Source organism: Maylandia zebra, linkage group LG17, assembly GCF_041146795.1.
Source record: "Maylandia zebra isolate NMK-2024a linkage group LG17, Mzebra_GT3a, whole genome shotgun sequence".
In the NCBI taxonomy this organism is placed as follows: Eukaryota; Metazoa; Chordata; class Actinopteri; order Cichliformes; family Cichlidae; genus Maylandia; species Maylandia zebra.
Genome location: NC_135183.1, coordinates 19,973,141 through 20,116,722, shown reverse-complemented (window position 1 = coordinate 20,116,722; position 143,582 = coordinate 19,973,141). Strand labels below are relative to the sequence as shown.

The 143,582-nt window shown below is 41.9% G+C and overlaps 6 protein-coding genes and 1 long non-coding RNA gene across 15 annotated transcripts; 1 reads left to right on the top strand and 6 right to left on the bottom strand.

Annotated features, from left to right (window-relative positions):
* Positions 1 to 19,515: 19,515 nt before the first annotated feature.
* On the bottom strand, positions 19,516 to 25,448 carry LOC101470072 (interferon gamma). Its single transcript, XM_004566455.4, has 4 exons — positions 25,195 to 25,448; positions 23,870 to 23,938; positions 21,502 to 21,789; positions 19,516 to 20,675 (listed from the first exon to the last, which is right to left on the bottom strand). The coding sequence occupies exons 1-4, from the start codon at positions 25,312 to 25,314 to the stop codon at positions 20,532 to 20,534; spliced, it is 621 nt and encodes a 206-aa protein (XP_004566512.1). The 5' UTR covers positions 25,315 to 25,448; the 3' UTR covers positions 19,516 to 20,531.
* Positions 25,449 to 45,460: 20,012 nt separating this feature from the next.
* Positions 45,461 to 49,851, bottom strand: LOC143413336 (uncharacterized). The gene is made up of 4 exons (XM_076876167.1): positions 49,744 to 49,851; positions 48,847 to 48,918; positions 47,804 to 48,067; positions 45,461 to 45,824 (listed from the first exon to the last, which is right to left on the bottom strand). The coding sequence occupies exons 1-4, from the start codon at positions 49,777 to 49,779 to the stop codon at positions 45,735 to 45,737; spliced, it is 462 nt and encodes a 153-aa protein (XP_076732282.1). The 5' UTR covers positions 49,780 to 49,851; the 3' UTR covers positions 45,461 to 45,734.
* An 8,268-nt stretch (positions 49,852 to 58,119) lies between these two features.
* Positions 58,120 to 74,935, top strand: LOC143413337 (uncharacterized). Of its 2 annotated transcripts, XR_013093952.1 has the most exons (5): positions 58,120 to 58,156; positions 70,982 to 71,208; positions 71,388 to 71,504; positions 73,542 to 74,229; positions 74,820 to 74,935. It is a non-coding gene; the product is annotated as an uncharacterized LOC143413337 (long non-coding RNA). The 2 variants fall into 2 exon arrangements; XR_013093951.1 differs by having other exon boundaries at positions 73,542 to 74,929.
* LOC143413335 (uncharacterized) lies at positions 69,891 to 73,652 on the bottom strand. Its single transcript, XM_076876166.1, has 5 exons — positions 73,503 to 73,652; positions 71,857 to 71,919; positions 71,024 to 71,164; positions 70,867 to 70,932; positions 69,891 to 70,664 (listed from the first exon to the last, which is right to left on the bottom strand). Exons 1-5 carry the CDS (start codon positions 73,650 to 73,652, stop codon positions 70,554 to 70,556), a joined length of 531 nt encoding a protein of 176 aa, XP_076732281.1. The 3' UTR covers positions 69,891 to 70,553.
* Positions 74,936 to 98,687: 23,752 nt separating the features above from the next.
* Positions 98,688 to 102,433, bottom strand: LOC143413257 (uncharacterized). The gene is made up of 6 exons (XM_076876031.1): positions 102,257 to 102,433; positions 101,927 to 102,166; positions 100,587 to 100,664; positions 100,299 to 100,448; positions 99,880 to 99,939; positions 98,688 to 99,044 (listed from the first exon to the last, which is right to left on the bottom strand). Exons 2-6 carry the CDS (start codon positions 102,101 to 102,103, stop codon positions 98,940 to 98,942), a joined length of 570 nt encoding a protein of 189 aa, XP_076732146.1. The 5' UTR covers positions 102,104 to 102,166; positions 102,257 to 102,433; the 3' UTR covers positions 98,688 to 98,939.
* A 6,315-nt stretch (positions 102,434 to 108,748) lies between these two features.
* mdm1 (Mdm1 nuclear protein) lies at positions 108,749 to 126,854 on the bottom strand. Of its 6 annotated transcripts, XM_076875774.1 has the most exons (17): positions 126,731 to 126,854; positions 126,488 to 126,562; positions 125,401 to 125,500; positions 125,175 to 125,306; positions 124,647 to 124,787; positions 124,407 to 124,501; positions 124,187 to 124,327; positions 123,046 to 123,207; positions 121,901 to 122,004; positions 121,740 to 121,827; positions 115,409 to 115,635; positions 115,154 to 115,333; positions 114,407 to 114,489; positions 113,480 to 113,541; positions 113,156 to 113,402; positions 109,090 to 109,152; positions 108,749 to 109,002 (listed from the first exon to the last, which is right to left on the bottom strand). In XM_076875774.1, the coding sequence occupies exons 3-17, from the start codon at positions 125,432 to 125,434 to the stop codon at positions 108,893 to 108,895; spliced, it is 1,869 nt and encodes a 622-aa protein (XP_076731889.1). In that variant the 5' UTR covers positions 125,435 to 125,500; positions 126,488 to 126,562; positions 126,731 to 126,854; the 3' UTR covers positions 108,749 to 108,892. The 6 variants fall into 6 exon arrangements, with proteins under 6 accessions (XP_076731889.1, XP_004566513.1, XP_004566514.1 ...); XM_004566456.5 differs by lacking the exons at positions 126,488 to 126,562; positions 126,731 to 126,854 and adding an exon at positions 125,971 to 126,191; XM_004566457.5 differs by lacking the exons at positions 126,488 to 126,562; positions 126,731 to 126,854 and adding an exon at positions 125,971 to 126,191 and having other exon boundaries at positions 121,740 to 121,782.
* A 4,284-nt stretch (positions 126,855 to 131,138) lies between these two features.
* On the bottom strand, positions 131,139 to 140,294 carry LOC101471329 (ras-related protein Rap-1b). Of its 3 annotated transcripts, none has more exons than XM_012923355.4 (8): positions 140,184 to 140,294; positions 136,193 to 136,262; positions 135,089 to 135,157; positions 134,933 to 134,989; positions 134,711 to 134,851; positions 133,409 to 133,552; positions 132,303 to 132,395; positions 131,139 to 132,164 (listed from the first exon to the last, which is right to left on the bottom strand). In XM_012923355.4, exons 2-7 carry the CDS (start codon positions 136,247 to 136,249, stop codon positions 132,309 to 132,311), a joined length of 555 nt encoding a protein of 184 aa, XP_012778809.1. In that variant the 5' UTR covers positions 136,250 to 136,262; positions 140,184 to 140,294; the 3' UTR covers positions 131,139 to 132,164; positions 132,303 to 132,308. The 3 variants fall into 3 exon arrangements, with proteins under 3 accessions (XP_012778809.1, XP_012778810.1, XP_023008915.1); XM_012923356.4 differs by having other exon boundaries at positions 132,307 to 132,395; XM_023153147.3 differs by having other exon boundaries at positions 136,193 to 136,265; positions 140,184 to 140,284.
* Between the last annotated feature and the right edge of the window lie 3,288 nt (positions 140,295 to 143,582).

The window sequence follows — 143,582 nt, the reverse complement described above, 5'->3', positions numbered from 1 at the left end:
GGGGGATCGAATTTTGGATCACTGCTACATGCCATACAAGCAGGGCTACAAAGCTGTCTCACACCTGGCTTTTGGGAAGTCCTCATTCCCCAGTATAAACAAAACATACGGAGGGAAGAAGTAACCACGAGGGAGGTGAAACGGTGATCTGCCCAATCAGAAGCTACGATACAGGACGCACATAACGACGTCGAATGGGACATGTTCAGATCATGCGCAGTCGACATCAACGAGTTTACGGAAGTAGCAGTATGCTTCGTCAATATGCTAGCGGAGGAGATTATCCCCACTGCGAGAGTCACCACATTCCCAAACCAGAAACCGTGGATGGACAGATCGATCCGCACTGCAGTAAACGCCAGGACCGCCTCCTACAACGCGGGTCTCGCCACTGGCAATATGAGCGCCTACAAAGCGGCCTCATACGGCATGCGGCGCCCGGTGAGAGATGCCAAACGCCAGTACCGGGAGGGTGTGGAGTCCCGCTTCCACCAGGGAGACACATTGAGCATGTGGCACGGACTACGCACCATTACGGACTACAAAGCCAGGGACACTGCGCCTATCAACGCCGACTCTGCATTCACCAACCGCTGAATCAGTTCTACGCCCGTTTCGAGGTTAGCCAGGCAGCTAATGCTATCTACTCCCTGACTACCGAGGACGGTGACGTCATCAGCGAGAGACCGGTGACCGGCATCGCGGAGCATGACGTCCGAGCGGCATTGAGGAGAGTGAACACAAGGAAAGCGGCGGGGCCAGACGGCATCACCGACCATCTGCTGCGCTGCTGTGCTGACCAGCTAGCAGGTGTGTTCAGTTGCATCTTCAACGAGTCCCTGGCGAAGTCTGTGGTCCCCACATGCTTCAAAAGATCCACCATCATCCCTGTGCCCAAGAACAGCAAACCCTCATCCCTGAACGATTACCAGCCAGTTGCACTGACCTCGGTAATAATGAAGGTGTTTGAGAGGCTGCTGAAGAACATCATCTCCTCCTCCATCCCAGACACCACAGATCCGCTGCAGTTCGCTTACCAACCCAACAGATCCACAGAGGATGCCATCGCCCACGCCCTGCACACCACCCTCAGCCACGTGGACAAGAAACAGGGTAACTATGTGAGAATGCTGTTTGTTGATTACAGTTCAGCATTTAACACAATAGTGCCCTGCAGACTGTTCACAAAGCTCAGGGATCTGGGACTCAACAGCCGTCTGTGTGCATGGGTGTTGGACTTCCTCACTGGCAGAACTCAGGTGGTGAGGGTGGGTAGATGCATCTCTGACAGCATCACCATCAACACAGGAGCACCACAGGGATGTGTCCTCTCACCACCGCTCTACTCCCTCTACACTTCAGACTGTGTGGCCACCCATGGCTCCAACACCATTGTGAAGTTTGCTGACGACACAGTGGTGTTGGGAGCCATCTCCAACAACGATGAGGTGGTCTACATGGACGAAGTGAAGAATCTGGCATCATGGTGCCAGGACAACCACCTCCAGCTGAACGTCGGCAAGACCAAGGAGCTGGTGGTGGACTTCAGAAGGAGTCAGCACAGAGACTACAAGCCCATTATCATCAATGGAGCTCCAGTGGAGAGGGTGCAGTCAAGTCAAGTCAAGTATATTGGTGTCCACATCTCCTCAGACCTGACATGGTCTGCCCACATTCAGGTCCAGACCAAAAATGCTAGGCAGCACCTGTACCACCTACAACAACTGAGGAAGTTCAGGGTCTCTCCAAAGATCCTCAGGATTTTCTATACAGGCGCTGTGGAGAGCATCCTCACACAGAACATCACATCCTGGTTTGGGAACAGCTGTGTGAAGGACCAAAAAGCTCTCCAGAGAGTGATCCGTACAGCAGAACGCTGCTGCAGGATTGCTCTCCCCCCGCTTCAGGACACCTACACCAGGAGATGCCGGACTAGAGCAGCGCAGATACTGAAGGACCCGTCCCATCCTGGCAACAAACTGTTCCAACTTCTGCAATCTGGTAGAAGGTTCCGCATCTTCCGAGCAAGGACAGAGAGACTCAAGAGGAGCTTCTATCCCCAAGCCATCCGGGCCCTAAACACACACACCCGCCCTCTCACATTATCTATAATTGACTGAGACAGGACTCTCTTCCAGACACTCTAAACCCAGGCACAATGTACATTTCAAATTCCTTTAATTTTAAATATGTTTATATTGTCTATTCTGTAAAATAGTAAGATTGTCTATTCTTATTAATGTACAGAATGACCTGCTTGCTGCTACTACTGAACATTCACCTAATGTATATGCTATATATATAATGTTCTTCCTCTAGCCCCCCCCCCCCCCCCCCCTCCCCATTTTTGCACATGTCGAGGAGTGTGTCAGGTTACATTTCACTGTGTGTTATACTTGTATAACTATGCATGTGTCAGATAAAGAACCTTGAGCCTTGACTGCATTTTAATCTTTCATTTCATTTCACATATAATTAACTTTCTTCCAGTTAATTTCTTAGTTATTTGGGTGTTTTTCAGTTTACTTCCGCCTTCAGTGGTTAGATACTGATCTCTGATGTGTCTGTCTATGTGTCAGATATTTCCAGTTACTAATATGAACAACAAAGAAGAAACATTTTAATACATTTTAAATTTGATTTTTCTTCTGCAGTGCTTTCATTTTGAAATTTAGCACTGATTTTCTAATTACAGCATTTAACAGAGTTTGATATACCATTGCTCTTCCCCTGAACGCCATCACTATGTCAACATTTAGGTTTTTCGGCTATTTTGCAACTTTACAACCAAATGTCTGCAAAAGCAGAAGCATTCTTATTAAATATCACCTGTGATTGTGCTTAGTGCTAAACTGTGTTTATATTATAAAGTGCTGTGAAAACTAAGTACACCCCATAATTCAGTAGAACCACCTTTTATCAGTAATAACTTTAAATAATGGTTTCCTGTATGACTTTATCAGTATCGTGGGTTATTGTGAAAGACTTTTGACCAACTCCTATTTGTGGCAACATTCATTTTTGCAGTTACTACTGGCAGTAATTAAACCATTACTAAAAAAAAGCCATCACTTGACCCTGTTGTCTTAGCTAAAGGGGAATTGCCATGTCCTCATCCTGGGTCTTTAACCCAGTTTGTGAGTTCTGGACTTTTGATTTAGTTCTTTGGGTTTAAGTTCTAGCTTTGTATTAGTCTTGAGTTCTGTATTTCACTAGTGTTTAGCTTGTTTTCAGTCTGGTTCATTCTATGCTCTGTTGTACTTTAGATTCTATTTTTGTTGCCTTTTTTTGCACGACACTCCGATCTTCCCTTTATCTAAAAACTCTTGAAAGAGTAGTTGTAAAACAGATAACTGATCATCTGCAGAGGAATGATTCATTTGAAGAGTTTCAGTCAGGTTTCAGAGCCCATCACAGTACAGAAACAGCTTTTGTGAAAGTTACAAATAATGATGATGATGAGATGAGATAGCCTTTATTTGTCAGTTGCAGGTCTTTTGCCCACAACCGAGATGACAGACCTTGCCGACCGTACATACAATACACAAACATCACATTTGGGAGACAGGTCAGGCTAGGTAGCGAGGAAAAAAAAACATCAAAATGTGTAACACAGAAGGATAATACAGGAATGCACAGATATCAACACACCATAGCACAGTAAACACAGACAACAACATGGGAAAGAGTTCCAGTGTGTACATCTGATCTGGAACCGCTGCAATCTTTCGACTGCGTCTCCAACTGACCCGATGTCCACATCAGAGGGGAGGTAAGCGTTGGAGGTGGCGTTGGGAGGGTGATGCGTCAGTGAGTGCTTATCAGTATCAGTATATGTATGCGTGTCTGTGTCCATAATTCAGCTGAGACAGTGTCCTTCGCCCTGCCAGGCTAAGTAAATAGTCTTCCAGCCAACCCAGGTGGCCTTGCATGTAATGGGAAGGAACAGACTAAACACAGTCGTTATCAGGGTGTTTTGTTCAGCTCCGGCCTTGCAGCTGGCGCCAAAGGGGTATCCGCATAAGTGATGGTATTTTTTACTTTAGTGCGAACAGCTCATATGAATTTCAAAGCAGTTCTACAGTCCAACACTGGTCTCTCAATCTCCCGTTGGAGAGCTGCGAGCTTCGCCATACTTGCGTTCTGTGATGTTGTCATTTCTTGTGCTCAAGGAGCCAATTTCTGAGAACTCACGGCAGTGTGCCTCCCCGAGGTGTCATCCAATTTGCGCCCAGAGATGTTATTCCGGGCTAGCCCTTCCGAGATGTATCCAGTCTGCAGTTAGAGATCTTATTCTGAGTATTCACAGCAGCTGTAGCCTCTCCAAGATCTTATCCGTCCTGACTCAATGAGCCCATTTTGAGAAACTCACGCCTCTCCCATCATTCCAATCCCAGCGGGCAGCCTTGTGGGGGTTTGAACAGCCGGTTCCGCTTTCTTAATTCTTCGATAAGTCAGGGCCAAGCCAGCTCCGATCAGCCATGTTACCATGGTTCCGAATAGGTAGATATCTTCAGCACTCAGGCTCACTCAAGCCCAAACTTCTCGTTGAGAAAGGGGTGTCAATTGCATTTAGGGACCAGTTGATCCAATCCATAATTCCTCTTTTTGGTTTTAGAGAACAGACTGTGAGAGAATGTTCGAGGGAAAATACAAAAAACCCCCCCACGAAACTAGACAAGGACATAAGCAGAGAAGATAAGGGAGAGGAGAAAAAGTGTGTCCGCCTCCTCCGAGAGCCAAAGAAGAATAGTCTTCTTATGGCCTCTGACAGTGGACTCATCTCTGTGCTTGTCCTGCTAGACTTCAGTGAAATATTATGTAAAGTTCAACACTGAACATAATATTTTATTATTGCAATTACAGCATGCTGCATGTATGAAAGCTGCTACATTGTAGTGGTTTGTGTGATATCTGTCTAATAGACTCCAGTTTGTTCATGTAAGTAGAGATTCCTCTTCACACACTAAGATTAATTATGGAGTTCCACAGGGTTCAGTGCTAGGACCAATTCTGTTTACATTATACATGCTTCCCTTAGGCTGTAACATTAGAAGGCAAAGCATACCTTTTCACTGCTATGCAGATGACACCCAACTTTATCTATCCATGAAGCCAAACAAACAAACACACACACATTTAACAGTTAGTTAAATTGCAGGAATGTCAAAAGAGAGAGAGAGAGAGAGAGAGAGAGAGAGCATATTTCTCCAATACTGACTTTTCTTTATTGGCTCCCTGTTAAAAATTAAAAATTGAATTAAAAATCCTTCTTATTACATACAATTTAATGAATAATTAGGCCCTACCTTATGATAAAGAGCTAATAGTACCCCATTAGAGCTCTTTGTTCTCAGACTACAGGCTTACTTGTGGCTCCTGGAGTAATTAAAAGTAGAATGTAGAGCCTTCAGCTTTCAGGAACCTCTTCTGAGGAACCATCTCGCAGTTTGGATTCAGGAAACAGACACCCTTTTTACTTTTAAACATTTCTTATTTGAGGTCTGGACTTGCACTGGACCTTGATTATCCTCTTGACTCAGTTTCAACCATTTTTTTGTACCACAGATGCCCTCACATTTGATTCTAGAATACTTTTTTATTTCAGGGAGTTCATGGTTGACTCATTGACTGCAATTCCCAAATCAGCAGTCCTCCACCGCCATGCTGACAGTAGGCAAGAGGTGTTAGTGCTGACATGCTGTGTTTCGTTTTCTGCAAATGTGGTGCTGTGCATAATAGATGTTCCAGAAGTCTTGTTGTTTGTTTAGACGCACCTTTGCAAACCGAAGCTGTACTTTTTTTTTTTTTTTTTGAAGGAATAGGCTTCAAGCTGTACTTTTTCAGTCTTTTTCTAATTATACTGTTATGAACTTTAACCTTTAACATGCTAATTCAGGCTTGATGGAGCTCTTGACTTCTTTGCATTGCACCAACTGTTTTCGAGTGAATTTGCTGGGACATTGTATCCTAAAAAGATTATAGCATTGTGTTAATACACACTTGAATGCTCTAAACCTGCAAACTGCCAAAACAGCAAGTGCTCAGTTAAGTTCACAGTTAATCAAGTGCATCTGATTAGCAGCACCTGGCTACTTTCCCCCTCTGAGTTCTTATAAAACCAGTGTTGGTGTACTTAGTTTTTCACAGGACAACATGCTATCATTGACCCTCAATTGAAGTAGCTTTTTTCCTAATTTTTGTCTATTTTCAGATCTGATGAGTTCTTTTCATCTTAAGCGTCAGACTCTCATTCCCTCCAAACAATCTGCCACCATCTTCTTGTGGTTTCCTGTCCATCAGATCTGAAAGGGAGTGAAGGTTAAATGAGCTACTGCTAACTGAAAAGGAAATTTGCTCCATCACACCTCCACAGCGCTCGTTCTCTGCAGCATCAGCAGCTCAGAGCTTTGAGATAATTCATTCTGAATATTTTCAGCCATTTGAAGACACGAAAAACGCATTTCCATTTTCTCACACTAGCATCTGCAACACACTGACTCACACTGAAACTTACACATACACACACAAAGACTCACAGATCAGCCACAGAAACAGAGGTGGGAATAAAAGTTGAGTCTTTGTGTCTGTCTTTGTTGTCATGTTTTCCACTGGAGTCCTGCAGAAATGCAGCAGTCCACCCCCTTGACACTACAATACCCCCCCTCCCCCACTATGCAACAGCACAAACATAGCCATCAGTCCAAACAGAGACACACTATCTGGTGGCCTGTGTTGTCATTTATAACTGCCAGGATTCTCATTTACCACCTACAGTGTGTTCACTATTTTTATCATTTCTGCATCTAAGCTGCTTATTGGCATGCTTCCTGGTGTTATACACAAAGGTGGCTTCAACAATGCCTGCATGCATTCAGAGTTTATACTCTATGAATGAAAAAAGTTGGCCAAGTTTGCAAAGACTTTCATGGGAATTTAAATATTCCAGAATATGGACAATAACAATACTTTATCAGGCTTTTATTGAATCAAATAAATGGGAAAAAAGACCTCTGTATTACTACAGCTGCACTGTAACGGCAATGTAATGTTTATGCTATCTGCACAATTATAAATACAGATTTTTTGCAATTTCTTTTTTTTAAAGCACACCAATTGTTTCGATGTAACAATTGGTGTACCATGTACCTTGTCACTCAGCTATCCTGGTAGCTAATTGTTGAGGAAATTGTCGCCAGCACGAAAACATGAATACATAATAAACAGCTTGCACAGTTTGTTGTCTGTGCATCAACAACAAGATTTAAAATGATTGCATGTACATGTGCCAAAGAGGCCCTAGGACCGAACCTTGGGGAACTCCACTCATACAGTTGGTTTGCTGAGTCTTCACTCTGTGTACAGAAAAACGAAAGACAAAAAGAAAGTAAAAACTCATCCCCATAAAAAGTAGTTTCTGCAGCCTGTTTGTCTTCTACAACGGTTGTGAAGTGCCTCAAAGACTCTTTATTGACCACACACAAACACACACAAAGCTGCAACCCCAGTTTCTGTGGGGAAGCACAGCTCTGGTTCTTAGAAGTCACAGCCTCACACACAAACACGCAGCCAATTCGCAGTGCATTGTGGGAGAGTGCTGCACTTACTGTAAGAAGAGCTGTGTGATATTTACCAGAAGTGATGTCAGAGGAAGTGACATCACAGCTGTGGGTTGCAGGGTGGGGGTCTAAACACTCAGGGCCGCCTGTCTGCCTGCAGAGGCTCATGGTCTCTGTGGCTTGTTTGTTTGCAGAAGTTTATTGTTTGGGCTATGCAAGCCCACAAACATTAAACTCCATCTGAATTAGTTTGTTTTAAAATTTTATATTAAGATTTTAAAAACTGTAAAGTTACAGATAAAGAGAATAATAGGCTTATAAAAAGTATAAAGTATTATTAAATATTCAACCATGAGATTCCTAATTTCCATGCTTGTGATACAAATGACATGTCATGGTTTCATTTATACAATGAAAGGTAAGAGTGGAGTTTCAGGTCAGTGTCATGGCCTTCATTGCTCGGGCCACTCTCATAAGAAAACATGAAATAGTCACAGGAAACCTGCTTTTCACGTACACGAGTTGTGATATAGGGTTTGTAAATAATAACTCTAATAAGAAGTGTATTTCATGTCAGCAGCGTGCATTTTGTCCAGAAAAATAGTTTTCTCAGGCTATGCAAGTAGTTTTGTTGTCTAAACAAAACTACTTGTTGACTAACTGTAACCAAGTGTTATTTTTAAAAATTAATAATGCAGTAAAAGATAAAACGAATGAAGTGCAAAAAGTCTAAAATGATTCACTCCACCAGCAGCTCATCCAGCTGCCAAATAAGGACTTTTTCACACTTTAAAAATGGAAAGTTTACTCAGGTGAAATTACCTTAGAGTTTGTGATTATGCTGCTCAAAACCATCATGGCCATCAGAGGTTTAACTGACCATCATGTCAGTTAAACCTCTGAGATACTGATTCAGTTAGAGACAACTGACATCTTTTCCCTCCAGATCTTTTCTTACTTTCCCCTTTTTTTACATTTGGTTAGGGTCAATGTCACTACTGGCAGCATGAGGAGAGTTGGACAGGTAGACAGTATATGCCAACAGGTTCGTGGTCTCTTAGCACAGTTTTAAGAGCATGGAGGAGATTTCAGGATACAGGCAGTTACTCTAGCAGAGCTGGACAGGGCCGTAGAAGCCTTTTAACTCATCAACAGGACCTGTATCCGCTTCTTTGTGTAAGGAGGAACAGGATGATGAATGCCAGAGCTACAAAATGACCTCCAGCAGGCCACTGGTGTGAATTTCTTTGACCAAACAATCGGAAACAGACTTCATGAGGGTGGCCTGAGGGCCTGACATCCTCTAGTGAGCGCTCTGCTCAGTGCCTGGCACTGTGAAGCCTGACTGGTATTTGCCAAAGAATATGAGAACTAGCAGGTTCACCACAGGTGCCCTGGGCATTTGATAGATGGCTGCAGGCTCACCCTGAGCACATGTGACAGATGTGGAAGTATGTGGAGAAGCCTATAATATTAAGAGAGCCACAGACCTCCACAGGCTAGGCATCTGGATGAAATCCTTTGACATTCTGTCACACCGCATGCAGTGGGTCCTTGGTTCTGGTGCAACCCAATGTCCGGTCTCTAGTGGAGAGAGTATACAGGCAGGCACTGATTGGTTTGCCTGACCTAAATCTAAAAGAACACCTCTGGGACATTATGTTTCAATCAGTCTGACATCACCAGGTTACACCTCAGACTGTCCAGAAACTCAGTGATGGTCGTGATCTGGGAGGAGATCCTCCAGGATACCATCCATCATCTCATTAGGAGCATGCCCCGACATTGTCAGACATACATGCAAACTTGTGTGAGTACCATTTTTAGTTGCTGCAATGAAATTTCAGCAAAATGGACTAGATTTTCAGGGTGTCTTTATTGACCCGTTTGTGGGTCAAAAACTATCATTCCAAAAAAACAATGTGGCATCCTTTCATTCCGAAACCTTACCCAGTCCATATCAGTATAGATACCCAGCATTATTTTCTTCCTTTTTTGTTCCTTTGATTTTTCCCCCAGTGTATTTTACTAACATAAGATGTGTCTGAATGCCTCAAATAATGTATAGTAAGTATACAATCATGTGAAAAGAGAGTGAGATCTAACATGACTCCATGTAGTCTTACTCTACAGGCCTCATTTAGCATATCAAATGTGCAACAACAAACAAGTTTAGCTTATTTAGAAGGGTTGCCAGGAGAAAGCTGTTCTCGCATGGCAGCATGGGTTAGGTTTGCAAAGCTGCACCTGAAACAACCGCAAGACCTCTGGAACAATGTCCATAATGCACAGCACATCGTTTGCAGAAAACCAAACAGCATATAAGCACAAACCCCTCATACCAACTGTCAGCACAGTGGTAAAGGGCTGCTTGTTCTGCAGCCACAGTACCTGGGAACATAGTCACTGAGTCAATCATGAACTCTTCTGCATACCAAATTATCCTAGTCAGATGCAATTTTAGGTGTAATGGGTTCCAAAAAACAGTTGATTGGAATTCTTCTTTATTTATGCCTTCCTCATTACTTGTACAGCCAGTCTTGTACATACATTTCACTGTGCATTACACTTGTATAATTGTGAACAACTTTAAGAACTATGTCAATCTCAATTTCAAGAGTTAAATTATGGAACAGTCTAACAGAAGAAATAAAAGACAGTCAAAACATAAAACAGTTTAAAGTAAAATATAAAAACCTAATTTTAAATAAGTATAAGAATGAAGAAAACGGGGTTAACCCAGGATGGTAATGTTGCTGGTAATGGTGTTGCGGTTCTTTTTTGGTTGTTTTTTTGTTTTTTTTTGTTTGTTGTTTTTCCATAACTTGTGTATCTGCAAATATACACATTCTGTATTTTTCATATGAAAGAAACTATACTGTGGTGGGGCTTGCTAATTTCTTGTTTTTGATTTATGTATGTTATGTTTTGTTTTACTTCATATGTTTATATGTTTCATATGTTGTTTGTTTAATTTAAGACAAAAAAAAATTAAATGAATGAGAGGTAAAACTTGAGGGGGTAGGGACAAATAAGTAAATACTTCAGCCTACTCCTTTTCAAACAAATAATGGAATGATATTTTGTAATGATTGTGAAGGCACATGTTTGAAATGTTTGAAATAAAAATGAACTGAACTGAACTGAACTGAACTGAACAGAGATGGGCACGCGTTACTGTAATCCGATTACTTTTTTCAAGTAACGAGTAAAGTAAGGGATTACTATTGCAAAAACGGTAATTAGATTACCGTTACTTTCCTGTAGGAACGCTGCGTTACTGCGTTACTAAAACCGTGTTTTTTTTGCCAGAATGTCTCATGACAGTGACGTAAGCAAGTGCGACGTTCGTGACAACAGCTGTCTGCAGATCAACAGTGGATAATATATCGAGTGCGGGAGAGAGTATGAGCGTGCAGCGTTTAAAGCGTGGAAATACTGACCTTACTTTAAGTTTGATTCCATAAAAAGTGACAAAAACATTAGCATCCGTTGTGTGTGGGAAGAAAACTTCATTTTACAGCGAAAAAAACCCCATAAACTTCCAAGCAAGCACCGAGTGCGCTACGACGTAATGGGAAATTCACAGAGAAACTCGCGGATTCTTCCACTGAACGCCGCGGCACACCTGCACCAGGGTAAACCTCCGCCTACCCAACTCCTGCTTTACAGGTGAAAATGGAGCAAAAGGACCGCTAGTCTTTGATGTTATTTATTTTCTGCTGTGTTTTACTTGCATCTATTTGAAAGAGTGAGTGTAAACACACACACAAAAAAAATGTGCTAGAATGTGCAGAAAATAGGTTTAAATATTAAACAAATTTCTTCCAGTCAGAGAATGGTGCATATAATTAAATTTTTGCTTGATGCATAAAGTTAAAAGATTAAAACTAATAAAACAAGTTTTAAAAAGAGACCTTTCCATTTGATTACATTTTGTATGATGGATTATGTAGAAAAAGTAGAATTGGGCTGAAAGATCTATCGCTTTATCACCTCTTCAGGTTGTAAATCGTGTTTTTAAAAAGTAACTAAGTAACTAAGTAATTAATTACTTTTGAAAATAAGTAATCAGTAAAGTAACGGGATTACTTTTTGGGGGAAGTTATCAGTAATTAGTTACTGATTACTTTTTTCAAGTAACTTGACCAACACTGATTGTGAATATGACAAATACGGTTGGAATGAGTGTTGTTACATGTTATCATTACTTGTTTTTTTTATGTCATTGCCACAGCTTATTCTTTTGGTTTGGTGAAACTTGGTTTCCTCTTGGTTTTGGGCATTTTGGTTTTCCTTTGCTTTGAGGAAACTTTTAGTTCTCTAATTTGGTGTTCAGGTTGGAGTTTTGGCAAAGTAGTATGGTCTCTTTGTTTTCTAGATGCAGGCCTGTCCAACATTTGAGATGAGAGTGACCTTTGGAGTTGCACTTGGATGTTTTCAAAGTAATTTCCCTCCAACCCCAATCTTCCTGTGAAAACTGAAACTGAATGAACCAAAACTGATTTATGAAGTTTATTCATTCACAAAACAAATACTCCAAAATCAAACCAACAGAAGTCCAAAGCAGTAATGTGAATCCTCGAATGAAACAGACACCGAGACAAAGACCAAGGAGAAAGACCAGAATTTTTATACACTAATGATGTAATCAGGGAGAGTATCGCGATGCAGCCGAAACAAATTTAGCGTATGTGGAAGTAAAACTAAATGTAAAACTGTCACGGTTCGGGTCAGTGGCCGTGTGAGGAGTGGAAAGGAGGACTCAAATGCAGTACTTATTTAGACGTGAGGGCGATTTATTAACAATACCAAACATAAAGTGGAGATGGCAAAACAGAACTAAGGATGAACTAAACTGGGAGAAACTACACCAAGGAGTAGCAAACCTGAACATGAAGGGAGAACAGCAGGGAGAGCACGCAGGGGATTTCACAGAGTATGAACACAGACGACGCGACGAGGAACAGAGGAAAACACACACTATAAGTACACAGAGAGACACTGGGAAATCACACACAGGTGGGGGACACAGCTGGACCTGATTAACCTGACGAGACAGGGGAACACTAACACCAGGGACCAATAGAGGGAGCACAAACCCAGAACCCAGTATCTAAAATCCCAAAACACAAACCATCCCAAAACAGCCACGAATAATAATGAAAGTAATAACAATAAAGAACACAAACACAAAGTCACTGAGTCATGGCCGCAGGACCATGACAGTACCCCCCCTCAAGGGCTGGCCCCCGACAGCCACAGAAACACACCACCAGACCCGGGAGGGAGGCAGGGGGCCCAGGACGGAGGGACCGGGCCATGACCAAAATGGAGGCCCCAGAGTCCCAAACAAACGTTCACAAAACTCACAGGGGAGCAGAGTCTGAAACACAGTTCAGGTGGCCGGCCAGGCGCCCGATAGCACAGGAGGCCAGGATGGGACAGTTCAGGAGGCCGGCCACGAAGAAGGCCGTGGCGGCGCGCAAAAAGTTCAGGAGGCCGGCCACGAAGAAGGCCGTGGCGGCGCGCAAGAAGTTCAGGAGGCCACGAAGGAGGCCGTGGCGGCGACAACCTCGTTTAGGAGGGCGGCCACGATGGCGATGACGACCAGCCAGCGGCCTAGCATATGGCCAATGAAGATGAGGTGCCAGACGCGGACCGGATGGCGGTGTTGGAGCTGATGCAGCAGGCGATGATGCGGAAGCCGAAGGAGCTGCTGCAGGCGATGATGCGGATGCCGAAGGAGCTGCTGCAGGCGATGATGCGGGCACGAAGGCTGGACCAGACGAGGATGCGGGCACGAAGGCTGGACCAGATGAGGATGCGGGCACGAAGGCTGGACCAGACGAGGAGGCAGACACAAAGGCTGGACCAGACGAGGATGCGGACACGAAGGCTGGACCAGACAAGGATGCGGACACGAAGGCTGGACCAGACGAGGATGCAGACACGAAGGCTGGGCCAGACGAGGATGCAGACACGAAGGCTGGACCAGACGAGGATGAAGCCGGGCCAGGTGAGGATGAAGCCGGGCCAGGCGAGGATGAAGCCGGACCAGGCGAGGATGAAGCTGGACCAGATGAGGATGAAGCTGGGCCAGGCGAGGATGAAGCTGGGCCAGGCGAGGATGAAGCTGGGCCAGGCGAGGCTGAAGCTGGACCAGGACCAGGCGAGGATGAAGCTGGGCCAGGCGAGGATGAAGCTGGACCAGGTGAGGACGAAGCTGGGCCAGGCGAGGACGAAGCTGGGCCAGGCGAGGATGAAGCTTCTGGCTGAGGCGTGGCAGTAGCAGGCGGTAGCGCTGCAGGTGGTGGTACTGCAGGAGGCGGCGCTGCAGCCACAGGTGGTGAAGCAGTCACAGGTGGTGAAGCAGCCACAGGTGGTGAAGCAGCCACAGGTGGCCGGACGGGCTCCTCGGGCCCCCCAGCCGACGTGGCAGCCGACGTGGCAGCCGACGTGGCAGCCGACGTGGCATGAGGCTGGACGGGCTCCTCGGGCCCCCCAGCCGACGTGGCATGAGGCTGGACAGGCTCCTCGGGCCCCCCAGCCGACGTGGCAGCCGACGTGGCATGAGGCTGGACGGGCTCCTCGGGCCCCCCAGCCGACGTGGCATGAGGCTGGACGGGCTCCTCGGGCCCCCCAGCCGACGTGGCAGCCGACGTGGCATGAGGCTGGACGGGCTCCTCGGGCCCCCCAGCCGGCGAAACAGGAGGCTGGACGGGCTCCTCGGGCCCCCCAGCGAAAACAGCCGCAGAACCAGCGGGCACCGGGGCCCCTGGCACACACAAAACAAAACCAGTAGGCACATGGGCCTCTGGCACACATACGGAGGGCTGCAGCTGCGCAGAGCACTGACCCTGCTCAGGCAGTGACAGCCCGGTGCAGTTCACAGCTGGCATCTTGGCCTCCAGGGGTCCAGAGTAAGCTGAGGGCTGTAACCCAGCCTCTGGGGAAGCCCCGGAGTGAGTAACGGTCGCTAATGTTGCCAGCTTTTGAGGAACAGGTCCGTTGTGAAACAGTTCGTCTCCCTGCTCAGAAACAGCGGTGGAAAAACAGTGTGAAAATTGTGACTCAGCCATTAACTGAACTATGGGTTGTAGCGATGCTAGCGGTGGTGGTGGCTGAGTGGCTAACTGGAGCGGCGGCAGAACAGGTAATTGTGCCCTTAGGGAGGCTAACGGTTGAGCTACAGACTGGGAAGCTTGTGGCTGGACACAGAACTGAGCCGGAGAATGGCGATAAAGTCCTGGCTCAGAAGGAGCGGCAGAGACACAGTCCGTCAGTTTTGCAGAGGGTTTGTAGACGCCCACTTGGGAAGGATCTGTTACCACGAAGGTAGGTAAGCGACCCATATTGTCTCCCATCCCGCTCTGAATAGCCCCAGAAAACAAAGTCCCGGAATCTGGGGAAGCCAAAGCGTCCCGCTCACTCACAGCATCGGGCTGCTCGAAAGTGAATGCAGACGGGGGGTAAAGTTCAAGATCCAAAAGGAGAAACTCCCGCTCCCACAGACAAAGCGAGCCTAGAAGCCATGGGAGACCGGTCACAAGACGCTGTAGCCGCCTCTCTATAGCGCGCTGGGACTTGCCACCCGGGTTTTCCAGCCACAGGTCGATGAGCTCCTGTGTGGCATCGATGAGATTCTCCCGTAGCTCCTTAGACGGATTAAGCGCTGCTGGGTCCATCTTGTGGTCACGTCGTACCGTCACGGTTCGGGTCAGTGGCCGTGTGAGGAGTGGAAAGGAGGACTCAAATGCAGTACTTATTTAGACGTGAGGGCGATTTATTAACAATACCAAACATAAAGTGGAGATGGCAAAACAGAACTAAGGATGAACTAAACTGGGAGAAACTACACCAAGGAGTAGCAAACCTGAACATGAAGGGAGAACAGCAGGGAGAGCACGCAGGGGATTTCACAGAGTATGAACACAGACGACGCGACGAGGAACAGAGGAAAACACACACTATAAGTACACAGAGAGACACTGGGAAATCACACACAGGTGGGGGACACAGCTGGACCTGATTAACCTGACGAGACAGGGGAATACTAACACCAGGGACCAATAGAGAGAGCACAAACCCAGAACCCAGTATCTAAAATCCCAAAACACAAACCATCCCAAAACAGCCATGAATAATAATGAAAGTAATAACAATAAGGGACACAAACACAAAGTCACTCAGTCATGGCCGCAGGACCATGACAAAAACACCTGAGGTACCAAAATAAAACAGGAAACGGAAAGAAAAACATCACCAAAAAAATAAGAGAATTCAACGAGAGGGGGACTCACAGGAGGATGAGAAGGAGAGGACTAAATAAAACTCCATAACCACAAACTGGAACTGAAACATAACCGGGACTGTAAATGGCAATATACACTGAACAAAAATATAAACGCAACACTTTTGTTTTTGCTCCCATTCCCCATGGGATGGACGTAGAGACCTAAAATTCATTCCAGATACACAATATAACCATCCCTCCCAAACAGTGGTCACAAATCAGTCCAAATGTGTGGTAGTGGGCACATCTGCTATATTGAGATAATCCATCCCACCTCACAGGTGTGCCACATCAGGATGCTGATCTGACATCATGAGTAGTGCACAGGTGTACCTCAGACTGCCCACAACAAAAGGCCACCCTGGAATGTGCAGTTTTGTCTCACAGCAAAATGCCACAGATGCCACAAGCAATGAGGGAGCGTGCAATTGGCATGCTGACAGCAGGAATGTCAACCAGATCTGTCGCCCGTGCATTGAATGTTCATTTCTCAACCATAAGCCGTCTCCACAGGCGTTTCAGAGAATATGGCAGCACATCCAACCGGCCTCACAACCGCAGACCTCGTGTAACCACACCAGCCCAGGACCTCCACATCCAGCAGGTTCACCTCCAAGATCGTCTGAGACCAGCCACCTAGACAGCTGCTGGAACAATTGGTTTGCACAACCAAACAATTTCTGCACAAACTGTCAGAAACCGTCTCAGGGACTCTCAACTGCATGCCCGTCGTCCTCATCGGGTCTTGACCTGACTCCAGCTCGTCGCCGTAACAGACTTGTGTGGGCAAATGCTCACATTCGATGGCGTCTGGCACGTTGGAGAGGTGTGCGCTTCACGGATGAATCATGGTTCACATTGTTCAGGGCAGATGGCAGCTGAGAATGTCCCAGTTCTTGCATGGCCAGCATACTCACCGGACATGTCACCCATTGAGCATGTTCGGGATGTGCTTGACCGGCGTATACGACAGCGTGTACCAGTTCCCACGAATATCCAACAACCTCGCACAGCCATTGAAGTGGAGTGGACCAACATTCCACAGGCCACAATTGACAATCTGATAGACTCCATGCGACGATGTGTTGCACTGCATGAGGCAAATGGTGGTCACACCAGATACTGACCGGTTCTGGGTCCCCAGACCCCCAATAGCGCAAAAAACTGCACATTCCAGGGTGGCCTTTTGTTGTGGGCAGTCTGAGGTACACCTGTGCACTACTCATGATGTCAGATCAGCATCCTGATGTGGCACACCTGTGAGGTGGGATGGATTATCTCAATATAGCAGATGTGCCCACTACCACACATTTGGACTGATTTGTGACCACTGTTTGGGAGGGATGGTTATATTGTGTATCTGGAATGAATTTTAGGTCTCTACGTCCATCCCATGGGGAATGGGAGCAAAAACAAAAGTGTTGCGTTTATATTTTTGTTCAGTGTAGAAACACGAGCTAAACATTGGGGATGGATAAACTCTATAAATACACACGACCAGAACAAAAGGCTTGTTAAACTGAGTAAATAAAACTTATAAAACAAAACTAAAAGCTACCAAACAGATTTCATAAACTCAAAACTGGAACAGAATTTTTTGGCTTCATTTCCTCTTAATTTATTCTTGATGTCGCGGCAATTATTAGCTGATGCAGCTGACCTGGGCCTTCCACGCTTTTCGTCAAAAGTAGGAGTTACATGGAATCATCTGTGCACCAGAAAGAGATGATGTAAGAGGATATGAAGAGCAACATCAACGTGACAAACATTTCATTTTACTTTGCAGAAGTTACCACCTGCCATTGAAAATGAAACTTCTTTTTTTGAAGATTGGTCTGTCTGTGGGCAGGCACGCCAGTCTCACAAAAGTTCATTAAGTCGTCACAAAACGAATGAATCAGTCATTTTGTGTTCATCTTATTGTTTCGTATCAGAGAATACAAATGTGAAAGTAATGCATTTAAATAGGTCATATATTTCATATATATATGAAATATAAATTAAATTAATAAATTAAAAATTTTGTATTGTTCGATACATATGTGTACCGAACCGAAAGCACTGTATCGAACGGTTCAATATCGATACGAGTATCGTTGCACCCCTAATATATACAGTGCTTTCGGTTCGGTACGCATATGTATCGAACAATACAAAATGTTTTATTTATTTTATCAACTTTTCTTCTGACGATGCTGTCTGTGTTGAGCGCTCAGTGGATCTGTGTTTGACTACTCCGCCTAGGCTGCACTGTCGAGCGCAGATCCACTGAGCGCAGCGCAAGCTAGCAAGACAGAAGCTAAGCTAGTTGTGACATGGCAACTGCCTCAACGCTACCCGAAATTGAACCTCCCCCACCCTCATGCAAGATCTGGCGTTTGGAACTATTTTGGTTTTCATGTGAAGTATGACCCTGATGGTAAGCGCGTCATGGACTAAAGTAAAACAGTATGTCGGATGTTCCACGCAATGCTCAATTGGTGGGAACTAGTGCGTTAGCGCTGTTACCTTGTTAACGTGTTGACGCTGTCCAGCCCCACGCACCGAGCGATCCGCGGTAACTCATTAATGGAGATTTGCCGCGTTATGGCATTAATGTCATTTTAACGAGTGACAGCACTAGTGGGAACAAAATGAATATGACTGCACATTTACGCCGACATCATCCTAGTGCAAAGACAAGTGGAAGCAGACAAAAACAACAAGCATGCTTGATACAAACTTTACCCGAGTCATTTAGACAGCCGTTAGCACCTGATTCTCCTTATGGGGACCTGATATGTTTAATATGCTGCTGAGAAAATAGTCCAGAAGAAGCGTATAGTATAGCTTTTATTTTGGAAAGAGCCATTTTTTCTGTAATAAACTGAGCATTGCGTGGGTCATACGTCACATGAAAACCAAAATAGTTCCAAACGGCAGATCTGAATGAGGGTGAGGGAGGTTCAATTTGCCATGTTGCAAGGAGAGCTTAACTTCTGTCTCGCTAGCTTGCCCTGCGCTCAGTGAATCTGCGTTCGACTACTCCGCCTAGGCTGCACTGTTGAGCGCAGATCCACTGAGCGCTCAACACAGACAGCATCGTCAGAAGGAAAGTTGATAAAATAAATTAAAAATTTTGTATTGTTCGATACATATACGTACCGAACAGAAAGCACTGTATCGAACGGTTCAGTTTAAACACCAAACCAGGTTAGCTCACTGCCCATTTTCTCTGCATATATATATATATATATATATATATATATATACATATATACATACATATATATGCAGAGAAAATGGGCAGTGAGCTAACCTGGTTTGGTGTTTAAACTTCAAACAAATGATGTGCAAAAAACTGAGACATGCATGAGTTTAGCTCTGTGGCATGAGGCGACTCGCTCCTCCGCCTCCTCTCCACTGATAAAAAGTCATGTTCAGGGGCAAAATAATAACAAAGTAAAGATTTGTGTTCAGCAACAGGAATCAGTGGATTAAAAGTCATGACTCATGATTCTCTGAGCTTGTTCCTATAAATTCTCCATCACAACTTTCCTTCCTCATGATGTTTTACATCCAGGTGCGGGAAATGCTTTTTTTGGAAAACCAAAACCAAAATCTTTACAACCAAGATCTTAAATCTATAAGAGACTGCACATAAGCCATAATCAGCGTCATTCTGTTTTATTCAGGTGCATTTGCCAATCAATAAATTAATAATAAATAATCAACAATCAACAACTTAAATACAAAATAAATAAAGAAAACTACAATATGTCAGTAAAAATAAAAACAAAACATCCTGAAGGTTTTAGTACTTCAACTACAAAGAAATTTAATACTACTTTAATACTACAGTACTGAACCTGACTGTTCAGAGGATTAGTAGTACACTGAAGTACTTTGTACTGTAAACATCATCACCATCAGCTCTCATTGGCACTGCAGTGGAGAAGCTAGGTCAGGGTTCCCATTGAGACAAAAAAAATCAACTTATAGAATACAATTATGTGAAAACTTCGTTAAATTTGTCACATAAACGGGATTTCACACATTTACTTTGCATAAATGTAATTCCTCAACAAAATGTGATAAATCTGGAAAACTACCTATCAGTAATTATCAGTGGAACCGCCCATTTCTCCACCACAGTCCAATCTCAGTGCAACAAGAGGGAGTTTCACTCAGAAAGAATTCAGGGTTTTTTAACTTAAAACAAAATACAAGAAAGAAATAACCTAAATTTACAAAATATTCAGTAAAAAATAAACTTTAACCACAATTAAACATATCTTTGTTTTGTGGGTTTTTAATAATATGAAGTTTTTAAAGCCGAGAAAAAACAACAACATTAAATCAAGTATTTCCACTGGGTGAAACTCCATGTTGAAAACAATTAGGTATAATCTCTGGATCCTTCAGTGAAAATATTCCACAGGATCAAACTTTTATGCTGGTTTCAAGTATCACACACCAAACATTATATAAAAATATTTTTCCGAGACTACGATCTTATAAGGCTTAGGCTGCTGGTTCACTGTTAATTTAAATATAAATATAGATGAAAATAGAATACAAAATTCTAACAACTAGACACACTGGTTTCAGTCTGAGAATCTTTTGGTTTTGTATAATTTAAACATCCTGCATCCTTGTTTTACTGTTATTTCTCTTTATGCCCTTTAGGTCGCCTTTTAGGCTCTGGTGCGATCTTTAGCCTTTGTTTGCCTCCGCCGTCTGCGTCTCCTCTGGATCTTGATTTCGGGGAGCGAGCTCGCCTCTTCGTACAGCTGTGGCAGCTGCCAAAGTGCTTTGCTCTGGATGATGCGGTCGTTCATCTACAGGAGAGAGAGAGACAAAGGCAAGTTTGACATTAATGATGACGATCACACGGTTACAGAGAGGACCTTTGTTAAGATTCAGCACAATGACATCAACATTTAAAACCCTTAAATAATGTAAGACCTTTGTGAGCTTTTAGAATAACTAAGGCACATCGTCCCCTGGTGTAAGCATCACAAATTTAAGACCTGCAAAAAACACATTATTTTAAGCCCTAAATAAAACCTTATTTCTAGTCTCACCTAGGCCCCAAACTTTCTCTCTGCCTTTTCTTTTCCTAGTTTCTATTTAAATCCTTTGTGGATGCGTTATTAAACCTCGTAATATCCTGCAGGTCACTGATGACTAATCTAAGGTTAGGGCATGAGTTCTCTCTTTTTGTCTGTTTTAAACCAAATGCAAAAGTCTTTAACACAAAAACTGTATTGCCAAAATGAATGAGACATGATCTGAAATCCTCAAAATCTGCCTGTTTTTCACTAAAACAAAATCCCAGATGGGCAGCCAGGGACTTGCTCTGGATGTTCAGAGGGTAAGCTGAACATCCATTTGTAGGACCAAAGCATTTGTCCTTAAGTATGAATTTAGGACTTATATAAGCCCTCAATAAGGTTGGTCAAATCTTTTCAAGTCTAACTTTTCAGGCTTTACATAAGCCATTCATATGGGCTGCTCAACCCATCCTGAGGCTTATTGTGAGCTCCTCTTAATCACTGTACAATCCTCAACATAGACTTCACAAAAACCTCACTGTTGGGTTTACGTAAGTCCTAAGTCAAGTTAAGGCTTTCACAGCCAAGAAGCAATCAGAATGCTCTCTACCTTGATATCTCTGAGGGTCTGCAATCCCTGCAGAAGCTTCTCCTGTTCATGGTAGCGGCGTTTCTTTAGCTCCTGGACCTTCTTCAGGATGTAATTCAGCTCTGATCTGACATCTCTGCCTGCTACCAAGCCTGCGTTGTTGGGGCTGCTGGACGCAGGGGTGATGGCCGAGCCAGGTTGCGCGTTGCTCACGGCGATCTGGGGACTCGGAGTGGGCAGTTGTTTCAACATGTGGCCAAGCAACTTTTCGTACGACTCCAAAACACCACCCATGAAGATCAACTTGGTCTGAGAACGAGAAACAGAGAGGTAATGACATGAAAGTACAAATGGCTTATATTTGTTTAATATGAATATATCTGGTTGTGCAAATATGGCTTTGAAAATGCCCAAAATGCTGAATTTCGCAGCATTCCTCAGCATTTTGGACTCGGGTACCAAAAGCCAAAAAACTGAAACAACGCAGAATACATTTGTAGTAAATAAACCTGAAGAAAAACTGAGATGTGAGGAAAAGGTTGCTTCACAAACATTGCAACCTTAGGTGCTAAAAACTTTTCGCACAATGGAAAAAACTCTGTGGTTTCCCACACAACAGTTAAGCTAACATAGAAGGCCTTAAAGGGGAATACCACTCACTGACTGCTGTTAAACCTGAATGTCATATCCATACACTGCTAACAGGACCGAAACTACTAGTTTGGATGTAAGAAATGAGAGTTTGTGGCTCAATGTTTGACCCAGTGTTTGTTTTCAATTTGGTCGATTCACTTACACTTGTTGAATAATCTGTGGTAATTTCTGGTGACAACCAAAAACCTTTCATGTCAGAAGCAACAAAAGCTGTGGGATCCCTGACAAAACACTTTCAGTGGCACCATCAAGAGTGTTTTTAAAGAGCTTTAAAACCTGACAGAGGCAACAGCACGATGAACTGACCGGACAGAAGCAGGCTAAAAGATGTAAGATGTTTCCTTCGAATGAGAGGGGGCAAATGGTGTTAAAGCTCAGATGAGTCATTAGATATCTCTAAAATATATGAAATGCAGCACTGGGGTAGGTGTGGTGGTAAAGAAACCTCTAAATAGGAAAACCTGGTGGGTTGCAATAAAGTTCATGCAAAATACCACCCTCCATACAACAGCCTTCCCCCTGCATACCACCATGTGTTAAGCTATAATAGAAACTCATCTTGACTTTAAATTTCCAACTGTTATGACTAACCTGTCAAAATGTTTCTGAGTGCTGGAAGATATTGCTGGCTATAGGAGGTGGTGACCACAGAAAATCTACTTGAACATTCAGTTTTAGAAAGGCGCTGATACTTTTCTTCTTTTACTAGCAATATCTTTAACTGTTCCTCAAGAGGCAGTGCAACAAAATTTCCATTGTTTTGCTTCAAATTTTCTCCATTTTTTCCTTTTTCTTGTTGCTGTTGACTGCTTTAATTACAGTTTTAGTACAGTTACTTTACAATAATATCAGTTAGACTTTTAATAATTAGTTAGAAGATATACATCCTCAAAAAATGTTCCTTTTTATTCCAAATTTGCAGAAGCTTTAACCTGAACCTCATAGCCATCTAACCACACAGAACTTCAAACAGAGTGACATAAAAAACTGCCGACCAGAGCTCCTCAGTCTGTGCTCTCTTGGCTTGATGTCAGTACTTGAAACCAACCATGAAACGGCCTTGTAAGTGATGTTGGTGAAAAGTGAAAGTTTGATCGGGAGACTGAGAATAGCTGCAGAAAGGTGGCATCCTGCAGAGCCAGCAAAGTGAAGGAAAACCCCACAAAAACCTCAACTCAATGTAAAAGACAAAACCTGGAAATACCAGCTGGCTGCTGACTCAGGCAGTGCCTGTTAGCCAAAGATGGAGGAGCTCAACAGGAGGTTTGCCTCCATCGAGTATCCTGACTCTTTCCAGAGTTCAGAAATATACCTGCTAACAACTTTAAAGATGCCTGATTACTAATCAGTGTCTTCACTCTTTCATAAACATGCAAAAGTCAAAGTGGTGGTTTTATTATCTTTACACCATCTGGAAATCCACTTTAGTGACGATGATGCTGAAGACACTGGGTGGATGGATAGAAATAGTTCCTCATTTCTTTGTGTAGGGATGGAATACAGCATGGTTTCCAGTATTAATACTGAGCTTTAGGCTAAGCTACCTTGATGCTTACCACGTGGACCTTAAGCCACAAGTGTGTTTCCTAAATTCTGCCTGTCCATTTGAGGCTATAGTAAGGCCATAGTTAGAGCAAAACTCTCATTTGCCACAAGAAACCTTTTCTTTGGATTGCATGGACATTTTACATTTTGTGGACAAACTACGCGCTCCCATTAATCACATGAATCTTACCTCAATTTTTTTGTTCTGGTCACTAGGAAATACGGGTTTCCCATCATATTTTTCCCGGCTTGAAATTTTCTGCAAAAGACAAAAAAAAAAGAAGATATTTTCAGATCATGTTTGACATTAATAATGAATAATCGGTATCGGTATTGGGTTTTATCCCAGCTCACAAACATTGTCAAACATGATTTGAACTGGAGCAGAAAATAAGGTGCAAGGAATCACTAACTTATAAAAGGTTTTCAGTTTTAGTTTTTTAAAGAAACCAATGATTCAGCCGAGCTGTTGTTAAAAAAAAAAAAACCCCGATTGGCTGACTGGAGAGGGCAACTGCTCATTTACTTTGCTTCATATATAAATAAACAGCATTTTAAAACAGATTCTGAATTTCACTGGAAGCCACTGAAGGGAAGCCTGCTAGCCGGTTGCTAGCAGGTTAGCTGCTCTATTCAGGACCGACTAAAGACCAATAAGAGAAGTGTAGGAAAAGGTGAAATATAATAATTGTTGGACTAAAAGATCCAGGATTAAATTGGAATTTGATCTGAAACTGATAACTGAAGATTAAAATTTTAGAAAGTGGTACGAATGGTGCGTTTAAAGCCTGTTGGCCACACTGTGTCTGATATCAAATATGGAGACTGTAAAGAAATTGAGAAATTTGTCCGAAAAAGACAAAAACAGTTTAAAAGTGTTTTTTTTTCTTACAGCGATAAACATGAGAAGGCCAATAATCCAACAGCAGTTATAAAAGACAGCGTGAGTTCAGCTGTTTCTGTGTTTAGAGCTTTCTATCATTACTGGTGCCTTCAAGGACTGTCTGTCATGAAGTTTAAAGGATGGTTAAGAACGTCTGCCAACTAGCAATGAAAAACCAAACAAATTACAAAAACAAGCTGCTAATAGGGGAAATGATAATTGGGGGGGGGGGGGGGTGTCAATGAGCACGTACTTTGCAGAAAAATTTGATGGTGCATTCAAGGACACTCCCACATCTGTGATGTGACTCTGTCTCATCCTTGAATCCACCATTCCAGGAAGTGTCCCTGCTCGCCTCTGCATCACCACATGAAACATGATATCATTCACATAAAGTTTCGTATGTGAGATGCTCCAGGCCGGGTGTGTAGTATTTAGCGTCTCGTGGGTTAAAATGGTCCTTTAACCACACACTTAAGTGGAAATTTAAAAAGACATCTTTGCGCATGTGTGTGTGTGTTTGTGGTAAGAGCATCACTGTGACAAACAGGAGGAAACAGAAAGTCTGTAGAGCTGCACAGTCTAGTATTACTCAAGTACTAAGTAGCAGTTGAAGTGCAGTGAATACTTACATAGTGCTGCAAGAGGCTCTGGATGGTCCTGTTCATCTCTGCTGGGATGTGGGATCCTCTGACCTGACAGGCAAAAAGCCAGAGGCACAGACAGACTGCTGCCCTCACTGTGGTAGCCATCCTGTCTCTGTTTGTATTACCCCTGAGTGTAGTTGAGTCTTCGGTTTGATTCCCAATCCGGGCCGAGTGTTTTCAATTTGAGAACGGATTCTGGCTGAGCAGTGTCCTCCCTGACTGAGTGACTGATGATCTGACTGACAGTGTCTCTCTTACCCTGAAGTTGATGCGAACTGTTTGACTTGTCATGAAAGCTTTTATTTATAACTCTGCGAGAGAGAGAGAGGCAAAGTGGCAGAGTGACATAGACATGCACTCAGACAGAGAGAGAGAGAGTGATGCGATGATCTAGGTGTGAAATTGTGGTTTTGAGTTTCCTTTAAATCAACAACTTCATAGAAGAGGGTGAGGGGTCGGCTTCCCACTCATGCATATCATACCCAAATCATCTGCTCACTGCAGAATTTTGCGTCTCCCAGCTGTTTTATTAAAATTTGTGCTTTTGCTGGTCAGACTTGAAGTTGCAAAGGGGTCTAATAGTTTGCATGAGACCTCTCATAATTGCATTAATCTCTCAAAGCGTGCACTGAGGTTCGAGGAGCAATGACTGGAAAGCACGCTGCGTGAAAGAGTGAGGTGGCACCCTGCGTCAGAAACCATTAGATCCAGCGATTCCGTCACGGAAATCATTACACCTCCATTGAATCCACTGCATCTGGGATTTCACAGCCACCTCTGACGGTTTCTGATCGTGGGCCATACATGTGCCACGTCGTGCTGATAAACCTATCTATCGATCTATTAGTGTTGGGTACAGATTCATAGTTTGATCTAATAAAAGCACTGTGAGGTCATCACATTTGAGGAGTCAGACTTTTTTTTAAAACTTTTCTTCAAATCTTGGCAGTCAGGGCCCAAAGAAAGTAATCGTTCTAAGTGGTTTATATTTAGGACAAGGGTTGTTCTTCCGTAATATTCATCTGACCTGATAAACTGTTTGGAGCTAACACTCTTAACTTATTTTGTATATGCTCACTAGCCCAGTTAAATGTAAGGTCAAAAGCTGAATGAGTCCTGATCTGCAAGGAAACATATGCTGGGATGCTCAGAGTGTGGCTGAGATAATACCGACCCCTCATCCTCCATGGTAGGGTTGGGTTAGGCAGCTGGTGACTGGGTAGATTTTACAAGATTAAAATATCTCCACACAAAAAAAAATCAGACAGGAGGAAATAGCATGCTTGCTGTGGATTTCATTTGCACATTGCCCCATTTGGAGTTCCACTGAACATTCCTTGTTTTAATAATCACTTCAAATGGCTTCCAGCCCCATGAGGTCCACGTCATCATTGGTTACAAATTCCTCCCAAATCGGAGTGTTTTCTTTTACTTGATTTTTCTTTTTTAAATTACTTTTTTTTTTTTTAACTCATAACAGTCAGAGTTAATTTATTTTCTCACTTTGTACTAAGTTCCCAGATTATTAACCCTCTCCAGGCAGGCGTTGCAGATTTGCAACAGTTAAAAACTAACAACCTGATTACCCCACATACATATTTTATGAGGGTTTTTTTTACTCAGAAGTACCACTGCAGGACTTGGTTGTGCATTAGCAACAAAAAGTTTACTTTGAGCCTGAGAGGGTTAGAGCAGGGGAAGCTCCAACTACTGGGTGGATGATTTCAGTGTTTCAAAGTTAAGACACTGGCTAGCTCGTGTCATCATGCAGTTATCTTCTCTTAGCCTTTATTTTATTCTGTTTTATGGTCTCTTTTTATTTTAACATGTTTAATCAAATTTTAGGGTCTATTATACTTCTAATTTATTCTCCTCCATCTAAAGTTCTGGGTTAAAGTTACTAATGAAAGTGAGAGGATAGACTGTGGGATCAGAGTCAGGGTTAGGGTCGTCATCAGTGATGGCACTGACAGAAACAACAGTCCTGGTAATGCATGTGTTGGGATTCACAACAGTTGAAAGTTGATCCATTGCGTGCATGGCCTTTGTATTATGGTGGAATATATGTGCCTGTTGTTGCTGACTGGGTAACACCTCTGTGACACATCTGCCGAACACGCACCTCAAAGCCCGTTTCCCGTTTTTGCACATCGTTTCAATGAAACTGGTTCTTCAGGACAGAAACCAAAGCGACGCATTGCACAGATTGAAGTTGCTTCTGGATTGGTTGTATCTCGGGTTTTATTGGAAACTCTAAAACTTTTGAGGGTGTGTATTGCTACGGAGGCCTGCTGAGGCACAAATAAAGCCTGCATGAACTCAAATATCATCATCCTGCAATAAGTTGTAAAAACTTGGATCCCTCTATCATTTAAACAGCACTCATTGTTTTTCATAGCAAATATTTTCTATTTAGTTTCTTTTTAACTTTTAATTGTGGATGTGCATGACATTTACTGTGGTGCTACTGAAAGATGTCCAAGCATACATGGAAATACAGAACATAAGGCAAAAAATGAGTGGAATTCTAATGTGATTCAAAGTCAGTATTTAGTATTAAACCTTTATTCTTCACCCTGAACTATTCCACTGACTTTCAGTCCACTGCTTAGTCTAATTTGCCATTCCTAGGCCTTTTTCCCTGTTTCCTTTCTTTACAAATGGCTTCTTGACAGCGCCCCTTTCGCCAAGACCATTATGATGAGATTTCAGTGAACATTAAATGAATTAACTAAAGGGTCAGTCTTAAGGACATGACTTGCAGATAGTGTTCACCTGCTGTAGCTAGCTTAGTAAGCCTACGACCACTTCCTTTGTCTGTTCCTTTGTCCCGTTCAACATGTAAATGAATCAAAACGATAGCAATATTGAAATGTATTGACTTGTGTAGTATTTTTTTCTCTCTTATTTTCTAAATGTGCCTGCATATTGTTTACATGTTTGAAATAAATAAATTAACAAAATAACAAATTTCTGTTACAGTAGCAGAAATTACACCAAATTCAATACTTTTTCTCCACATTTGCACCTGAGACCTTGTAACACTAACAAGTCAGATGACACCAGAATGGAAAATGGCTAATTGGGCACAATTTAGACATTATCAATTTGTACTCACTTTTGTTGCCTGCAGTTTAGGCTTTAATGGCTGAGTGTTGAGTTATTTTGAGGTGACAGCAAATTTACACTGTTATTCAAGCTGTACACTGACTACTTTACATTGTATCAAAGCGTCATATCTTCATTGTTGTCCCATGAAAAGATATATTAAAATATTTACAAAAATTTGAGGGGTGTACTCACTTTTCTGAGATATACTGCATGTTAAGACACAATACTGGTTCTTTCAGAGTTAGGAATCTTTTTTAGGCTCGAATGATTCATGGGTCAGTGTGAAGTGGCTTAACAAACAAGAAATTTCCTCTGACAAAAGTCAGCTATAAGGACAGCCAATATCAAAGACAAATGTTAAAAGATCTTCTTGACAGTTCTCAAACTATTGCTCAAGACCAAAACTACAATAAAGCTGGCCTCTTTGAAGCTAAATGTAAAGACGTAATGAGTGGCTTAAGCCTTTTGCACAGTACTTTAAGAGTGTATTTTTTCTGGAAATTAAGTTAAAAAGTGCTGGGATTTTTATTTATTTTTTTGATGGGATAGGAAATGTTCAGAATATCAGGAAATCTTTTCAATCTATGAACTGAAAATGAAAATTGCAGGATTCAGGGAGGATTCAGGGTCACCTGATCCAGCCCTAACTATATGCTTTAGCAAAAAGGAAAGTTTTAAGCCTAATCTTAAAAGTAGAGATAGTTTCTGTCTCCCAAATCCAAACTGGAAGTTGGTTCCACAGAAGAGGGGCCTGAAAACTGAAGACTTTGGGTCCCATTCTACTTTTAAATACTCTAGGAACAACAAGTAGGCCTGCAGTGCGAGAGCAAAGTGCTCTAATAGGGTGATATTGTGCTACAAGGTCATTAAGATAAGCTGGGGCCTGATTATTTAAGACCTTGTATTTGAGGAGCACGATTTTGAATTCAATTCTGGATTTAACAGGAAGCCAATGAAGTGAAGCCAAAACAGAAGAAATATACTGTCTCTTTCTAGTCCCTGTCAGCACTCTTGCTGCAGCATTTTGGATTAACTGAAGGCTTTTGGGGGAGTTTTAGGACATCCTGATAACAATGAATTACAGTAGTTTGGCCTAGAAGTAATAAATACATGAACTAGTTTTTCAATGTCACTCTAAGTCAGGATATTTCTAATTTTAGAAATATCCTGAAAATGGAAAAAAGCAGTCCTATTTGTTTAATATGTGCATTGAAGGACATAACCTGGTCAAAAATTACTCCAAGGTTCCTCACAGTGTTACTGGAGGCCAAATTAGATCTTAGATGTCCTTACTGCAGAAGCGAGGATATCTGTCAAACAACCATTATAGTTTCATTAATGATATTTGATCTATTTTCTGGGTGATGTTGTATTCAGACTAATATGCTAGTTTATTTATGGTTAAGGACCATATAACATGAATATTCTGTATAAGGGGGGCTTTTAATTTTTTTAATTATTTTTTGTAGCTTTATTTGAGAAACTATTTATAGATGTTACTTACTTATTTTTGTTCCTTTTATTGGATTTGTTGACAAAAACAAGTGTAAAGTGTAGAAGTAGACTTATATGCCATTTGATGCACACAGAGGTGTTTATGAGGGGTATAGAGCTAGTTATGTACCCATTTGTTGGTTACATGTTTTGATATTTACATGTTTAAACATCTGAATGTTTACACATGCACTTTCAAAGCAGTAATAAGTATGCATTGAATCTGCCTAGTTGGATTCCCTACATTTTTATAGGATTAGTATAGGATTTCCTGTGGCCAGTGAACTATCATAAGGTGAGAGATTCCAAACCACAAAGCAAACCCTCATGTACACAAGATATAAAATATCACCTGACTTGTATTTTGAAACATCTGCATGCTGTTAAGACCCAGAGTAGCCTACGTTCTGTCAGATGCAGCAGTTTATACCAGTTAAAATTACACGATAAGGAAGATAATTAACCACTCAATAGCATTGCACATGTGAATAGTAGACTAAATGAAAATACACAGCTACCTGAGTCACATGACACTATGTATTGCAGCTCTGAGTGTGTGAAAATCAGTTGGCAAGCAAACGAAATAGAAATATTAGCTAAACATAATGGGTAAACAGTAACAGTAAATAAAGAGTAGAAGAAAAAGAACTTGGCAACTGGGACACTCAAGCAACTAAGAGAGACTGTTAAATCACACTGCAAATTTTAATTTCACTTAATTTTTCCCAAATATACAAAACTGCAATTCAAAGTAAAAACTATCCTGGGCAAGCCCCCAATTACACTGCAACCCAGCTCATAGACGACAAAGAGATTACAGACATGATCATTTATGGTATAACTGCAGTTTAAGTCATTCTCCATGATGACCACAACCCTAATGTGGATGAGAATATGTAAGGTTACAAAAATAGTTCTTACAGAAATGCATCAAAAACTCTCTGTGTTTTTCCAATAAAGTTGTTTTGGGCTACACAGCTCTGATAATGACTCAGTCTTCACAGGGTTAAAGGTTTTACTCAAAAATTATAGACAGACAATTATGATTAATAGGATTTCAAATATAAGTGAAATGCAATAGAATTGGCAACCATGTGAGCATGCTGATCTCCCAAAAGCAAAAGATTGTTCACTACTCAAACCTCCATTTTTAATTTTAAGACAATGAAGCCTTGGAATTTCCTAAAGACTTCCAAGAATTCACCGTTTGTTTGCAAAGAAAAAGCAGATAAAGACTTAGAAAGCTGAAAATAATGTAAGTATTAAAATCTCAATTTGAAATAAATAAATTCATTATTCCAAGCTGGACCCTTCCTGGTTACATCCGAAAGGAGAATTAGCTCGTAGATATCATGAAAGCTGTGGGATTTTTTTTTAAAAATTTTTAGGAATAATCAGGAATAATCACCTCTGTTAAGATAAGTTTGAGTCTGAAGATTCATTGAAAAACTTAGAAAGGCTACTATTGTTGAAAATGTCTGTACAAGCTAATGTGATGCTATGTTTTCATATTGCAGCTGCATATCAGGCCTTGATTGCTTATAAACTCAAAAATCTGTAAAAAGCTGAAGCATTGTATTTTATTATACAGAGCAATGGACAGTAAAGAGAATGTCAGGTAAGATGATGACAGGAAACTATGCCATTCTAGGTGTGAAGGCCTCGATTGAGTAATCAGAATAGCGAGCAGTTCCCCATTCAGTTTAAAGGAAACAGACGTGATGTAAGGGTTTTCTTGTTAGCTCCACGCCCGTTCATGCAAATATATTTATTCTTTGGTAGTAGCAACACTGAAAATATTAGTGCAGCATGCAGTGTGTGGAAAAAACCCTGTTGAAATTTATATCAAGTGAAACCAACAAAAATAACGTGTGACCACAGAAGGGTCTGACCTTTAGGGAAAAAGATTTACTGTAAGTGAGGAAAGAGGTCTTCGTAGAAAAAATGCATTCTGCTGTTCCATTAGTTAAAAAAGACTGCTCAGTTTGCAAAATTATGTTTATTCTTGTTATTATGATGATCTCTCTATAGCTCAGCATCTAAAATTCCTTAATGTCTGTATTGCACCAACTAGTATAACACTCATGCAAAGACAAAAACAACAAAAAATAGAGTTTTATTGTACTCCCCAGTGTTGCTATGACAGCAAACCCTTTTCCGATGTTTCTTTAGCCCAGTTTAACCTGCAGGACTTTCCCTAGGCACCTGTAATGTGTTTGGCTGCCATGGAAGAAAAATGCAACCTAAAGCAGAGGTTTCAGCAGAAATGGCCACAGATGATGAGTTAGAAAAAAAAAAGATGATATGGAAATGATTTCAAAGATGATTATTCTGCATTCTTACCTGTGATAAGACAGATACACAGAGGTGGGTTTTACTCATAGCCTGGATTTAAAATCACTCACTGGTTTCTGAAGCTGTCATTTGAAGCCTTACAATCAATGTTGGGAAGGTTACTTTTAAAATGTATTCCACTACAGATTACAGAATACATGCCCCAAAATGTATTTTGTAACGTATTCCGTTACATTACTCAATGAGAGTAGCGTATTCTGAATACTCTGGATTACTTAATATATTATCATGCTTTTTTACAACTACATGAATGTACTATTGCTGTGTGATTTATTACTAGTATTACTTGGATTCAGGAGACAGACACTATTTCTACTTTCAAGATTAGGCTTAAAACTTTCCTTTTTGCTAAAGCATATAGTTAGGGCTGGACCAGGTGACCCTGAATCCTCCCTTAGTTATGCTGCAATAGACATAGGCTGCCGGGGGATTCCCATGATGCATTGATTTTTCCTTTCCAGTCACCTTTCTCGCTCACTATGTATTAACAGACCTCTCTGCATTGAATCATATCTGTTATTAACCTCTGTCTCTCTTCCACAGCATGTCTTTTATCCTGTCTTCCTTCTCTCACCCCAACCGGTCGCAGCAGATGGCCGCCCCTCCCTGAGCCTGGATCTGCCGGAGGTTTCCTCCTGTTAAAAGGGAGTTTTTCCTTCCCACTGTTGCCAAAGTGCTTGCTCATAGGGGGTCATATGATTGTTGGGTTTTTCTCTGTATCTATGAAGCGCCTTGAGGCGACTTATGTTGTGATTTGGCGCTATATAAATAAAATTGAATTGAATTGAATTGAATTGAATTGAATTGAACTAGTACTGAAGGATACTCGCCATACCAAGAGCAACTAGATTTTTAAACGTTAATATAAAATGAGTAACAGTAGGGTGGACATTGGGTAAGGCTGCACTTTTTGCAGCGATCTCATATAGAAAACTATTCCGTGCGTATATAAAACAGGGTCGCGGCTCCGAACCGTAGTAAAGGGACCTCTGGCTAATACATCGGGTTCATGTCGGGCTCGTAGCTGAAAACTTGCTTTACTTGTTGTCTGGGTCAACTTTGCTAGTGAGAGACAGAGAGAGGCGTTGACAGGCTGCTCCAACGGAGCTTATTGTTTCAGAGGAAAACACGAACACAGTTTAGTCGAGTCTTAACGGTTTACTTACAACTGGGCTCGTCAGGCACTCTTTTTGACTGCAGTGGTTATTATTATATTTACATGCTTCCAGCTCCCGCTTCTGGTCGGTGACAACTCGTACTTTTCCACTACCCTTTTTCTCCCTCCTCTCCCTCACAGACACATAACGGGTATAGCAGTCCACTCTCCCTGCAGCACGGACTACACTGCCTATGAGGCTACATTCTTTAGGTCTATGCCTGTAACACTCTACCTATTCCCTTCATATTAAATCATTTTAAAAAATATTTCTTCACTTTATTATGAGACGCGAGATTTAGACACAGGCATTACAGCCTCTTAATGTGTGTTTTGTTTGGGTTTCCAAAAATAGAGAGGGCATAGCCTAACATATGAATCAGGAAAAGACCGCCGTGTAATCCCTTTATTTCAACAAAGTAACTGTATTCTGAATACCACCTTTTATCATCTATTCTACTTATAGGAAAAAAATACAACTTACAACAAGACCTTTTTTGCAATCCAGTTTAATGTAATCTCAGAGCAGTTTTCCCAACAGGAAATTCTGTGTAAATTATACAGCACAGAATTTATAGCTAAACATGGTGCATGAAATACAACCAATGCAAGTGGTGAAGGTCCTGAAAGTCTGCAAATTTCTGCAACTTCTGCCACCTTTGTTAACACAGGAAGAGCTAAAGCGAGTAAGAAGCAACCTTTGTCCTGATCTAAAGCGACTGCCATAAGTGAGGCTGAGTTCAGATGAGGCCCCGAGGTCTGCAGGAGGGAGACAAAGAAATGCAGGAAACAGGAAAGACAGACAGGAAAGCAGACAGGTACGCTTTAGTGATTGCATTCAGGTGTGATATGATGTGGGTATCCCCTAGCCTCATGCGTAGACAAGAACAAGGTCTGGGGTTTCACAGTTAGAAGTTTGTCTCAGTTTTAAAGAAGTCATGACAGATTCTTATCAAGCATCAGTCTGCATTTAAATGATTGTCAATGGTGAATTTCTATTGAAATTCAACTGAATTTTCCAGGAAATGTCTTACATTTTGAAAGCTTTGGGCTTTAAAGTTAAAACTTATTGTAAAGTTTTAGGTTTTTCTGATCCAGTAAAACATTTTCAATAAAAAGCCATAAAACTTGTGTTATTGACCCCAATATTGTAATTATTTATCATAAAACTTGAAAATGTCACATCCAGCTTTGTATAGTTAATATTTTAAATAAATATAAAATCTGTGCATATAGTCCTTAGTACTCCCAGTGGTTTAGTAGCTTGCAAAATAATTTTTAGCAGCAATACACCAAAGTGATGATTTCCTGTGTGATTTAATCAGTTTCTTACATTGATGTGTTGGCCCACTCTTCTTTACAGCATAGATTCAGTTCACTGGGTTTTGTGGTTATTTGTTTGGAGTTTTCTTCCTATTAAAATGGAGTTTTTCCTTCCTCATATGGGGTAATATGAGTGTTGGGGTTTTCTCTGTTTTCTTTGTGTTACTATAGGGTCTTACTTTATAACAGGGGCGATTTTAGCCCATTTTTGGGGGTGCTGAAGCACCCCCAAAATGAATCAAAGCACCCCCAAAGATTTCTTACTCATTTTTGACAATATATGTTGTTTGTGTGACACACTACTAAAAATATAAAAAGCATACAGTACTTGGTTGAGACGTAACATTTTGACAACAAAAGTATACATTTTCTTCTCAATATTTTGTACATTTGTACATTTCAAGTACTCTATTTTTGGAGTCTATTTTCATATATCTGTATCGTATTATACATACACATTAAAAGTGAATCCCTGTCCAAAAAATGCACTCAGTTTACTTCTTACTCACTATGATCATCATTCATCATTTCCCCCCAGTAAAGTAGTTAAAGTTAGGATATGTTTTTTGATGAATTTAAGAATCTTATGATTTAATAAAGAAATTTGCAGACTTGCATAGAGATGGTAAAATTATGATGACATAACGGAGATGAAGACAACAGACGATGAGGACAGGGAGGAACAGGGGTTTAAATGCACCAAGGAGACAGTCAGAGAGAACTTGGGACAACTGGAGACATTTAAGGATGCAGGGACTGACAGAGCCAGGGAAGAAGTCTCGTCGTGACGAGTAAAGTTTATCTTGCCTGGCTGAGCAGCTCTCTGGGTGCTCAGCACCCCCAAAGCTCTGATCCTAGAATCTCCCCTGCTTTATAATATAAAGCGCCTTGAGCCTATTGAAACTTTACAAAAACAAAGCCTTCCAAACTGCTGATGTAATTTGGCGCTATATAAATAGAGTTGAATTGAAAGTTCAATTCCATTTTAACATGGAAATCTGTGGAAATAGAGTCACTTTTGTAGCCAGTCTTAAGTGGACATTAAAGGAACTGCAGTGTCATTGACCCCCATGTCAAAATAACCAACTTAAGCACTCAAACTATAAGACCTATTTTTGATCTCTAAATCTAATAATTGTTTTATTAAAAGTTATGCAAGGAGATATTTATTTTAAAACTCAGCATTTACAAAACGTATGACGCCTTTTGTATGGCCTGCTTTAACAACGTGCTAACCTTATTTACAATCAATATTGTATGGATGTAATAATGGTGCTAAAGATACAGAGGGCTGTTAAAAAATAAAAAGAAAGTTTATCCAGTGTATTTTTAGGGATTATGACACTTTGAGTGGATGCTGCTGTGTTTTGCTCAAAGTTTAGTTTTACTTAAAGATGTTCTAAAGAAGCGACGTTTCAGTTAATTAAATTTAGTTTTCTGCTGTTTTCAGCTCCTCATTTATTAACAAAGCAAATTAAAAATAAATCTTATTAATCAAATGGCCTGCATTTGTATAGCGCTTTTCTAGTCCATAGGACCCCAAAGCGCTTTACACTACATTCAGTCATCCACACACACATTCACACACTGGCGATAGCAAGCTACATTGTAGCCACAGCTGCCCTGGGGCGCACTGACAGAGGCGAGGCTGCCAGACACAGGCGCCACCGGGCCCTCTGACCACCACCAGTAGGCAAACACGGGGTTAGTATCTTGCCCAAGGATATTTGGCATGCAGCCAGGGTGCAGCCTGGGATCGAACCACCGACCTTCTGATTAGTGGCTGACCTGCTCTGCCACCTGAGCTACAGCCACCCACATAATCAAGCTGGCTAGCTAAATGCAGCATTAGCTGCATGTGCATGGGCGACACTCTCTTCCAAATATGGTCACGTGTGTCTTCATAAGAAAAGAAAAAAGACAGGACATGGATGAAATGCAAACCCAAAGAGTCAAAACAGTAGTCCACAAAACTGTGTGGTTTTAATGATTGTGATTGCGACATCCATCTTTCATATACAGTTTGTGATTTTCCCCTAAATAAAGAAGCTTTTTTTCAGGCTAGTATGAGTGGTCAGGACCACGTGTGAATCTTACTTTTACTTCATGGAGAAAGCGTTTTTTTTTTTATGTTTGTGTGTGAAAGGTTATGTGCAGGGTGGTCTGCAGCTCAGGACAGGACTGCCCACTGACTCAGAAGGTGCGAACACAGGCTGAATCTTCCAAGCCTGTCTCTGTCCACATTCATCTGACACACGATGATTCAGAGTTTCTAAACTCTGGAGAAACCTGGACCTTTTTTTCTTCAGTCATCATCACATTTTCTCTTGTAAGAAAAGTCCCATCTCTTAGGTTGGGTTTAGGGGTAACCCCTTCACGCATCACACAGGACACGACAATGCCAAAACTGGTGGCACCTCAGTCCAGAAGGAAGAGCGAGTGTACTGTGAATATATATTCCTTTTGTGGGTTTAGGCCCACAGATGCTGTTTTCACACCTTCAGTCATTTATTTGAAATATCGTGTGGACACCCAAAAGTTTCTACGTATTTCATTAATGTGGGGTTAAATTTGGGGTGGAGTGGGGGGAATGCCGTGGGTTACACACTATTACTTCATGCAATAACCCACACAATCATAAACCACAGGGCTGGCAAAAGATGAATGAAAGTTCCTTACTGGTGTTATGCTTAAATTTTTCAACTTCATATAGAAAACAGAAGTAAAGTCTTTTTTTTATTTCACACCAACATGTAGTTGCAAGTGCTGACTGCACTGAGATCAGCTAATGAGAACGAAAGTGTCATTATGACTTCATGTTGAAGCTGTGGCTGTCTGAATTGAATAGATGCTTGCTTCGTCTTCTTTTTATCATTTATTTTTGTTAGTGTCCTAACTTTCTTCTGCTTTATATCCAGTGTTTTTATTTGCAGTTAAGAACAAACTCAATAAAATTATAAGAATGTTAAGTAAGCAACTTGCTAGCAACCAAAGGAATCGGATCAGTTCAATTCAATTTCATTTATATAGCACCAAATCACAACAACTGTCACCTCAAGGTGTTTTATATTGTCATATAAAGACCCTACAGTATTAGAAAGAAACCCCAACAAGTATATGACCCCACATCAGTGTTGCCCCACACTTGGCAACACTGGGAAGGAAAAACTCTTTTTTTAACAGACAGGAAGAACCAGGCTCAGGGAGGGGCGGATATGAACATTTATGGGTGAGGGTGGGACAAGACAAAGAAAATTTGTGGAAGAGAGCTAGAAATTAATAATGACTAATGATTCAGTGCAGAGAGGTGTATAAACACACAGTGGCAAGGCAAGGCAAATTTATTTGTATAGCACAATTCAACAACAAGGTGATTCAAAGTGTTTTACAGAGACATTAGAAACAAAAACAAATAAAAAGTATGATTTAAAATTGATTAAAACAAGCAAACAAACTAACTAACTAAACATACACATTTCACACCTGTTCGCGCGATCTGAACCCTTATCGTAAGGGGAGCTACCAGTCCTTCTGTGGACGAGCTACTTTCTATTTTAAATTCCCTGAATTTAAAATACTCTCTAGACCCAGTTGGGGAGCTACCCAGAGCTCTAATCCCACACCTGTTCGCGCGATCTGAACCCTTATCGTAAGGGGAGCTACCAGTCCTTCTGTGGACGAGCTTTCGGTGAGTGAAGAAGAAACACTCAATGACTCACCTGATCCAGCTGTAACTATATGCAAAAAAGGAAGTTTTAAGCCTAATCTTAAAAGTAGAGAGAGTGTCTGTCTCCCAAATCCAAACTGGAAACTGGTTCCACAGAAGAGGGGCCTGAAAACTGAAGGCTCTGCCTGTCATTCTACTTTTAAATACTCCAGGAACAACAAGTAGGCCTGCAGTCTTACAAGGTCTTAAATCTGATTCCGGATTTAACAGGGAGCTAGTGAAGGAAGCCAATATAGGAGAAATATGCTCTCTTTTTCTGGTCCCTGTCAGTACTCTTGCTGCAATATTTTGGATTAACTGAAGGCTTTTCGGGGAGTTTTTAGGACATCCTGATAATAGAGAATTACAGTAGTCAGCCTAGAAATGATAAATGCATGAACTGGTTTGTCAGTGTCCCTCTGAGACAAGATGCAAATTGAAGAAAGCAGTCCTACATATTTGTTTAATATGTGGTCAGAAATGACTCCAAGGTTCCTTACAGTGTTACTGGAGGCCAAGGTGATGCCATTCAGGGTAAGCATTTGGTCAGATACCCCATTTCTAAGACTTTTAGGATGAGTACAATAACCTCACTTTTATCTGAGTTTAAAAACAAAAAATTAGAGGTCAATTCCATTCTAGTGCCTTGTGATTGTCAGGGTACCTATCAGTCTCTTAATTAAGTCAACAGGAAGTACATTTCATAACTGAAGTATATAATTTGTCATCAACCTGGCAACCAAAAAGAAGTTTAAAAAATAGCAACAGTTGTATTTTAGCTCTTTTGAGCCATGACTTTTTTAAATCTAAACCTAGAGTAACAAGGTTTAGATAAAAAAAATAAAAATAAAGAAAAACATTCTGAATTCCAGTGATGAAATATTTTCCAACTAACATCTCTTGTGTGAAATGTGAAATTACATGGAAATGACGTCACTGCCCGTCCCTTCAGTCTCAACATGTGAAACCGTCTGAAAGTGGAAAATATAAATTTTTCATACATGGACACAAGTCAGTAAATGTGAGATCACGCTGAGGTAAAGAAAAAAAATGGGGAACTTTGTGTTCAGGAACATGAATGTCTTTGAACGAAAGACCTTTCACACCTTCTGATGTAAGTTGTGAAACAAGCCAAGGTGATATGAGATGTGTGTTATTGTATTATTATGAAATATCTGTCTGTAACGTCATGACCTTTGTGTTGTGGTTGTGTTTGCGTGACAGTTCTCACAAAGACAGTAATATAACAAAGCTGGTAACATGACTTGGGCTTGCATAGTTGGTCACTTTCAGTCTTTAATTAATGAATGTTTTAATTAACCTGTGAACTAACTCTCATTTACTTTGACTCCGCAGATTTTCCTCCTTGTAGGTGTGAAAATCTGTGACCGAGTAAGCTGAGGTTTGTAAAATATGTATTTGTTATTAGTGTGCAGGTAGGAAGGTGTGAATGACTATGCTCAGAGTTTAACTGCTGATCCTTCCTGCGATTCTTCGTGACATCATCAGGTGGGGGGAAATTCCCTGTGTGATTGGTTCAGAGATGGAGAATACACCGTGATGTCTCAGGAAACACATAAATGTATTTCCATTTAGAAAATGTCTTTGTCCTCTTCCAATATCTCGAGTACCACTTGCTTCTTCGTCTTATCCGTTATTTCCTTTTTTATTATTCTGTTTCTTTCTTGACAAAATGTGTTTGTTTTTTAATGTTTTTTAATGTGACACTGCAAAAACAGAAGTACATGTAACATTCCACGTTTATTTCTGGACAACCAAAAGTTTGTAGACACCCCAATGTAAATACATATTTTGGTGTGTTTTCCAGTCTTTTAGCTCCAGTAAAGAGAACAATTGATGCTACAGTTATACCTGTGAATCTAAATAAATAGTATAAATTAGAGATTGTATAGCATGTAATTGTGGGCAGTTATGTCCTGTACACTCCCACATCATTTAGATGTGTCACTAGTGAAACCTCCTATTCAGATAAGTCTCACACATATTACATAATCTTTTCACTTTTACACATTTTGTTCTCAAGTTAAATAACTGAATCAGGCTTAAGAGCTCCGGCCCCAGTGTAACAAACTGAGATGATCTTTCACAGGGAAACTTATTACCGCGATCGTGCAGAGTTTGGGGTTTCCTTCATTGAATACGTTCCGCTTGATTCACTACCACCTCAGAAATAGTGACTGAATTTAGATGCATCTTTTGAGTTTATTGAAAGATTTTCCATCCAAGGGCACTTTCCTTCACGTATGGACCACTTTAAGTGCGGATGGTATTTTTAGGTCATGGACTAATTAAACTCACTCTGCATTTTCTGCAAAATTCAACAAAGTGACACTTCTGTTCTGCTCTAGCCTCAGTAGTGGGCTAACATCTTTAGATCACTAACGTCATCAAACACAATGAAGCACCAACAAAAAAAATAACCAAGATTGTTTGGACATGTGCACGGGAGCGACAGTGGATATACTGGACAAAAGATGTTGAACATGGAGCTGCCAAGCAGAAGGAAAAAAGAAAGACCACAGAGGAGGATAATGGATGCAGTAAAGACCCACTTTAGGATTTTAAAGTTGCCCTGTCCACACACTTTCTCCAAGATGACTTTTAAAGAAACTGTCATACAATATATGTAATATATATAAGCAGTGTTGGTCAAGTTACTTGAAAAAAGTAATCAGTAACTAATTACTGATTACTTCCCCAAAAAAGTAATCCCGTTACTTTACTGATTACTTATTTTCAAAAGTAATTAATTACTTAGTTACTTGGTTACTTTTTAAAAACACGATTTACAACCTGAATAGGTGATAAAGCGATAGATCTTTCAGCCCAATTCGACGTTTTCTACATAATCCATCATACAAAATTTAATCAAATGGAAAGGTCTCTTTTTAAAACTTGTTTTATTAGTTTTAATCTTTTAACTTTATGCATCAAGCAAAAATGTAATTATATGTAACATTCTCTGACTGGAAGAAATTAGTTTAATATTTAAACCTATTTTCTGCACATTCCAGCACATAATTATTTTTTTTTGTGTTTACACTCAGTCTTTCAAATAGATGCAAGTAAAACACAGCAGAAAATAAATAAAGTCAAAGACTAGCGGTCCTTTTGCTTCATTTTCACCTTTAAAGCAGGAGTTGGGTAGGCGGAGGTTTACCCTGGTGCCGGTGTGCCGCGGCGGTCAGTGGAAGAATCCCCGAGTTTCTCTGTGAGTTTCCCATTACGTCGTAGCGCACTCGGTGCTGGCTCGGAAGTTTATGGGTTTTTTTCGCTGTAAAAAGAAGTTTTCTTCCCACGCAGTGAACAACGGACACTAATGTTTTTGTCACTTTTTATGGAATCAAACTTAAAGTAAGGTCAGTACTTCCACGCTTTAAACGCTGCACGCTCATACTCTCTCCCGCACTCGATATATTATCCACTGTTGATCTGCACACAGCTGTTGTCACGAACGTCGCACTCGCTTACGTCACTGTCATGAGACATTCTCGCAAAAAAATCATGGTTTTAGTAACGCAGTAATGCAGCGTTCCTACGGGAAGTAACGGTAATCTAATTACCGTTTTTGCAATAGTAATCCCTTACTTTACTCGTTACTTTAAAAAGTAATCGGATTACAGTAACGCGTTACTGCCCATCTCTGTATATAAGTTTAAGACTTTACCTCTAATCTTTTTTTCCCTGTCCAGCAGTGTAGCAATTAGAATTGTTGTCAGAAGGCCAAAAGGTCATTCACTTTCACAAGTTGAGCATTACAGCATTTGCTATAATGGTCCACTTTATAGTCATATTTTATTAGGATTTTTTTTATTTTGAGTAATTACAACAACAGCGGACAAGACCAGGGGACAGAGTAGAAGAAGAGGAAATAAAATAAAGTTGGGGAGAAAGCTAACAGGAAGAAAAAGAGAGAAAAAACCACTGAAAATCTACTTCACAACTTGATGAGAGGGAAAAGAACAGCAGAAAGACCACAGCAACAACCAACATATAAATAAATAAAAATGACAATGTTAATGAACAGCACACAATACTAATAATACAACGTATTTTTTGAGGCCGCAGATGCCCAAGGTAGTGTGTGTCTGTGAGTACCTGTTTTTACACCTGTGTGCATTTAAAACAGGGGCGGGGCATGGCGCAGACAGCCTTCTGGCAGATAACAGCTAGTCTCAGCTGAGCCCCTCCCATGAACCCTTAACATGCAATTTAAAATTAAGAAGTGGGCACCGGCACCAGATGTGAGGCTGAATGAACACTGTTCAGTGTGCCCAGCCCCTAGGCCCTGCATGTGGGATGGGGATGAATGAACCTTGGTCCATTCATCCCCATCCCTAATTGCCTCCTTCCTCCTGCTCTATCGCTCTATAACTTTGTTCTGCATCACTTCAGCAGCATCAGGTAATGTTCACATCTTGATTCATGGTTTTCTTCAGTTTTTGATCTACTGCAGAATATTTTTAAGGCGGAGCTCAGTTGCGCTTCCGCCCCTGGCCTACGCACCTGTTGTAGTCACCCACCTGCTGTGAATCTGCATGATTACCTGACTGCCTGAGCTGCTAATTGAGAGTAACTCTCATTCCTGAACCCGTCCCTGGTTCCTGACCCATTCCCCTGAGTCTGCCAGTGAGGTGTGGAGAGAACTTGAGCGTGAGTGCCGAAGAAGAGTGTGAAAGTGGAGAGTTAGGAGTGGCCGTGTGGAGTGTGTTTTGGACCCGTTTCCCCTCCATCCCCTGGAAATCCCTGCCCCGTGCACTGTATATACAGTGGCTTGCAAAAGTATTCGGCCCCCTTGAACTTTTCCACATTTTGTCACATTACAGCCACAAACAAGAATCAATTTTATTGGAATTCCACGTGAAAGACCAACACAAAGTGGTGCACACGTGAGAAGTGGAACAAAAATCATACATGAGTCCAAACATTTTTTACAAATAAATAACTGAAAAGTGGGGTGTGCGTAATTATTCAGCCCCCTGAGTAAATACTTTGTAGAACCACCTTTTGCTGCAATTACAGCTGCCAGTCTTTTAGGGTATGTCTCTACCAGCTTTGCACATAGAGACTGAAATCTTTGCCCATTATTCTTTGTAAAACAGCTCCAGCTCAGTCAGATTAGATGGACAGCGTTTGTGAACAGCAGTTTTCAGATCTTGCCACAGATTCTCGATTGGATTTAGATCTGGACTTTGACTGGGCCATTCTAACACATGGATATGTTTTGTTTTAAACCATTCCATTGTTGCCCTGGCTTTATGTTTAGGGTCGTTGTCCTGCTGGACGGGGAACCTCCGCCCCAGTCTCAAGTCTTTCGCAGACTCCAAAAGGTTTTCTCCCAAGATTGCCCTGTATTTGGCTCCATCCATCTTCCCATCAACTCTGACCAGCTTCCCTGCCCCTGCTAAAGAGAAGCACCCCCAGAACCTGATGCTGCCACCACCATATTTGACAGTGGGGATGGTGTGTTCAGAGTGATGTGCAGTGTTAGTTTTCCGCCACACACAGCGTTTTGCATTTTGGTCTCATCTGACCAGAGCACCATCTTCCACATGTTTGCTGTGTCCCCCACATGGCTTGTGGCAAATTGCAAACGGGACTTGTGGTTTTCTGTTAACAATGGCTTTCTTCTTGCCACTCTTCCATAAAGGCCAACTTTGTACAGTGCACGACTAATAGTTGTCCTACGGACAGATTCCCCCACCTGAGCTGTAGATCTCTGCAGCTCGTCCAGAGTCACCATGGGCCTCTTGGTTGCATTTCTAATCAGCGCTCTCCTTGTTCAGCTTGTGAGTTTAGGTGGACGGCCTTGTCTTGGTAGGTTTACAGTTGTGCCATACTCCTTCCATTTCTGAATGATGACTTGAACAGTGGTCCGTGGGATGTTCAAGGCTTGGGAAATCTTTTTGTAGCCTAAGCCTGCTTTAAATTTCTCAATAACTTTATCCCTGACCTGTCTGGTGTGTTCTATGGACTTCATGGTGTTGTCGCTCCCAATATTCTCTTAGACAACCTCTGAGGCCATCACAGAGCAGCTGTACTTGTACTGACATTAGATTACACACAGGTGCACTGTTTAGTCATTAGCACTCATCAGGCAATGTCTATGGGCAACTGACTGCACTCAGACCAAAGGGGGCTGAATAATTACGCACACCCCACTTTTCTGTTATTTGTTTGTAAAAAATATTTGGAATCATGTATGATTTTCGTTCCACTTCTCACATGTACACCGCTTTGTGTTGGTCTTTCACGTGGAATTCCAATAAAATTGATTCATGTTTGTGGCTGTAATGTGACAAAATGTGGAAAAGTTCAAGGTGGCAGAATACTTTTGCAAGCCACTGTAGCCTGGTGCGATTGTAAATAAACTTGTGACTTCCATTCTAAATTCAGCTTGTCTGCAACTGAGTCCATTCCACCTGTGTGACACAAAGGCATCTGCTGTCATGCTTGCACCTCTGATGAAGTCTCACAAGTGTCAATACTGATAAATGATCAGAATTATGATCTTTCTGACTGTCTGAGTCAAAATTGGATTGAGTCGAACCTTATGAATCGGAAATGAATCAATTCTAATAATTAGTGAAGATACCCAGCCCTAGTATTAATTGTAGATTGGGGTTTCCAGTCATTTTAAAGGTTTTTAAATATATCTGAGCTTTTCCCCTAATCTAACCTAACTCTAACCGTAGAAGGGTCAGCAGTGATGCGGTGCATATTAAGCAGTAATAATTTGTCTGCAAGTTATGTGCATCACTGCTGCATCATTATCTGATGGAAAGACTGAAACAGTAAAGCAACTGTGGTGTTTCTGTTTTGCAGAATGTCGTCATCATTGCTATTATTCACAGTATTAGATTGCAATCAAAGTGAACAGCTTTCAGCGTCTGTGAAACCTGACAATGAATTCATATAACATGTGGTTGAGGAGATTGGACCGAGATATTTTTCTGTTAGAAAAAGACAAAAAGCTCATCATGCAAACAGACTTTAAGCCTTGGGTCAGCAAAATTCTGATTTTATTTAAACAAACAAAATACAATTTTAAAATAACAGCAAAAAAAATAAATAAGATAAATAAATCATAAATAGCACACGTTAATTTACTACCAAAACAAATATAACTCAGTTAAGTGGAGCAGTGGATTGAGGCATGGTCTTAAATAAGAGAATAAATAATAAGTAACTGTAAAAGTGGAACTGAATGGTCAACCTGAGGCAGTTTAACCAAGTTATAAATATGAAGATAACAAATAAGAGCAAAAAAAAAAAAAAAAAAGATTTCTAAACCGAAAATTCAAGCTAATGATTTAAAGTCCAAATTGTTGGTCATTATTCAGATGAAGGGGTGTGGGATCAACAGCTGGCGTGGGCAATCACAGAAGCTGCCTGGAAGACCCCCAGGTACTCAGCCAGAGCTCTCTTCTGAGCCATCAGATCATCAACCTGCAAAAACAGACACGACTTCCAGTTAATGATCAGGGGAACACACTGACAAGTGTGGGTGGAGCCTCCTCCACAGAATCATTATCTAACCAATATCAGATACACTTCCAATAAATCATTAACCTCTTTCTACAATGCTCGCAGGTCTGTGGACGCTGGCTCCCAAAATAACAACACATATGAAAGGCTTTTAAAGTCTCAAAGTATGTGAAATTAATCATTTCAGGCTTTTTTTTTTATCATGGCACAGGCTTCTTATAGTCTTCTTAAAGCTGTCGCCTGTGTGAGGTCTGTCTGACAATGACAAGAAAACTCTGACTCTAGTATTTTGAGAGGGAAAGACAAGAGTGCTTTGAAATCTTTTGTTTTGCCCAAACAAATCATCTTCATGCATTTAATGTAAAAGGTCAAGGTCAAGGTAACTTTATTTATACCCAAAGACAAGGTAAATTTGCTTTACAGAAAAATGACAGCATTTGGCATCCCTTTAAAAGAAAAAAAAAAGGTTTTAATTACTAAATAAAATACTACATTCAAATGAACTCTGTTCCTTAGTACCTGCTCCAGTGCCAACAGCAATCCAGTGACATCATCTAGAAATGTTCAATTTCTGAACTACATCTGAAGTTCTTGCATCCATTAACCTTTAACTGAAAAGATCGCATGACTTTAGAGTTTCTCTTCTGCAAAGTTTCTATATTAGTCAATTCTTTCTTTTATGGGCTTCTTTCTTTTTGTGGGCGTAATCTCTTCAACGATACACCAGTATCTCTTTATTTAGTTGCAGTTTAACATCTGTGGTGCAGACCCGTGTAACACTGTTTGTGGGCCAGTTTGATGGGAAACAAAATGATCTTACCTGAAAGAAGCCGAAACCTACAGTCTGCCAGCTTGAAATCTACTATTTCTCTCTGATGTAAAGTTTAAAAAGAGTTAAAACTGCTGCAGGAAGTCTGACTTATTAATCAGCAGGAAATGGTGCTTTTCCCAGAGACCATTTTTAGTGGCAGAACAAACCACTAGTTTATTTAAGTAGCATCAGTATTAAGGCAGAATACACTACTGAGTGTGTGAGTGTGTGCGTTTGTTGGTGGTGATTAAATAAAACCCTCATTGTTGCTTCATCCCTGCACTAGTTTTGTTTTTGCTCGAAACCCACAGTTAAAGCTCAAACTGTACTATTGCAGCAATACATGAACTCCAGCAGCACCAGCCGGTGGCTTTGACCCAGATTTAGTTTCATTTTTAATAACTCTTTTGGGTAGTCAAAGGTAACACACAGATACTTTAAAAACACAACCAGCTAAAGTTTGATCTCACAATCTCACAATGCAGAATGCAAACAAAAATTGTGCATACTGCAATTTTACTTATGTGGAGGAGTGAAATTGTAAATATTGAAAAAAAGATAATAAATAAATACAGGATTTAGTTTATTAATTATGGGCATAAATTAAATTAAATTAATGTGGCAATACGTTAAATTAGATATCGCGTTTGCTTCCATGTTTATTTTTCTTGTGTGATAAATATTTTCACTTTATTTATTTATTTGCAAATTTTTTGTGTCTATTTATTTAATTTTTACTTATAACATATTTATTTAATAGATTGTTTCTTTAATTTCAGTTTTAGTCCTTCATCTGATGCTGGTCCTGGCACATGGCCGGCCTCATCGCGTCTATTGATTTCTTCCTTTTAAAATAAAGGTCTTTGCCTCTAATGTCACCACGCAGTTGCTCATAAACCTTTGTTGGATGGTTGGAGTGTTTCTCTCATGAGATAAAGTACCTTGAATGGACTATTGTTGTGATTTAGCCAAAAATAAAAGCATGAATGATAATAAAGATTAACAAAAACACCAATGTACCGACCTCCCTTCTTCTGAGTTCTGTGTTGCACTCTGGTGGGACTGACCCAGAAAACTGCCCAAACACTGAGTGTTTCATGAATGAGACTAAAAATCAGTAGCCTGTTACCTTTATTTGATTCAGCCTGTAGAGTATTTCCTCTTTGTTGTGGTTCACGTGAGTCAGGCGGTTCTTCAGCTCCTCCATCTTATCCTGGAGATTCTTAAGTGCCGACTCAACCTCAGACCTCTTGGAATCGGAGACCTGATCCAGCAGACCCACGGAGGCCGTGGACTCTCCTTGGGTGTGGTGGTTGCTATGTGCCAGGATGCTGGAGAAAATGCGTTTGTAGACATCCAAACTAGTATGTATCAGCTCTATGACGTCGTTTCTCTGTGGAGCAAAGAAAGGCTTTTTAGACCAGCATTTAGTTTGTTCACAGATTTAATTGCAACAACAAGAAACAGATTACAGATTAACAGTGTGGCAAACAGTGACCAGGACCTTAGCTGACAAGCAATACCAAAAAAGTTTATCCTCCGATACAGAGACGTCATCACCTTAAATATCATCTGCAACATTTTTTAAGTGTCTTTAAGCTTTTCCCGTCATTATCTTCTTTTACTAGCAAAAAACTTTCTCCTGAAGTAAAAACAGCATAAGCAGTTAGGCTCTTTTACTCAGGTGGCCAATTTATTCATGATCATTGTACCAATAACTAGTCCTGACCAAGGTCACAGATGATTCTGGGTTAGGGTTAGTTTTAGCATTTGGACTCGGTTGGTGGAGCAATGAGTGTTAAAACAAAACACGGGCACTATCAAACCCAATCACCTCACAGAAAACGTGTTTTGAATAAAACAATGAATATTTCAAAAGAATGTGTAAAAAAAGATGGAAAAATGAGCAAGTTGGATATAATATTTTCTAGAAAAAGTCCTGTCTAATGAAAGGAGGTTGTGCTAAAGATATTCAGTCTTCTCTGCTATATAGTAAGGATGAATTTACCTATAAATGTAAAAACATTTTGCTCTAAACACAAATTTCTCCCAATATAGGCTACAGTTGACTTAAAAGATCTAGCTCATAAAATCTGATTGCGCTGTTATTACTGGGAAGTAAGAAAACTGGAGAAATAAGACATCAGGTGTGAATGAACTGTTTGAGCCTACCTGGCAGGAGGTGTTAATACTGTTGACAAAACTGAAGAGTTCAATGTTGCCAACCTCTGGCTGCGTCAGCCCCTAAAATATACACAAATATACAATCAAAAAATATTTAGAAAGATCTACAGACCTACAACAAAAACAAACACAAAGAAATGGGCAAAATAAATAAATGTTACAGTCAAATACATGTATATACACATTGTCCTCTTCAGGCCAACATGATATCAGTGTTGTCAATATCATAATGTCAGTGTTGTTTAGATGTGCCTGCAGACATTTAGCCTTGGTCTCAATGAGTATCTTACAGGGATATTATAGTTTGGTTACATTTGCAGAAAATGAAAGTTTTTTTTTCTTTTGGTGATCAAAGTTGTTTTTTTGTTTTTAAAAAAAGCACGTTTACACATATCCTCTTTCTCTTTGAAACATGGTGGTAATCAGAACAAACCACAAGCACATGAACTGGTTTCAGTTCATCTCCTTGTGAAGTTTGAGAAGTGTGTCAGATTTCGTTATAGTCACCATTAAGTCATGCGATAGATTTCTTGTAATAATAAATCAATAAGTCCAAGTAATTTATGCAATTCATCAACTCTGCCTTAGAAGTAATGTAAAAAACATTCTATGTAAGTCTACACTAAAAATCAATCTAATGTAAATCTGAAATCTAGAGGCATCCTTGTCATACACGAAAAACCGTACAACACCTTACGACATTTTCATGTTTGGTCACACACCTGAAAATACTCACAGATTATTTCTCTCATCTAATTTTAAAGAAGCAAACTTCTAAATTAAAATCTCAAATTAGCGCTTTATCTTAAAGGGCAACGCAAAGTTTGACCGAAAACACGTAAGGATCTAAAATCGAGCCTTGCGGGACTCCACAGGTAAACTTACCAGTTCGTGCGCTATGAGCGCCTGCTTCTGTGTCATTCTCTCCGAGACATGCTGAGAAACTGACACACAAGGAGCCCTACGATGGCGAGGAAACCCAGAAGCTGCCAGCACAGCTCCCAGTAAGACCAGTAGACACGCTAAAGTACTGTATGGCGACATCTTCTATCAGGAACTTTAAATCAAACTGCTATAAAAGAGCAAAAAGTGTCTTCTCACAAGGAGGCTGATAAAGTGCAACAGTGTGTTGTCTAGTTACTGATACTCTCCGTTGACCTGAGGTTCTATATATACAGCTATCTATTCTTGTGGTCTGTGGGCTGTGGGTTCTGCAGCAGAACCAGAAACAGCAGCATCAACATGACTTTTCCTCTAAAACAACTCTGCTGCTGCTAAACGTGCACACACAGGAGACTCCCTGGTCAGGTTTCAGTTCACTTCCATTCTCTGAATGCATACGCATGCACGGGGTGAGGGGACCCCCTGGTCAGAGAAAGACCTGCTCACTCTAATTTAAGTGGAAAATGTTTGTTTGATGTGCATGAATGGTTCCAGGGTTGCAACAAACCTCATGTAAGATTTATGAAACTATACAGATTTTTTGTGTCTCTGCGCAACCTTGTGTGCATGTAAATGTTTGCAAATTTAGGTTATCTGCACATCTTTCAGTGGCCTACAAAATGTCTGAAAACTAAACAGATAACAGGCCAAACTATCATGAACGATTGTTCCTACAATAAAACACTTTACGTGACCTTTATTTCATTTCAGTTTGCTTTTATAGAGAAACATAAGTGAGTTTATTGTGTTACGTTTCGAAAAAAGGCATTATGTGATTACAGCTTACAGCTTCTAGAGAAGCCGCTCGCCTCTGTTTTGGGTCTAACATGCTAAAACGTCCAGTCTGCTGCAAGAAACAATTTATGGCTGAGGATTGTTTCCCTTTACAAACACTGTATTCACCTTTTTGAATTTTATTACGGTTTGAAGTTGGGGCACGGCTTATTTGACACACACAGGCAGCTGCTGCTAGTGTTGCCTCACTGCTGTTATTATGTTGCTGGTACTTTGTTTTACTTTGACATCACAGTGGCAAAGTCCATCATGTGTAATGATAACAACGATTTCATTTGTATAGCACATTTTAAACCACACCGTTGCACAGTGCTTCACAGTCTTGATAAAATCCGTAATTTAAATATGCATATGCAAATATACAGTACAGATACATAGAAGTAAAGGTTACTTTTTATGTGCAAGTGTTGGTGTGAACCAGCCAACCTGATGGGCTGAGGAAGGCTGATACAAAGTTACTACCTGGAAAGTGTGGTTGCCTCTGGATTTAAAATAATCACGATAGAATCTTCAGATCTGATGTTTGCAAGACCAACCGCTGGGTAAACACATCTGAGCAGTTCTGCTGAATGACGTTATATGAGGCATGTGATAAATATATTAAAAGCAGACGGCGTAGGTTTTATTTTTGCGTGTTTTTGTCTTTCGTTGTTGACAGAAACAAAGAGTGGATGAACTCAGAAATGTGAGATTTAAAGTTCAACTGAAGGGCAAACCTAAGACTTTTAGCAGATTATTTGACTGCTAAGTGAAACTCTCTGTGCCGATCCAAAGTGAAACATTCACTGAGGTTGGTGAGACCTTTGAGGTTGTTAGTCTTAACAGCAGTGCATCTTAGTATCGTTAGCAATGTAGTGGTTACAGAAACTAGTGCGAAAATTATTTATATATATATATATATATATATGTATATATATATATATATATATATATATATATATATGTATATATATATATATATATATATATATATATATATATATATACACACACACACACACACACACACACACACACTCACCGGGTACTCTACTGGATTAAGATCTGGTGACTGTGGAGGCTGTTTGAGTACAGCAAAGTCATTGTCATGTTCAAGAAACCAGTTTGATGGGTTCACTGTGGTTAGAAAGGGATGGACATGGTCAGCAACAATACTCATGTAAGCTGTGGTGTTTAAGTGATGCTCCCAACGCTTGAGCTCTCAGCAAAGGCGGTCGCACTTTCTCCTCTCCTCCTCACCCTTATCTTCCCTGCTTCGCCTCTATGTCCTTGTCTTGTCTTGTGTGAATTTACTTTCCCTGGAACAGTCTCTCACTGTCGTTCTCTAAACCTAAAAGAGAATTATGGATTTGATCAACTGGTCTCTGAGTGCTATTGACACCCTTTTCTCAACGAGAAGTCGGGGCTCGGGAGAGCCTGAGTGCCCTGGAGGGACTTTCCCTGCCGGTTACACGATGGACGGGTGGCAGAACTGGAGGACCGTGTGCCTGGCGGGACTGTCGATCGAGGACGCTGAAGATATCTACCTATTCGGAACCATGATAACAGGGTTCATGCTGATCGGCGTTGGCTTAGCCCTGGTTTATCAGAGAAATAAGAAAGCGGAACCAGCTGTTCAAACCCCCACAAGGCTGCCCGCTGGATTCGAAGCGACGGGACGAGGTGCGACCTCTCACAACGAACGTAATATGGTCAACACCTTGGAGACGCTTACAGCTGCTGTGAAGGCTCAAAACAACACCATTGAGCGTATGAGGGGAAACATCAGAGAGAGGCCTGCTCAAAATGAGACCCTTGAGCGACAGTTGGAAAACATCGCGGAACGGATCACTGCAGTTGTGAGGTCTCAGAATCAAAAGACTGACAACACCACGGAACAGAAGTTTGATACCATCATGGGGAGGCTCGCAGCTCTTCAACGGGAGATCGAGAGACCAGTCTCGGAGTGCTAGAATTCGAGCTGCTCACAAAGGAGAAATCAACAATATTCAACATTTGGACACCACGGCTCCAGCTGCAGGCCCAAGGCTGGAGCCCACCAAAACAACTCCCTGATAACGACTGTGTGATGACTATTCTTCCCGCCCCATGAAGGACACCTGGATTGGCTGGAGGACTGTTTACTTAGCCTGATAGGCCGAAGGACACTGTCTCAGCTAAACTATGGACACGCACACACACACACTTACACTGATAAGCACTCACTCATCCCCCTCCCTTTCCAACGCCTTCGATGCTTGTGCCCTACCGGGGATGATAGCAGTCAACTGGACCAGCACAGATGCTGCAGGACCGGATGCGCTGTCTACGCCGGCTCTCTCTTACCCTTTACCCGCCCTGTTGCTTGTCTCGTGTTTCTATGGTGTATTGATAGTCATGTGCTTTTGTGCTGAGGTGTTTTTTCTTTTATCAAACTGTTCTCCCACTAGGAGCTCAGTCTGAGTGGAGTTTTTTTTCTCCTCCTCTTACCTCATGTAGTGTATTTTCGTTGTTTTTTTCCTATCAGCCTACCTTCTGACATGTCTGCCCAATGTGATGTTTGTGTAAAGTTGGTCAGAAGGTTCCTTTGTGAGTGCGCATGCGCCATTAGCGTGCTGCCTGCTGTAACCCCTAATTTCCCTCGGGATGAATAAAGTATTCTGATTCTGATTCTGATTCTGATTCTCAGTTGGTGCTCAGGGGCCCAAAGTGTGCCAAGAAAGTATCCCTCACACCATTTCATCACCATCATCCTGAACCACTGAGTCAAGCCAGGATGGATCCACGCCATTGTGTTGTAACCCTACCATGTGAACGTTGCTTCAGAAATCAAATCTCGCTCACATTTTGCCAATCCTCTGCTGTCCAGCTTTTGATAATGATTCTGTATGAATTGTAGCCTCAGTTTAAGCCATGAGGAGATGTTTGAGCTGGATAATCACAGCAGATAAGCAGTTTATGAAATATTCAGACCAGCAACCACACATGTTGACTTCAATCACCTTTGTTTGCCTTCAAGGAGGGTTTAAACTTCAGCAGGTCATCTTGACCATGTCTTGTCATTGGTTGCTTAGATATTTGCATTGACAAGAAGTTGAACATGTGTAATAAAGTGTCAGGTTAGTGTGCAAAATGTATGCAGTATACATATGTTAAACTCCCAACCACTGGGAGTTTATAAACATATTACTGCTGTAGCAGATAAAATGTTTTATAAGTTGGACGAGAGCAATACGATTAATTTTAGGAAAAGAAAAAAACATTTTGGGTGTAGGTTGTAGTTTGACTAAACCATCTGTGTGTGTGTGACTGCTGGTTTGTGTCTGCAGTCATGCACACAGATGCAACTCTGCTCACTGAGTAACTTCCAGTCAGAGTTTATCTTCAAATCAAGGTTAGGTAACCTTGATCTCAGGATAAAGATCAGGTGAGGGTGCATCGACTGTATAGTGTCTGAGGACATTCATCTGCTCATTCATCAGCTCGTGGCTTTCTAAGGTCATGTGACCCATGCCTGCTGGTTCTGTCCCATACGAGGCACAAGGACAGAGCCTTCTCAATAGTAGCACTGCAGAAGCATCTGGGACTCATCTTTTTACAGATGCTTGTAATTAACCGTTTCAATGTATTGATGTCTAATGTTTTTTGTTTTCTTTTGTTCAGCATTTTGTGATCAATATCTTGAATAACTAAAGTTTTTACTTTTTACTTTGCTTTAGCGTTGCGGTTTTATGCCTGACTGACGCACCGACTGACCCACTGAGCGGCAAACGCAGTCGACAGTAACGGTCTGAATGGATGGGATGCTATCACTGCTAAAAGCAGCTGCCCTCATTCAGCCTTTCTGTGTGCTATTTTGAGAGCGGCGACATGCTGCGACACATCTGACGACATCAAATAGTCATCTCTGTACATCGTACGCTCAGGCTGCTGGATGCTGTAAACAGGTTGGTGAGGTTGTTGTTAACTTTCACTCTGAAGATACGTGGACTTTGAAAGCTCTTTATAAGTTATACAGAGATTAGTAAAGTGAGGAGAAAGTCCATTTGTGTTTTCACTACAATATAGTTAAAAAGCACTCATTGTGAAAGATTTGAAGCTTGTACTTCCTTTGTTATCTTTCCTCTGCAGCTCATATCAGTCACACCATCTATCTCTAATCTTGATTTGTTTATTTATAGTGCTAAATGAGTCTTTTACTCCAGTTTATCCTCTTAACATCCAGCAGGTTGGCAGTTTGCATTTTAGCCAAGCGCTGAATGAATAGCTTCAGAAACTAGAAGATGATAGATCATGAAACCTGTTCTCTTACAGTTCTTCTTCTAAAAGAATGTCAAACAGGTGAAAATTCCATATTTGGGGATAGAAAAAAACCCTAACTCACATCTGACGAGAGATGATCAAGGTCACCAAGAAAGTAGTGAATGATGGGAGGTTAAACAGTTAAACAGTTTGTTGGTAAATCTACATAATATATAAATTAAAGACATTCCTATTTAGATGTGCATGAACCCGCCTTTCAGTACTGTTTTAGAATCCAAAGAGGCTAAAGAGATGACTCCAAAGGCTCTGAAGGTCCTGGATTGGTGCTACAGAGGTTTGGTGCCCCATGTTGGCATGCTGTAGCTCTCTTCTGCCACTTGGGAGCAGTATCAAAAATATATGGAACAACAGTGCAAGTGATGTAGGTAGTGTTTGCTTTGTTCCCATCTTGGTATACACAGAAGCCAGCCTCTCCATGACCACTGCAAACAAGACAGAGCTCAGAGCAGATCCCTGATGTAATCCCACCCCCACCTTCAAGCCATCTGTCACTCCTGCCGCACACCTCTCCATTGTCCTGCTGTTCTCAGACATGTCCCGCTACACCCTGACCCTTCATACAGCACCACAGTTGCTCTCTTTCACCCTACCGTTATAGTGGTGTGAAAAACTGATGATCTGTGACAGACACACAAAAACTAGGAAATAGGTAGGGGGCAAACAAACGTAACTGTGGTGCATCACATCTTTGGATATCTGAGTTCAGTTTCTCTACCCACACCCAGATGGCCTGATTACTGCCACACCTGCCAAACTGTCTGAAGTTATTTTTGATTCAACGAGCCCAGGTTTGCTGTAGAGCTATTATTCACTTCAGGTGGAACTATAAAAATAGTCCAGAGTTTAAGGGGGCAATGGAGTAACACCTTTGGTTTTGAAATATGTAAATCAATCATACATGGGTGTAATATTCATACGTCCACATTAGCTGGGAGTGAAACTGTGGCGGGAAGAAATGCAATCATCATCGTGGGTTGGAGCGCCATTGCACCGGTGGAAATATCACCACTGGAGGTTAAGGTATTACCGCCAAGAGTAGAAATGCCATTGCAGCAGGAAGATGCACTGTCCCTGCATCATCTCTTCTGGTGGAAACGCTACCACAGGGCGTGCAGTGACATCTGAATCATCAGTGCAGAGAGAAAACGCCGTTGCACTGCATACGAAAATAATTTCTAGGTATTCCCCGTTAAATTTATCTTAATTGAGTTAGAGTAACTAAAAGTATTTAAACATTATCCTTACGAACGGACAGAGCTGCAGATTTCAAAGTTCACCTTTATTGAAACAGAGATTGTAAATTTCACTTTCCTGCTATCTTTTTTACCCAACTTATTGTGTTAATGAGTGATCATGGCAACAGTATGAACAATACCAAGAATTAAGTGGACAAGCTCATCACTGTTTCTCTGAATTACATGACACATCTTTACTAGAATAACGAGTAATGAATTTGGAAACGTAGGCCTTAAAGTGCAGATCCTGTTTCTGCTACAACTCTAATTGTTGTGCAAAGTAAAATGAGCACGGTGTAGCAGCTAGCAGCATGCCTGCTTATTGCTAGTCTGTGTACAGATTGAAACCGAGCTTAAAAATGAAACCTTCACCAACTTTCTCTGTTGCAGCTTGTGGATTCATTTCTATGAGAAGGTTGAAAAACCAGCAGACACGATGTTTGTGGTCTACTAGAGCACAACAGTAATTGAAAACACAATCCAAAAAACTGACATTGATGAATAAAAAAATCATTGATATTAAAAAACAAGGTTACCTAGGTCTATGTTAGGTAACTGGCAGTTTATTCGCACAAAAATTAGATGACTTCTAATTTTACTGCTTCTAAATTCAGATAAAACTGCAGCTATTGTACTTGGCCCTAAACATTCTCACAAATATGGCATCTAACCAGGTGCTTACTGTTGATGGCGTGACCTTTGCCTCCAGTCATTTTTGACCAGGATATGTCCTTCAATGTACAAATGCACAAATATGTGTCAGGAGTGTCGTGTGCGGAGGCGAGGAAGTGACCCAAATGCAGGACTCGTGGATAGTGAAGAACTGAAGATGGTTTATTATGAATAGTGGATGAACAGGGCAGGAACGCAGGGCGGGCGGGCTTGAACATACATACAGAGAGATGACATTAACATCAATGATACGACAGCAAACGAGTAGAAACAGAGGGCTTAAATACACAGACTGATGAGAATGATAATGAGAGACCGGTGAGTACACAGCTGAACATAATCTGGCTAATGACACGAGACAAGCTGACACAGGAAAAGCAGGAAGTGAGAACATGGAAGTGGCAAAATAAACTGAACATGAACAAAACTGAAAGCACTGGGTCAACGACCCAGGAACCCTGACAATATGTAGGACTTTAGCCTACACATTGCCTCCTCTTCATTGTTTCCCTGTTAATTCCAGAATCCAATCTTTACAATCCTGTTTTTCAAATACAAGTTCCTGAATAATCCGGCTCCATCTTATCTTAATGACCATATCACCACATAAGAGCACTTCACTTTCGCAGGCTTATTGTTTCTAGAGTATTTAAAAGTAGAATGGGAGGCAGAGTCTTCAGTTTATAGGCCCCTCTTCTGTGCAATCAGCTCCCAGTTTGGATTTGGGAGACAGACATTCTGCTTTTAAGCTTAGGCTTAAAACTTTTTTTTGCCAAGCATACATTTAGAGCTGGATCAGGTGACCCTGAATTCTCCTCAGTTATGCTACAAAAAGTCTAGGCTGCTGGGGGATGTGATGTAGCATAAGTTAAGCAGCAAGGAAGGTGATAAGTAAATAGCATTAGCAGACAATTGAAGTTCTTTTTAAGCATACTTTATTGCTAGCATCTCCCTTTTACCATAAAACAATCAATCAGGCATGCAAAAATCCCACTGGCTTTATACAAGACTTTGCCCACACCTGACCTCGTTAGTCCCTACCATTGAACAAAATAGGTCAAACCAAATAATACAATTCTAAACAAAGAACAGGAATAAAGTCATGCATGAAACTGACAAACTCATTTACTCAACTAAATAGTTTGTAAAGTAAAACACTGCATACAATATAACTCAAAAGGCTACTTTAAAGAAAACAAACAATACTATACAAAATGAAAAACCCTCCATTTGGTTACACCCAGTGATCCAATCATTGACCTCATGACCCTATATAAACAGGAAGTAGTGGGCGGCCCTTCCCATACACCTGTCTCACATATAGGACCTGCAAGCACAACATGGACACCATGGTAAGTATAACCAAAGCAACATAAAGAAACATAATTTACTAGACATGTGCCTGTAAACAGAAGAGAATTCAGATGATCTGATGGTTAGTAGTGTTTGCTTTAAAACACATGCATGGATGTAAAGAATGTAACTACTGCTACCACAAACAAAACCCGGGATATTGTGTGTTAAGAGAAGTTACACCAGCAATGTCTAAATTAAAGCATTATGGCTGACTGTAAAATAACAGAACACAGAATAACAATATACACAAGTGACAAATGGCAAATGAATTCTGTCCTAGCCACTTTGTCACAGGGGATTCCTATGATGCACTGTTTCTTCTTTAGAGGAATATTTCACGCACCTTGTTGACCTTTAGTCCAACCCAGTACTGTCAAGCTATACCTAATAAAGTGCCAGGTGACTGTGTCTTTCACGTGTATCTTTGGCATGTTTTTAGTTACAGGCCTTCTTATATTCGGGTATACAGCACGTGCTCTGGTGGCTCAGTTGCTGTACTGCATACATGGTAAAGCACATAGAACTGATTTTGCCGATGCTTGCTTGCACACAGAGTAAGGCATGATCCCAAACTGCAAAACAAACTTAATACATATATATTTAGTGTGGAAAAAAGCTGAAAGGAAGTATAGAAGTGTGTGTCGTCAGCATAGATTCAATTTGATGAAACAAATACTTTTAGCTTTAATATTTAAAAATAAAATCATGCACATGTCTTTGAGGATGTAGGGCTGAAAGTGTTTCTTGCCACCCCCTAAAACACACATGCAAGCTTTCAAGCTAAATGTTAATTCAATGGAATTAGCTGGTTGTGTGTGGGTTTTTTTTTTTTGTTTGTTTTTTTAAACCACTCTGTATGCCTGTGTTTCCTAGAAGTCTTAGCTTGGGTGTTGTCTTTTTTTGTTGATTTTTTTTTTTTTTTTTTTTTTTTTTTTTTTTTGTGCCTCTGGGCCAACCGTCAGTAACACAAATACAAACACATACCACATCCTCTTGTGGTGGAGGGTTGGATTTCCCACCTACACAGACTTGGAAAGCATCAATCACACTGACTAATGATCATTAACAGCTGTACAGCTGGTCTGTTGCATAAATGAAACTTTAAGGGCTTGAAGCTTTTATTGTATTGGTCCGGTGGGTGGCCTACCATTTAAGAAAGTTAGCTTTGCACAACTACAACCCTGTTTCCAAGGAAGCACAGTCGTCAAAGTGTCTCTGCAGAAGCCCAAATATGACTCCTCCACCACTGGGCTGAAGGTTTGGTATGAGGTTTTTGTGCTCATATGCTGTGGTGGTGCATTATGGACCAAGATCTCCACTTTGGTCTTATCTGTCCAATCATCTCTTGTTATTGTGCTTTGTTCAGATGTAACTTTGCAAACCTGAGCTGTGCTGAGCGTAGGCTTTCTTCTGACAGCCTTTCCAAATAAGCCACATTTCTTCAGTCCTTTTCTGCATCTACTGTCATGAACTTTAATATTTAAAGTTACAGTGTTTCAGTGTAAATTGCATATTCCAGTTAACTGAGTTGTTTTCTTATCCCTTCAAATTCAAGAGCATAATCTTAGCTACACTGGCCTATGAAAAACAAGCATGTTATAATCAGCCTGGTAAGATCAAATACGAATACGTCTGATACGAGTCTTTGAGTCATGACTGATGACAGCCATACTGAGATGAGTTTTGAGGATATATTGAACTTTTCTGTCCATAAGATTACTGTTAGATCCTGATAGCAGCTAACAGCTGAATAAAGCCACTTACTAAATAATCTTGCATATGATGTGAGAAGGCAACCAAACTGTTTTTCAGAGGGAAAGTGATTTGAGCTTAATGTTAGCTTATATTAAGCTGTTGTTGCTTCGCCAGCTCTTGTTAGCTGTCTGGAGATGGGGAGTTTGCATGTGTGATCTGCTGACCAAAGGTAACTGTGACAATATCACGAATGAATGAGCATGTTTATGCAAGTTGTAGTGTGTCAGAGCCATAACTTCAGCTCAGAAGATGAGGCTTGATGTGAGGAGGGAGGGGATGTGATTTAGCCACTTCACATTAAAAATTTTTGGTGAAGGGGACTCCTTCTTCCACAATCCTTCATATACTGAGTCTGAAGGAGCCGACAGGAATTGAAATTTCCCTCTGTGACATCCGAAACCATATGGCTTCTGGCCAGTCTTTAGCCACATATGTAAAATGTGAATAGCTGGAAGGGAGATGTCCTTCCTGGCTACTGTACTCCAATATGGTGGACACGGCAGGTTTCACATCTGCAAATGCGCTCCTATGTATTTTTGATAAATTAATTTTAAGTTTAGAATGCATCAATTTTTTTGGAAGACATATTTACAAACTAAGGTTTATATATTTATGAGTACTCTACAATTATTATTTTTTTCTGTTGAATAACCTCAAAATCTCACTGACTTTACTTTTAACATGCTAACTGAGGTCTGTAGTCTCTTTCACATGAGTAGCTCTTGGGTCAGCCAAAATTATGCCAGCTCATAGTTTAAAAGTATTTGTCATGGCATGGGGGACATCAGTGCAGCTCTGTGAAGGCACTATTAATGCTGAAGGATATAGACAGACATGCAAAAAGTAAATAATCATGAGGTGTACTTTCTTTTTCACATGACTGTGACTCGCAGGCCTCGCCTTATTTAATGAGATGCTCCAGTTTCAGCTGTTTTCCAAACACTGTTAAACAAAACAAAAGAAAAAGCCTTCAAGGCCTTAAAAAACTGTTTCTCTTAAACAGAGTGGAACACAAGGGTCGTCTTACAGCCACCGATGTGTAGTAGATGTTGAGCTAATGACCTTTAGTCGCTCACACAGAGGTTTCTAGTTATTTAAACTCAGACATTAAAACTTCAGCAGTGATATTCAAATCATGAAATTCTATATGTCAGGAAACCCGCTCGATAATGTCAAAGCAGCAATTTCCTGTAATTGACAGTCAAACTACTACAGAAAAAATGGCTGAGACAAAAGGCTATAAAACCATTGAGATGGCTACTTATTTTTTTCTTTACTTATTGTATATGTTTGATGTGAGAGTGTCGTGTTAATGCGCCAAAGTTTGAAGATGCAACCAGCTTAAAGGGATGTAACTGTGAAATGATTTCTTGTCTTGGTTTAATTCTGAACATGAGTAAGGTAGCTGCTGCAGAGGGGCTGACTCAGCAGTTGACAATGACAACGTTTTGAGTTCAGTATTGTGTCACTGTGGGGGTGGAAATCTCACTGTGGCTTCTGCTGATGGTCCAGATGTCTTTGTGGGAGTTTCCACTGACAGGTGAGGGGAGGGATCGTGACTCAGAGCTGCTTTCAGGTCGTTTTTTTCTTTAATCCTTCCATTAATTCAAATGAAATTCCAGCCTCGAAATCCAAATCCCGTTTTAACGTATTTCCCTTTAATTTCATTTATTTTTATGTATTCTTCTTGTATTTGGTTTATAAAGTTACCGATGGACCATAAAACAGGGATTATAAACTGTCAAACCTCATGTTTCTAGACAGGTTAGAAGGTGTTAGCTGCAACATAATAGTAGCTAAACTGGTCTACAGCCGTTATGCCGCCGAATAAGTGTGGTCAAATGTCACTAACTTTGGGTCTGAAAAGAAGTCATTAAAACATGTTTCAATTCCTGAATCTTGGCACCAAACAAAAGTGCCAAATGTGGGAAGCTGCTAACTCTCAGATGACCATCTTTCCAAAAGTATTGACTATGTGCACGAGAAAATGCTAACTTCCTGGTTTGAGACCGGATGTGGGGTTGTGCATTTCCGGTAGCTTTACTTTGCGGTCAATCACTACTGCGAAGATATACTCCAAAATCATGTCCAAAACTCAAAAACGGAAAGATCGCGTTAAGTTACAAAGAGCAGAAGGTGGGAACACTCGCCACTATTGTGTCATAAAAAATCTAATGATCAATTTTGACGTTTAAAGCGTTTAGATCGATCAGTTGTTTACATCACTCAACACAAGCAGAACTGCATCACTGCAGCAGAAGACACATCGTCCACATTCAGAAGCACATCTCTGTATAGTGACTGGTCTCATGATCTAAACAGGCAAATGTTCAGTATTCAAACTACAGGTGAAGAATAGTCAAACCAGATGTTTCCCCGTTACGTCTCTATCAGCTAGTCAAGTACACACCTACACAGCATGTTAACAAACCGTGAAAAAAGCCTCACAAAAAATGAATGATTGCTGGTAACGGTTTCTATACATTAGTATTTACGAAGGGTATGTTGTGACTTACCTTCAAAATTACAGCGGCCCCTAGCTATAACGCGGTTCACCTTTCACCTCGCTGTTTCGCGGACTTTTTAGTGCAAGTTTGCATGCTTTTTTTTTACGTCACATTGTGTCCTGCGTCCTGATCGCTGCAGACGATCTCCTCCGTGACGTCTCTCCTGTACAGTACAGAATTGCTGCATCGATTGCTAGCAGTGTGACTCTGAAGTGCAGTACTGTATGTCCACGATGTCCACCAAACGTTTTGCACCTTCAAAAAATAAATTTGGCTACTTGATTTCACCTATCGCTGGTTATTTTTAGAACATAACACCCGCGATAAACGAGGGACAGCTGAGAAATATAACATTTGAATCCCTTTTCTCTTTTGCTCTGAGGCGCGGAGGAAAAATATCGGTCGATGAACATCATTTACAGATATATTGGGTAAATACCCAAGACATCTATAGAAATGTAAATCGCCGCTTGATTCATTCATTTGCTTAACTTGTTTTGGACCGTAAACCAGGCGCGAATAGGACACCGGAAACAAAGCTCCCAACAGGAGTTTCCGGACTGGAAGTAGCATATGCTAATGTGCACATAGTCAATTGACCCAGTTTTGTTGAAGCTGGACTAAATTAGCTGGGAAGGTATCGAATATGAATGCGAAGCTTGTGATAGTATCTCTTTTTGACCAGCTGACCTTCCTTGTAGCAGTAAAACTGCAGTAGGTGGCAGTAGCTCAGGAGGTCGAGCAGATCAGCTACTAATTGAAAGGTTGGTGGTTCGACCTGGCTGCTTCTGTCTGGATGCCAAGGTATCCTTAAGCATTGAATGTGACATGTTGTGAAAAGCACTGCATGCTTTAACATGTTTGTGTAGGTCCTCAGTCATTCACGCCATGGTGGTCTTAAGAGATTGAAAAAAAGCAACTGGAAGATATTCACCTCTAATTCAACCCTCTTCAGTTCTAAAACCAACTGCTGGAGAGCCCCAGGTGTTTAAACCCTGGTGGCCGTTGTGCTTTGAGAGGGTCGTTGATCCACTATTTATCATGTAACTCGTCACATGACTTTGTAAAACAAGGTGTGGGTCATTACCTCCAGAGGTTTCAAGTGAAACCACCATGAGACCTCGCCCAACCCTATCATGTAACCTACTGAGGTCACCTGACACGAGATGTGAGCAGGAGTGGAGGTGCCTGGGCAGGGATCTCAAAACTGCATTGTAGGTGGCTGAGTGTTGGTGTCATAAGCCAGCTCCTTTGTTCAGCAGCCAACCAGGCCGTACTCTTCCTCAACGAGGATTTGGATTTTGTCATTCCTGACACGACCCTCACATTTATCTAGGCTAGGCACTGACACTGAGTTTGTCTCCTCGCAGTCTCAAATGGGGTCTTTGGTGTGTTGGGTGAACATGCTAACCACCACCCACAACAGCCAATCAGCACGATCACTCCAAGTAGAATCTCTAACTCTGTCTTCAGGGGGAAATTTTCTGGACTCGCAGACATTATAGACGAAATCACAGGGGACAGGGTCTGTTTCCTGTCCACAGACCCACAATGTCTGGGTCAGTCATCATCAGACTGCACACAGGTGAGTGATCACTGAACTCTGAAACACACACAGAGGAGAGAGAGGCAGGTCAGCACAGGAGGATAAGGAGATCCTGACAGCTTTGGATTCTTTTTTGTTCTCTGAAGCAGAGAAAGATCCATCATGCTGCTAAGCGCCTTCTTCCTGAAACCTTCCCAGTCCTCCTGTTCAAACCCACTCGCTGCAGACACTTGATTAACGGCAGCTGCCCTCTAACAGTCCTCACATGCTGGATGTTTGAATGTCGCTGTTAACAGAGTGTTAATCAGTTATTTGTTGAGTTTTGGTAAATGGACTGTTTCTTATATGGCACTTTTCTACATTCACACCAGTGTTGGTCAAGTTACTTGAAAAAAGTAATCAGTAACTAATTACTGATTACTTCCCCAAAAAAGTAATCCCGTTACTTTACTGATTACTTATTTTCAAAAGTAATTATTTACTTAGTTACTTACTTACTTTTTAAAAACACGATTTACAACCTGAAGAGGTGATAAAGTGATAGATCTTTCAGCCCAATTCTACTTTTTCTGCATAATCTATCATATAAAATGTAATCAAATGGAAAAGTCTCTTTTTTTAACTTGTTTTATCAGTTTTAATCTTTTAACTTTATGCATCAAGCAAAAATAAAATTATATGCACCATTCTCTGACTTGAATAAATTCGTTTAACATTTAAACCTATTTTCTGCACATTCCAGCACATAAAATAACATATTTTTTGTGTTTACACTCACTCTTTCAAATAAGATAAGATAGAACTTTATTAATCCCTCGGGTGGGTTCCTCTGGGAAATTCGATTTCCAAAAAAGCACAGCACCGACAGAAGTTACAGAGTTATACACACACACATATATATAAATACAGAGACAATATAAATAAAATATACGAAGGGGATAAATAGAATAAATAGGAATAAAAATAAAAATACAAGTGAATTGCACATTTCAAGTATTGAGTCTATTGCACTGTTGACTATTTACAAAAGTATTGCACAAAAGGTATTGCACAGTGAGGTGAAGAGGCACTACAGCTTAGTTGTTCCCCCCTCCTTTGTCCTCCTGTTTCCCCTCCCTCTCCCCTCCAGAGAGGAGTTAAACAGTCTGATGGCGTGTGGGACAAAGGAGTTTTTAAGTCTGTTAGTTCTTGTCTTTGGGAGAAGCAACCTGTCACTGAACAGACTCTTCTGGTTGTTAATGGCCGTGTGCAGAGGATGCCTGGCATTGTCCATAATGTCCATCAGTTTCTTTAATGTCCTTTTCTCTGCCACTGTCACCAGAGTGTCCAGCTTCATGCCGACCACAGAGCTAGCCCTCCTGATCAGTTTCTCCAGCCTGGATGAGTCCTTCTTTGCTGTGCTGCTCCCCCAGCACACCACAGCATAGAAAAGTACTCCAGCAACCACCGACTGGTAAAACATCCTCAGGAGCTTCCTGCAGATGTTAAAAGACCTCAGCCTCCTGAGGAAGTACAGTCGGCTTTGGGCTTTTTTTATACAGGTGCTCTGTGTTGCATGACCAGTCCAGTTTATTGTCCACCCACAGCCCGAGGTACTTGTACTTGTTGACCACCTCCACCTCCTCCCCCTCTATCTGAACCGGCAGTGGACCTGCTCTAGACCTCCCGAAGTCCACAACCAGTTCCTTAGTCTTTGAGGTGTTGAGTTGCAGGTGGTTTGTGTGACTCCATGCGACAAAGTTCCTCACCAGACTTCTGTACTCCTCTTCCTGATCATCCCAGATACACCCCATGATGGCTGTGTCGTCTGCAAACTTCTGAATGTGGCATAATTCAGAGTTGTAGCAGAAGTCAGAGGTGTACAGGGTGAAGAGAAGAGGGGACAGCACAGTTCCCTGTGGTGCTTCTGTGCTGCTGACCACTGTGTCAGACGTGATGTCCTTCAGCCTGACGTACTGTGGTCTGTCGGTGAGGTAGTCGGAGATCCAAGCCACCAGGCAGGGGTCCACCTCCATCCTGTTCAGTTTTTCTTGAAGCAGACAGGGCCAGATGGTATTAAAGGCACTGGAAAAGTCAAGAAACAGGATCCTGACCGTGCCTTTTCCCCCATCCAGGTGTGAGTGGGCTCTGTGTAGGAGGTACAGGATGGCATCCTCCACTCCGACACCCGCCTTGTATGCAAACTGTAGTGGGTCCTGGGCATGTTGTACCTGTGGTCGGAGGAGGTTGAGGAAGAGCCGCTCTAGAGTCTTCATAAGATGTGACGTCAGTGCCACCGGTCGGAAGTCATTCAGCTCATTGGGCCGGTTCTTTTTGGGGACCGGGACGATGCAGGATGTCTTCCATAGGGCGGGCACTCTCCCCAGTCGCAGACTGAGGTTGAAGACTCGTTGTAGCGGCTCCCCAAGTTCAGCAGCACACGCCTTTAGCATCCTAGGACACACCTTGTCTGGGCCTGCTGCCTTTCTGGGGCGAAGCTTCCTCAGTTGTCTCCTGACCTGATCCACTGTGACACTGGGAGATGTTTGGGAAGGGGGGAGGGGGGGAGATGTCTTGCTGCTGAGAGAGGGATTGGAGGAGGGGGGTGTCATGGTGTCAGGAAGGGGGGGAAGCGAGGGAGGTAGGAGAGTGGGGATTGGACTCTGTAGTGAAGGTGAGGGTGGGGGGGTTGTGGGCTGGTCAAACCTGTTGAAGAAGTTGAGTTCGTTTGCCTTCTCCACAGTCCCCCCCCCCCCCCCCCCCCCCCCCCCCACTGTGCTTTTCTTGGTGTTGTGGCCTGTGATGGTTTTCACACCATTCCAGACCTCCCTCATATTGTTCCTCTCCAACTTCTGCTCCACCTTCCTCCTGTAGGTGTCCTTTGCTTCCCTCAGGCAGCGTTTCACCTCCCGCTGTGCTGCCTTCATCTCCTCCTTCACTTTGCTCCTGAAAGCCTTCTTCTTCATGTTGAGGACAGCTTTGACTTCCTGTGTTACCCACGGTTTGTTATTAGGATAACACCGTACCGTCTTAGCAGGGGCGACTGTGTCCACACAAAAGTTGAGGTAGTCTGTAAGACAGTGTGTCGCCCCCTCTATGTCCTCACCATGTGGGCTCAGGAGCACATCCCAGTCTGTGGTGTCATAACAGTCCCTCAGAGCATCCTCCTTTTCTGGGGTCCATCTCCGGATGGAGCGCGTTGTGACCAGCTGCCTTTGGACGAGGGGTGTGTATTGTGGCTGTAGGTAAACCAGGTTGTGGTCTGACTTCCCTAGTGGGGGGAGGGGGGTGGCTCTGTATGCATCTCTCACATTAGCATACAGTAGGTCAATTGTCCTGTTGCTCCTTGTGGAACAATTCACAAACTGGTGAAAAGCAGCCAGAGTAGAGTCCAGTGTGGCATGGTTAAAGTCTCCAGATATAATAATGAAAGCCTCGGGGTTTTGTGTCTGAAGTCTTGCTGTGACTGTGTGTATTTTCTCACAGGCAGCTGTTGCGTCGGCCCTCGGAGGGATGTAAACACACACACAGATCACATGACTGAACTCCCGAGGTAGATAATATGGCCGCAAGCTAACAGCTAGCAGCTCCAGGTCCGGACGGCATACCGAAACTTTAACGGAGACGTGTCCAGGGTTACAGTATCTGTTGTTAACGTAGACAATGAGTCCCCCACCTCTGCTTTTTCCGCTGGCCTGCGTGTCCCTATCGGCTCTCACGGGTGTGAAACCGCATAGGTCTACGTTAGCCTGCGGCGTTAGCTCGGTTAGCCACGTCTCCGTGAAGATAAACAAGCTGCACTCACGGTATAGTCTGTGGTTGTTCAGAGCGCACAGTTCGTCAATCTTATTCTGTAACGAGTTCACGTTGCCCATGATCACTGTCGGGATTGATGGTTTGAATCGCCTCCGGTGATCCGCTCTCCTCGCTCCAGCTTTGCAGCCTCTGTAGCTCCTCTTTAGCTCGGCCGGGATGTTGTGTCGCATGCCGGTCTGTCCCTTTGTTTTTAGTGCCAGCAGCTCCGCTCTCGAATAGATGAAGGAACTGGTTCCAGAAGTTTTAAAAAGTGCATTATCCATCTTGTATCGCTATATCTAAGAGGTATAAGTAGAGGAAGGTGAAAAAAAGTTTGAAAAGCCTAGTCTAAAAAGTTAAAGTTAACAAAAAGGTGCGGTGTTGCAGAGCTACTTGGAAAGGCTGCCGTCACTCCAGCGCCATCTTGAACCTGATTGAAATAGATGCAAGTAAAACACAGCAGAAAATAAATAAAATCAAAAACTAGAGGTCCTGTTGCTCTATTTTCACCTGTAAAGCAGGACTCGGGTAGGCGGAGGTTTACCCTGGTGCAGGTGTGCTGCGGTCAGTTGAAGAATCCGCGAGTTTCTCTGTGAATTTCCCATTACGTCATTGCGCACTCGGTACTTGTTTAGGGGTTTTTTTTCGCTGTAAAAAGAAGTTTTCTTCCCACGCACAGCGGACACTAATGTTTTTGTCACTTTTTATGGAATCAAACTCAAAGGTCAGTACTTCCACGCTTTAAACGCTGCACGCTCATACTCTCTCCCGCACTCGATATGTTATCCATTGTTGATCTGCACACAGCTGTTGTCACGAACATCGCACTCGCTTATGTCACTGTCATGAGACATTCTCGCAAAAAAAATCACGGTTTTAGTAACGCAGTAACGCAGTGTTCCTACGGGGAAAGTAACGGTAATCTAATTACCGTTTTTGCAATAGTAATCCCTTACTTTACTAGTTACTTGAAAAAAGTAATCAGATTACAGTAACGCGTTACAAGTAACGCCTTACTGCCCATCTCTGATTCACACACATTCATACTCCCATGAACGCATCGGAGAGCAACTTGGGCGTAGTATCTTGCCCAAGGATATTTGGCATGCAGACTGGGGGAGCCAGGGATCGAACCACCAACCTTCCGATCAGCAGATCCTGAGCTACAGCCAGCCACTGATCTCCCAGTGAGTGGACTTTGAGTTTGTTTAAACTCTTTAAAATAATCATTTGAGAGATATTTGTGCCAGCTTTGTGCTTACAGGAGAGGGTGTAAAAACATTAGTGGGGCAGTTAACCTTTCTAATTAACCCTCTTCTTTCCTTCCATGTTTTCTTGTCTTCCTCCAGGTGTTTGATTGGTTCCCCTCCTTTATGATTGGCTCGCCCTCATTATTTTCACCTGTGTCTGTGCACAGTCGATTCGCCTCCCGTCTGGTTATTGCTGTGACATCCACTTCCTCTGGACTTTGTTACCTTCCTGATTTCTCTCAGTTGGAGAATCATGATGTGCGTTCAGTGATTTTAGGGGTTTGAGTTCGGGGTTGAAGTTCGTGTAGTTGCTTCCTCCTTGGTGGTGCAGCTCTGAGGTGTCCTGCTTTAGTGTTAGCTAAACGCTGACAACAAACACAGGCCGTTGATTCAGGATAAGTCTTCTGTGCACCAATTTTTGCAGCAAACCGAAGACACTGAGCGAGAAGCTGAGCAGTAGCACTCTGTGCATTGTGGTACAGTTGTAGCCACAGCTGCCCTGATCGTGCCATCGACCCCTCTGGCCATCACCAATAGGCGGTAGGTGAAGTTCTTGCCCAAGGACACAACGGCCAAGATAGACAGAGCTGGGGATCGAACCGGCAACCTTGAGGTTACAAGATGAGCTTCCCAACACCCTGAACCACGGTCGCCCCAGTATAAGCTCATCTCTCAGATAATTCATAATGTTTTTCTCGAATTTTAGGCTGAAATCATTCATAAGGAGCAATTTTTCTATGAATGTCAACAAAGGAGAACAGTCTTCACTCCCAGGCTCTGCAGACTGTTGTTGTTTCAAATCCAGGCCAGCAGAGGGAGATAAAGCTCTGTGAACTCTCAGGAACTCTGAGAAACAGACTAGTCACCAGTGATTAAGATAAAAACTAGTTTATTTCTCTAAAAATATAACAAATTCATATACATAAAGTTAAAATATAAAAATATCCTATTTTATTCTTCTGTCAGGTTGATATAATAAAGCTTCAAGTATTTTTAATCCTTCAGATTCTTCAGTAGGTCCTCAAATACAATAAATTATCCAAAATAACTTATATTGTACATAATGTTTCATCACACATGTAAAATATTCTCAATACTTTAAATTATTCACAATCTTTTAAGAGGCTCCCAGCAACACAGCTTATATTTTTACTAGTTTTACCTCATTTTCCTTGTTTTAAAAATCAAAATTTTCAAACATTTGTAAAGCAAATTTGAGGTTCTGCTGGACGTTCTTCTGTTAAAGAAGATCCACTTACACAAACCTTAGTCCATCACTTCAGTCCATCAGTGCGTCGGGTCAAAAAGAAAACTCAGAGCCGAGTTGCTGGTTCTTCTCAGTCGTACTTGTATTTGATTTTCTGGCGCGCTTGTGCCAGAAAATCAAATACATCCAAAACTTCAGTTTAAAAGAATAAATAAAAACATTAATAACAAGCTCTTTGCTACATAAAGTGATCCTCAAAAAATAATCCTCAGTGATGATGCTGATGATGGTGGTGGTGGAGGTTGGGGTGGTTGTAATAATACAAATACTGATGACGATGATGATGAAGCAGCTCTACGGCATGTGGTGGTGTGTCAGCTCATTGATCCACCTGAGGATGTAGGTGAACTCTCTGATGGCCTTCAGTGCTCCATCGTCTCCCTCATCTCCTTCGCCATTCCTCCTCTGCAGACAATCGGGCACATCCGGTTCAGTTAGAGTGAATATCTCAAGTGATATAAATACATTTATGAGTATGCTGCTGCTAGTTGCAGCAGAAGCAGCACAATACTTCAAAGCAAGGTTACTATGAAGGATTAGAAAAGACAGTAGTTGTAGTGGTAACAGCAGTAGTACTGGTGGGGCTGTAGGGTGTGTACATTTTTACCTTGTTAATTCTTTTCTCCAGCTTCTTCATGATCTTGGAATATTTTGAAGATTCAGAGGAGGAAACCTGAACAAGAAGCACACGGAATAAAGTGGTCATTTTTTGTGTGTTACAGGACCACATTGCGCTTGTATGTGTGTTACTGTTGTGTACTCACGCAGTGCCGCAGTGTGTGCTGCAGTCCGTACATCAGGTCGTTGTAATGTGGGTGGAGGAGCTTCTGGATCACCTCGCTGCTGAACACGCTCCTCTGGTAGATATTGATCAGCTCTCTGATCTCCAGCCAGCCAATCGCGTGCTGAGGAGACAAGAGCAGCACAATGACACACTGCGCATCATCAGGTACCAAACCATCGTCATACACCCGTGACAGAGAGGTGAAGACGTTACAGGATGACTGAAACTTTTACATTTGTACACATTCAGCTGCACTCGAAGATCTCATCTTCTGCTTCACTGAAGCTGTAACCCAGTTTTTATTTCACATAAACACTGAATTTTCACTTCATGTGATTTTTCAGAGTTTCAGCAACATCACGGCCTTTCTGTCCACCTCACAAAATTCCATATAACCACATGCTGCACCGTGACTTTCCCCCACATCTGTATGTGGAAGCTCACTCATGAAACTCTGTGGGGTAAGAATACGTCACTAATTCTGTCGAAGAAAATGCTCAACTGAACAGGAATGTCACCAGCGAGGTGTGTGTGTGTGTGTGTGTGTGTGTGTGTGTGAGAGAGAGAGAGAGAGAGACAGAGCAGGTGGAGCGCAGACGTTATTGTTTCTGTGTGAACATAACAAGCAACACTCAGCTCAGGACTGGTGAAGTATTACAGAGGGGAGTGGAGGCTGTGGTTGAGGTAAACCAGGCGGACACCATGATGCCTGAAAGGTGAAACCTCAGAAAAAAACCGCTACCAGGTCTACAGCACCAAACTCCATTCAGAAAACATCACATTCTCAGCTGTAGACGAGTTGAAACTACTGACCTCCTGACATTTGACACAGAAGTTGGGCAGAAGTCTGAACCTCCGGGAGAAATGGTTTTCTGTCTGTAAGTGAAAGTGTGAAATTCATTATTACATAACAAAAGGTTTTGGTAGTTTATTTTTAATTTACATGACACATTTTCTTCTTTCAAAATAAAGCATAAAAGCTTTAAACACGCAAAACCAAAACACCCAAGCTTGTTTCAAGTATGTGTTATAAGTTATTAAAAGCCTTGTCAGTGAGTCAAAGTAGTGCCTTAAACATTTAAAGCATTATCAGTGCGAGCTCCCGTTTCTTTCAGATGTGATTTCATGTCTTTGATCTGGTTTAAAAACGGCAGCTTTTCAGACTTTCACTTTGTGGAAACAAGGAGCTTCGTTTTTACTCATACGATTGACGACTCGTACTACTCCTACTCATATCAGTGCTCACAGTCCTCTGTGAATAAGATCAGATTTATTTTTTTTAACAAAGCATATCACTCAGTGACAGACTTTTACTTTGAAAACTCACCCCCATTGTTGGTCCCCATGTTTGGTTGATAGCACAAAACCTCACAAAATGCCAAAATTTAGAAGTTATTGATGATGCATGCATGTTAAATGAATGTTTGCTAATCAATAATTTGCATTTATGATTTGATTGAATAGAAATCGTGATTATAAATTGTAAATTTTAGAATGTTATTGACCCCTCAAAGTGTTTATACTCCCCTTACCCCAGTCATTATATTTATTCTTATTCCGACTCTTAACTATATTTATTGTTGTTCTTTTGCACTGAATGGAACTGGAGCCTCGTTGTCTCATCTCTGCTATATACTGTAATGTATATAGCAGAGATGACAATAAAGTTTACTTTGACTTTAAAAAGTGTAACGTTATGACTGAGAGACTAATCAATATATTGCAATTCTGACGTTAATAAAAGCCAATTAGTATGAAACAGACAATCAATATTTTAAAATAAGTAATTTTAAAAGAATTATGGTAAATGGACTGGTTCTTATATAGCGCTTTTCTACTCTTCTGAGCACTCAAAGCGCTTTACACAACTTGTACATTCACCCATTCACACAAGCACATTGTTCTAAGTGCTTTCTAAGTAACATTCACACACATTCATACTCTGATGGATGCATCGGAGAGCATTTTGGGGTTAATATCTTGCCCAAGGATATTTGGCATGCAGACTAGGGGAAGCCAGGAATCAAACCACCAACCTTCCGATCAGTAGATGACCTGCTCTACCGCCTGAGCTACAGCCACCCCAGTACTGATTACTGATCATTAATTCAGCTAAACTGATTTGCTGGGCAAATTCATGCTGCAGTCTTTATTGATAATAAATTCACATATTGATCGATAGAACATCGATCCTGTTACTGAAATGAAATTAAGTACTAATCAATAACTGTAATTAACCATAAATAATCTTAACTAATGTCTTGATGTTAAAAATGTATCAAGATTGGCTTCATCTGCAGACTCATCAGTAAATGAAAATTGATATTGATCAGCAAACAAATCAGTAAAAGTGTTACAAACTGAAATACTGAGTAGCTGTAGCTGATCAGACTGATGATGCACTGAATGACTGGTGGGAGCTTAACTCTAAAGCAGTATTAAGCAGTTATTGAACTTACCGGCAGCCTATTGATCAGCAGCCTGGTGTGCTTCCACAGGTCCCTCATCAGCCCCGTGTGGATGTCCTGGGGGCAGGTGAGGCGCTGCTGGGCGGAGACGAGGCTGACGAGGAGCACGACAGCAGAGAGTCTGATGAGCAGAAGAGGCATCTTTGACTGTGGCGGGTTCACTCGCCCCTGCTGTATTTATATCTCCTCCCCATCATCTTCCTCCCCCCTCTCTACCCCCTCGCTCTCGTCACCTCCCTCAATTTCAAAACATCACTGAGTCACACTGCAAATTTCCAAGGAGTCTCCCAGCCAATGGCTCCTCCCCTTTTCTCCTCGCTACTGCATTCTTTTCTTTCTCCCCCTTTCCCCCTTTACTCCACTGTCTCCTCACCATCACACTCTGCCCCCCCCCCCCCCCCCCCCTTACTTTTTTCCTTTTTAGGTTTTCCAGCCTAGTTTTTTTTCCAATAACTCCACCTTTTTCCTCTTAACTTTTATTTCTCCTCATTTTAAAAACATTTTTGTTTACTTCACTCTCCTCCAAACCTTCCTTCCTTTTCATCATCGTGGGCTTTCCTATTTCTCCTTTTCTCCTCAATTTCCACCTATATCCTTCCCTCCTCTGTGCTCCCCTTATCCTCCTCTCTGTCTCTTTTTTCCTGCTGAGTCAGCTGATCCCACAGTGGTAATGATGATGATGTCACTTCCTTCCTGAGAAGATGGGCACTTTCATGGGGTAAAACCTGGGTTTTGATGTTCAGATGTGCGGTCAGATAAAACTAGGTTGTGCCCTTGATCGAGGCAGCCAAAGAACCCTTGACTAGATGGGTTTCATAAATCGACCCAGTTTATCAAAAATGTCAGCGCGCCGGCACTGCAGGAGAAGAGTAGAAGAAAAGGAAAAAAAGCAGAAGACAAAGCTGAGTAGCTTCTGTGTCAGGAGAAAACACTGAGTTGTTCCTGGAAGTCAGAGCAGTAACCAGGTCAGGCTGCCACAAAGACAGCGAGGCTCAGTAAATCCACCTACTGTGGCGGTTTGAAGGTGCACGGCGGATTGAGAGCTTATGTCAAGTCATGATTCACACACACTTTGATATTTGATATGAATTATAATCATATGACTCATCGAAATTAACCAGAGCCTCCCCATAAGTAAATCAATGTTTGATTTGGTTTTGGCTTTAAAGTTGTTTGGGAAGGAATATGTGGGCGATTCATCATCGAGGAAGGATTTTCAGGATTTTCCTAGATTATTAAAAGTTTCAGTCATGACTAAAGTCTCTGCCCACGAGGCTGCAAACTAATGCTGAATGTTGGTGCTTTTAGGTTCCTCTCCTCAAGCCCAGAACTCAGAAACAGCCCTGAAAGTCATCAGAGAGCATGGACGTCTCTGCATCCAACAATAAAAGTTCAAATTCCAATTAAAGACCCGATCCAGAAAGACTCCCGGTGTCTCTGGAGCTCATTTAAGAAGGTTCAAGGTCGAGTGGAAGGACGAGTCTGTCCATGTGCACAAACAGGTCTGTGCACATAATGAAGAACTGTGGCCACAATGAGACCTCCAGCATCAGCATCTGTAGTCTACGGTTCAGTTTTCGCTACTGAGCCATGCCGGTTTCTATCATATTCAATGGATATATATAGCGAGGTTTGGTGGGACATGAAGTTCGGCTTATTTCAGCAAAATAATGCCAAACAAATAGGATGTAAAGTAGTAAAACTAAAAATGCAACCCAAACTGCTAAGCAGCTTAAATCTTGAGTTAGGGTGTTAAACAAAATGTATCCCTGTCACAGTTTTTTTTGTTTTCCTGAAGGCTCTGCCTCCCATTCTCCAAGTGTCTTTGGAACCACAAGAAAGCCCTCAGTCTATTGGAGGGAAAAGTGATCATTGTGTTCCTTTGCATTTTCCGCAATGTTCTGGGGTTGGACACAGCACACCTGCTTACAGTTTTCCACTGCACCTGGTATTTGGATGAACCTTGAGGGCTCCATAATTTCTCACAAAAAGCTAAATAGAATAGACTAGCTTTTGGTGTGCAACAGATACTGGTAATAAAATACCACAAACAAAAATTAATCTGCAGTTATATGCAGCGTTTAAAAAAAAAAAAAAAATGAAAAAATAGGTCATAAATCACAACTTCTCTCATCAGCACAAAGGTTTGTATTTATCTGCTGATCAAATCACCTGGATACAAGGAGGGCTTGGCATACCTGCAGATTAACAGCTTATTTTTTTCTATTAGCTGAACATTTCTTTAATTTTAGCCATGCAGAAGATCCCATTTGCAGATATTGACTGATACCGTTGTGCAGAATTATCCAGTGTTGATGTTCTGGGTAATAACTGAGAGGAATCAACATCAGGAACTCTGAGCTTTTTCTTCATCTCCTTTACATCAAACTGCAATTATTGCGTTATCGCTGACATACTTTAGTGCATGTTACATCTTTTAGTCAGCAGATTATAATGTATAGATGCATGGAATAAAAGTAGGTTGTGGCTTTGTTGAGTTAGCAGGGAAACCGTGACTGAGCATTTTGTTTTTCCAAGTAGCAGTTTACAGAAATGGCACACTGCTTTTTGACTCAAATAGCAAACACTTTTGGGGTCAGTGGTCTGTTTTCTTTTGTATTACTGAACGTTTTCCATGCCAGCTCAGAATTTAAGTTAGTAATGCTGTCAGGGCCCCTCAGCAGGTTTCCTCAGAACGAAGGCCCTGATTCTTGGAGTTAGGGTCTGGACATTCCTGAGGGGAGTTTGTGGGTTATCTGTCTGTGTACATGGACTTTTCTCCAAGTGCTCAAGTTTCTTCAAACAGGTTAATCAGTGACTGTAAAATACCTGCTGCCTTGAATGTGAGTTGATAACCAGGTGTTTGCAGAAAGGTATGTCACTGAACAGGAGCTCAGAAGAAAGTGAAAGTAAAAGTTGGAAATTTTCCACCTTTTAAAGATCATTTGTTCTCACACTAACCCGCAACACAGGCTCCACACAAATGCATATACAGGGAGTGCAGAATTATTAGGCAAATGAGTATTTTGTCCACATCATCCTCTTCATGCATGTTGTCTTACTCCAAGCTGTATAGGCTTGAAAGCCTACTACCAATTAAGCATATTAGGTGATGTGCATCTCTGTAATGAGAAGGGGTGTGGTCTAATGACATCAACACCCTATATCAGGTGTGCATAATTATTAGGCAACGTCCTTTCCTTTGGCCAAATCAAATCAAATCAAAATTTATTTATATAGCACATATTAAAACAACAGTGTTGACCATAGTGCTTTACAGTCAATAAAAACATGAGACAGTTAAAACAAACAATAAAAGAGGACAACAAACAATAGGTAACAACGCAACAAGCTAAAACAGCCAACTAGACAGAATCAAAAGCCAAAGTAAAAAAATACGTTTTAAGATGTAATTTAAAAGACTGGATAGACTCAGCAGTGCGAATATGAACGGGGAGGTTATTCCAGAGTCTGGGTGCCACGGATGCAAAGGCCCGGTCGCCTCTTGATTTCATTCGAGTCCTAGGTTGTGCTAGGAGCCTGTGGTTGGACGATCTAAGTGCTCTGTTGGGATTGTATGAATGGAGTAAATCAGAAAGATAGCTGGGCGCTAAATTATTCAAAATATTAAAAGTGAACAAAAGAATTTTAAAATCTATACGATATTTAACAGGGAGCCAATAAAATTTGGCTAAAATTGGAGTTATGTGTTCATGAATTCTCGTACCTGTTAAAAGACGCGCAGCTGCATTTTGAATTAACTGGAGCCGGCAAAGAGAGGAGTGTTGGAGGCCCGAGTAGAGGGAGTTACAGTAGTCCAATCTGGATGTAATAAATGCATGGATAAGCTTTTCAAGGTCCTTTAAAGGAAGGAACGGCTTTGCTTTGGAAATCTGACGCAACTGGTAAAAGCTGTTTTTTACCACAGTGGACACCTGTTTTTCAAGTTTAAAAGAGCCATCAAGGAACACTCCGAGGTTTCTTACAGTGGACGAAAGATGGCTAGCAAGAGGGCCTAAGGCATCAGCTAACTGGTCTAGCGGAGTGTGACTACCAAAGACTATGATTTCGGTCTTATTCTCGTTCAATGTAAGAAAATTATGTGATAACCAAATTTTAACTTCATGCAAACAGTTGAACAGAGGTTGCAAAGAAGCAGTCACATCGGATTTCAAAGGTAAATAAATCTGGATATCATCGGCATAGCAGTGAAAGGAGATGTTGTATTTACTAAAAATTAATCCCAAGGGCAACATGTACAAAGAGAAAAGAGCAGGACCGAGCACGGACCCTTGAGGCACACCACAATAAATAGGGGCAGAAGCCGAGGAGTGTTGCCCCATAGCAACAAAGAACGACCTCTCTGAGAGATAGGATTTAAACCAAGATAAAACCGTACCTTTGAGACCAACAACATGTTCCAGTCTTGATAGAAGAATGTTGTGGTTAACCGTGTCAAAAGCAGCAGACAAGTCAAGTAAAACTAAGACCACAGAATATCCAGAGTCAACAGTTAAAAGAAGATCATTAAAAACTCTAAGTAAGGCTGTCTCTGTGCTGTGGCAAGGTTTAAAACCAGACTGAAACTTTTCATTAATACCATTTGCATCTAAAAAGGCCTGTAGTTGTTTTAGAACTACCTTTTCCAATATTTTGGAAATAAAAGGGAGTTTGGAGATCGGCCTGTAGTTGGTGAGACCAATTAGGTCAAGATTTTTCTTTTTCATAATAGGTTGCACAACAGCATGCTTAAAGACAGACGGTACACAACCTGATGACAATGATGCATTCAGCAGAGATAAGATACAAGGACCAATAATATGTAAAGCTTCCTTAAAGAAACGAGAAGGAAGAATATCATGCAGGGAACCAGAGATTTTGAGATGATCAATTATATCTTTTAAAGCAGAATAAGACACTGGTTCAAACTGTTGAAAGACAGTCAAGCATTCAGAAGCTGTGTAACAGCCACTATGGTGTGGTGCCCCTTTAAGACACCCAAGTCGAGGGTTGATGGTGTCATCAGTGTGTGCCACTGCTCTCTCGTTTTCTCGCTCTGGGATTATGAGGACACGTGCCTTCACGCTCGTGCTTAACGAGGGACGGACTTATGTTTTCTTTTCCAGACCCTTTTTTTTGTTTTGTTTGCAACGCTTGGGTTGTATGAACGCTGGGCATTTTGTTGTTGAGCCGCAGCCGTTCAGCCGGGCTTTTATATGGTTGCTGAAGAATGCGTATTAAAGAACCACCGTGGATTACTGATACCAGTGTGGGTGTGTATCCTTCCGCCTAGCCTGCTAGGTGTTTTGCCGCCTCTTCTCAACCACACAACACAACCCAACGTTACAAAATGGCGCCCGAACATCTTCTCTTGGACCTCAGTATGCAGTATCTTCGAGCAGTTGATGATTGGTACATAAAAAGGTATGACGCGGCAAAGTGGCTGTCCGCCATGTTTCGCGGGAACGGACCAGGCTGGCCTGGACGAGGACGTCGGGAGGATCAAAGGGTCGCGGCGGTGCATTTCCATGGCAGCGGCTGGAGCTGCCCCAGCGTGGTTTGTGGACTGCGGCGCCGTTCTCTTTTTGGCCTCTTCGTCGTGGCTCCATTGGATGCGCGTGGACCTGCGTTTCCTGGGCGTGGGTTCGATGCAGCTTTGCCATAGTTCCTGAATTTGAATTTTTTTTTCTTATGTATTTCGTATTGGTTACTGTTGTAACATGACTGTTGTTTGGGTTTTCTACAGTACTTTCTGGTACTGTTTTCACATATTATGCTGTCTGTTGCAAGTTTGTGAAGTAGAAGAAACGCAATGAAAGAAAAAGGGAATTTCATTCTGCAATTGTCCTGGCTATCCTAAGTTTATTTTCTTTCTTTAACATTTGTTTAAATGGACATTCACCATGTGGGACACTGTCATGTATGCCAGTTTGTCAATATTGCACTGTACATTTCCCTGTTTTGGTTTTAACTTCTTATCCTGCTGACCATGTATGGAGGCTGGTTAAGTCTGGACTGTACCAATGCTGTACAGGTGTGTAACAATTCCTCCACGACCTGCTTACTACCTAAAGTAGCTATGTGTGGTGAAAGGGGGTAGCGGGAGGAGGGTCACCTGGGTCCGGCTGAGGGCAGCCTTTGTTTAACCCGGGGGGAATATGTAACAGCCACTATGGTGTGGTGCCCCTTTAAGACACCCAAGTCGAGGGTTGATGGTGTCATCAGTGTGTGCCACTGCTCTCTCGTTTTCTCGCTCTGGGATTATGAGGACACGTGCCTTCACGCTCGTGCTTAACGAGGGACGGACTTATGTTTTCTTTTCCAGACCCTTTTTTTTGTTTTGTTTGCAACGCTTGGGTTGTATGAACGCTGGGCATTTTGTTGTTGAGCCGCAGCCGTTCAGCCGGGCTTTTATATGGTTGCTGAAGAATGCGTATTAAAGAACCACCGTGGATTACTGATACCAGTGTGGGTGTGTATCCTTCCGCCTAGCCTGCTAGGTGTTTTGCCGCCTCTTCTCAACCACACAACACAACCCAACGTTACAGCTGGAACTGGGTCTAAAACTGATGATGGATGAGATGGATGAGAAGCCCTTAGAGCTGAGATTTTATCAGAGAAATACTTTAAGAATTTATCACAAAGAGCAGGGGAAGCATCCCTATAAGTGGTAGTGCAAGGGTTTATCACAGAATTAAAAGTATTAAAAAGTGCTCGGGGGTTGTGGCTATTAGTCATAATAATGCTAGACAAAAAGGCAGATTTGGCAGCTTTAACAGACTTTTGATACTTAGACAATTATGGAGGATGTCCAGAGAGACGTGGAGTTTGTCTTTCCTCCATTTTCTTTCAGCACGACGACATTCACGCCTAAGGGTGCGAGTAGTATCATTTAGCCAGGGTTGTGAGGATTTGGCACGTTTAATCCTCAGAGGTGCCACAGAGTTAAGGATGTCAGCGCATGTAGTATAAAAGAGGTTAGCAAGCTCATCCGCTGATAAAACCCCATTACAGTTAGCATCAGAGAGGGGAGAGTCAAGGAAAGCATCAATGAAGTGGGCGATTGACTATTAAACAAAACCGGGAAGTGATCTGAAATCCCAGAGTCCTCTATGTCCGTGAGGCAAAATGGGTCAAAAGAAGGACTTGACAGGCTCAGAAAAGTCAAAAATAGTGAGATATCTTGCAGAGGGATGCAGCAGTCTCAAAATTGCAAAGCTTCTGAAGCGTGATCATCGAACAATCAAGCGTTTCATTCAAAATAGTCAACAGGGTCGCAAGAAGCGTGTGGAAAAACCAAGGCGCAAAATAACTGCCCATGAACTGAGAAAAGTCAAGCGTGCAGCTGCCAAGATGCCACTTGCCACCAGTTTGGCCATATTTCAGAGCTGCAACATCACTGGAGTGCCCAAAAGCACAAGGTGTGCAATACTCAGAGACATGGCCAAGGTAAGAAAGGCTGAAAGACGACCACCACTGAACAAGACACACAAGCTGAAACGTCAAGACTGGGCCAAGAAATATCTCAAGACTGGTTTTTCTAAGGTTTTATGGACTGATGAAATGAGAGTGAGTCTTGATGGGCCAGATGGATGGGCCCGTGGCTGGATTGGTAATGGGCAGAGAGCTCCAGTCCGACTCAGACGCCAGCAAGGTGGAGGTGGAGTACTGGTTTGGGCTGGTATCGTCAAAGATGAGCTTGTGGGGCCTTTTCGGGTTGAGGATGGAGTCAAGCTCAACTCCCAGTCCTACTGCCAGTTTCTGGAAGACACCTTCTTCAAGCAGTGGTACAGGAAGAAGTCTGCATCCTTCAAGAAAAACATGATTTTCATGCAGGACAATGCTCCATCACACGCGTCCAAGTACTCCACAGCGTGGCTGGCAAGAAAGGGTATAAAAGAAGAAAAACTAATGACATGGCCTCCTTGTTCACCTGATCTGAACCCCATTGAGAACCTGTGGTCCATCATCAAATGTGAGATTTACAAGGAGGGAAAACAGTACACCTCTCTGAACAGTGTCTGGGAGGCTGTGGTTGCTGCTGCACGCAATGTTGATGGTGAACAGATCAAAACACTGACAGAATCCATGGATGGCAGGCTTTTGAGTGTCCTTGCAAAGAAAGGTGGCTATATTGGTCGCTGATTTGTTTTTGTTTTGTTTTTGAATGTCAGAAATGTATATTTGTGAATGTGGAGATGTTATATTGGTTTCACTGGTAAAAATAAATGATTGAAATGGGTATATATTTGTTTTTTGTTAAGTTGCCTAATAATTATGCACAGTAATAGTCACCTGCACACACAGATATCCCCCTAAAATAGCTAAAACTAAAAACAAACTAAAAACTACTTCCAAAAACATTCAGCTTTGATATTAATGACTTTTTTGGGTTCATTGAGAACATGGTTGTTGTTCAATAATAAAATTATTCCTCAAAAATGCAACTTGCCTAATAATTCTGTACTCCCTGTAAAGACAAACACAGAAGCTCATCTGGCTTTTTGCTACATTATGAAGGAAGGTTAGTCTGCTAGCTGCTACCTTTATATTAGCATCTAAGTTAATGCTAGCTAACTTTAGCCTGAGGAGAGTGAGTTTCCTCTAAGCCAACAAAAACCAGGAAAAAATTTATAATTTAATAGTCGCGATACTGTGAGCTCAACATCATGTTGGAAACAACCCATCCAATCTGCACATACAAAGAAAACAAACCATAAATGTCCAGAAATTTAGTGTAATAATGAGAAATGACACACTTACTGAAATTTATTGTATACTCATGGAAATGTCTTTGTTGGTGATGACAGCTTCAAGACGCCTCTTGTATGGTCACATGCATTGCTCAGGTGTAGATTTGAGAGTTTCATGGCTTTCTTTTAGGATCTTTGTCCTGCTGAAACGTCCACCCTCACTTCCTCTTCATCACCCTGGTATATGGCAGCAGATTTTTATCATGAACATCTTGGTATATTTTTCTGTTAATACTTCCTTCAGTTATATGAAGCGCACCTGTGCCATATGCTTAAAAAAACAGCTCCACAGCACGATGTTCCCACCTCAAGACTTTACTATTTGTGTTTTTGGGCAACATGAAGTGCCTCCTGACCTCCAAACATCCCAAAGAGTTCAGTTGTGGTCTCATCTGACCAGACTATATTTTCCCAGTATTTTACAGGCTTGTCTAAACGTGCTGGAGCATGTTTTTTCTTCAGCAATTGGGACTTGCATGGTGAATGTGCATACAGGTCATGGCAGCTGCACAACCGCAATGCTCTATATTGTTACCTGCCAACTTGTTGTAATGTTGTTTTTGCTGCTGCTCCATACACAATAGAGCTATGATGCACTGATGACCTCATAACAGATACCAGATAGATACCAGTGATTGATTGTTTTACATAAACATTTCTCCTTAAAAAACTATTTATCCAGATAAAACTATTTATCGGACAGGTTTTTGACGGGGTGCCAACACAAACACAAAGCAGGAGATGAAGCATTGCTGAATATGTTTCCAAACCAACTTCATTCTAAGCCAAAGACTAGAAAATATGGTGAAGCATGTCTTCCCTTTGGTTTCACCTGCACAAGTGCCGAGGTAGGTCTCCCCTGCAGAATTGGCTTTCCCTTTGTCAGGAGCAGCGCTGGGCTCTTCAAATCACAGACAAACAGTATCCCACATTCTTGATTTTTAGTTCACAAACACTTCTTGTAATGACTAACTACTCCTGACATTTTGGAGATATTAGCTCCTTATACAGTAAAGTTACAGTGGGATACAAATAATATCAGGCTGATCCTGCCACGATTTGTTCCCCCGGTTCAAATCAGAGACAGACAGTATCCCACAGCTGTTTATGTTTTTAAACCCATTTTACACAGAGAGGCATTTTTTGAAAAATGTATTGATAGCAATGTTGAATATTATTACACAGGAAAAAAACTACTTGTAAAATAATTACACCGTGACGCCTCTGCCTTTCTAAATGGAGGGACAGTAACTGCATGTGTATGTAAGCGTGTAAACCTGCAGATAGAGACAAAATACTGTTAATCTGAATATCTATCATTCTGCAATTCATCTCATGTAAACAATAACGTGGCGCACAGTGTGACGTGAAAAAAGGCACATACCTTTGACGTTGCGTGACCAAGTCTGTATTCCTCGTCCACACGTAAACGCAAAAAAGGAATTTTTAAAAATCTCAGTGTAATGTTGGACCCAAGAAACACTAGCCGGAGCGACTTTGACGATAGCAGAACTTTTATTAAACACTGTGGGTTTGTACAGGGACACAGACACTCCCGCTCTCTCTCTCTGCTGTCACGTCCGTCCTCCCCCTCCGACTGTCACTGCCAACATATAAAGAGACACAATCACTGTCAGATCCCAGCACACCTGTTCACCCCGCCCCTGCGCCGCCCCGGGAGCTCACTGCGTCACCCCTCCTCTGCAGCTGGCGAGAGACCACACCCACGCCACACATCCCCACCGCCCGACTGAGGCCGGGGCTCATCCGGCCAAACCTACTCCCCCCCCCCCGCGAGCGGGAGAGGAAATCGGCCACGACCATCTGCGCGCCCGGCCTATGGATCACCTTGAACTTAAAGGGCTGCAGGGCCAGATACCACCGAGTGATCCGGGCGTTGGCATCCTTCATGCGGTGGAGCCACTGCAGCGGGGCATGGTCTGAGCAGAGGGTGAACGGGCGGCCCAGGAGGTAGTAGCGAAGGGACCTCCCTCCGTCCAACCGCACACTTCTTCGGGTTGGCCGTGAGCCTCGCCTGCCTCAGGGACTCCAGCACCTCGGCCACACGCTGCACATGCTCCGCCCATGGTCACTGTAAATGATGACGTCGTCTAGATAGGCGGCAGCATAGGCAGCATGGGGCCGCAGCACCCGGTCCATGAGGCGCTGAAAAGTGGCAGGGGCTCCGAACAAGCCGAACGGAAGCGTAACGAATTGGTACAACCCATACGGAGTGGAGAAGGCCATCTTTTCCCGGGACTCTGCAGACAAGGGAATCTGCCAGTAGCCCTTGGTTAAATCCAGTGTCGTGAAAAAGCGAGCGGTGCCCAACTGGTCCAGGAGCTCGTCGACCCGGGGCATGGGATAAGCATCAAAACGTGACACCTCATTCACTCTGCGATAATCGACACAGAACCGTATAGACCCATCCTTCTTCACCACAAGAACGATGGGGCTACACCAAGCACTGTGTGATTCTTCTATTACTCCCAACCTCAGCATTTCCTTCAATTCCCGGAAAACAATTTGCCTCGTATGTTCCGGCAGCCTGTAGGGCCGTGAACGCACCGTCACGCCAGGCTGCGTCTCAAAATGGTGCTCTATGAGAGAAGTACGGCCGGGCAAGGGGGAGAACACGTTGGCAAAGCGCTGTTGCAATGCAGCAACATCCGCCCTCTGGGCCTGTGTGAGATGGTCACTACAATGGAGGGAGGCGGGGATGCTAGATTTTGGCGCCTCCGGCCCCAACTCATCTCTCCCTCTTACCAAGCTCACCAGAGAAGAGGTCTCCGCCTCCCTCCAGGCTTTGAGGAGGTTGAGGTGATAAATCTGCGTGGCTCCGCCCCTGTCTGACCGTACCACTTCATAATCAACGTCCCCCACTCGCCGTGTGACCACGAAGGGTCCTTGCCACTTGGCGAGTAATTTAGAGCTGGAAGAAGGAAGTAACACAAGCACTTTATCTCCCGGTGAAAATTGCCTAAGTTCCGCCCCTCTGTTGTACAGGCGTTGCTCCCGCTGCTGGGCCTGGAGCAAATTCTCCCGTGAGAGCCTCCCAGTGTGTGCAGCTTTGCTCACAGGTCCAGCACGTACTGAATTTCACTTTTCGCAGGGCTCGGACCTTCCTCTCAGTTTTCCTTAATCAGGTCGAGCACCCCCCCGTGGCTTCCTGCCGTATAACAGCTCGAAGGGAGAAAATCCCATGGAGGCCTGGGGCACCTCCCGCACTGCAAACAACAGAGGGTCTAACCAGCGATCCCAATTGCGTTCATCTTCGCGAATGAACTTACGAATCATGGATTTTAAAGTCTTATTCGGCCCCTCCACCAGCCCATCAGTCTGAGGGTGGTAGACGCTGGTCCGAATAGATTTAATACCCAGTAATTCGTACAGTTCCCGCAATGTGCGTGACATGAATGACGTGCCCTGGTCAGTCAGTATTTCTTTCGGAATACCGACTCGGGAGATGACCTGAAACAGTGCCTGCGCCACGCTCTTCGCTGAAATGGTGCGCAGCGGCACTGCTTCTGGGTACCGCGTTGCATAGTCCACCAGGACCAGCACAAAGCGATAGCCGTGTGCACTCCGGTGCAATGGCCCGATGAGATTCATGCCAATACGCTCAAACGGGATCTCCATCAGTGGTAATGGGCGCAACGGCGCCTTTGGCACGGCCGGCTGGTTAACCAGCTGGCATTCTGGGCACGACGCACACCAGCAGCGCACGTCGGCCCAAATGCCCGGCCAATAGAATCGGGCCATTATGCGCTCCAGAGTTTTCTCACCACCCAAATGCCCTGCCATGGGGTTCGAATGAGCCGCCTGGAAAATCGTTTCCCGACGGCTTTGCGGCACCAACAACTGTGTGCGGATCTCATTAGTGTGAGTGTCGCGACTCACTCGATAAAGCCAATCGTTCCGCAATTGGAAATGAGGGTATTTTCGCGCAGCGTCAGGGCGCACCAAGTGACCATCAATATCCATCACTTGGTCATAGGCTGAGCGTAGGGTGTCGTCCCGAGACTGCTCTAGTGGAAAATCTTCCGTGGGGTGCACAACGGGTCGACCCCGCGTCACCGCTGAGCGCCGCGCAAACGTTACACAAATTTATAGACCGCGATCGCATCCCCGCGTACTGCCCCAGTAAGCTGTGGAACCCCACCAATTCGTACCCAAAATAAGGGGATGCGACAGGCGCGGGCTAACCGCCGCCTTCACTCTATGCGTTTTGCCCCTGAATTTCAGCAACAGTGACACTACCGGGTACTTGTGAATATCCCCGTGCACACATTTAACCTCCACCCAGTCAGCCTCCAACAATGCCCCGGGGCGAACCAAACTTTGGTGGACCAGAGTCTGCGTGCAGCCCGTGTCCATCAAAGCATGGCGAATATCCCCTTGACACCTTACCGGCACGCGGTACGTCCCTCCTGGACCGGGGGCGGCCGCTGGAGCACCGGCAACACGGAACACCTGCCCCACCTCCATGAGCGGACATTCTCGGCGCAGGTTCCCCCGGCCGCCCACACTTCCAACAGTCCGGCCCCGGCGTCTGTGCGGCTCCCCGTGGCTCCGGGGCAACCTCGGCGGCCACCGGGGTTCCGGCGGGTAGCAGTGGCCGGAACGGGTTCCTGGGGTTCCACCCCGCTGCCTGCTCTGTTCCCGCAGGGCCGCCGTCCCTCCGCTGTGACGCCGCCGCCGGTGGCCTGGGCGGCGGAACACGGGCGCTCCGCCGCGGCTCCTTGGACCCAAGAAACACTAGCCGGAGCGACTTTGACAATAGCAGAACTTTTATTAAACACTGTGGGTTTGTACAGGGACACAGACACTCCCGCTCTCTCTCTCTGCTGTCACGTCCGTCCTCCCCCTCCGACTGTCACTGCCAACATATAAAGAGACACAATCACTGTCAGATCCCAACACACCTGTTCACCCCGCCCCTGCGCCGCCCCAGGAGCTCACTGCGTCACCCCTCCTCTGCAGCTGGCCAGAGACCACACCCACGCCACATTCAGTTTTTGGTGATTGAAACGCCGTTTACATGTGGACAAAAGGTCCAAACACATAGAAACAGCTGCGTTTTCAAAAATAGCCGTGTAGGTATGGACATAGCGTAAAAGAGTTAGTAGTTTATTTTCTTACTACCTGTAATTTATTTCAGATTACTTGTATCTAGTTAATTGTTTACTAAATGTTTGAGGTGTGAAATAAACCAAAATATGGGTGTGTGTGGTTAAAGGATGTGCTTGCACGTGCATGTGCTTGCACATGCGGGGGGCGGCATTTTTCTTGTAAAAAAAAAAGGGGGGCCTGGCAAAAAAAGTTTGGGAACCACTGCTTTACCTAATCACATGAGCCAAGGTGTGAAAACAGGTGTGGGTCACAATCAGCCAGGGTTTCGGGTGAGCTCATTGTGAAATCTTGCCCCACCCCACAATCATGACAGGGTGGGGCCAGGTTTCACAATGAGGCCTGTGATGTTCTCCTTTATCTTATAGTGGACAGAAATTATTTTTTGGAGTGGCACAAATAATTTCTGTGGCATCTTATTTGATGCAGACATCTGATTGTTCTGTAAATAGATTGAAATGGTTATATAAAAAAAATATAGCCTTGGCTGCATTTTAAGGTAAATAGCTACAAATAATTTGTTGTTTGCAAAACTTGTGCATAGGTTTTTAAAATGTACAAAATGTACAGTTTATACTATGGACATTTTGACCCCAAAGCGCTTTACACTACATGGGGGCGACCGTGGCTCAGGGGGTTTGAAAGCGCATCTGTAACCGGAAGGTCGCCGGTTCGATCACAACGGCCTGGTCGTTGTGTCCTTGGGCAAGACACTTTACCCTACCACCTACTGGTGTTGGCCAGAGGGGCCAATGGTGCGATATGGCAGCCTCGCTTCTGTCAGTCTGCCCCAGGGCAGCTGTGGCTACAACCGTAGCTTGCCTCCACCAGTGTGTGAATGCGAGAGTGAATGAATAGTGGCATTGTAAAGCGCTTTGGGTGTCTTGAAAAGCGCTATATAAATCCAATCCATCATTATATTTGCATTTAAAAATGATTTTTTTAAACATGTTTGTGGTTGTTACAGTAAGCTCCTTAGACTATTTATCTTGCCTTGTTTGGTATCATGTTTTTCAGCACAACCTCACATGTCCGAATTTACAGTTAGTTTTTCGTGGGGGTGGCTGTAGCTCAGGTGGCAGAGCAGGTCAGCCACTAATCAGAAGGTCGGTGGTTCGATCACAGGCTGTCTCCTGGCTGCATGCCAAATATCCTTGGGCAAGATACTAACCCCATGTTTGCCTACTGGTGGTGGTCAGAGGGCCCGGTGGCGCCAGTGTCCGGCAGCCTCGCCTCTGTCAGTGTGCCCCAGGGTAGCTGTGGCTACAATATAGCTTGCTATCGCCAGTGTGTGAATGACTGAATGTAGTGTAAAGCGCTTTGGGGTCCTTAAGGACTAGAAAAGTGCTATACAAATGCAGGCAATTTACCAGTTTTTCATTTTGGCATATTTTATTAACACAATTGATCTAAAATGAGACAAAAAACATAAAATCAGAGTAGGAAACAGTTATTTTTACTGTAACAAGTTTACAAAATCATTTTTGAAATGCAAATATAAATTGTACATTTTAAAAACCTGTGCACAAGTTTTGCAAACAACAAATTATTTGTAGCTATTTACCTAAAAATGCAACCAAGGCTATTTTTTTTATATAACCATTTCAATCTACAGGGTGGGCCATTTATATGGATACACCGTAATAACATGGGAATGGTTGGTGATATTAAAGTCCTGTTTATGGCACATTAGTATATGTGAGGGGGCAAACTCCTCAAGATGGGTGGTGACCATGGTGGCCATTTAGAAGTCGGCCATCTTGGATACAACTTTTGTTTTTTCAATAGGAAGAGGGTCATGTGACACATCACACTTATTGGTAATGTCACAAGAAAAACAATGGTGTGCTTGGTTTCAACGTAACTTTATTCTTTCATGAGTTATTTACAAGTTTCTGACCACTTATAACATGTGTTCAATGTGCTGCCCATTGTGTTGGATTGTCAATGCAACCCTCTTCTCCCACTCTTCACACACTGATAGCAACACCGCAGGAGAAATGCCAGCACAGACATCCAGTATCCATAGTTTCAGGTGCTGCACATCTCGTATCTTGACACCATAGACAATTGCCTTCAGATGACCCCAAAGATAAAAGTCTAAGGGTGTCAGATCGGGAGACCTTGGGGCCATTCAATTGGCCCACGATGACCAATCCACTTTCCAGGAAACTGTACATCTAGGAATGCTCGGACCTGGCACCCAGAATGTGGTGGTGCACCATCTTGCTGGGAAAACTCAGGGAACGTGCCAGCTTCAGTGCATAAAGAGGGAAACACATCATCATGTAGCAATTTCAAATATCCAGTGGCCTTGAGGTTTCCATTGATGAAGAATGGACCCACTATCGTTGTAGCCCATATACCACACCAAACCATCACTTTTGTTGTTCCAACAGTCTTGGAAAACTTCACCATTCACATAAAAGTTTGCCTCATCACTGAACAAAATCTTCTTTGTGAACTGAGGGTCCTGTTCCAATTTTTGTTTTGCCCATTCTGCAAATTCTGTGCGCCGATCTGGGTCATCCTCGTTGAGATGCTGCAGTAGCTGGAGTTTGTAAGGGTGCCATTTGTGAGTAGCTAATATCCGTATCCGCTAATATCAATAGTCGAACAAGGGATGTTCGACTAATGCCACTCTCCAGTGACATGTGGCGAGTGCTACGCTGTGGGCTCTTGCTGAATGAAGCTAGGACAGCCGCCGATGTTTCTTCATTAGTGACAGTTTTCTTGCGTCCACATTTTGGCAAATCCAACACTGAACCAGTTTCACAAAACTTAGCAAGCAGTTTGCTAACTGTAGCATGGGAGATGGGTGGTCTCGTAGGGTGTCTTGCATTGAAATCTGCTGCAATGACCCGGTTACTGCGTTCACCAGATATCAACACAATTTCAATCCGCTCCTCATGTGTTAACCTCTTCGACATGTCAATGGCTGTGAACAAAGAGAAACTTGTACATAACTCATGAAAGAATAAAGTTACGTTGAAACCAAGCACACCATTGTTTTCTTGTGACATTACCAATAAGTTTGATGTGTCACATGGCCCTCTTCCTATTAAAAAAAACAAAAGTTGTATCCAAGATGGCCGACTTCTAAATGGCCACCATGGTCACCACCCATCTTGAGGAGTTTGCCCCCCTCACATATACTAATGTGCCACAAACAGGACTTTAATATCACCAACCATTCCCATGTTATTACGGTGTATCAATATACAGTGGGGCAAAAAAGTATTTAGTCAGCCACCGATTGTGCAAGTTCCCCCACCTAAAATGATGACAGAGGTCAGTAATTTGCACCAGAGGTACACTTCAACTGTGAGAGACAGAATGTGAAAAAAAAAAATCCATGAATCCACATGGTAGGATTTGTAAAGAATTTATTCGTAAATCAGGGTGGAAAATAAGTATTTGGTCAATAACAAAAATACAACTCAATACTTTGTAACATAACCTTTGTTGGCAATAACAGAGGTCAAACGTTTACTATAGGTCTTTACCAGGTTTGCACACACAGTAGCTGGTATTTTGGCCCATTCCTCCATGCAGATCTTCTCGAGAGCAGTGATGTTTTGGGGCTGTCGCCGAGCAACACGGACTTTCAACTCCCGCCACAGATTTTCTATGGGGTTGAGGTCTGGAGACTGGCTAGGCCACTCCAGGACTTTCAAATGCTTCTTACGGAGCCACTCCTTTGTTGCCCGGGCGGTGTGTTTTGGATCATTGTCATGTTGGAAGACCCAGCCTTGTTTCATCTTCAAAGTTCTCACTGATGGAAGGAGGTTTTGGCTCAAAATCTCACGATACATGGCCCCATTCATTCTGTCCTTAACACGGATCAGTCGTCCTGTCCCCTTGGCAGAAAAACAGCCCCATAGCATGATGTTTCCACCCCCATGCTTCACAGTAGGTATGGTGTTCTTGGGATGCAACTCAGTATTCTTCTTCCTCCAATCACGACGAGTTGAGTTTATACCAAAAAGTTCTACTTTGGTTTCATCTGACCACATGACATTCTCCCAATCCTCTGCTGTATCATCCATGTGCTCTCTGGCAAACTTCAGACGGGCCTGGACACTGGCTTCAGCAGCGGAACACGTCTGGCACTGCGAGATTTGATTCCCTGCCGTTGTAGTGTGTTACTGATGGTGACCTTTGTTACTTTGGTCCCAGCTCTCTGCAGGTCATTCACCAGGTCCCCCCGTGTGGTTCTGGGATCTTTGCTCACCGTTCTCGTGATCATTTTGACCCCACGGGATGAGATCTTGCGTGGAGCCCCAGATCGAGGGAGATTATCAGTGGTCTTGTATGTCTTCCATTTTCTGATGATTGCTCCCACAGTTGATTTTTTCACACCAAGCTGCTTGCCTATTGTAGATTCACTCTTCCCAGTCTGGTCCAGGTCTACAATACTTTTCCTGGTGTCCTTCAAAAGCTCTTTGGTCTTGGCCATGGCGGAGTTTGGAGTCTGACTGTTTGAGGCTGTGGATAGGTGTCTTTTATACAGATGATGAGTTCAAACAGGTGCCATTCATACAGGTAACGAGTGGGGGACAGAAAAGCTTCTTACAGAAGACGTTACAGGTCTGTGAGAGCCAGAGATTTTCCTTGTTTGAGGTGACCAAATACTTATTTTCCACCCTAATTTACGAATAAATTCTTTACAAATCCTACCATGTGAATTCATGGATTTTTTTTTCACATTCTGTCTCTCACAGTTGAAGTGTACCTCTGGTGCAAATTACTGACCTCTGTCATCATTTTAAGTGGGGGAACTTGCACAATCGGTGGCTGACTAAATACTTTTTTGCCCCACTGTATATCAGTACATTTGCCCGTAGTACATCTGTATATATGCTCTCTACATCTGTATATTTGCTTAACTTATCTGTATATAATCTGCTCTAATTGCACTTACTAAATTCAAATTTTATTTGTCATACACACAACCATACACAGTACGATATGTGGTGAAATGCTTATTGCTGTGCAATGCCCTCAACGCTCTCGTACTACACTTGCACTTCTGATTAGATGCAAACTGTATTTTGTTGCCCTGTATTTATATATATATGTAATGACAATAAAGTTGATTCCTATCCTAATCTCTTCTTTTTGTACTGAAAATCCTCCATACTCAGAATCAGAATTGTGTTTATTGGCCAAGTATATGCGCAAACATATACAAGGAATTTCGTTCCAGTAGAAGCTTGTCTCTCAAGCACAACAATGATGTATATCACAACAATATGTAAAGGACACATTGTATACACACACACACACACACATGGATAGATAGATAGATAGATAGATAGATAGATAGATAGATAGATAGATAGATAGATAGATAGATAGATAGATAGATAGATAGATAGATAGATAGATAGATAGATATCGCTAAATTCAGCGATTACTTTCCATTCTGCTCCCTCTGTTTGTTTGTTTGTTGTTCTTTGCTGATCATTTTGCAGTCAATGTTCAGTTTATACACTCTGCCCAGAAAGAAACTTTAATAATTCTCTCCTCTGTGTGACACCTCAGTAATTAGACACTTTTTTAAGCCATCAGTTAGGACAGAACCAGCTGAGATTAATTTGCACAAAGTGTCAGGATTGATTTCTAATAACTGATAGATTTCACCTGGTGCCATGGCTTTCCATGGCTTTTCCGCCTCCCTTTCTTCATGTGTTCAATACTTTTCCTCGTGTCCATCCATCCATCCATCTTCTTCTACTTATCCAGGGCCGGGTCGCAGGGGCAGCAGCCCAAGCAGAGAAGCCGAGTCCTCCCTCTCCCCGGCCATCTCCTTCAGCTTGTCCAGGGGAACACCAAGGCGTTCCCAGGCAGCTGAGAGATATAATCTCTCCAGCGTGTCCTGGGTCTGCCCCGGGGCCTCCTCCCGGTGGGACAAGCCTGGAACTCCTCACCCATGAGGCGCCCAGGAGGCATCCTTGTCAGATGCCCGAACCACCTCAACTGGCTCCTTTTCTACTCTGAGCCCCTCCCAGATGGCTAAACTTCTTATCCTACCTCTAAAGGAGAGGCCAGCCACCCTTCAAAGGAATGCCGCTTGTATCTGCAATTTCTTTCTTTCGGTCACTACCCACAGCTTGTGACCATAGGTGAGGCTATGGATGTAGATCGACCAGTAAATTGAGAGCTTCACTTTTATACTCAGCTCTCTCTTCATCACAACAGACTGGTACAGCGTCCGCATCGCTGCCACCGCAGCACCAATCCGTCTGTTGATCTCCCCCTCCCTTCTCCCGTCACTCGTGAACAAGACCCCGAGATACTTGAACTCCTCCACTTGGGGCAAGAACTTGTCCCTGACCCAGAGTGGGCACTCCACCTTTTTCTGGCTAGGGATCATGGCCTCAGACTTCGAGGTGCTGATTCTCATTCCCGCCACTTCACACTCAGCTGTGAACCGTTCCAAGGCAAGCTGAAGGCCACCACCTGACGAAGCCAACAGAACCACATCATCTGCGAAAAGCAGAGATGAGCTTCTGAGACCACCCAAGTGAAAGCCTACCGCCACTTGACTACACCTAGAAATTCTGTCCATAAAATTTGTAAACAGAATCGGTGGCAAAGGACAGCCCTGGCGGAGCACATCACCCACCAGGAATGAGTCAGACTTATTGCTGGCTTCCTCCCCCCCTCCGCGAATCGCTACATTAATGTGGTGGAGGGGTTTGTGTGTCCCAGGGATCCCAGGGGCTATGTCTTCTGGGGGCTGTTTTGCCAATAGGCAGGGTCTCCCATGGAAAATTGGTCCTAGGTGAGGGACCAGACAAAGAGCAATTCAGAAGACCCCTATGACAAGACCATCAAGGGAACAGTTTACCCTGCCCTGGATAGGGTTATCAGGGCTCCACCCTGGAGCCAGGCCCGGGGAGGGTGCCCAAGGGCGAGCATCTGGTGGCCAGGCCTTAGTCCATAGGAGCCAGCCAGGCACAGCCCAAAAAAGGGACGTGGGCCCATCTTCCTGCAGGCCCACCACCCGCAGGAGGCAGCGTAGGGGTCGGGTGCATTGTGAGCTGGGCGGTGGCCAGAAGCGGAGGTCCAGGAGGACTGATCGGCTACCAAGGCTTTTCCTTGTATCAGTTCTCAGTATTACACATAATTTATGGACATCTATGGTTTATTTCAGCTGATATATACTTGATGACTGGTACTTGCTTTGTGCTTTGACTAGTTTTTGAGTTGTATAAACTGATTTTAGATGATTTGGCTCTTTGGACCTTGGTTTGAAGTGATTTTTCGCAGATTGGTTTGAAGGGGTTTGACACCAGTTTCAAATTCATTTTGGTTTGGCTTTGGATCATTTTAGATTTGGTTTTGAATAATTGTGGACTGAGTTGACTTGCTTTTTCAGCTGAATTTTAGATGCAGTATTGGCTGATGTAGGGTCATTTTTGGACATTGCTTCAAATTTATCCTTTGTAAATCTGTTTGGACTAACTTTAAACTGGTTTAAACATTTGCTTAGTTGTTGGTTTTGGAGTAGTTTTAGACTGCTTTTGGACTGAGTTTCAGATTGGTCTTTCGGGTATTGTAATGTTTTAGACACTTTTCTGACGTGCTTTTTTTTCAATATACTTAATTCTGTCCTTCTTACATTGGTTTCGATTGACTTTTTTTCTAGTTTCACACTATTCTTGACTGGTTTTAAAGTGTTTTACCTTTGGCTTTAAAGAGGTTTTAGACTGATATCAGACTTGATTGAGGGCTGGCTGTATTCTGGTTTCAGACTTTGTTTCTGGTTGTTGTATTTAACCCAGTTAGAAATATTTTGGAGTGATGACTCTTCTGTGGATTTAAACTTTTCTGTTTTATCACGTAATCCCAGACCGAATGGTTGAAGCTAAACTGTTACTGTTGTAATTATGGATCAGAAGTTGTTCTTCTGGCCTTTGTACTTTTGTAACATCAGCTCCATTAATGCCTCCTTGTGGACTGAGCTTGCTTTGCATATGACGGTGAAACAGGTTCTTATCTGATTTCCGATCTGACTGAGACACATTTAAACAGGGGTCTGAGTGAAAATGAAAGTCTTATCTGCATTAAACCCAGACACATCAACAAAGCAGCAGTGTAGATGTAGATGAATGTGGCAGCAGAGCAAACGGTTAAATTCAGTTTTATTCATATAGCACTAAATCACAACAACCGTCGCCTCAAGTCATCACGCCCTTCTATTACTGGTCATTGAGACACTATGTGCACTATTTACCTTAGACATTTACCTCAAAGTTATATAAATAACCACAGCGCACTGAGTCATCATTGTTTGAAATCCATGGCTTTCTTTCAGCGTCTCTTTCAATGGCTAAATTCAGTTCTCACACACATTGGGGGGAAAGTTTGCTAAGTTTCCTGCATTACCTGGTGACATGTGGAGGAAATCCCCTGTGATGACATCACACAGGTAGAGCAATGCTGACCCCTCCCCCTCACTGAGAGGTAAATAACTGGGAAGAGTGTTTCTACCTTTGTGAGGATCAGCTGTAGCTCTCCAGTGTGAAGTAAGAACAGTCCTCATTTCTAATAAAGCTCAAGGTGCTCCTTTAATAGGGATGATTAATAGGTTATTTTAATTTTACGAACTTACACTAAGGACACTTTCAAAGGGAAAGATATTTGTTTTGAGATGCAGCCTAATAAGTGATGTTAAAGGAACTACGGGCTTTGATTTACGGCTGGTTTTCATGTAAAAAACAAAACAAAAGTTAAAAATTATAAGATGTTTATCTTTATCAGACCGAGATGCCTTTTTACTGCTTCAAGAAGAGATGACATGAAACCAAGAGTAACAGCAAATCCACGAGCTGGAGAACCTCCAACCAAGTTATATCTGCAGATTTGTTTTTCAGATCAACACACTGACCCCCCTCCCCCAACCCCCCGACACACACGCACAAACGCGCACACACACACGCACACACACACGCACTCGCACACCTCATACCAAGTATCTGCATATACGAATTAGCAGAGAGCTGAAACTAAGCCTGCAGCTCTGATAGTAGGTTAGTAGGTCTGCAAGGTCTGTGTGCGGTCTCTGCACATGTTGCACCAGTTAAAGTGGCTGTGTCACCCTGAGAATAAGAGGCCATCATTTTATATTTAATCTAATCTCATAAAAAAAAGTCAGTTATGAAACGAAATTTTGATTTCATGTAAAGTATGTCAAATTAGTAGACCTGCAGCTTGCAGTGTGTCGTAAAGAGCTTTGAAATAAGATCCAACCACAGAGCTTTTTTTTTTTCAGCCCTAATGTCAGTTTTGGGGAATTTTTCAGGATTGTTCTCGTCACTCGTCACTGGTTGTTTTGGATTTTTTTCTGTGGTTTAATTTTTTTTGTGGCATTTTTATTCTCTGCAGTTTTTAGCACTGTGTATTGTTTTTTGTGTAGTTCTTTGGCACTATTACCTGTTGTGTAGCAGTTTAGCACTGTTTATTTGTTTTTTGTGTAGTTCTTTGGCACTATTACCTGTTGTGTAGCAGTTTAGCACTGTTTATTTGTTTTTTGGGGTAAGATTTATGTCATTTCTATTGGTTGTAGAGTAAAGGTCGTTGGTTTTCAGCGCTTTCTTATTCTTTCACTTCATCTTTTTTGTTTGTTTGTTTGTTCTTTTAAGTTTTGGGTGTATAATTAGCTCTGTGTATTAGTTTTGTCCCTCTTTTTTGGTCATTTAGGTGGTTTGTTTTTTGTGTGTTTCAGCATTGTTGTTTATTCATCGTCCACAGCTCTTTAGCTCTTTGTTTGGTGTTTAGCAGTAAATACTTACATTGTTACTGCTGGGTTTTGTTTATCAGTTGGTTGCTGTTTTTCTGGAATTGTTCTTTGGTAGTTTTGTGTTGTAGGCTTTTTTTCTGGTCATGTGTTTGTTTGTTTTTAGGATTTTATTAAGAAATTGTCAATTTTCACCCATTTTAAGGCCCAAATCTTTTTGCCAGAAGGCCTGAGTCTGCTCAGGTGTTGCTGCTTTACCTGTGGTGGAGAAAGTACATGAATATCTAAATGTATTTCACCAGACAACCCACCAGTCTTTGATTTAATGTCAACATTTTGATGTTAAAGGGCTTTGTACATTGACACAGCGTATGAGTCAAGTCACAAACACCCACTCTTTTTGTTCGCTTAGGTCGCGGTGTTGCATGTTGGCAGCGCTTCGATGCACCAGAACACGTCAGAATTCTCCACTGTCCTATTTTCCAAGCGCCAATGCTACAATAAGCTTTAACCACTGCTCACCCTGCCTGTGACTGTTACCCGTAACCTCTCAACACTTAAGAGGCCAAATACGTGCCAAGAGAGTTGCGTAATTCTGTTCAAAATGGCGTTGATTCAGTCTGGGTCAGATTTGATTGGCTGTCGCAAAGATTCAGATCAGTGTGACGCATTTTAATATGCCTATACCATGAAAGCTAATAGACACACAGAGGTGATGTAGGTTTTAACATTTTATTAGCTTTTATTTTGTTTAATTTCATTTTCATTTCAGTGACTGTCAACGTCTGAGGTGACCCATAAACTCAATAAACCAATGTGCTAATGCGTGCCAAATGATTTTTCTGTTTTTGTGACTCTTTATGCTTGTTTTTTGTTTTTTTTATGTTTTTTTTTTTTGGGGGGGGGGGGGGGTACTGTTGTTGTTTTAGCATTTGTTGGTTCTGCGTATTTTTAAAATAAATGGGTGTACACTGCATGACAGCGATGTTGTCCACACTACGGACAACATTGGAAAGTCCCTTGCGGCGCCTCCGTGATGTGCTGGATCTTCAAAAGAGTGTGACGAGCAGTAGACTCATTCCAACACGGGACATTTTTCCTACCTGCAGCTCTCAAACTTTAGACCTCCTCTCCGTGACACCTGGACAGTTTGTATCACTGCTGTTAACCTTTGGAATATTTACCTGAAGCTTGAATAGAGCACCTAACAAAACAATTAAGTATTCTGATTCTGACGGTCGGTTTCTCAACTTTGCATTCCTGTTATTTTCCTTTTACATTTGGTACTCTCATTGGCATATTTTTGGGCAGGTTGGAAGCTTACAAGGAGACCAGGGTTTTTTTTCTTATTTTCTGTCAAATATGTTTTTGGTTTTTCCCCAAAACGTGTAAAACTTGTGTAAAAGTGAACAGAAATCATGTAGCCATTGTATTATATGATTAAAAAATGAAATAAGGGGATAAAATCTTAAAAATGTTTATTTCAAAATCTTATACAGTTCATTACAGCCAACAGCAACAACATCAGCATTTAAATACTGTAACAATCAGCCATAACATGGCAACGTGAGAGTCCAACGCCAGAGTCCTTTCATAGTCGGCATTAAAAAATTGTCAATAAATGTTATGATCATCAATAAATAAATCAACTCAGACCATTGACTAATCATACTTCAATCAATATAAATATTTTAACTGTATATTTATAAAATGTTAAATATGTCCTCAAATTAAATAAATGAATAAATAGAAGTATAAAAGCTGCTGGTATAAAACTTGGTGATAAATATGGCGGTGTTAGGCATCAGTGCTGTTCCTCGGCTCCACGCAATAGTCCTGCAGGTAGCTGAACAGGATGTCAAGCTCGCTGATTGCTTTGGTGATGCCTTTCATTTTCTCCATCTGAAGCAAACAGAAGCAAACACAGGGTGAGTTATAGGACATCCAAATATGCAGCAGAGCACCAAATCTGTATCAGTCCGCTGTTACAAATAGTCCCAAAAAGAGGCCAAAGGGAAGCCCTGCAGTTTTCAGGTATTTAGATCTGTATGTGGGCTCTTTGTCAGATTCATCAGGTTGAAGCTGACCGTTAAATTCCTGTACTATGATCATGCGGATTATCTTCTATCTTTAATCCACTTGCCATCTGGTGAATACCAAGTTGTACAAATCATCACATTACTCACTGTGTCCAACTAACAGTTTGGAATTAACTTATGAAAATGTAAATCCTCAAAGCTGATCATAAAATTTTGTCCCTTAAAACATGAATTCTGACTAATTTCTGTCATTTACGGATTAAAAAACACTGAAAACAACCTGAGAGATTGATAAAGTGTCAAAATTGTTGTCAGTTTAGTCTCTTTTGCAGTTCTGCATGATTTATTGGATTCAAATAACCCTGATTTATTTTACAGCGGCCCTTTGTTTCTGAAACAAGCTTTTTTTTATCTCCCTCCCCACATCTCTTTTACCCAGCTTTCTTCCTATTGGCTGCCCCTCTTGCGTCTGAGATGACTATGATAGTGTTTGGAGCAGTTTGAAACCACCCAGGGACTTCTTGACCTCGTTACAGAAAGCAGGTCAAAGCATGACGAGTCCACTCTTATTACTGAGCCCTCCTCCGAAGTTAATCGCCTCCTGATTTCATGATTTTTTTTTTATTCCTTCTGTGCTTCTTCTTTATAAAACAAACCTTCAGAATAAAGTTGCATTTTAAAAGAAAGTTCAATCTTACCTTCTCAAGCTTGGTGCGAAAATCCACTGCATTTTTGTGGTCGTGGTACTGAGTGACATTCTGCAGAGGTACATCGAGAAAGTTAGCAACTGTTATCAGTCCCATCTCTTCTATTTATGTGTGCACGAAACCACAGAAAGTCGTTATCGATTTTAGGATCAACCACAGCGCCGCCACACATGGCTGCAAAAAGTTTGTAGTAGCTCCATCCTCCAAATGAAGGAGGAGAACTTTAAAAGCATGCAGTGATGTGGGATTTTGTCCTTTTTACAGTGGAGTTTGTGCATGTCTCGTTTAACATTTCCAATAAATACCACCCCGGTTAAAACACCTACTTATAACTTGCTAATTTGTTACACATAGAAGGCGTTTGCTTCCTGCACTGTCTGCTAAAGTAATCCATCAAGTGGAACACTTACGCAGCCGTGGGCTTGCAGGTCGGTGCTGATGCGGTGGAGGTTGGTCTTTAGCCGGTGCATTTGGGCATGGTCGTTGTTGGTGTGGTGCAGGATGTTGGTCAGGTAATAGTCCAGGATGTTGGCGTGCAGGCAGCAGATCTCCAAGTGGTGCTAAAGACAATGAAGGGAGATGAGAGGTCAGGCTGTTTCATCGTCTTGAGTGGACATATTCAGAGTACTCTGTTACAAGTACTGCTTTCAAGTCAAAGTACTGATACAAAGAAGCTGCTTAAAGTTTAGATTACTCACATCTTTAGTATTAACTCTGGGTATCACTCTCATACTGGTGTCGTCCTCCTCGTCGTCTTTCGGCTGGATCCTCTGATACTGCAGAGACACAGAGACGTTTATTTGGATTTTCTTCATTTCATGCATTCAAGTTGAGTCAAAACAGGATCCTAAACGCTGATGGTGATGGATAATCAGCCCAGTTTGTTTTTCTCAAATATTGAACTGAATCAACTTGATTTTTAATTGTGGTTCACTCAAATTTTTTTCCTCTGGTTGATAAAATCCCTTTTAAAATGTGAATCAATGCTTAAAACCCTACGGAGCAAGATTAGTGCCAAATTAGTAAAACATTTATATGTATCAGAGATGAAATAGGCTTCCATTTATATTTTTTTGTTTTAAAAGTGGTTAAGTTTGTGCAGCATGTGGGTTAAAGTGAACACATTTACAGATTTTAGCTCCTGATTGCAAACTGTGGAGTACAAATAGTGCCAAAACTATAACCCTTTTTTTATTTTATATTTTTTAAATTATTATTATTACTTTAAAGTTCAGTGTGAGACTTAAAGCCAAAATTTCTGGATTAAAGTTGATGCCTCCTGACATCTGACCCACGTTAAACTCATGGACTGAACATACACACACCCACAATGGACAACTGTACCCTCAAACACAATAATAACATGGACTGAACCACCACTCACAACCACTAGCACTTTATATAGCCTCTGTAGAAACTATCTACACCCTCACTTATCTTAACTGCACTACTGTATAGCTCTGTGTAAATAATCATTCTGTACATTCGATAATTTTTTAATCCTACAACTGTTTACAACTTGCATAGTTCCCATTTCTGTATAGCTGTATATCCCAGATTCTGTAAAGTTATTTATTTCATATTCTGTATAGTTTTTCATATTTATATTCATATCCTGTACATAGCTTGTACTCACTACAGCCTGTACATACTTATAGTTATAGAATATTCACAACATACTTCATACCGTGTACATTATAACATACCATAATAGACCCATTTCTGTAATATACTCACATATCTATATTATTGCTAATATATATTGTAATATATCTATATCACTAAAGCACTTCTGGATGGATGCAAACTGCATTTCGTTGCCCTGTACCTGTGCATGTGCAATGACAATAAAGTTGAATTCTATTCTATTCTATATTTTTTTACCGCAGTCATTCATAAGGCAGCAGTAAATTTGAAGAATATCACCACAATTTTTTTTTAAATGCAGAATTTCTCTAATGTAAAACTACATTCAAATGTAATTCAGAATTATGTTTCTGTAACATGTCTCAAATTTACAATCAAATTGACTACTCACATGTTCTGACACTTGCCCGACGTCCCGATAGGTCTGCGGATGTCTGAGCACCGGGCTGAATGGACGGTCCACAGGGTGTGCCCGAGCCTGCTCGTCCCAGCCGAAGAAAAGCAGAAGGAGAACTGCAGCTGCAGCGGGACGGAAGAAGGAGGCGACAGTGGCAGTGTTGCGCTTCATAGTACAGGTGGATAGGTGTATCTCAGTCGTTTTAGATTGCAGAGAGAGTCTGAGAGTTTCAACCTGCAACAGAGAAACATATGAAATTAGAACAAAGTCCTGAAGAAGCTTCACCTTAAAGCAATAATTTTGCTTCTCAGAGAGAGCCCTGACCTGTTAGCAGGTGCTGCTGTGGAGAGAAGGCAACTCTGAGACGTCTTTTATACACCTCAAACCTCCGCCCCCTCGTCAGAATGTAGGCCATCAAAAAAACCTCATCAAACACATACGCGCACGCACGCAGGTCAGTGTGTTTACTGTCACACAAAAAGGAAATTAACTCTCACTCAAGGTGTGCTTGCGCAGGATCAGCAAAGAGACATTAATTATAGTTATCCAGTGACATCATTTCCTTCTTTCAGTATTGGGGTGTGTGTGTGTGTGTGTGTGTGTGTGTGTGTGTGTGTGTGTGTGTGTGTGTGTGTGTGTGTGTGTGTGTGTGTGTGTGTGTGTGTGTTGTCGTCGTCCCTGGTGGATTAAGAACTGGAATTTACACAATTGCTTGGAAGAAAAAGAAGAAGAAAAAAAACACGTCTAACCGGTCTGTGACACCTGTTTAGATGTTGCTTTATTATCTTAGTATTATGCAACACTTACCAAAAAGCGCTGACATGCAGGCTGGGTAGTAAAATGTTTTAATAAATCAATTTAAATAAAGCTGTGGAGAGGCTTTGTTTTCTAATGTATGCATTAAGATGCAACAGACATAAGAACTCCAGGACAGAGCAAACGCAGCCTCTCACACTCTGTGACAGCATCATCCTAGCTTTTCATTAGCAACATGGACATTTTTCTAAGTTTATGCTTTAAACTTGCAGCATCTTCTTCAGCCGGATGGGCCGCCATAAACAAAAACTCGTTTATAGAATTCGTCATTCAACATTCACTTCAAATAGACCAGCTTCTACAGATATTACACACATTTAAAGCATGACTTTTCATCATAAATGGTAACATGGTTTCAGTCCTTGATAAAAAAAATATATATATATTTGCACCTAAAATTACATTTAAGGAAAATGTGTATTGTATAGAAAATCTTCGACTTCAGCTCACATAACTCTTAATATTGTAGGAGTATCAGTATATGTTTAAGACATGGTTAAACACTCCCAGGCTACACCGTCAGATATTAGACCTGTGATACATGGTGAAAAATTGTGTATATTTTAATTAACAAATTAAGAAAAAAAATACAAATTAATGCATCTTTCCATCCACTAGAATAGAATAGCCTTTTATTGCAACAAAATTGTGAGCACTCAAACTGCTGGAATAAAATATATTACACTAATAGATTCAAATGAGTTTATTAATATATATAACACAAACTGCATATAAAAAATAGCCATTTTGTAAGGAAGAAGACTCCCTACTACTATTTACATTATAATCTGTATAGCACTTTAGGAGCACCTTTAACATGATTAAAAAGCACCTTATCTAGCACTTTGTTTAGCATCGCACTTTAAGCATGGATTTGCACAGGAGAACATTTCCACACAAGAAGTTTAACTATTTATTGAATATTTTTTGGGTATTTTAAAATCAGTTGGTAGCCTTTGTTTCAAGTCCTGTACAGCTGCTCCTCATTAAGGACTGTGGTGGTTGTCTGTGAAAAGGTTGTGACTTAGAGAAAATAAGGTTTACCAGTAAGGAGAACTAATGGAGATGTGTGTGCGGAGGTCTAGAATTAAAGGGGGCGCAAAGAAGTGATTGTAAGATGTGATTACTCACCTGTGTTTCCTGTGTTCTCTCCAAGGTGTTTGGGCAAATGTTTCCCTGGGGGTCCAGACACCATTTAAAGGTTCTGGGAGAGACCGTGGGTTAAGTGAGTGTGGGGAATCTTTTGAGCTCATCCTCTGGAAAATATGAGATACATTTTAGTCTGGATTAAAACAGACTGATAACAGCTAGCCAAATAGCAAAGCATGGCTAAAACTTGATAAACTAGCTGAAATATATTAATCTTTTTGAAGAATATTAGCATATTTTAGACATAGCTGACAAAGCCAAAGCTAAAATATGCTCCTTTTTACACAAAACAAAAATGAATTTCGAGTTTTGAGCAAAAATCTAACTTTTGTTATCTATTGCTATGAAAATTTGCTTTTTTTTTTAATAATAGCTGTTTATCAATGCCCTATAATCTAAATGTAACTATTTATTTATTTGTTTTTAACAAAATCTGCATTTGTAGCTATTTTTTTAGTATTAGCTAATTTATTTTTTAACAAGATTTTGTAGCTGTTTTAGCTTTTATATATGTTTTAGCAGCAGCAAACCTTTTTCTTCTGCCTGTTTTGCACAAATTGAAAATTTATATAAAAGGTCAGAATGGAGACAATTTAAAAAAATAAAAATAAAGAAACTCTGGGGAAAAAAACACTAGTTTAAAAACGTGACTTTATTTGTCCTGCAATAGTATTTAGCCTTCTTCTAATTAATATACTTTGGTAACTGTCTAAAAGTATCTGAATGGAAATTGCACCACCAGCTTAAGTAGGCAATAAACATTTTTTTATTTTAAACATTTCCTTTGAAAAGTAGGTCACGTTTTGTGCTACATTTGGTGGAAATTTGATGACAGCATGCTTTAGACCATTATTATGCAACAGATTAACAACATCCTTTCTCAGGGTGTGAAAGAGAATATTACCTGCACATCCATGTTTGCAAACGATATCCCCAAGGGAAGCTTATAAATAAACAAGTAAATCGGAGAGAATAAAAAGGGCCCCTGAGTCTATCCCTGGGGGACTCCATGACACACTGGACCATTAACATTGGCTGTGTCTCTGTATCAGTGAGACACTGCTCCACAATCTAGCTCCAGATCAAGGATATTGTAATCATGCCTTCTTCCAGTGGTTGAATAATGACCTTGGGTCATGTGATAGATGCCAACACCCAGTTCCCCTCAGCGCTTACTGAATTCTGGGATGTTATATTTTCCGTCTTTGACATGAGGGATCAAGTGGCCTGCTCCTTTATCTGGTTTCTTTTATTTTGTTGGCCGTGGGTGTGAGAATGCCTCCAAAACCGATGATGGTATTAAGACTTGCAGCTAACACAAAGGTGCTGAGTGTATCAGTCATCTGTTGACAATTTAAGACTTTTATAACAGTAACAAAAGTAATATTTTTCTGTTTTTACCTTCAGCATTTTCCTCTGATAGCTGCTGAGTTTGTTGTGAAATAGAGGAGCTGTGCATCAGATGAGGCACTGCATCAGCCTTACATAACAATTTTGACCTGTTGCAACATGTTTTCTTTTTTTTTGCAAAACTGCAAACACAATCGCGTTCGAAGTGAATGACATCTCAGCAGAACTGCTGGGAGTTTTGATACAAGTCCAAGGATCCAAACAGGATTTTTCTATGCATTTAAAAATAACCAAGGAAGCTGCTCCAGAAGCTGCATTTATTCTAAAAATCTGCATTTGCTGTTTGTCATCATTTGAAAAAAAAGCTTTCCTAACTACTCATATCAATTCATATCGTATCAAGCAATTTATAGCACAGAAAAGATGTATTTTGTTCTTAAAGGAATGGACCTACAGGGAGTGCAGAATTATTAGGCAAGTTGTATTTTTGAGGAATAATTTTTATTATTGAACAACAACCATGTTCTCAATGAACCCAAAAAACTCATTAATATCAAAGCTGAATGTTTTTGGAAGTAGTTTCTAGTTTGTTTTTAGTTTTAGCTATTTTAGGGGGATATCTGTGTGTGCAGGTGACTTACTGTGCATAATTATTAGGCAACTTAACAAAAAACAAATATATACCCATTTCAATCATTTATTTTTACCAGTGAAACCAATATAACATCTCCACATTCACAAATATACATTTCTGACATTCAAAAACAAAACAAAAACAAATCAGCGACCAATATAGCCACCTTTCTTTGCAAGGACACTCAAAAGCCTGCCATCCATGGATTCTGTCAGTGTTTTGATCTGTTCACCATCAACATTGCGTGCAGCAGCAACCACAGCCTCCCAGACACTGTTCAGAGAGGTGTACTGTTTTCCCTCCTTGTAAATCTCACATTTGATGATGCACCACAGGTTCTCAATGGGGTCCAGATCAGGTGAACAAGGTGGCCATGTCATTAGCTTTTCTTCTTTTATACCCTTTCTTGCCAGCCACGCTGTGGAGTACTTGGACGCGTGTGATGGAGCATTGTCCTGCATGGAAATCATGCTTTTCTTGAAGGATGCAGACTTCTTCCTGTACCACTGCTTGAAGAAGGTGTCTTCCAGAAACTGGCAGTAGGACTGGGAGTTGAGCTTGACTCCATCCTCAACCCGAAAAGGCCCCACAAGCTCATCTTTGATGATACCAGCCCAAACCAGTACTCCACCTCCACCTTGCTGGCGTCTGAGTCGGACTGGAGCTCTCTGCCCTTTACCAATCCAGCCACGGGCCCATCCATCTGGCCCATCAAGACTCACTCTCATTTCATCAGTCCATAAAACCTTAGAAAAACCAGTCTTGAGATATTTCTTGGCCCAGTCTTGATGTTTCAGCTTGTGTGTCTTGTTCAGTGGTGGTCGTCTTTCAGCCTTTCTTACCTTGGCCATGTCTCTGAGTATTGCACACCTTGTGTTTTTGGGCACTCCAGTGATGTTGCAGCTCTGAAATATGGCCAAACTGGTGGCAAGTGGCATCTTGGCAGCTGCACGCTTGACTTTTCTCAGTTCATGGGCAGTTATTTTGCACCTTGGTTTTTCCACACGCTTCTTGCGACCCTGTTGACTATTTTGAATGAAACGCTTGATTGTTCGATGATCACGCTTCAGAAGCTTTGCAATTTTGAGACTGCTGCATCCCTCTGCAAGATATCTCACTATTTTTGACTTTTCTGTGCCTGTCAAGTCCTTCTTTTGACCCATCTTGCCAAAGGAAAGGAAGTTGCCTAATAATTATGCACACCTGATATAGGGTGTTGATGTCATTAGACCACACCCCTTCTCATTACAGAGATGCACATCACCTAATATGCTTAATTGGTAGTAGGCTTTCGAGCCTATAAAGCTTGGAGTAAGACAACATGCATGCAGAGGATGATGTGGACAAAATACTCATTTGCCTAATAATTCTGCACTCCCTGTATATACAGCAGGATGTACCCACCCTTTCATGCTGTTCATGCCACACGTCTCAGTGTCGCAGCGTAACTTTTCACACACTGATGGATGCAGACGCCATGACATCAAATCTAATTTCAAGTTCCATGTTTGGAACTTCACAAATTAGAGGTTAAGCAACCAAAAGCCATGAGAGACGGCATGCTCCTACGGTATTGATTTGTCAGTGACAAGGGAGCCCTGCAGGGTGATCTTCGCCAACGGATGTGGTCTCTGCTGCTGCTTCTCTAATGACCTCTGACATCAGCAAGGCATTTTCTCCCAGGGAACTGCTGCTGATATTTTTCCCTTTTTCAGGCCTTACTCTGTAAGCACTACAGATGGTCATGTAGGAAAATCCCAGCAGATCACTGAGACCTGTGCGTATGACACCACCAACCAAGCCACTTTCTTCCTCATGCCAATGCTCAGTTTGAACTCATCTCTACATGCCTAAATGAGACAATTAAGATTTTTTTAGGTTCACCTAATAAAGTGGCTGGAAAATATATATTGTGTTTTTTTGGTTTTTTTTATTGGATCACTTTTTATTTAAATCTTACCCAGTGACCCAATGAGTAAAAAGGGAAAAATGCTCTAATCTGATCTAGAGGAAAAATTACCCACCATGCAGGTTATTTTTCCTCTGTGCAGGACTTTCACAAAGTATGATGACATCGCAGGAGAGCTAACGCCCACACGCTCCTTCAGCTTTACATTGTTTGCTCTGTGCTGTACATTGTTATGAGGGGAATTCAGTAGCTGCTATTCGCTTGTTTGATGTTTTGGTATATCCATTGTGTTTGTACAAAGCAAGCTGCTCGGTATTGTATCCTCTCTGACTGAAGGAAGTGATTTAAATATTTGCTTTTCCTCCCAGGGTGACATCACCTCAATGCTTACAGAGGAACAGACCATTAAAGAAGAGACACTAGGTGTGGAAAAAAAAAAAGGTTTTCAGGAATTTTTCTGTTCTTTCCTGGTTTAATGAAAGTGACTAATATAAAATCAGACATTTGACCTGTAGGAAACAAAGCAACATGATTGATTCATAGGAACCTTTTTCATGCCAACCTCAAAAGAAACTTCATGTTTTTAGCTTTATTATTAGTAACAAAACATGAAACAAAAAAATAAAATTCTCTGTGTTATTGTAGGTTTTTACCTTAAAATAAAAAGCACAACTTTTGTTTGTGATTTGGCGCTATGTAAATAAAATTGAACTCAATTATATTGAATCTATGTACAGTTGTGTTCATAAGGAACTAAAATAAGCTGTCGCTGTGTGTCCCTTCAAAGTGTGTCACTGTCACGACTTTGGTGGAAACTTTTGTCCGACTGACCGGTCTGACCTCATTCCCTCAAAACCTGAGGAAGAATTCATGCCTGTTTCACACCAACATGTCTACATTTTTTCAAAGGTTTTAAAGTCCTGGAGTTTTAAGGAAAGTCGAGTAAAAGGAAACAAAATTGAGTCAGTGTATTATCATTTTCATTTGTATTTCTCTCAAAGGTCAAAGGATTACAGTAAAATCAATAAAACACACGATTATCGCTCTTATTTAAATTAATCTATAAAAACCTCATCCTGACTACATTAAAAAACATGCTGGGTCATCTCTTCCCCCAGAAGTCCTCCCGTCTCTTCTGAGCGCGCTCCAGAACGGCAGACGCCATGGAGCAGGAGGCTCCAGAGCGCCATGACAGCACAGAGACCCTGTCGTCTGGGTAACAGATGCAAAAAGAAAAAAAAAGTCAAATAATTGTCATTTTAATTAGAAGGAGTTTATCTTAAAAGACATTTGGTTCACCTTCGTCTGAGCCACAGCCTCCGCCCGGACACGGACGCTCCCTGAACCTCAACCCCAGCTCACCTAAGAACATGCACAACAACCAGATTCATTGATCAGTCGCTAGCAAAGACACACACACACACACACACACACACACACACACACACACACACACGCACAGATTGCCTCCTGTGGTACACTATCTTTCCCTGTGTTCAGGTCTCAATATGAAATCCGAGCTGTTGAGAAAAATGAAATCTGAAAAGAAAATGAGAAGGAAGTGAGGAGCGGAGGGGAAGGCCAGGCCATCCGCCTGTCTGCAGCAGGAGGAGCTGCTTGTATAATAAGATAAGATAAGATAAGATAAGATAACCTTTATTAGTCCCACACGTGGGAAATTTGTTTTGTCACAGCAGGAAGTGGACAGTGCAAAAGTTATGAGGCAAAAATTAGAATACAATAAGAATAAATACAGTACACAGCTGTACAGAATAGAATAAAATAATATACTATATACAGTAGAATAAAATAGAATAAAAATATACAATAAGATAAAAATAGAATACGAATGCTATATACAACTGAGTAAAAATACAACGATGCCAGAAAAGATTATTGCACTTAGTGTTATTGCACATGTGTGGATGTGTGTGTTTGTTCAGTTAAAGTCTTTGTTGTGGAGTCTGACAGCAGTGGGGAGGAAAGACCTGCGAAATCTCTCCGTCCCACACCGTGGGTGCCGCAGTCTCCCACTGAAGGAGCTGCTCAGTGCTGTCACAGTCTGCTGCATGGGGTGGGAGTCGTTGTCCAACAGGGATGACAGCTTAGCCGCCATTCTCCTGTCACTCACCACCTCCACTGGGTCCAGAGGGCATCCTAGAACAGAGCTGGCCCTTCGGATCACCCTGTTCAGTCTCTTCCTGTCCCCAGCAGAGATGCTGCCGCCCCAGCAGACCACACCATAAAAGATAGCAGAAGCCACCACAGAGTCATAGAAGGTCTTCAGGAGTGGGCCCTCCACTCCAAACGACCTGAGTCTCCGCAGCAGGTACAACCTGCTCTGCCCTTTCCTGTCTGAGTTATGAGTCCAGTCCAGTCTGTTGTTCAGATGAACACCAAGGTACCTGTAGCTGTCCACAGCCTCAATGTCCATACCCTGGATGTTCAGTGGTTGCAGTGGAGAATGCTTGTGCCTGCGGAAGTCTACCACCAGCTCCTTGGTTTTACTGGCGTTGATCTGGAGGTAGTTCAGCTGGCACCAGTCCACAAAGTCTTGAGTCAGTCCTCTGTACTCCTTGTCGTCCCCATCAGTGATGAGGCCGACTAGTGCAGAGTCATCAGAGAACTTCTGCAGGAAGCACTGGGTGGAATTGTGGGAGAAGTCTGCAGTGTAGATGGTGAAGAGGAACGGAGCCAGAACCGTTCCCTGTGGGGCCCCCGTACTGCAGACGACCCTGTCCGACACACAGCCCTGAGTCCTCACATACTGTGGTCGGTCGGTGAGGTAGTCCAGGATCCAGGTAGTGAGGTGATGGTCCACTCCAGAGTTCACCAGCTTGTCCTTCAGAACCGAGGGAAGAATAGTGTTGAAGGCACTGGAGAAATCAAAGAACATGATTCTCACAGTGCTTCCAGCGGTCTCCAGGTGAGCGAGGGAACGATGTAGGAGGTGAATGACGGCATCATCCGCGCCAATGCCAGGCTGGTAGGCAAACTGAAGTGGGTCCAGTGATGAGCTTGTTAGGCGCCGAAGCTGAGCCAGGACCAACCGCTCCAGGGTCTTCATCAGGTGGGATGTCAGAGCCACCGGCCTGTAGCTGTTGAGGTCCTTGGGGCGTGAAGTCTTTGGCACTGGTACAACACAGGAGGTTTTCCAGAGCTGTGGGACTCTTCCCAACCTCAGGCTCAGGTTGAAGAGGTGCTCCATCACCCCACACAGTTGGTCCGCGCAGGACCTGACGACCCTCGAGCTGATGCCATCTGGGCCCGCTGCCTTCTTGCCATTAATCCTCCTCAGTTCCCTCCTAACCTGGGTGGTTGAGAGAGACAGGCTGGAGCCTTGTGTTGAGTGTGTATTGGATGCTGTTGTTGGGGGTGGGGAGGAGTGAGCAGGGTGAATAGAGGAGGTGTGAAGTGTCTGAGGTGGAACAGCAGCAGTGGGGGTGGGTGAGTCTGCAGCCGATGTTGTAGACTGTCTCATGGTTGAATCAAATCTGTTGAAGAAATGATTCAGTTCATTTGCCCACCTCACATCCCTCCCAGGCAGAGAGTTCTGCTGTTTGTGGCCTGAGATGGTTCTGAGGCCTCTCCAGACTTCCCCAACGTTGTTTTGCTGAAGCTGGTTCTCCATCTTCTGCCTGTAGCTGTCCTTCCCATTCCTTATCAGTCCCCTCAACTCTCTCTGCACCCTTTTCAACTCCTCTTTGTCTTTGGATTTGAAGGCCCTCCTCTTCTGCTTGAGGACAGCTTTAATTTCTGGGGTAATCCAAGGTTTGTTGTTGGAGAAACACCGTACAGTCCTGGTAGGTACGGTGTTATCCACACAGAAATTAATATAGTCAGTAATGCATGTAGTAAGGACTACATGCATACAAGTAATCAGGACTGAGGAGTAATTCATAAAAGTGTGCCAGTGTTACACCACGCTCTCCACATTAAATGTAACACTTTTCATGTTTACTCAAAAACTGCCAAAGCATGTAGTTCCTCCAACTCCTCTTGAGGCTCCAGCAGTCAGTCAGTCAGTCAACACAGGCTCACATGATAAAAATCTGTTTACAGCAGAAATAAACATGTTCACAGCCTGATACAAACACTGTTTTATCTCTGTAACTATTGTCTTCTTTCATAACAGATCCACAGGAGCTGAACCTTTATTTAGCTTACCCCGGTTGAATTGAAGGCCTACAGTCTGTATTATTATATATATATATATATATATTTTATTTTATTTTTTTAATTATATTATTATTATTATTACTATTATATTGGCCTCTTTGACTGGCATGTATTTTATTGATTGAAAGGTGCTAGCTGTCTGCTAGACTTCACCTCATCTAACTGGAGTCACTGAACTCTACCTCTAGACCATGTTTGTGCTGTTGATGTTTTTTGTATTATTTTTAATACAATTATCTGACCAATAATATGACTGCTGTATTGTAACTGTGCCAAAAGATCGTCCAAGAACTCGGAGCTCCAGTTTTGATGAGTAAGTCTATGCTAACTAGCCAGCATTAATTATTGGCTTAGCACTCCAACCTGTTGCTCAAACACAGTCACTTGCAGCTACAGAGAACAACAACGTGGTAGCCAGAATGCTACATTTAAATCTCCAAAGTGGAGACTCCATCTTTAATTTACAGTCTCTAATGATTAACCTTATGTGTAATTTCATGAAGGAAGACCTGTAATCCCTCACCTCCCTGCTCACTTGGCTATTCAGCTGCTAGTCTATTCTTCTTTTTCCCATACTGCCAAACTTAATGGTGACATCATTGGTTTAGTCTAATCATTGTCTCCCTCACATCCTGTGAGCCAATGAGCCTTCATGCTTTCAATCTCAGCACTCTTCTATCAGTCTGCCTGTCAGACTGAGACCTCCCTCCCCATCTCTTCTTCACCCTGGTCTAACCACTGGAGAGTTTATTACTAAATTCTGTTGTGAGATAAATCAAGTTGAACTCTTCCAAATGATCACTCCTCACTGAACTATGAACAGTTTATGAATCGTATGTATGAAGGTCTGAGGTCTCATCCGCTTGCTGAGGGGATAAGAACATGGCAAGAGGTCTGAAGAAGACGATGATCTCTAATCCTAACACGGTTTTGGAGGCCACTTCCAACCCTTTAACACAACTTGATCCTGATAGGCTGCAGGAATACTAATAGACTGAGTGACCAATCAAAACTTAGAGGCAGTTTATATAAAATGACACCTTATTTAGAGCAATCCTGCCTGCTGATGAGCTTGTACTTTAAATCTGTTCTAACTGCTCAGTAACAGAACTGGTGGCTTTCTCCAGGTCTTTCCACACCACTGCACAGCCCAATCAAGTGCCTTAATTCCAGTTCTGATGCTCACCGTTGTGCTGAAAGTCCGGGTGTCTCAGGGTGCCCTGGAAACCATGCAGCGGGGCCGGGACAAGAGGCGGTGGCGCTGCAGCAGGTGAAAGTGTTTGCTTCATCCTGATTGGTCTAAACGAAGGGCTGGAGGCTGATTTGTGGTCATGGGCTGGGCTATAGGAGACAGCGATATTGTCTGACCACGCTTCCTTACGTTTGGCTGGTGTTTCTGACCCTGCTGCCATGGAAACAGCCGACCCACATCTCTGAACACAGAAAGAATCACATCAGTGTCACAAGCCGATATCATTTAAGTTCAGATGATCTATACTTTCATCACTACCTGATGTTTGAGTGGAGAAGAGCCATCAGTACTCCTCAGTTTCCCAACCAATATAGCGCCTCCTGCAGGACAATCACAGGCATTAATGTATTTATGTGCTGGCAGTAACATCTGCTCATTTACACCAATTTATTTATGACTCTACCAGCGTGGCTTTGCATGATTCACAGATCACAATAATCCTTCTTTATCTTACACAGGGCCTTAGTGCGGACCCTCAGTTCATTCTCTGTCTGACAAATTCTGTTTTAGCTCCTCTCCCTTTAACACACTCTTCTGATTGGTAAGCCCTTCGTATATAGGCTCTTTGACATCACACAGCCCTAAAAGCAAAAAAAAAAACTGTGATAAACTGAGCTTCTGGCTCACACTGACTACTTGACTTCATTACCTGAAACATTGGTCATGTTTAATAATAAAATCCATCAGTAGAACAAAAGATAAATGTCAAAGTAAGTAATGGGAATATGCATAAGTCTTTGGGATAAAAGAATGAGAATTACAGCTGACAGATATCAGAGGTTTTTTTTACGTGTTGGTCTTTCCTCATGGATTCCGATGAACTTCAATCCATTCAGAATGTGTAATTTCAGTTTAGTTAATATTCTTCTCCCAGGTCTTGGCAATCGGGAGACAAAACATGACCACTCTGCTTTTCTACAACTGGTAGGGTTGGTGTTGGATTCCTGACGACTTGGACCTCAAACACTTAAAAAGCAAATAAAAAGCTCAGATAGGAGCCAGTGGGTTTAAGATCTGGTAAAAAACCTTTTTAACCTGCATGCAGTTGATGCCAGATTAAATGTGATTAGGTCACAGAACTCGAACTCGACTCGAACCAGCTTAATGTTACAGGTTACACTGCATCTATTTACTTATTAAATATGAAATTTATCTATCTAATGTGAAGGAAAGATGTCTGCATACCAGCAGCAGGGGTGGTCAGGTCGTGATGAGTCCTCTGAACCGGCTTCATTTTTATCTCGGGAGTTGGCAGCCTTCCTTCCTCTCTATGCGCGCGCGCGCGCGCACACACACACACACACACACACACACACACACACACACACACACACACACACACACACACACACACAGTTCCTGAGAATGAGCGAGGCTGCTTTGATCTGAGTGTCAAACTTTTGAGTCACTGTTTTCTTCAGCAGAAATGGAGCTGAATCGAGGCCCTTCTGTCTCCTCTCAGACGTCACGTCGGTTTCATGTGAAGTAACCAGCTAATGCTAGCAGACGACTGAACCTTTAAACCAGCTGCAGCAGACCTCATCTAACCTGTGGGTCTGTCCTGGTCTTTATGATTGATGATGTCATTCCTTGGTGCTGCATTTGATTGGCTGTAGTGTGTTCTCATCTACAGAGAGGTGACAGATTGAAGGGAAAAAAAACAGACGAGTATCCAGGATCTCTGACAGTTTATCCTGGTTTTTCCTTTCATTTGTCACCAGCCTCATCAGGCTTATTTCCTTTATTTTTCTGGATAACTCAAACTTCAATCTGACCTTTTAAAATAATTTCTTCTTCTATTTTTTTCTCATTTTTTATCAATAAACTCCTGAGATTATCTGTCAAATCCAGTAGAGACAGTCCCTCCATTACTCCGCTATCCTTTCACAGAGAACAGTGAGAGAAAAGAGAGACTGTAAAGAGGAAACTCACTCATCTGTAGTTTCTTCTTCTTCCTGTTTTTCCTCTTCTTCTTCATCTTCTTTTTCTTCTTCCCCCCAGGCTGTACGGCGTTCAGCAGGAGGTCCCGGTACGGCTTGTTTTTTTATTCGTGTGTCCTTGCTCATTTGCTGTGTTTCTGAGCCTGCGATGGAGGATCTCTTACTGGAGTGACTGAACAGACGACAGAAATCAGCACAGAGCAGCGTTCAGTTCTTTCTTTTACTTCTAACCAGCTGCATCTCTCACCTAGCCAGGTCCAGGGGCTCCACACAGGAAGTGCTGTAGCTGTGGCGGTCAGGTGAGGAGTCGGGGGGAAAGCAAGGGGAGGCAGGGTCATTAGCTGAGACCGTAGTGTCCGTCGGCTCCCACAGAACATTGTGTTCGGATACCAGCTGGCTCAGATGGTCTCTGGAAAAGTTGGTCCCCCAGGCGCGATGACGATACAACAACGCCTTCTGCCTCAACTCCTTCACCTGGAAACAAATAAATGGATCATCCCACCTTCTAAGGAAGAAGTCTTTATTTCCAGACATTTTTTGCTGGCTGTAATAAGCAGCTCATGGAGGTTAAGACTGTAACTGAATTCCCGTAAGAACTTAGTTGGATAGCTGTTTTAAAGCATTATCTAAATGAACTTCAGATAACTGGCCACAGACGCCAGTCGGTCAGAAACTGTATGAGTATCAGAACTGTAAACACTGTGTGCGCGGTGAGTCTGACACCAGCATTATGAAGTTTGCGGATGACAATACAGTCATTGTGCAGAGATGAGGCAAGACTGGAGGCCAGGTGGAAAATAACCTTTCTCTAAGTGCAGATAAGATCAAGGCATGTACATGTGTGATCTCACCTGGTCTTGCAGCATCCAGCAGCTTCTAAAGAAATCACAGCACAGACTTAACTTTGCTGAAGAAATTTGGAATATCGGCCAAAGTCCTTAGCAACGTTTACAGATGTGCAGTCGCTACCTCAGTCACAGTGCAGCTTCAGAACAGGAAGACTTATCTCCTGCAGCTCAGTACATCTCAGGAGCAGCCTTGACGTCACTACAGGACATTTAAACCTACAGGATTGTAGGGAGTGTCCATAACATCGCCTACCCAAACTTCTGCCCTTCAGTATATGCTACAGTGGTCTGAAATCAAGGGCAGACTCCTGAATAAGACAATCAGTACTGCCCCTCTCCTACCCTATCACTGCTGTAACTATTATTATCTGCTATTGCACTTTCTCATTTCTACTTCAATCTAGAAGTTTTCAGTAGAAAAATTTACATTATCTAATACTGAAAGCAGAAGATCAGGTGAGGAGCGAGACCAGGAAAATGGTTGTGATTGTTTCACTGGGATTCATCCTCCAGGTTGAGGCTGTCGGTGTGGAACTCTTCTGTAACGTCCTGAGAGGTCAGACACTCAGAGGAAACGACCAAACTGTGGTGCACTTTTCTTCCCATGACTTCATCCACTTTCAAAAATCAAAATAAAGATGATATAATCCAGACATGAATGGTAAATGGGCTGGTACTTACATAGTTCACCAGTGTGTGAATGTGAGAGTGAATGAATAGTGGAATTGTAAAGCGCTTTGAGGGTCTCGAAAAGCACTATATAAATGCAATCCATTATTAATATTATTATTATAGTGCCTTTCAACTCAATGCTCCGTGCTCAAAGCACTTTCTACCACAGATTATTTTTAGAGCCTAACTCCTGCGATAAACGAGGGACCACTGTATTAATATAGAGATCCTCCAGATTTAAACTGTATTACCCTTCCAGGACCTGAAGCTCAGGAAAGCACTCCACCAACAGCCAAATCCATCTGTTCTCTGATTGGATTGTTAAGTTTGTGATTGACATGACATTGACCAATCAGCTGAAAGGAAGAAAAATTGGGTCAAAATTTGTGCTTGCAAGTTGAAAGTCACACACAGCCAGGGAACTTGAGCGCAGAGTTTTACACATAGTATTTTGCTTTGTATCTGTAAGCAGACCTTAACGAAAAAAAAAAAATTGCAACTTGTGTAAATATTTTTTACAAACAAGTACAAAATATTTATGACCACAATTTGAGCCCATATTTCTATGCCACTGAAAAGTAAAAAACACCAGAGTGGAGTGGTTTCAACTTAACTTCCACACACATAGGTCACCGCCAACCTATCTAGGGTTAGGGTTCACTTCCAGCCATTTCTGCAAGGCTTTGAACACGCATATGGAAACGCTTTAAGCAGAAAACGTTAAAGTTGAAATAAATGTTAATATCTAGTTTTTAAAAATGTGCTAATTTAGCATGCAGCTAAAACAAAACTTAACTGTAACACTTGACAGGTTCCTGGTGACCTCAAGGATGTTAACTGGGTTAATTAATTTAACAAGATTAATTTGATGAACTTTTAACATTGCTGCCATTGTACATTGTTTTCTTTACTCTGAAGTTTGCATAGGAATGCTATGAAACCCCCTTATGGTCACAGAGGGGGATTTCTTTTTTCTGGATAATTTCTCTGTTTACTTGAAGTAAAGTTTCCATTGTCTGTGACCACATAAAAAGGCTGAGATACAGCATTGTGTGTTTAGCAGAAAACTGCAGCTGTTTGTGACCACAGCGCGTAGTTACTGTCTCAGCTGTGACTGTCAGGTAGTCAGGTAGTCTTCACTGACTGTAACGGTGTTTGGTGTTAATATCCTAACTGGAACACATCAGTTAAAGTCTTAGTGGAAGCTTCTGTATCCCTGAACTCCTGTGGTGTAGTGCTGACACACCACAGCTATCAAACAAGAACCACAGCTTTAAACAGCACGGACAGATACTTCCGTGACAGCATACAATCGACCACAAATGATCTTTAAGTCTGAGCAGTAACCGTAAGCAGCCAAAGCCTCGGCAGCTTTATCCTGCCTTCTAAAAAAGGCAATAAGCAAGAAATGCATCATGTCACATCATCAGTCCTTTCTATAGCATCTGCACAGTGGGATAAAGGCAGGGATAAAGCAAAAGGTTTTGAAGACGGATGCAAAAATTATGTCAAAAATATTCCCTGTTAGGAAAGAACTTTCTAATTGTCACTCTAAAGGAGCTCCAACAAAAGCAGCAGCTACAACAATATTTCTTAATACACTTTATACATTTACATTAAGACTGGCTGAAGATAATTTCAGTCCAGCAGTTACTCACCAGACTGCCTTTAGAGCGTCAGGGTTGCCTGAGGCAGCTTCCTAATGATTTAGCACCTCCTGACTTTTCTTGTTGATGTCAAATACACTGTTATCAAGGTGTTTCTACACAGGACGAGGTTAAAGCAACAAGACTGACCAGGAACCACTGGATCCCAAACAAATTCAACAACGTATAGAAATAACCATTAGTGACTTTGGTACCTCTCAAAGAGTCTTGAACTATTATACCTAAAGCTTGACAGTGTTACATTCTGAAGAGTTTTTTTCATGTAAAGGATCCTAAGACCATCCCCCTCTGCTGTCTTTGACTACCAACAACATTAGACCCTCAAAAAATTCTACAGTTTGCAATCTGAGTACAAAGAGGAGCTCAAACTACATAGGGTCATGCCATGCCTGAGTCCCTTTCATTCACTGCTAAACTTTACAGAGGCACATGTTCAGTGTGGTGTCCTCTTTTGTTGGCTCATACTGCATCCACTGATCCTGAGACCCTCCACATCTTTTGAGCCTTTTTAGAGACATGAAATCTGATAAATCTGCACTTCAGCTTCAGCTGATTGTTTCATATGTGCTCTGAGAGGTATAATAAAAACTCAGAAAACTCTGTCAGCAGTCCAAACATTTCCAGATCTGTATGTGCTCCAATGAACCCTTCTGTCCTAAAAGTTATACAAAGATGACAAATTTAAATACTTGCATGTTGACTATATTGTGCAGCCTGACAGATTCGACAGTGAATGCTGCAGTCCAATCATGCCCAAGTTACTTGGAACGCAGCAACATGATGAGGCAACAAGAGCATGTGTGAATAATCGGAATAGAGTGGATCAAAAGACAACACAAATTCGTAGAAAGTGTGTTGGTTGGTGCACGTGATTGGCACATTAGCAAATTAATGAGTGAGCAGGAGGGAAGTGCTGAACAACAAGTTTCCTGCAGATTTATGGGAAATGATTTAAAGGTTTGCGCAACCAAATGTGCATTTGCTCAAAAGTTCTTCCGCCTTTCTCAGATCATGCTGGGATCAAAAGTTAACAATGAAGCTGCTAATAAAGATGCTGATCTGCTCTGATTGTGTAATGTGTCACAGTAGATTCTTGTAAAAAGTCACCCAACCCTGACCCCAGCCCAACCCTGGATAACCCTGACCCTATTCTGAAACCTCAGAATGTTTCCAGTCTGAACCTAACCGAGCAACCCAGCACCAGTAAGCCTGACGCTGCACCTCTCTCTGACAACTGTCGCCCTGATGAATTCACAGCTTGTGACGCCAGCCGACAACTTCCCTGCACACACTGGAAGTTTTTGAAGGCCACCGCAGGCTTGGAAAGCTTAACCAGATGGTTACACCTCCCACAGATTCACTGATCTTATTTTCACTGAGCAGCTGTTTCTGTGTGAAAGAATCTGCAGCACAGGTAGCTTTAATCTTCTAATGACTTTATTAGACAAAACCCTCAAAAATATACTCCTGAATGCTACTTCACAAAGTTTCCTGTGAAGAGTGGAGGTCTGGTTTTAAGAGGGCGGAAATTCACAATCAAACCACATTAAAAGACTTTTGTAAATGCTTGCTGTTTACAGCCAGTTATGCAATACATATGTTAAAGAAAGGGACAGAAATATGTGCCCGACGCTGTAAGATCGGTGTACATTTTGACCTTGAAGCACCTCTGTAGTCGTGTGTGGGTTATTTCCATTTATAAATGGAACTGGTCTGACCCACTTTAGATCAAACTAGGCTGCATGCTGCCCACGAGCAAAGATCAGTCTGATGCCCCTGGAATCAAATATAAAGTCAATTCCGGTTGTTTTGGTCTTTTTAAGTGTCAGACAAACTTCTGACTGACAACTAGTTAGCCAGCAAGTGTGCAGAAAAGATGGTGATGGTGAAAACGCTTTATCACTGGACTCCACACCCATCCTTCAAACAGTTAGGCCTTTGTGCAGCGTGTTTTTGTAGATACTTGCCTGCAGAAAGGCCTTTTCTCCAGAAACCCACTTGCGCTGTGTAAGCTGAATGCTGATTGGTTGAGGAGTAGGAAAAGCCAAAATAGCTACCGCAAGGTTGAAGAGGAACAGGAGAAGCTCGAATGAAACGTCAAAGATTTAAAAAGACGGCATGAGACATAGAGACAGCGGTTGCAGTGGACACGTTCACTTTCACTTCAGATCTTTAAAGAACTTCACTCTTCTCTGTAGCTGATGGACCAGCAACACCCAAAGCTGGAGCGGCCCAAAAGCCAGCTGCACCACAGACTCTGGGCACTGCCTCCATCAGGCAGCAGATGCTCTCTGCAGGGGAAGCAGGAGCTCACTATAAGAGCAGCAAAGCAGCAGCATGGATGGAGCTGCAGGAACAGCTTCAGGAAATATTCAGTTGAAACAGGAGAGTTTAAAGTGTTTCATGTTGCTGTGACAACGCTTTCCATCCATCTGGTAGGAGCATACCTGTGTGTGTGTGTGTGTGTGTGTGTGTGTGTGTGTGTGTGTGTGTGTGTGTGTGTGTGTGTGTGTGTGTGTGTGTGTATGACTAAGTCTGACATGTTTCCCTGAAATGAAGCTCTGTGGTTTCACTGCTGACACTAGCACTCTGGTTTTCTATCAGCAACATACAAACACACACACACACACACACACACACACACACACACACACGCAAACACGCACACAGAAACACACACACACGCACGCACACAGAAACACACACACACGCACGCACACAGAAACACAAAACAGGAAAACACACACTCTGTTCAGGCAGCATTGAGGGTGATCAGTGATCAATGCTAATGACTGGGGCTTACAGTTAAACATGGTTAAATACTGTTTGAAACACTGAATGTTAAACACGTTATTTTAAATCCTCCGGTGTGTTTGTCCGCTGCTGGATGGTGGAAAATGTCAAATTCAGAGTGAGGGGAAGCTGTGTAACAGTGCAGAGCAAGCACCCAATCTGACCCTGACTCAGGAAATCAGTTAACAGGTTGTGTGAAAGATAAGGAGACAGAGATGAATGGGAACGGTTTCAGGCATCTCCAGACACTTTCAGACCTGTCACATGAGCTCTCCTCAGTGCAGAGAACAAGGCACCGTTGGAGGCCCGACAAGCTTTGGTGTTCTCTGTGAAGGAAGGTTGAGCTGCACTGTGAGCAGAGGGCCCACTGTTAGAGGATGGGCACTGTGATTGGGTCATTTTGTAGGCTTTATTTCTGTAAATTTGTGGTTTTGGTCCTCCATATAACCAGGTAAGAAACAAACTTTGAACCTCTCTCTTCTGTGCTCTGCTATGACCTCTGGTCAGTGTCTGATAGCGTCTCCACCTGCATAACTATACATAAATTAATATGTGTGAAACAGGCTGAGCACTGTGAACGGCTTCGCCGGATCCTGACCTGTTGGGCAGCGCTGTCCATGGCTCCGCCTCCCTCTGGGATCCTGCAGAGGGGAGAACGAAAGCTCGACTCATACTCTGTTAACATCCTGCCAGACACAAACAAACGATTTAATGAATTAGTTTATGAGCACAAAAAATGAGCAACACACACACACACACCTGTATCCTCTCCGCACTTGGCGCGGAGGGGGCATATCTCTCTGAAGAGCATCCCGCTGGAGGCGGGGCTTCTTCTGTGACTCCTCCTTCCTCCTCCTGGTGGTCTGTAGGTTGAAACAGAACAGATGTGTGTGTGCAGCTCATCAGCAGCTGTGGCTGTTTGCTTAAAGAGGTGTTACACTTAAACCTACACCATCACTGATTAATGGCTTTAAAGATGAGTAATGGTATAAATGCCTCTGGGAACAAAGGCTTTAAAAAATATGAAAATAGAGTACACAGTCAAAATGCTCTGCTTGGTCCCTTCCTCAACTCAACCTCTGCTTTCTGCTTATTTACAGTGACTTTCTTAGTCTGACATACATCCATTACAAAGTGCCATTATACTCAAATCTTAAAAAAAATCACATTTACAGGTCTTTGTGCTTGAGTCACACGCAGAAATCATAAAATTTCACAGAGCCGACCTCACTGAATGCATTCAGGGTTGTTTTAACTGACCTGGAGTCTGCTCTGCATGACCACTCCTGCTCATTTATGGCCCAAGACTTCCTGGAAACTGACACTCACAGGTCTCATTTCTCCCGCTTCTGTTCTGAAAGCAGAGCTTTTAACTGTGACACACTGGTAATGGAGTCTTATCTGCCTATCTGACACTCTTCTTCACCTCGCCAGCAACTCTGTCTGTCATACTCCTCATCTCTTCTCTCTCTCCTAGTCTCCTGCACAAAACCAATAAAATCTAACCCAGTCAGCCCTGGAGGTTGACGCTTGGCGGGACACAAAGAAGAATCGTCTTGCCTGCAGAACAGCAAATGAATGTGGGGCAAAGTCTTCCTACTGCAGAATTACATATAAACTCAAAGATATAAGACAAAAAAAAAAGACATGAACTGGTTTGGTTTCCAAAAACACTCGAGGATCCAAACACACCATTAACCAAAGTATAAAGTGCAGAAATCAGCATCAGGATGCCTCGAGCTGAGCCTCTACCTTTCACACTGCCTGTGCCAAGCAGAGGTTTAGGTTGTTGACCTTCAGGCAGAGGACCATCAGGTTGGTGTGTGACCTTCAAAATACTATGTGACTTTTCAGGGCATAGTTCACTACACTAAGTAGGTCTTCACATCTGCACACATCTGTACCTTGTATGTTTGGAAGAGCGGGACTCTCTGACCCTCCAGGTGTTTCCGAAGCCGGGGGCCAGCAGGTGGCGCCAGACCCTGGAAGCTGCACTGATACTCTGTTTTCATGGAGACAGGGTTTATCTTGAAGGGCGGGACAGACCGGCTGCTGGAGTGCAGCACCTAGAGAGCAGAAGTGATAATCAATCAATGAAAAGATCCACAGCATCCACAGGTGTGATCATCTCGTTTCCACCTTTCACTCTGCGCCCCTGTATCTGTGTTTAAAGCTCGGTGCTGACCCCTGCTGTGCACAGCAGTACACAGTGTGCTATCAAACCACCCAGAAACTCTGAGTAAGCAGTGGCATATTCATCAAAGGGTAAAATCTGTGACAACCACATATGATTACCACAGTAAAAAACTATACAAAACAGTTGATTTGCACAGTATCAGCACTTTGTGGCATTCATGTGCGACTGATCTGATCAGAAAATGTTACAGAAATGAATGTTTGTGACTTAATTTTATTTCAGTTCCGGTTGTGAAATAAAAAACTTTACGAATAGAAATTCATTTCATTTCTTTGATGTGAATATTTTACTTTTATGAATGCTTCCATTTATTTAGATACTGTTTCAAATGACTCACTAAAACTGTACGTTTATCATTAAATGCACCACAAAGAAACAAGCATAATTCCTAATATTATCTATTAACTTTTTTACTCTTTTTCTTTAATTTTTCTATTTATTTTATTTCTGTGTTTTATTTACAGTTGTACACAGATGATAAACTTTTGCAACTTTTAAAAATAAGATGCTTTCATAAATTTAACGACTAATAAAAACAAGACAAAAAATGCAGCATGTTAGAAACTCTACAAAATGACTCTGATTGGCTGAGACTTTTATGAAACTCACTGTCTTTGAAATTATGATCTCGAACTAATTTACTGGAAATATATTTACAGTTTTTATTTTTCTTGCACTCGGCAGTTTTTATTGATCGGAGTGTGCTGGACACAAGGCTCCTCAGGGTAACGTCCAGGTCACACCTGAGGAGCACCGCATGTTTGGTTTATGAGCCGTCGGTGGGCCTGCTCTGCAGCAGCACACCTGGATCTGTGGGAGCTCAAACCTAGGTGTGCATCTGGTCTCACCTGCTCTGCAGTCAGTATGGGCGAAGCAGCAGCGGCTGTTGGCTTCTTCCATCCAAATTGTCTGTGATACTCTGAGTGTTTCCCTCCTGACCTTTGACCTCCTGATCTCAGCCCCACCTTTTGTCTCAGCGCATAATCAATCTACAGGACAAGAACATGACATGCTGTTGGATAGTCTTCAAAGAAACAATGAGGATTTGTCAGTTTTTGCAGACTTCACCTCAGCCCCTGATGGCGCTGGCTGCCCGTTAGCTGCTGTTGTCACAGACTGGCTGGGCTGTGGTTGGCTGTCAGGCTGCAGGGGACGGGGCTTCACTGAGGAGAAAAAGAACATGAAACTGCGTGTTGAACATTCAGAACATTAAAGGTCTGTCGGTCATCTGGAGCTGGTTTAGTTTCTCTTTGCTTTATGATATTTGAATCAGTCATCACGTAGCTGCTGCTCCATGTATTTACTCACCAGGTTTTCCATCAGCTGCCGGTTCCTCAGCAGGTCGTGGTCCGGCTGGAGTTTCCGGCTCTGTGGGGGATCCGGGATTTGCTGTTGGTGGATTGGGCTCTGGGGAGGGCATCCTCCTGTGGGCTGAGTGGCTCCTAAAACCTGGCAGTTTGAGAATCATCAAAATTTCCGGCTCATTCTTTCACTGATAAGACAAACACGATCAAATGAAACATCCTGGAGAGTCTGACCTTTTAGTTAAAGCTGTTTTAGCAAAATGAACTAAACTTCAGGCTTAATCTGTAGTCAGAGAACAGTGTGAACGACTTCTGCTTTCCTCCTGCTGTTCAAATTGGCCTCTTTGTGGAGGCTGTTAGAAAGAGCAATGAAGGTAAACAGGACTTTGTGACTGAATGCAGTCATCCTTGAACTCCAGTGTGACGCTCACATTAAAGACACGTGTGCCACAGCTGGATGTCAAAGCTGGATCTGCAGCCTCTTCTACTTCATATACACCTTCATTATGCAGCAGCAGCATGAGGTTCCTACCAGCAGAGGGCGCTGCTCTGTGAGCCAGAGAGTGCTGCTGCTCATCACCTGGAGGATGGAGCAGAGAGGTGGAGGACTGAGCTGGGCCTAGAGGCCTCCTCAGGCGCTGAAGACCCGGCTCCCTGCTGACACCTGACAGACGAACATCTCATGTGTTCAACCACTTCATGTCAGAGCTCAGGTGCAGCTTGTGTTTGTTTTATTGTGGTGGTTTCGTGTTTCTTACCCATCTCATCGGAGCGAAGACCAGCCAACGGCATGCAGCGCTGAGGAGACGCATTTCTGGAGCGGGAAACACCAAAGCTCTTCTGATACTCAGTCTGACTCTACAACAAAGACACAGAGGTGCAAAGGCTCACAGGATGGAAACAGGTACAAGGTATGATTGAAAAAACTGCTGATCAATTAATCATCAATAGATTAATTATTTTTTAATATAAATATTGGAACTTGTTGCTGTGCAGGTAGATTTAAGGTCCTTACATCCACCGGTTAGTTTCAAAATAAAACTCTGCAGTTTATAACAGTTCAGCGCCAGTTCTTCACGTCTTTATCTGAAAAATCATCTTTCAAAATAAAAGCAGTAATATGGTGCACTCTTAAGCGAAACAGCTTCAGGTCGACGTGTTTTCGGTGTTGCAGTGAGGTGTATATTGTGTTGAATGATTTGGATGGTCTGACTTCATCGGATTAAATCCAGATTAATCCCTCCTCTGCTATCACATGCAGACTGAGGGTCAGGATAACTCATTGTGCAGCATCTGCTGCTAATGCTAACACCTGTTGCGTTGTTTACCTTGAATCGGACGGTCATGGCGCGCTTGCTGCTCTCCAGACACCGCGAGAAGTCACCCCTCTGTCATCACGCGACAGGTTAACTCGTTAACTAGTCGGTTAATGTGCTATAACTAGCTAACTACCCTGACCAACATGCTGCTAACGACCGGCTCCGCTTCTCTCTTCGGACTAAATCACGGAAACAAGCTACCCCGGTTGCCATGGCAGCTTAGTGTCGTGCGCAGGCGCGTCCACAGCGGGGCGGCGTAGGACGGTGCGTCACTGGACCGACATATTGCTCCGGGATATCTTATGAAGGCAGAGGTCCAAACAGGGTAAAACCACCATTAAAGCACTTGGATGTGTTACAAATGCTACAGCGCTGTCTACGAAACCGGACGTTTACTTAAATAAAAAATGTTTTAACTTATTATATAATTATGTATAATAATATATTGCCTAATATTTATTTTACAATCCTGCAGCTTGTAAACATCAAATTAAAATAACGTAATTATTTCAACACGTGTACTGACCTGTCAATCACGTGGCTCAAAGTCGTCAAAACGGCTAAACAGAAAACTGGACAGCTGTAGCTCAGATGTGAAGGTCTAATAAATGGGTAACAGATTCAACAGACAAATATAATTCTCATGAATTTACATTATTTTAATTATTTCGTTTACGTAAACCAAGATTTAAGTCAGTTTAGTCGGGTTAAAATGACTATTATTTATTGTGATATTTTAACAGTGAGATGTCCCACAGGAGGTACTCACCTGTGAAAAATCATACCATGGTGTTTAGTTTTCTCCTACTGGAAAAGTCGAAATGCAGCATAGACATCTGGTATTTTATATAGAAACAGAAACGGACACGTTAAATCCAGCTGAAGCAAGTGCTGAAGAGACAAAACCGGCAGTTCCTCCAACGTCCACCAGAGGCTCCCATTTAAAACCATCCACCCTACAGCCTGGTTAAAAAAACATGCTGCCTCTATTAACATTTTTCTTTTTAACAACAGCTTTGCAGAGAATTATGTTTTACAATGATTTATGTTCACTTCAGGCTCCAAAAGTGAACAAGATGGTAATGTTTAGGCTTCATAATGCAGGAACAGTTGACAGCATTGACATCACTAACACAGCAAAATCTCCAGTGTTAAATTAACACTAGAGAGTGTCTATATGGGTCCACACCTCTGAGTGTTAAATACAACACTGTTGAGTGTTAAATTAACACTTTTGACAGTGTTATATGTTTAAAAGTAACCTAGTCAGTTTTGAAGATTAACAAAGGCTAACACTGAGCAGTGCTGATTTTCTAACACTGGAAAATAACTCAAAATGTTAGAAATATTCCAGTGTTAGAAAATCAGCACTGCTCAGTGTTAGCCTTTGTTAATCTTCAAAACTGACTAGGTTACTTTTAAACATATAACACTCTCAAAAGTGTTAATTTAACACTCAACAGTGTTGTATTTAACACTCAGAGGTGTGGACCCATATAGACACTCTCTAGTGTTAATTTAACACTGGAGATTTTGCTGTGAATGATTCAGGTCATAATCTATTAAAGCATATATTATTTCATTCATTAATCTTCAAACAGAGATTCTGATCTCAGTACCACCAGATCTGATGGTTCTTCACGCTGAAGATGTTACGGATCAGTCGGTCTTCTGTGGGTGACGGTAATGTGGGGTTTACACAAACCACTTGTTCACCACTTTGGTGGTGATGTGATAGATGTGATAGAAGTATTAGATCTTATGAATTCTATGACACTAAGCTTCTAGTTCCCACAGCTGCCACCTTCCAATACCCATGTTTCCCATGTTTCACACTGATGCACACTCCCCAACTTCAGGCCATGACATATATGCTCTTGATGCAGATCCCCAACATCTGCCTCCACATCCGCACACAATGCGGCTCAGGTGGTAGACCAGTTGGAAGATTGGCGGATGGTTCCTGATGCTGAACTCAAGAGTTTCCCCTGGTGCATCCATCAGAGTGTGAGTGTGTGTGACTGGTTGAATATGTCCAGTAGTAGGAAGTGCTCTCTGAGTATTTAATGTCCATCTTAGTGGCTCCTTGGTTGTCATACCTGGCAGCTTCATCTCATCCTGTTTGTGCAAAGCGAGGTGTAGGCCAAAGTCCAGGTCGCTGAGGCCTTTCTAAACAGCTTCAGGGTGACAAAGAAGAGGAGCAGAGATAGGACACAGCCTTGTCTGTGATGCTGAAGAAGTCCCAGTGACCATTTCTTGGTTTTGCAGCTCAATCGTCGACACAGATCTTTGAAGATGGTAACTAGAGCTCGAGTGATTTGCGCCGTTTGATTTCTACGAGTGGCTGAAATTCAGAATGACTCCACATCACAGGTTGCTGTTACAAAATTGCACCACTTTTATTCATTTAAGGCTTTTTAGTTTTTAACTTTACATTTGGCTTCACTGCCCCCTCCCCTCCCCCTGCCTCCCGCTGCCACTGTGGGTTTCCGTACTGGGAAGAAACCAGTTCAGACCATTTCAGCACCAGTGTTTAATCTCCCAGCAGCTTACTGGGTGGTTTTTTTTTTCCTTTATTTTTTCAAAGCTGATACATCACTGGTTGAACTGGTTTCTTTTACATTTCACTGGTCATCATGCCATACAGAGAAAAAGAAGCAGAATTATATCAGTACTGAGAAAAAAAAAATAAAAATAATTTCTTCGTATTGTGAACTGCTCATTCCAGTTTGCATTCGGCTGTGGCTGCCATGGTCACTTTGACCTCACATCAGATTGAGGACTGGAAAGCAGAGTGAAGTATGTAAATGTGCCTCACATGGTCTGTGACACACTGTAATGCAGCTGTAAGAGTGAACTTTAATGCTTAAACACATGAAATGTAGTCAGATTTTTCTTTTAGTCACATTTACATGTTCATATCTGCTTACAGCTGCCGTACAGCAATACCACTTCTATTAAATGTTTACATGCTGCTCTTAAATGCCAAATACGGGCACTTAAAGTGAAGTGTTACCATCTTCACCTATTTACTGTAGCTGTCAAGACCTCAGTGTGCTTTAAATGAAGTGTGTAAAGACTTTAACACACGTCTGTTTCTGTCCAAACACTCAGTCCTGGCTTCGCGTCTTCAAAGCAACAATTGCAGCTACTTTTCAGTCTGCAGCATCGTTGCAGATGTGTGAAAATAAGGCCTAGCTCCCTTTCTCGTGTTTTCACACAGCTGCTTCTGTTGATTCGCACACGATTAAGAGATCTAAAGAACTTTTTTCCAAAACATCAGACTTGTTTCTTCTTCTTCTTAAACCACACTGACGCCTTCAGAAGTCACAGGAAATGACAAATGGCACCACAGCCTCTTGGCGAAGGCCCGAAAGGTCAGAGTGCAGCCACGGCTGGCCAGCGAAATGACTAAAAGTTGTTTCTGAGGATGAAACTCCCGCTTTAAAGCCAGAACCCTTAACAAACTCACTTTGAAGCAGTTCTAAACAGATTAAAGGACATTTCAAGCATTTATCACCTCATTTCCCCTCTTAATGAATTACTCATAACCATAATCAGCTATAATCACATAAATGAATACATAATATGAAGCGTCTCTATTGATACATGAAGAAATACTTTCCAACACTGAGAATACACTGCAATGCACAATGTATATGTGAATAAACAGTTAAAATAAACATAATCACACCATTATATGTAACTAAATATGCTTGCTAATCATCATTAATCATCAGTCATTAACTGCTAATACACCAGTTATGGATACTGTGTAGGAGAAGTGATAAAATATACTTAAAAATGGCCTCATGTTGTTTTAAACTGTCATGAAAGTGGCTTATAAACATTATCAAGAGTACGATGGGGTGTATTTTTTATAATCCGTGTTTGTTTTTGGCTATAAAAGGTGCTGTGCGCTGCCCCTTGTGGCGTACACAGAAACACCTATTATACCTGCAGCTTTCAGAAATAACAGCAGTAGGTGTTTTCTGCTTTACGACCAACAGAGGCAGTAATGAGCCCCTCCTCTGTTGATATTACAAGAATAAAGCTGGAATCATCATAACGTGCTTGCAAGAAACAGTTGGCGATCGGCCTGCCGCAGCCACAAACAGCTCTCTGGCCCGGAAGCTTCTGCTCGTGTCATGCAAACTGTTGCAGCAGCACCTCCTGGAGGTCAGACCCGGTACTGGCAGAAACATCAACATGCTACATGACTGAAGACACTGGAGGAGACCCAGAATACTGACAGCAGTACCCTGCTGATAGTACAACACTGTGCACAGCAGCACTCACAGAGGTCACGGGTCCAGCAAGCGTTTCCCGTGAGCTGACCACGCCCACAAACACATATTCAAAGGATTTCTGTGGGTTTAACCCCCTCCGGCTGGACTGCAGCCATGCTACTATTAAACTGAAACACTGAGACTTTAAGTTTGTTCTTCAACTGATAAGAAAACACCTCCATCTATCGATGCTAACAATTTAACATTTAAGTATTACTCAGCACGGTGCATGCTAAAGTGTTAGCACGACGTACCAAGAATACAAGAAACTCCGCCTTATCCTGATTGTATTTGGGAATCCATCCATCAGAAGCTTAAAGGGGACCGATTATGCTGTGTTAGTTTTTTGTTTATTCTTGAAATCTTGACTCTCATAAGCTTTACTTTGTTCCTCATAATTTTGACCTTATTTCCAAAATCTTGACTTTTTTAAAATTAAAATCTTATTTCAGTTTTATTCTCAAACTCTTGACTTTATTGTTGAAATACCTACATCATTCTGCAACTTTATTCTGACAATACAAACACATTTTTTCCCTAATATGTTCCTGGTACTCCTTTCTAAACTTTAATGCCAGATATTTATTTTAAACATGGCCATAGTTTTAAATAATGGGATGAAAACGTGTGAAAGTTGTACCTGTACACACAAAGCTCAGGCTTCAGTTTGTTTTTGGTGCTGCCCCTCTGCAGGCTCCCATCAGTGGACCGATAAGAAGAAGGCGGGCTTTCAGGGATGGGGATGTCCTTAATGCGACGGGTTAAAATGGCTCATTTTAAGCAGATTAGCCCAGAAGCTCCAAAAAGGGCCGGGAAAGGACAGTAAGGGCATTAATTTACTTTTAAATCAGGTAAAACTGCTCTAGTGGAAATAATATAGAGCTGAAAAAGAGCATGACAGGCCCCCTTTAATATCTTATCAGTTAAAGTGACTAAAGGACCAATAATTCAGTGTTTCAACCGCGCAGGTCAAAAAACGATCATTACAGAAAGTGGCCTGCTTCACTGTTGTTACGTAGCTCACATACACTCACAAACACACACACAAACACACACACAGAGTTAAGGTACTGGACCAGTGTGAGTCTGCTGTCAAAAAGGCAACATGTCCGCCCTGAGCAGCAGATCAGGAGTCAGCTCGCCATGCTGCTATGGCAACAAGCCACCTAACATCTTCCCGTTATATCTATATTCTTCCTGATTCCGCCCAGTTTGTTAACTTTAGGCTAATTTTAATTACGGCACTGCTATCAGCACAGTAAGCTAACCTCTTGACCTGCTGCTACAACCCCCAACCCTGCCTCACCCCCACCCCCACCCCTCCCGCCCCAAAAATCAAAAACATAAAATGACTTAATTGTTTTCACAAAGAATCATAATAATAATCACTGTAATAATAACCGCTGTATGAATCCACAGGTTTCACCAAAGCCACACACACACACAGTCAGCCGTGTCGGCGTCATCGTCATCACCGCGGCGATGCCGACACAGCTGACGGTCACACTGCGTGTGATTGGCTCAGGGCTGCCGGAAAACAATAAGGCGAAAGAAACGGAAAAAAAAAGTTTAAATTTTTTTAAAAAGAAAAGAAAAAAAAGCAAGAAGCCACTCCCCACTGCAAAGACAGCCTAGCAGAGAGCATGATGGGAACCGTAGTTTAAATCAAGCCCCTGCATTCCCGCAACAGCAGAATCATCATCATCATCGCCACCACCGTAGCAGTCCTTTGATGTTCTGTTTTAATGTTTCCAAGGCAACAGTCTCCTTTACATAGTGTGATGAAGGATGGGAGAAGAGATCGTCATGGTAACAGAGTGGCTGATGCTGATGATGACATGGTTGTGTTAAAGGGGCGTGGCCAGCTGGAAGATGTCCTGTGATTGGTTGGTTGGTTATCAGGTGAGCAGGAATCTGGACACAGAGAACCAGAGTGTGTGTGAACAACAACGTGTGTGATAAACTCAATGTGTGTGTGTGTGTGTGTGTGTGTGTGTGTGTGTGTGTGTGTGTGTGTGTGTGTGTGTGCGCGCATGGGACAATAGAAGCTACCTGCCATTAGAGAAGCTGACAAGTGGGCTTTTTGCGGGTTTTCCCTGGAACGGGACTCTTCCTGTTGATCTGTCGGACAAGGTCGTAGAAGATCTGCAAACGAACACGAAGAAATGAAACCTACACTGCCAAAAACTGCCAAACATTCCCCAAACTACTAATAAAATGCCAAAAACTACTTAAAAATGTGTCTGTGAAGGTTCTCAGTCATCCAGGTCATCGTAATCTAAGGAGCTTGGAAAGAAAAGTGTGTGGACTTCTTTAAGTGGCTTGAAGACGTTTCACCTCTGAGAAGCTTCTCATCCGAGAAGCTTCTTCAGTTCTAGGGTCAAATGGTGGAGACTCCCAGATTTAAGCTCTGTGGGAGTAACCCACCAAGAGGGACAATGGACCCCCTAATGATCCTCTACCTAATCACACGAGCCAAGGTGTGAAAATGGGTGTAGGTCACAATCAGCCAAGGTTTTGGGTGAGCTCATTGTGAAACCTAGCCCCACCCTATCATGTGATTTCCTGAGGTCAGATGGCCCAGGATGTGAGTGGGCGTTAAGGCGTCTGGGAGGGATCTCAAAACTGGATTATAGATGCCAGACAGTTGGTGTTGTAAACCACTGCCTCTGTTCAAAGATGGTCGCTCACAGTGGACATAAATGGCCTCTTTTACTCCTCTTTCAAATGTACACATTTTGGACAGAGAGGATGGTTTGAAAGAGTCTAAATGCATATTTAGACTATAATAGTCCTAAAATGCTCATATCCCCAAAACCAACAGAGCAGCAGCTGAAACACAAATGCTAAGGCTTCAAAATGTCTGAAACTAACAATGAAATCCATTTTTTCTTTGTCTATGACAAAAACTCTGGAGGAATAGTCTGATGTTTGTATTATTACAGCTTCCAGCGTTTTTGAGCCAGGACCGCACACATCACAGTGATTCTCTCGTGTTGCACGCTGTAAGCTTTATTTCAGTTTTTTACAAACTCCAGATGATGTGTACATCATTTTGCCGAATCAATGGTGCTCAAAACTCAGAAGCCCAAAGATATTTAGGTTTAAATACAGCTCTGAGTAACTGTGTAAACTTTGCTGTGGGTGTGTTTTGTCACCTCGTTGACGTTAATCTTGCTCTTGGCCGAGGTCTCAAGGAAGGCGCAGGAGTTCCACTGGCGAGCGAGACCGATGCCTGACTCTTTGGCCACCACACGCTCCACCTCCAGATCGCATTTATTTCCAACCAGGATCATGGGAACCTAAAGTGGCGCACCAAACACTCACATTCAGACAGCTGTTTGCAGCACATTCAAAGATGATCACTGGATTATTTTAACGGGAGAAAAATCATGTGAAAACCAGAGAAGAGGACATCAGTGTTTCATCTGGTTTTAAAAATCTGTAACGTTTGACGTGAAGTCAGAATGTATGTTTCCTTAATTTTTTTATTTATATTTATCCATTTTGTAAATCATCTGTTTCATAATAAAATCATCATGTTTGAAATTTTATTCAGTGATTTTATTGACTAAATCAATGCAGAATCTTAAATTCATGTTAATATAAATACATTTCTAACTTGAAACATATTAAAAATATTGGGTTTTTAAAAAATGTTGTACAAAACAATGTTTTCTTTTTATTAATACTTTCTTTTTTAATTCATTTTTTTTGTTTTATTCTCATTTTAAATGTAGATATTATAAATTAATTTGCTTGTTTTATTTTATTTGTTTAAAAGCTTGTTTAGAAGCATTTTCTATTTTTTTAATTACAAATTTGCTTTTTTATTCTTTTACATTTAAATTGCAAATTTGCAGTTTTTTTATTTTCTTCTTTCTCCACTAGATGCTGATTAAAAATAAAACTTTTTGGAACCTATGTAATGTAACTCATGTCTGGCAGGGGGAGCAATGCTAAAGGCCTCCACACAGGCTGGCTGATGGTGGCGTGTTAAAACAAGTGACCTCTGTTTCATGAGAATAAATTACACATACACCCATCAGCAGTCAGTTAGCTAGCTTAGCATAAGCCTGACAGCAGGATTATGTGGAGGTGATAGAGTCCACTTCCTCTTAAACTCAGATTTAACTGCTTTATCTCAAATTACATTTTTATATCATTGTAAACTATTTTTGGCTGCCACCAGAAACTTCTCCCTTTCTCCACTGGTTTTCTAGGCAACTTCCTCTGAGCCAAGAAACAAGAGTTTTAAATACAAACATCAGCAACTGACTAACTACAACTGGACAAATTACTCAGGAGCTCCTTAACTATGCTACAGACTCCTTCATCTGACAAAGAAGGCTCCAGAAAACGTTAAGAGGAGCTTCAGTGCTTAACTTAACTGAAACCATGACTTAAAACTGCATGTTAGGGTGAGTTTAGGCAAAGTATAGGGTGCTGTGGTTTCTTACATCTTCCGTGTCCTTCACTCTGAGGATCTGCTCTCGGAGGTCTTGAAGGTCGTTGAAGGTGGACTGAGCCGTGATGGAGTAAACCAGAGCAAAGCCCTGGCCATTCTTCATGTACAGGTCTCTCATTGCTGTGAACTGCTCCTAAAGACAGACAGACAGGTGGTCAGGACTCAGTCAGGCACATCTCATGGTCAAAAGTATGTAGACAGAGCCAGGTCTTACTGTTCCTGCTGTGTCCAGGATCTCCAGCATACACTGCTGTCCATCGACCTCGACTTGCTGCAGAAACAAAAGAAATGAATCATAACTGTGGATTATAACTAAAACTAATTAAACTATAGATGCTTCTAAAAATGTGTGAGGATGAAGAGGTCCTACCTTCCTGTAGGAGTCCTCTATCGTGGGGTCGTATTTCTCCACAAAGATTCCCTGAACAAACTGGACAGTCTGGAGATGGACAGACGGACGGACATGAGTAGCGGGACAAAGAGAAGTAGGACAGCAGTGTTAATGGAGCTCTGTTCAGCTCCCCATTGGGAGTCATTAGAGCGGAATTAATGTGACACTGTGACACGTCTCCATTATATCATGGGGAGTAAAGCACTTCATTGTAGTGTGACTGACACCGCCGTGTTAGTGTGTCAGTGATGGCCGGCGCAAAAACGAAGCACAGTGACATCACTGTGCAGCCATTTACACAGGAATCTGCACTGGAGCACTCCAGCCATGCAAGTCCCAAAGCTGCAAACACAGTTTTACCTCAATGTACAAACGTGAATGCACAAAAATCAGTATATGAATAATACAAACACTAGTGCAAGAACAGGAAACGCAATTTCCCGCAACGTTACATCACCTCTTATTAATTTTTGACTCTTCTTATAAAGTTTTGTAAAACATAATGACTGAAAATTGTTTTTCTAGTCTTTCATACACACATTTTGAATATAATTATCTTTATATAAGTTTTATTATATCTTTATATAATTAGTTATATTATTTATTTGTCTATTTATATTGTATTTTTTATCTTTAATCTTTATCTTATTCAGTATTCATAAATATATTTTCTATCTTCCTATTCATTCTTTATCAATTTTTATTTATTTTAAATATTTAAAAAATAATAATTTATTTATTTTTCTTCTATTTTTCTTCTTTTCTTTCATATATTTTATATAAATATTTGTCACTATTTCAGTGGGGGGTTTTATATACATATTACAAGTATTTATTTTCAGTTTTTCTATTTCTTTATTAGTTTTTGGTGGGGACTATTTTCAGCAGCGGATTAATCGACATTGAATATTTGAGTTAAAATAAAGTGCAAGGTGTTGCCATGTGGCTCTGAGCTCATCAGCAGGATAATTTCAGTGTTGATTACATTTTATTTTTGGCACTCACTGACATTAAATAGAATAACATCAGACTCTCACTTTAATGCAAACAGCTGATTAACGTGGATTTTTTTTTTTTACTTACCAGAGCTGACTTGCCGACGCCTCCTGATCCTAAAACAACCAGTTTGTATTCACGCATCCTGACTGTCTGTCTGCTGGGTGAGAGACACAAACACAGAGGAGGAGACCGTTAACAGGTCGCTATTGGACATCCAGTCACAGCTACCAATCACACAGCAGGATTACAGTAAGCCCCACCTCCTCCTATGATGCACCTGGAGATGTAACACCATCAATTACAAACACACAAATGAAAACTTCCTGCCCCTCACTGGGAGATAATGATTACCCAGCATGCATGTGGTAAGTTACTGAAAACTGCGGAGTCACATGATCTCACAGCTGGTGGTGATGTCACTGCTATTGAATCCTTCCTGGTTACTGTTGCTATGCGTTCATGTCTCAGTGTGTGGATGCATACCAATCATTCCTCGCCATGTGTGTGCAAACCTTCACTGTCACGGCAACAAGAAGCAACACGATGCACAAACACACACACACCCAAATACACACACGTTTAAGATTGTTCATGAGGACCCCCGCTGACACGATGTGTTTACAGACCCTAAAACCATTTCAAATTTTACCATCACAGCCTGTAAACAACACAAATACAGCTACTAACTGACAGCCAGAAAAGACTCTATAAGTGAGTAACACCAGGTGTAATCTAATATTTAAAGTCGACCCTTATACCCTGCCACATATCTCCTGCTCCGATGGTGGATGTTCATATTAAGCATGGCCAAGTTTCTAATAAGGTCAGCATATGTAAAAATAAGCCCCATGAGCCAAAAGCTTGCACTCTAAACACTGTGATTCAGACAGTTTCCACTATTATCGGATCTCTGTGATGTCATAGAGTGCAGATATCCCTAATCTGATCATCTCAGGCTCCAGAGCTCAACCTGCCTGCTGTTAAAACCAGAAATGTATTGACCACCAGGGGGCGGCTCCTCGCCACAAACAGGCTTCTGTTTTTTCATTACCGAGTTTGAGGTTTCATTACGAGACTTCACTGATCAGCTGGTGATGTAACACTGGCTACACCCATCTCATATCCTGTCTGTGGTTCATACATTCTCTTTACGAGGGGCAGCCAATCAGAACAAAGGTGACTTAAAAGAAGGATAAAAGTCTTGCAACCTGGAAACCATGTTAGATCAGGTCTCCAGAAGTTGTTACTTTAATTTTAGAGGCTGCAGGGATATAAAAGAAGAATCGCATGCATGAAAGTTTGGTTTCTGTAACTGTGCAGTGTACAACAAAAACGTAAATACTGTGTCACAAATACTCTTAACTGACCTAAGACAAGACTAACTCAAGACAAAATGCTTCTTAAATTTAAAGCTTTTATTTTGGTAACCAATCTGAGAATAAACACTTATGATAAACAAGTTACCATCAAACATTCAGCTTAAGTTAAAGTTGCTTAATATTTTGGAGGCAACAAGTGTTTACAATTTTTAGGTAAATCCGTTATCTCAAATAATAGGACTATTAATGTCTTCATGTAGTTATATATTTAAGTCACTGCAAGACTCCTGTTGTGACTAATCACACTCAGTGAGTACTCTTGCTTGAAACTTTTGCCCAAATCCTATTTTCAGAGTTTATCTATTCTATTTTGGGGACAAGAAAAAAGAAGAGAACGACTCCCAGTGGATTTTATTGTTCAGGGCTTTTGTTCATATTTTAAATAAAAACTAGTGTGGTGTATGGGTCACAGAAAACGCCCTAAAAAACCCTAAAAATGTTAAATGTCTCCATCTCCAGTCACGACAGCTGTATAAATGCGCTAAATGCACACAAGTGATCAGGTGGAAACTGGGAGGAGTTCAAATCTCAGGTTTTATCTACCCTATTGTCAGTGAAGGCATCAGCAGTAATGGATTTCATTGCCTGAGGGTCTGAACAGGCTTGCCTCACTACAACGCTCTGCAGCAAGTCCAGACGGGTTCAACGCTTCGCAAGAAGTAACTCACTGGAGCAGCAGAGGTGAGGCCATCAAGGGGAAAGCTGGATGAGCCAAAACATCTAAAACCCTTCGATCACACCTGAAGCCCTATCTCTGGACATTTACAAGTCCGCCTGTCACAAACCTGCCTCTGCGGGAGAGCACCTGCATCGGGACTTTCCCCCTCATGCTTCACGATGCTGTGCTATGACGAAATATAATGAGACGTTACAGAAACACGCACAGACACACAGCAACAGCAGGAAGAAAAAGATCATCACGTCTTCCAATAAATCAGAACTAAGGTTTAGAAAGTACTTTAATTTAAAAAGCTCTCATAACCCATCCATATACTTCCACTTATCCACTTTTGGGTCAGAGCAAAGTGAGCAAATTAAAATAGACACACTCTTCTCTTAAACTTCTTAAAGAATATCAGCTGATTTGCTCTTACCAACACTGCTGCTCATGAAATATTTGTCTTTACAGCTCAGGCTGCCTAAACCTGGTTTGGCACACCCACAGGCATCAAACCCAGAGGAAGTGCCAAACAGGAACCTCGGGACGTGGAAAATTAACCTGAAGTACCAAAAAAGCTGCAGTTTCCCTAATATCGAACAGACACTGTTTTTGCTATAGAAAGATGGAGAGGCAGGTGGCTTCAGCTAATTGGAGTCTGTGAACTGGACTCCAATAATATCTCCAAAACGACCACAAAACACAAACGATGGTGCCTTCACCATCTTTTATACACAGTCTGTGGAGAAAGCAACACACAGTCATGTCCCAACAATACACAGAAGAAGAAAGCTTCCATATCTCCTTATAGTCCAAATTTGTAACAATTCAAAAAAGAAATACTGCCCTTTCTGCACACTATGAGTGTATTTCCTTATAAATGAACCCTCACTGTGGGTCTGTTTAAGTTTAACTCCAGTTCAGACTTAATGCATGAACAACAACAATCAAACTACACAGCAAATTATTATATAACTGTAAAATGAGGCGTCACTGAGGCTTTTATGTTGTATTGTGATTGTACCACATAAACGCTGACTGAAAGGAAGACTTTAACCTGAAACTTCATACTTCACGTCAGTGCTTCCTGCTTGTTTTGTTTACATGTGAACAAAAAGAGGATCTGCTGCTATCAACATAGACTGCTGGCCTTAATTTATAGGCTATAAATACATTAATCTTTAGTTACCAGAGCATCACTGCACAGATACACACAGTTCAACCCAACCTGAAACCTGCATTTTATTCTTATATTTCAGTATTTTGCTCACTCGGTGGGCACTTCTGCTTTTTCCAGCAATCACCGAATAATGTTAATCTACTAAAGTGAAGTTGTCAGAGCAGAAATATGGACTCACAATACGCACAGATCCCTGAGTCAAGCAGAACTAGGTGGGGCCTGTCAATACTCAGTGTGTGTGTGTGTTGCTGACAGGCAGTACAACAGGAGAGGAATAAAACCAAGCAGTGTCTGTGCAACCAAACTGGCTTTGATTGCAGGTTCCCTCAAGCTCCCAAACTCTGCATCCTCTCATCAATCACTTCCACTCGTTTTTTCTTTTTTTTGCCTCCGGGAGAGCAACGGGGCTTCCGCAGCTCTATGGCCGCCTCACAATGCTCCCTACCCGGGAAGCTCTGCAAGCAGGCCCCGCTGCCTCAGAAGAGCGGAGACAAAACGCGAGCAGAAGCGGACTTCGGGCTCTACAGACCGGAAACAGACTCACAGACGGACAGACAGCCGCCGTGACGCCGTGAAGCAGTCAGCCCGTGTCTGATATAAACTGTATTCTCATCAGGACAGCCGCCGTCCGTCTGTCTGCCTTTACGTCCATCCGTCTGTCTGTCCGCCGGTCGCTTGCTTCCGCAAACCCAGCCCAGCGCGGCTCCCGACCGGCCTGTCGCCCGTCCCTGCTAGCCGGGACATTTCCTGGTTCGACCCAGGCTAGCTCATATCTACATGAAAGAGGGAGGAAAAAGGAGGGGGAAGCGAGGAAAAAGAGGTAAAAGCGCGAAACGGGAGAAAAGAAGCAGTACTCACAGTCATCCACCCGTCCGCTCCGCTGCGCTCTCCGCCGCTCACTCTCTCTCCTGTTCGCAGTGAACGTCGCTCGACCAGAGCCGCTCCCTCCTGCTCCCGACGCGCTGACGTTAAGCTCGATGCGGCGAACGCAAGAGGCTCCTGTTCGACTTTTCAAAATAAAAGACGTTAAAAAACTGGTTCAAATATGAAATAAATTGTAGTTTTAAACATATAATTCTGCTTCATCTTGAGGTTTTTTTTTTACATATTATTATATCATAAAGTCATAAAATAAATATAAATAACATATTATTCTTACTTTAATTTCTAATAATTTGGATTTCATTATACATTATTAAGATATCTCTGTTGTTATATCTTATTTTAGACAAGATAACATAAGATATATTTTATTTATAAAAACGATTTGGAAAAAATAGCATTAAATAAGTGGAAATTTATATACCTTAATAAATAAAGAAATATAATTTTGGAATTCTATTTGAATCAAACCTCTAATGACAAATAGTGACAGCTTATTTACAAGGTGTTGCTACCGCAGGTAGCTCTGTATACTTGAATTGGGCCATGATAGTGAGCTATGGCTGAAAGCTACAATTTTTTTTTTAAAAAGTGAGCCTTGAATTAAATGAACTAAAAATATGATTCAAGCATAAATAGCATGGCAATTATTTTCAGCATGAGACAAAAAACAGGCATTTCATGTCAGTATTTTCAATATAAAGCTTTCCTCTGAGCATTGAGTACAAAATGCTGAGAAAAAGTTGTATAAATTTACTGGTGTGAAAATAATTGAAAAAAACAAAACAAAATGACAATAAGCAGCCAGAATGAAATAAATATAATACAACACAGAACTGATGTTCTTCTTCAGAATTTCAAAGTAAAGACACCTTCATAAGCAAAAAAAAAAAAAAAAAAATACAAAACACAAATAACTAATACCCGGTAACTAACTAGTAATAAATAGTTAAAAATATAGAACTAGTGAAGAAACCAGCTAAGAAGTCAAGAAGTCTTTATTGCTAATAAGCTAAGAAATAAAAACAAATTAATGTCTATAAATGCACTAGCACAAGAAGATAATTTAAATTCTGTTATGAACAGCTAGATTAACAACTAAACACAAACAAAAATGTTATGTTTACATTAACTAACTGTAACCATGAACCTGAAGATTAGTATGATTTGATGAGACTTTGTATTTTTGTATTTTACTCACTAGAAGCCATTCAAAACACGTTTATTTAATATCAAACCAAATTACTTTCTCCACTCTTGTCCTCGGCTTATATGTTTATTTTGAAGGTAGACTGCATTTACTTCCGGTTTCTCCTAGGCTTCGTCACAGCTTTGGTTCAAGACCCCTCTTCTTTTTTCTTGTGACGTTTCAGCCTCGCTCTCAGCTGCTTCCTGTTTCCTGTAAAACAGAACCTCTGTTTCTCTGTGGTTTCTGCTTTTATTTCAATAAAGTCACATTAAACACTTTCAGTTTTCTATTGTTGTTGTTGTCAATGTTGTCAGCATGTCATCATCAGTCCAATTAGGATCCATATACAGGTCAGGTTTTTAGATAAAATAAGATAAAATTGTGAAAACATTTCAGTGGGAATATATCCATCAATTGTTTCATTTAGAACAATCTTTGTATTTTTTTTTATATGTAAAAGGTCAGAAATGTTTACAAACATTTTTAACCAATTGAAGTCTACAAAAAACTTTTTTTCCTTTCATCTGATTGTTTGGCATCCATAATGGGTTTTGTTTAAGTATATTAACAACAACATTCTAAAAGTGACAGAAAATAATGAAACTGCCAAATATTCACTAGCTAAAAATGAACTGCCACGTCTCTGTTCTTGGGCCTTTACTGTTCAAATTTTATATAAATGTTATCAAATACAGCAACCGTAGAGCCCTAATATCCACTAATAACAACAAATAAAAAAGTCTACACTAATTATTAACATTTTCATAATCACCGTTCGTCTATAACATAATTTACTTCCTGTTTAATGTACAAATTGCACAGGAATAATGAAAAGGGGACATTTTTGTGCACTGTAATTCAAATACAGACTTCTATATTTTTTTCTAACCACTGGGTAAGATTTTGTATTTACAATCATGGAAAATGATGAAACTACCAAAAGTTTCCATGTGACCATGTGGTATCAGAGGCATTTGAGCTGTGGAGTACCCCAGGGCTGTGCTCTTGGTCCTTTGCTGGGGGTGCTCAAGCACCCTTAAATTTAATTACAGCATCCCTAAAAATAACTGTAGCAATAGTATGTTGTCTTCTAATGTTATATATCCCAACTCATCTACTGCAGACAGGATAGAGTGAAAACTATCCAGTGTTGCACATCGGGGTAACTTTGTGCTGAACTTTTTTTTCTTTTTTTGGGGGGGGGGGGGGGGGGGGCAAGATCTCTGTCCAAATAAATAAATAAATCTGGGTAAATTCCCATATGGTTAAACATGACCGGTATTGCGTAATATTGATAACAACTGAGTTTAACATTTAACTTTTGGATGACGGCACACAGTCTTAGAGAAGAGGATAGAGAGGGAGAGAAAAGGAGAGAGCAGAAATAAACAGATAACAGTGGACACGTAGGCAACATGTAACAGCAAAATATTCTAGAGTTTCAGCTTCTGTTTTTCCCACATTTATTGTTGATGACTCACATAACTAAATATTCTATTATACTGATATCAAAGTAGTTGTATACAATGTTTTTGTATGGAATGGAGGAGTGAGGAAGATGGAGAGAAAGAAGAAGAACCAGGTGACTAAATCTTAAGGACCTTGTAGTACCATATCAGCCTATTAGAGCACTTCACTCTTGCACTGCAGGCCTACTTATTGTTCCTACAGTATTTAACAGTAGAATGGGAGGGAGAGCCTTCAGTTTTCAGGCCCCTCTTCTGTGGAACCAGCTTCCAACTTGGATTCGGGAGACAGACACTATCTCTACTTTTAAGATTAGGCTTAAAACTTTCCTTTTTGCTAAAGCATATAGTTAGGGCTGGACCAGGTGACCCTGAATCCTCCCTTAGTTATGCTGCAATAGACGTAGGCTGCCGGGGATTCCCATGATGCATTGAGTTTTTCCTTTTCAGTCACCTTTCTCACTCACTATGTGTTAACAGACCTCTCTGCATTGAATCATGCATGTTATTAATGTCTGTCTCTCTTCCACAGCATGTCTTTATCCTGTTTTGCTTCTCTCACCCCAACCGGTCGCAGCAGATGGCCCCGCCCCTCCCTGAGCCTGGATCTGCCGGAGGTTTCTTCCTGTTAAAAGGGAGTTTTTCCTTCCCACTGTCGCCACAGTGCTTGCTCATAGGGGGTCATATGATTGTTGGGTTTTTCTCTGTATCTACTGCACA

What these genes read in the sequence shown, in the direction of transcription:
- LOC101470072 (XM_004566455.4), bottom strand. Translation starts at nt 25,314, where the DNA reads ATGGCTACCACAGTGAGGGCAGCAGTCTGTCTGTGCCTCTGGCTTTTT. An exon ending in AGAGCCTCTTGCAGCACTAT is followed by an intron (nt 23,939 to 25,194) that starts GTAAGTATTCAC and finishes TGTCTTTTGCAG; the next exon opens with AAAATTTCAAGCCGGGAAAA. An exon ending in ACCAGAACAAAAAAATTGAG is followed by an intron (nt 21,790 to 23,869) that starts GTAAGATTCATG and finishes TCTCGTTCTCAG; the next exon opens with ACCAAGTTGATCTTCATGGG.
- LOC143413336 (XM_076876167.1), bottom strand. Translation starts at nt 49,779, where the DNA reads ATGACACAGAAGCAGGCGCTCATAGCGCACGAACTG. An exon ending in CGCTCATAGCGCACGAACTG is followed by an intron (nt 48,919 to 49,743) that starts GTAAGTTTACCT and finishes TGTATATTTTAG; the next exon opens with GGGCTGACGCAGCCAGAGGT. An exon ending in ACAGGCTGAATCAAATAAAG is followed by an intron (nt 45,825 to 47,803) that starts GTAACAGGCTAC and finishes CTGTTTTTGCAG; the next exon opens with GTTGATGATCTGATGGCTCA.
- LOC143413335 (XM_076876166.1), bottom strand. Translation starts at nt 73,652, where the DNA reads ATGCCTCTTCTGCTCATCAGACTCTCTGCTGTCGTGCTCCTCGTCAGC. An exon ending in TGCTGATCAATAGGCTGCCG is followed by an intron (nt 71,920 to 73,502) that starts GTAAGTTCAATA and finishes TTTCACTTACAG; the next exon opens with ACAGAAAACCATTTCTCCCG. An exon ending in TCTGTGTCAAATGTCAGGAG is followed by an intron (nt 71,165 to 71,856) that starts GTCAGTAGTTTC and finishes TTGTCTCCTCAG; the next exon opens with CACGCGATTGGCTGGCTGGA.
- LOC143413257 (XM_076876031.1), bottom strand. Translation starts at nt 102,103, where the DNA reads ATGAAGCGCAACACTGCCACTGTCGCCTCCTTCTTCCGTCCCGCTGCA. An exon ending in TCGGGCAAGTGTCAGAACAT is followed by an intron (nt 100,665 to 101,926) that starts GTGAGTAGTCAA and finishes GTGTCTCTGCAG; the next exon opens with TATCAGAGGATCCAGCCGAA. An exon ending in TTCGCACCAAGCTTGAGAAG is followed by an intron (nt 99,045 to 99,879) that starts GTAAGATTGAAC and finishes TGTTTGCTTCAG; the next exon opens with ATGGAGAAAATGAAAGGCAT.
- mdm1 (XM_004566456.5), bottom strand. An exon ending in CGCTCTTCCAAACATACAAG is followed by an intron (nt 122,005 to 123,045) that starts GTACAGATGTGT and finishes TTCAACCTACAG; the next exon opens with ACCACCAGGAGGAGGAAGGA. An exon ending in CCTGACCACCCCTGCTGCTG is followed by an intron (nt 113,542 to 114,406) that starts GTATGCAGACAT and finishes ATTGTCCTGCAG; the next exon opens with GAGGCGCTATATTGGTTGGG.
- LOC101471329 (XM_012923355.4), bottom strand. Translation starts at nt 136,249, where the DNA reads ATGCGTGAATACAAACTGGTTGTTTTAGGATCAGGAGGCGTCGGCAAG. An exon ending in TAGAGGACTCCTACAGGAAG is followed by an intron (nt 134,990 to 135,088) that starts GTAGGACCTCTT and finishes TTGTTTCTGCAG; the next exon opens with CAAGTCGAGGTCGATGGACA. An exon ending in TCCTGGACACAGCAGGAACA is followed by an intron (nt 134,852 to 134,932) that starts GTAAGACCTGGC and finishes GTCTGTCTTTAG; the next exon opens with GAGCAGTTCACAGCAATGAG.